This window comes from Acromyrmex echinatior, chromosome 2 (assembly GCF_024713525.1).
Source record: "Acromyrmex echinatior isolate Ae372 chromosome 2, ASM2471352v2, whole genome shotgun sequence".
Lineage (NCBI taxonomy): Eukaryota > Metazoa > Arthropoda > Insecta > Hymenoptera > Formicidae > Acromyrmex > Acromyrmex echinatior.
This window is the reverse complement of record NC_141853.1, coordinates 2,934,444-3,055,064: the sequence shown is the minus strand read 5'-3', so window position 1 is coordinate 3,055,064 and position 120,621 is coordinate 2,934,444. Positions and strand designations below refer to the sequence as shown.

Below are 120,621 nucleotides of genomic sequence, written 5' to 3'. Positions count from 1 at the left end.
ATTATGACTTTTTAGGAATCTCCTGTCTTTTTTTATTTTCATTTCGATTTTTTGATTTTCTATTCTTACTTTTTACTTTTTTTTCGACGCTTCGATATTGTTTTTTTGTAGCATTTGAAAATAATTTGACATAGATTTTTTGCTTCATAGATTTTTTAGAAGAGTAGTCATTTTCTTTATTAAAAAAAATTGGATCATCTTTTTTGATCTTCTCCTCCATTTGTCTATTATTCGATCTTTTTATACTTTTAAGAATCTTTTCCTCTTGTCTTGCAGTATATTCGCTGAGAACATTATAGTCGAAGTATCTTTTATCATTCCACAATTATCTAGGGTAACTGTCTCAATTACTGTGCCTGTTCCTATTAATGTGCTGTTGTATTTCGATAAGTCATAAAGAAAACTAACATAAATAAATAAGAAAAAATATTTCTTTGTTAAGTTAAATTATTAATGCATATGATACCGAAGATAATATTTTATTTTTTGAGTATTAAAGTATTAGGTGTTGGAATTAATTCGTAGTGTTTTACAAGTGATGGGAAGTACTTTCATTAATGTATTTTTTAATGCTCATGTGAAATAAATAACATTCTTTCATTAAAAAACGCTACGAATTAATTCCAACACCTAATATTTTAAATATTTTTCGAAAGATATGAGGAATTTATATGAATCCAGTAATACGTACCAAGATTTAAGCTTGTTCCTATTAATATGCCCTATTAATATGTATTGGAGCTAAGAACGTTGTGTTATGAGTGTACTTGAAATAAATATAATTGGAATAATGATTTATGTAATATTAATATAAATAATTAGCTTAAATTTACTTGTTTTAATAACTGTATGTTAAAATGAATCAAATAGGACAAATAAATGGATAGGCATACAAATTGGGGACACATTAATAGGGAGCCGTTTAGAGGACTCACTAATAGGGATAAAAACATGTTTCCTATTTTTGTCAAAAGTATTGTAAAGTATTAACATTTTTTAGATTAAAGAAATATTATAAGAAAAAGAAATAGTTGAAAAATCGATATTGCAAGCAGATAAAATTAAAGCTACAATATTAATTTAATGATTAATTCAATAATAAGCAAATTGGCTAAAAGATACATTAATAGGGACAGTTACTCTACAAGGATATTTTTTAATTCATCGCAATTTTCTGGAACGAAAATTGAAATATAAGAAATGTGTACGTGAATATATATATAAATAAAGAATTTTATATATTATTATATATATTATTTTATATATTATTTATGCTTTATATGATATATATGCATCAAGATTGAAAAACGATTGAAGTTAATTATTATATATTATTATATATTTTGCATTCGTTAAAAAAATCGATGATGATTTCAATGGTCCTGGGTTTCATTCTTTTTAAAATTTTTTTGAAGTTGACAGGGATTTTAATTCTTAACTTATTAAATTTTTCGACCAAACTTTTTCTTGCTGTGTTATACTTAACACACTTCCATAGAATATGATTTTCATTCTTGATAAGCTCACAAGAACACAAATCACAATCACATATCTTAAATCTATGAAGATTATACTTTAGCGAATTGCCCGCTGCGGAGGCGGTTAATTGTAACAATCGCTTTTCTATCTAAGTAGCTGTTGACGAATCAATGTTCAGACGACGAACGATAGTAGTCTTATTTCTTAAAGTAAACCGCACTTTTATTAATTGCTCTATGATTTAAAAATTTGTCGTTGTCTTTAAAACATTTATCTCTGAAAATACAGACTAAATCTGAGTGAGGGACCTCTACTTCAAGTAGCGGGCCCTCTACAGCGACTTTCTTAGCTAATTCATCCGCTTTGTCATTATCTTTGATATTATTATGAGCCGGAATCCAAACCAGCTTTACATTTTTTTTTCTTACATTCGAGAAGATTTGATTTATTTCTTGGATCAAGTATGATTGATGTTTCAATTCTTTCATATTTAGGAGAGCACTGAGAACACTTTTAGAATCTGAGAAAATTAAAAAATCATTTAGTTCAGAACTGTTAATACATTTAATAGCCGTAAGTAAGGATATAACTTCTGCTGAATATATTGATGTAACATCGAAGATGTTGAATTCAGCTGTAAAATTGTCATTACAACACCAATTTGTTATATTCACAAATCAGTTATCATCGTTCCCCGCTCTAGAGCCATCTGTATAGATTATTATATTCCTGATTATTTTATCTTGGAACAAGTGCAAGAATTTAATATTGGCATTCTCAGCCAGTCTTGATTGAAACACCACTCTTTAAATCAATATTAATAGTGTTTAATTGGTATTTAAAGTCAAGTAAATAGAATTTAGGAGAGTGTGATTTGTACAAGAAATTCGCATAATGAATTATTTCTTCATAAGAATTAATTAAGAGAGGCTTATTGAAATTATTTTCATAAATAAAATGACTGGACAAACTATTAATCTCTTCCGGGTTACTTACGAGAGATTTTCCCGAGCAAAGCTCCTGAGAAGAAATTTATAACTCAAAAAAGCGAATCTATAAAACAACGTTAATACTTTAGTTTCACTACAATAATATATGTTAGTAGGAGTGGATTTTATCCTAAAGCAACATCTTAATTGGATTTTTTCTAGTTTATAGAACGCTTAGGGTGAAATCACACGGTGCGAAAAATGATTGCAGAATAGAGAATGCGTCATAGAAGCAACCAATCAGTGTTCTTCTGCGTTATTCCGAACAGTGCTAATTAGTTTCAATTGATAAATTGAATTTGTCTCATTGATATTAGATTATATATAAAAACTAATAAGTTTTTAGGTAATTTTAAGTCTATAAGATCTTTAATCAGCCTTTCGAAATCTACGTTGTCAGGCACTCATTATATCTAAAAATATTGCAATTAAGTGATTCTTCTTGTAAAATTGTTTTTCGGTTTTCGATATTAACAAGGCAAGGCTATCAATGCTGGATTTATTTATTCTAAACCCAAATGAAGAGTTGTTAATTAAATTTGATTATGTTCAAGTCACCAGATTAGCCTTATCATTGATCATTCTCTTAAGGAGTTTAAGAAAGCAGGAAGACAAAATTGATGTAAATTGATCTGACTTTGTTGCTATTTGTTTTAGGAATAAAATAACAAAAATAATTACTTCATTCCTCAGGAAATTGCTTGTACACAGAACATCGTTATAAATATCTAAGAGGGTTCTTTTAACGAATTCTGGGAGTGTGTTTATAATTTTGTAGTTGATCTTATTAAAACCAGGAGCTGAATTTTTATTAATTTTGTCTAAGATAATAGAGAATTCTACGTAATCGAAAGGTAATACAAGGAAATGTTATTCTGAGACTGATAGTTGATACCTGGAAAATTACATTTTCCAAAAACCAGGAGAACAAATCTCAATGCAATTCCTCATAGAATCAATAACGACTTTATTATCTTCAAAAGCTAGTTTCCGTGGACTTGTTATTGAAACGTTTGATTTTATTAAAAATGTAACTACTTTTACTGTTTCGATTTAGTGATTCGCAAAATTTTACGAAAGATTTCTTTTTTTATTCTTTAAAATTATCTTGGTTTGAGCTTCTACTTTTTTATACTCTAAAAATTCAGCTCTACTTTTATATTAAAGAGAACCATTTAGAGCTTCTAATTCTTATTGCTCTTTCGCATTCATTCCATCATATTGCTGGAATTCTTTTTTAAACTTTATTATATTTATTCTGATCGATTCCTTTACTGATCTTTTTCTTAGGTAAGGAAGTCTCTATACTTTCTATATTAATTAAGCTGATTAGAAAAGAGTATCTATTGCAAACATGTGAATTAAGAAAGTCAATAAAATTAAAGGAGTTAATATTAGCATCCCAGAATTCGCAAATGGTAATCAGATCGATACAAAATCCAGCGTTGTTAGATCCTGAGTGACTATAATTATTCATAATAATGTAATCCTCATGATCAGTAAAATTATAAATAACATTACCATTCTAACAATTATGACTGCTATCCCATGAGCCATGATGTGCATTTCATTCTCAATAAGAAATTTGTCATCTAGTTTCTTTACTGAATCTAAAAAGGTTTGCCATTCATCAGGAGCAATGTTATTTCTCAAAGGAGATCAATAGCAGGATATTAAAGTAATACAGCCTTTTGATGTAGATATTGAGATAGCTCCTACTTCTAGAACCCTAGGATTTAATGTAATGGAATAAAAAACCAGATCTTTCTTAATCAAAAAAGCTATTCCGTCCCCTCTATTGATTAATCTATCAAAACGGATAGTTTCAAATCCTTGATATGGAAATCAATTTGATCCGGTTTTAAAAAAGTTTCTACTAGCATAATAATATCCCATTCAGTGGCAAATCTTTCTAGTTTGTAAGTTTTTTCTTTTAAATCTCTACAGTTCCACTATAAAATTTTTTAATTAATATTCATAATTAACACATTAGTTAAACTTATTCTTCGTAGAAAAATTTAGATTTTCTTTTACATTTGTCGATTTTTTATAAGTCTTCAAAGATTTCTTAAGAGTTAAAGATTCACTACCTTGGTGATAGTGAAAATAAATTGCTGAAATCGCTGAAATCTATGCCAATTGACCCATTTCAATATGAATTATACTAAAATAGGTCAATTGACATAGATTTCAGCGATTTTCAATGATTTCAGTGATTTATTTCTATCAGAGTACTATGAGATTTTCTTATCTCGTTGTTACTTGACTTGGATTCAGATATATTGAGACTTCTTTAGCCAACAGACAACTTTGGTTTTCGTCTTCTTCATTGGTGATACGGGCGATCTTCTGAAAATCTCTTACATCCTTTGATAAGGCCATTCCATTTAAAGATCCAATAAAAAGAAGTCAATAAGAAATCAATAAGAAGAAAGTCTCAATAAAATTTTCGCATTTAACACTTTGGAACTTGTAAAACTGATTGATCGGAGACTGATTATGAGATTGGTTAGGAATTCTTTGCCTAATAGAATGGCGCTGATTCTTCTGATCCCTAACGATTTCATTAGAGGGAGTAAATCATTTCTCTTTTAAGATAGGAAAATCTTCCTCGAGCTGAAGATCTTCTTGAAGCTATTATAAACCAGCTTCCTCCCTATAACCATGTTCTTGTAAGCCATTAATCTTTTGACCTCGTATTCCTTACGATATATTAGATGCGCAACTAAATTCTCGCTGTTATTTTCATAGCATTTGCATCAAAATAACAGCGAGAACTTAGTTGCGCAACAACCTAATACATACAATATACTCCTTATCAGTAGAGATGTGGTCACTCTTGCAATTAGCGCATTTAGGAAAGTATTGTGCGATTTTCATTATGCTTTAGTTTGCCGCATATACTGCATTCATTACCTTTAGTTTGTGCTCGAAAGATCAAATCTAAAGCAATTGTAGCAGATAGTCGGGAGGTTCCACCTCATATAAGGTTCTCTCAATCTTGATTTTGTACAAATATATTTCTTTTAGTAAATTTTAACCAGAAAAGGTGATCATAACCGACTAGGGATTCATTTGGGATCATTTTTCTTGCCTATTTGAATCTCTATTTCTTTTATAAACAATAAGATAGGAAACAAGACCGTTTATGTTAAAATAATATTACTTTAAATCCGAAGCGCCACTACGGTCTAAGTATTAAGATGTTGAACTAATATATATATTTTTTCAAACAAATGAATTAATTTCAGAAATGATAATTACGTGCCGATATGGTTGTCGGCATTAACGCAATTGATCTGAAATATTAATAATATTAATAGCGCTGTTTTGATATGTAGTGGCGCTTAATGTGTACTATTAAAAAACATAATTGACTTCACAAAATTGGAAACTTAACCTCAAAATTAAATGGTTTTAAAATGGCGAGCGACAAGCAATTTATTCGACACTGCATTCGATACGAATTTCATCAAGGAAAAAGCGCTGCTAAAGCATATGAATCAATTTGTTCTGTTCTTGGAGTCAATGTTATATCCAAAAGTACGTGTGAGTTTTGGTTTAGGCGATTTAAAGAGGATGATTTTCATGTTAGCGATAGAGAACGTAATGGTGCTCCTCAGAAGGTTACAAACAATGAATTGCAAGCATTACTCGATCAAAACTCATGTCAAACACAAAACGAACTTGCACAGCAACTTGGAGTAACTCAACAAGATATTTCAATTCGTTTACGGCAGATGGAAAAGATTCTTCTGAAGGAAGGAAAGTGGGTGCCGCATGCATTAAATGAAAAAAACAAAAATGGTCGTCTTGAGAAGTATTTGAATCTGTACAATAAACAGCATAGAAAATCTTTCTTATGGAAAATTGTGATTGGTGATGAAAAGTGGATTTTTTACAATAATCCTAAAAAGAGAAAACATTATGTGGATCCAGGACAACCCACTACATCAAACGCAACATCCACAGCAGCAAAGTTATGTTATGCATCTGGTGGGACATGAAGATGTGCTATATTATGAAACTGCTCCATTCGAATGAAACGGTTAACAGTGATCCTACAGTCAACAATTGATCCGTTTAAATCAAGAAATCGAACGAAATCGTCCATTTACTGGCAAAGGAAAACGTCCTGTGAAATTGCTTCATGACAACGCTAGGCCTCATGTTGATAAACCTGTAAAGGAAACGTTGCTAGCTCTTGGTTGGGAAGTTCTGCCGCACCCGGTGTATAGCCCAGACATAGCCCCTTCTGATTATCATTTATTCCGGTCAATGCAAAACGCTTTGTCCGGTGTACACTTTCGAGCATTTGAAGAAGTGCGAAAATGAGTGGATAATTTTATCGCATCGAAAGACGAAACCTTCTTCGCTTCTGGAATTCGCAAGCTGCCCGAAAGATGGCTAAAGGTGATCATAAATAATGATGGAGATTATTTTGATAATTAAGTGTGTTTTCGTTTCTAAATAAATAAATATTAAATTTCATTAAAAACGCTTTAAAACTTATTTGTACACCTAATATATATATTAGGTGTTGGAATTAATTCGTAGCGTTTTTTAATGAAAGAATGTTATTTATTTCACATGAGCATTAAAAAATATATTAATGAAAGTACTTCCCATCACTTGTAAAACGCTACGAATTAATTCCAACACCTAATATATATATATATATATATATATATATATATTATATATATATTTCATTTCTGCATAATTTCTTACAAAAAATTTCCTGTGCTTGATTATCCCTAAGGATGCTTATATTAGCATCCTTACCTCGAGGGTAATAAGAGCACTTATCATTTGCATTAAAATAATCAATTTCAATAATAAAATAAAACAAATATCAACAAATTTATCAAATAATATGCATAAGATTTTTTTATTCTTCAGTATGATAGATATATCAAAATGTTTCCTTAAGGTGCTCATCCTACCTTATAAATTTTTAATCAAAAATATTAAATATTTTGTAAATTAGGTGGAACTGATGGCAGAGATTGTTAAAAAAATACTCATTTAAATGCTTCAACAAGGACTTCACAATTTTATGTGATTGCTTTTATTATCGTATGAAACACTAACTAATCCAGCACTGACCAAGCATAACACGTGAAGCAAGATTTCGTAGCGAAGTTTAAGACTGATTTACGCAATGCTGTGCCTTAGCGAAGTTAAAATTAAAATTCTCCGCTGCGATGAATTATTTTTTTACGCTGTTGTTATTACACTTGGAATTCTTGAAAAACGCTGGTGCGGCACAATGCGCGTAACCGAGTAGTCGGATACATATTTGTCGCTGTCTTTCTAAAATTATATCTCGAAAACGGCTGGACCTCCCAGAATGCAGCTTCATACAATTAAAATCACTATATATAGTATTATATTTAAACCTATTTTAATCTATTAAGAACAAAATCATATAGGGAGCATGAAAAAAAAAAAAATTTTTTTTTATTTATTAAAGATGGAAAAATATACATTATTATAAATTTATGCATAATAAAATTTATAATTTTTAGCAATAGATAGGTACTAAAAAACTAAAATAAAGTTTAATAATATTTGAAATTTGAGAAAACAATTTTGATTGGCTAATAAGTGTATGACTGCATAAATCGTCTGCAACCGTCTGCTTACGCTGGAAGGCTAAAGCGAAATCTTAAAAATCTATTTATAAATTAAGAATATTAAAATAAAATGTCAAATCAATTGAATCCAGGATTCATTAAAGTCGATTCAACGAATTTATCACAAATAACTGTATTTATGGTTTGGGAGTATATTGTTATGTTAAAGAGAGCGATGAGTGATATAATGCTCCAGAAGTTCGAGGAATAAAACCAACTTTGTAAGTATATTTTTATTATTACAGTGGTAATTTTTTTCAATTTTGTTTTAAGTAACATGAATAAATATTATAATGAATATATCTATCATACATCATCAAGAGAAAAGTACGCTATAGTGGAGAATAACTTATAGGTTATGTTAATGGGAAAGTTCTATTTGTACAATAAAAAGAAAAATCTGAATATAGAGTTCGACCAAAAGATTATACTGTGATTTGTATTGTCAACGAAGAAAAAAAAATACATTTTTCTGCCTGTTTTTCGTTATGCTTTTGTTTTTGGCATAACCTCGTTTATAGTCATATTGTCCATTGCCAGAGTCACATTTCAACGCTTAGAATGCCTAAATGTGCAGAAGGTTAAAATATTTGAGAGCAATAATTTAAAAAACAATTAAATTTTTATTTCATAAAAGTAATAATTCAATAAACAATCTAAATATCCTTATAGAACAGTTATTTACGACTTTAAAAATACAAAGTAAAAATAAATCCAAGATAAAAGTTTATATATATATATATATATATATATATATATATATATATATATATATATTAGGTTAGTGCATATGAAATGTCGGATTTTCTTTACATATGAACATTTGTCTGCCTGTTTTTCGTTATGCTTTTGTTTTTGGCATAACCTCGTTTATAGTCATATTGTCCATTGCCAGAGTCACATTTCAACAAAGAAGATTTTCTCAAAAGTGTTCCATTTTATTATTTGTTTTGAATTTCGTAAGGATATGAATTCAATCGATATTCATGTAATTTTTTTATATGAGTATAAACTTGGTATTAATAATGCTGCAAAAGCTGCACGCAATATAAACCAGGCATTTAGGGAGGATACTGTTAACGATCGAAAAGTGCAGCGTTGGTTTGAAAAATTTCGGTCTGGTGATTTTTCCCTACAAAATGAACCGCGTGGAAGACCAAAAACGTCTGTGAAAAATGATGCTCTGAAAGTATTGGCAAACGAATCCAACTGTATCTATAAGGGAACTTGCTACCAGAATGAAAGTTGACCATACAACGATATTGCGACACCTTTCTGAAATTGGCAAGGTGAAAAAAATGGATAAATGGGTACCTCACGAACTAACCGAGCGAAATAAGCTGGATCGATTGAACGTATGCTCATCATTACTAACCCAATTTCATCGAGAGCCATTTTTCGGATTATTACTTGTGATGAAAAATGGATTCTTTACGACAATAGGAAAAGGTGTGCTCGGTGGCTTGATAGGAACGAGGCTTGTGTTCATACTCTAAGGCCATCACTTCATCCACGGAAAATTTTAATAACAGTTTGGTGGAATGTGACTGGAGTAATTCATTACTCATTCCTTCGAACTGGGGAGACAATTACAGCCAAAAAGTACTGCCAGTATATTGATGAAATGCATGAAAAATTGAAAATTATACGCCCATCACTTGTTAATCGGCATGGCCCAATATTTCTCCACGACAACGCTCGGCCGCGTACGTCGTACAAAACAATTGCGAAATTAAATGAATTAAAATATGAAATTTTGCAGCACCCAACTTATTCATCGGATCTTTCGCCAATCGACTTTCATTTTTTTAAACATTTAGAACAGTTTTTATGGGCTAAACAGTATGAAAATGAAGACAGAAAATGAAGACTGAAAAATTCCATATCAGAGTTTATTGATTCTAAAGATCAGAATTTTTTTAAGACAGGCATCTATGCATTAAAATCTCATTGGGAAAAGTTGTTATTGAAACAAATGGAGCATATTTTGATTAAATAAACAGCTTTTGAAAAAAGATATGCAGTTTTATATATTCACTTAAAAATCCGACATTTCATACGCACCAACCTAATATATAATAATACATATTTGTATTAGTAATACATATTTTATTTTAACAATATAAATATATAAGTTTCTATAAATAAATTGAATTTAATTGTAAGAGAATATAATCATAGTATAGCATTCTTATTGTGAATTAATATGAGTCTGTATCTTCAACTGAAGTTGAATATTATTGGAGAAAATCAGCTTTGTCTAATGTTGCAAAAAAATTTATTACAACTAATAAGATAACAATGAATTTTGAATCTACGATTGAAAATTTAGGTGACTTTAATTTTATAAAGTAATCAAACAAATCAAAGCAAAACAATTAGATAATTAGTTATCAAAACGTACATTAGATCTCATAAAAAGGAAACAATTTATATATTATCAATAGAACGTTTGCAAAAGAAAAAATGTTTGAAAATTAAAAAAGCAAGTTATACTAATAAATTCTATTAATTTAAGATTATAAACATTTAAAACATGGCATTTACACATTGAAAATATGTTTTTTTTTATTAATTATGAATTATAATTTTAAAATAATTTTAGATGTGTAGAATAATTTTACAAATTCCCAAAATACCTTTAGGGACTCCGCACAATGAAACGAACAAACTGTATATTCCACGATACATGATTTCTGATAGGTAGAAATTCTTGTTTTCTGTTCTCTGTTCCCTGTTCTTTTTATTATGCGGAGTTCCTTACATTTGATATTCAATGCTTTAGTTTACATTTTAGGTTGGATATTTTTATATGAATATGATTAATATTTTTATAAGTATTATAATTAAAGAGTATAAAAAACATATTTTATATAATACATACATCTTCACAACAAAAATAATTCCATTTTCCTGAATTCCATTCATCGACACGATGTGCACTTTTAAATCACTTTTTTCTCACATTTTCAGCTTGAAGCACATAAAAAACAATTTTTCCGATATTTTAATTTGTGCTTTTATACAAAGGTACAAAACACGTTTTGTATGGGTTTCCTTTGCTCATTTTTAAAATAAATTAATTTTTTACTAAATAATTGTGGCATCGTTGTTGCAGTGTGATGTCACAGCATTCGAGAGAGCTTGGTTGTATCCGGACTGTCTTCGACGTTTCAAATAATACAATTCTTTATTATTTATTTTCTTGCACAATTTGTATTAAAAAAGTATTAAAAAATTGCATTTACAGATATATATAGGATGCTTCAGGTATTTGAGGACATATTGACTTTAAAACTAAAATTTGTATATTTCTTAAAAAACTTATTATATTTTAATGAAATTTTTACAGCAAACTAAGTGACTCGTAGGCTATACAGTTATTCAATAAAATCCTCTTCAGCGCCAATAACAGCTTCAATTCTCTGCCGGAAACATTTGCATGCCCGAATCAAATGTCCATATGCATCATTACTCTGATAATAGCTACTCTTAGGGAATCAAGCGTGTTATGGGAATGTTTCAGAACAGAAACATCTATTAGACGTCCATTAAACATCCATTATGGAGATTCGAAACCTCCATTAGACGACCGCGAAACTTCCAGTGGACGTCCACTAGAAATCCAGAGTTCCGCATTTTATACGTCGATAAGATCTTCATTCAATGTATTACAAACCAGACGTCTAATAGACGTTGTATGATCAATTGTAAATGTTTCATAGACTCAGCAAACGAGAATGGATTAAAATGGATTAAAATTTTTTTAATGCATACTTTAAATCTATGAAAATGGATTGAGTGGATTGAAATGGATTGAAATGGATCTGAGCTGACACTAGTTTAATATTCGAAAAAAAAACATTCATATTTAAGGATTACAAATTTTATTCCTAAGACATTTATAATAAATTATACTTGAAATTAACTACTTTAAATTGATATTAAAAAACGCACCTTACTGGGATTCGAACCTGGCTTCTCTGAGTCTTCTATGTTATTCGCTACATCACTTCTTCAATTGGTAAATGTGTTATTCATTCTTTATTTCAATTACGACCGGCTAAACCAGTGCACAAAATTATATAGATATAATAAAAATATCATAATTTAACAAATATAATAAAATATAAATAATTTACATTATTATGAGACAACATTGGGTAATCTAATCTTGCTTGGCCGATGTCGCGCGCCGTGATTAATCTAATATTCGGACTTGGTTTGCGAGTGTTCACATCGATCATTCGTTTTACTTCTAATCAAAGAGAAACAAAAGAACATAACTCAATTATTTTTACGTTATAACTTTTTTGAATTTAATTGGATTAAAACGAAAAATCTCCTACTTATAATTTTGAATAATTTAAGTAGCATTTATATTATGGTCCATTTTTAAATAAAAAATTTTTTTTATTCAATTAGATTGAAAAACTGCATTTCACATTCAAAATATTGAATTGAGTAGTATTCACGATGCACAGAAAATGTTAATATTATTTTTAGATTGAAAGGCATAGAGATATGCTCTATGCAATTTCTATAAATGATGTATTCTGTGTGGGTTGGTCTCCCGTTCAACAACGTCCCATACGTAGTAATCCAAAGGATTAAGATTTGGGGAGCTAAGTGGTCACATGTTTGGGATTATGTGATTTTAACTTGTATAAAAGTCGTTGTGCTCGGATGAATCGCTGTTCTTGAGTTTGTGCCGACATAAACTGACCTTTGCGTAGGACTTGCACCGGATGTCTTCGTGGACAATACGATGGATTGTGCATTCAGAAACTTGAAGGTTTCTCGATATGGTCCTTATGGATTTCATCAATAATGCCCTGGATTTGCTGCACAAATTGTTCTAACTCTGTCTGAACGTGCCTCATGTTTTTTGCGCTTGGCAATACTTTTCACATTGCCATCAGATGCTTCTAACTTTCGACGAACTTTGTGAACAAACGATTGGGCGACTTTCAAAAATTGGGAGATTTCAAGATCGCTGTGATTTGCGTGTATAGCGACGATAACAGCGTGTCTTTTCATTTCCTGAGTTAATTTATTGTCTTCCATTTATAATTTGAAAAGAAAAAAAAATAAAAAAACTTGCTGCGAAAACTTGACAGGCACATATGTGAGTGTTCTCAAATACCTGACGCACCCTGTATACACACATACACACACACAATATATATATATATATATATATATGTGTATATATATATATATATCTTTAAATATTTTTCAAAAATTATGCAAACTCCCTATTGGCGCGATTTTAAAGATTTTAAACATTTGAACAGGAATGATAATAAAGAATTACTTCAAATAAAACATCACTACGTGAAAAAGCAGACTTTTTTTTGTAGAAAACGGCATTAATTTCATTTTATTAATTTCACTTTCCATCCGAAAAAAATCTAGAAAGATATATAAACATCGAAAAATCGTAAAATTTCTTCCTTTTGCAGCTACTAAATTAGCTGGACTAACTAAAAGTCTAAGACTTTACAACAGATTGCATTCTCAAATCCATTAACATCAGTAATTTTCGTTAAAATCCAGAACGTTTTTGAAAATTCACTTTCACATGTAATGCTCCATGTATATTCCGCAAAATTTTAATTTTTCCGGAAATTTTAGGTACGGTTGTCCCTGAATCAATTTTTAAACAAAATTTTGCTTTGAAAAACTTCACACTTTCATCTTGCACCCAATTTTGGAACTTTACAGGCATACAGGCGAAATGCTGCACTCGTTATATTCTCTCTTAGATAATTCTTGTTAACGAGTAAATGCTCTCCGCCGCGACTCTCTGTTGGCGGAGATGTGTGTACTATTCGCTCACTCGCAATTTTCGTGATATACAAGGAGTATTCATATAATATTCTAAACATTTCATCGATATTTATATATTGTATGACGATTCTTTCACTGTGCCGAAATATTCGGTACATTGGGAATACGAATCAAACTTTTTATAAATATTTAGCATTAGCTGGGTAATAAGCCCTCTTTTTTTTCGAAATTCTTCTTATTTTGGACTACTCTTTCGTTTTTGGAAGCTGTTCTTGTCCTCTTGAAAAATTCTGAGTGACGTACTATCACAGAGTGTTGCCACACCTGGCAAAAATAAAAAAAACCATGATCGGTATTGATTACATTAATGAACCTAAATTAACGATCATTAACTATATTTTGATTAAAACTAATTGATTCTTATTCAAGTAATGAAACTCATAACTCCAATTAAATGTTGTATATAAATAAATTTGAAATTATTAACTTAAATATTTATAGAGAACATTCATAAAAGTATATGTGTTTTGTTTTAAATTAATGGTTTATTAATATGTGCTCATATGTATATTTATTTCATTTTTTAAAATGACAATGAAAAATTTGCAGTGTTATTTATAATACTTTATTTAACTTTAAGTACACTTTTAACTCAGTCATAACTTAAGTCATAGACACAAAATATCATGTACTTTTGATTGTCTAAGATTCTCTGTTTACCATATTTTTAGAATCCAAGCAGTTTATCTGGTATGAACTGCTACATTAATTTCTAAGATATTTTTTTAACGTGTGGTCTTTAACGCCCGAACGTTCGTGCTTACTTCCGTGTCCTGCGCGGAGAATCGCACTGTAGGAGTTGTACGTTGACGATAAAGAATTCACATTGATCATTAACATTAATTATTAATTATTAATATTATTGTGTCTTAATTACTTAATGAGGTACAAAAATTAACTTAATATTAACTTATAGAAAAAACACGTACTTGAGAAAAAAATTTAAATATAATTCATGAAAATATTTTACATTATTTTCTTGAAAATGAATTTTCAGTGTAAAAATAAAAATAAGAGAAACAGTCTCCAATGATTTTGATCTTAACAAATGTTATCCAGGACATGATCCTGAACAACATTTAAGAGGTTTTAGTCGTCGCGTCGGTTAGACACATTGCGTAATATTAATGCCGACGGTACTGTAATTTTCATAACTCAAAAAATACTTGAAAAAATATTTTCTTTTCTTATAGCATTTTGGAAAACTCTCGGCACTATTAGATTCTGGAATCAAAAGTAAGATGTCCTTTAATTTAAAAAATCGATGTGACCTTGACCTGACATCGATCTGACCTTAGCGACGCCATCCGACAAGGTTAAATTGATGAGGACAGTAAATAGCTCTTTTTGAATCCTACAACTTTTATCTGAAACACTTTTTTATAAAATTTATATTTTTGTAGATATTCAGGTGTCCCGACCTTTTTGGACACCCTGTATAAGTACGTACTGGAAATAAGACTAAATGTTTTTAACTATGCATCCTGTTACTTACCTGTTTTTTTTTTGTTTATTCTACATCTCATATATTATAGTATAATCAATCATACGTGACGACAGCGCCGTGCGATCCAATTTCTATCTGCGCGCCCTGCTCTTAAAATGGCTCTATAGGTTTCAATTTTGCAAATTCCGGCTTAAAACTTTACGATTGTATTTTTAATACTTAAAAATTTCAGAAAATGTTTTATTAACAAAAAATAGATTTTTTTTTACCCAACAAGGTAGAAAACCCCCTTAAGTATCTCTAAGATGTTTTAAATAAATCTCTGAAGAATGAAATCTCACTTTTAAAGATAAAAAATTGAGCTATTCCTTTTTAAGACTGGCTCAATTTTTATGAGATTCAATTCCAAAGAATTTAAAGATTAGCATACAAAATACAAAATACAATATATAATGCGTATTCTAATGCGTGTTCAGTACATACACATAGGTATACTTTGATTTCTCAAATATTTGTCTTCAATATTTTACTTTTCAAAGAGTTGTAAAAATAGAATGTCAAACAAACTGCAAATTTTTTGAAAATAGATGAGACGCATAACATTATAGATAGCATTCTAATCTAAATTCTGATGAGAGTTGTCAACTGTCTAAAGCAAGCTTGATATATTTAAAGGAGGGAAATTCCAAAAAGAAAATATATCAGTTTCAAACAAACGAAATAATCAATACATGTAACGTATTTTACAACGCGTATAAGATAGTATTAAAAGACTGTCGGTCCTGAACAAATTTTCGTGGCTATCAATGGGGCCCAAGGGGCCCGAGGATAATTGAAGAATGATGACATTACCGACAATTAATAAAAATTTATGATTATTCACATAAATATTTCAATAATACATTACTATATTAAATTCGTGATTTTTTTATTATATAAATGCTGTATAAATAAGTATATTTTTAATGCTATAATATCTCATACCTCATGCCGAAAAATTACAATTTTTTTCTCTGTAGTTATCATCTCTATTGATAATGAAATGATTAAAATCACAATTTTAAATAAAAATTCAAGTATTATTAAGTTTTAAACATATGTACATGTCTACGAAACTAATAAATCATGAAATTAGTATCATACTACTAGTTTCTTATTCTTAATCACTTAAATTTTAACAAGCATGCGAATTTCATAAGCGCCGATAGTCTTTAATAGTATTTCGTCGGTGCAGCGTGCATCGTGATGATTTGAATCGCGCGCCAGAAAGTGCATATGCGCGCGTCGCGACGGCGAATCCTCGAAGCTCGAAGTCTGTCGAAGATAGGCCATCTGGCCATAAGCATAGGGAACAAGCCGGAGCAGCAGTGAGCAGACTGAGACACACGGAGTACACGAGAGTTCGGAACACTCTCGTGGCCTTGCGCTCGATCTCACTCGCACACAGTTAGTGTCAGTGTCCATTCATTCAGTGCGTTGAATTCGTCGTGAGTTCTTCACGGAGCATCCGGCTTAACCGTGTCGGCCACAATTGTCGCAGTGACTGTGAGTGAGTGAGTGAGTGAGTGAGTGAGAGAGAGAGAGGGGGGGGGAGGAGGGGAAGGGGAGAGAGAGAGAGAAATAAAATGCGGTATCGCGCGAGATTCCGGCGTTGCATCCCGTGTCCGTGGCTTTGCGAGAACGTTGTCGTGGCCGCGGCCGCGTTCCGCTGAGATATGCGCGGTGTGCCCGATCCGTCCGCGTCATTCCGCAGTGTGTTTGTGCGGGTTAATCTCAAGTATAGCGCGAGTGCTCGCTACCGCGCGGTAGCGTATACAGATAGAGTGTGGAGTGCAAATAAAGGAGGAAAGAGAAAACGAGTGTATGTTCGGTTAGAAGAGGCAGGAAGAGATACCCGTGTATTATAACGAGCACGCATTCCTGCACGTCAAGATGTCGTCGTCCGGACACAGCAGTCGCACTCGCGCCGTCCACATCGGTTCGATCTTCCAGAAGTTGCACGGTCGCTTCGCGGATGCGATAACGCCGCCTAAGCTCTCGACCGACAAGCGTACACTCGACAAGACCTGGAAGCTAATGGATAAGGTCGTGAAACTCTGCCAGCATCAGCGTATGAACCTCAAGAACTCGCCGCCGTTTATCCTCGACATCCTGCCCGACACGTATCAGCGGTTGCGGCTCATCTATAGCAAGTATGAGGACCGTATGCAGATGTTGCACAGCAATGAACACTTCTGCGTGTTCATCAACAATCTGATGCGTAAGTGCAAACAGGCAATCAAACTGTTCAAGGAGGGTAAGGAGAAGATGTTCGACGAGACGTCGCACTATCGCCGTAATCTTACCAAACTCAGCCTCGTCTTCAGCCACATGCTGTCCGAGCTGAAGGCCATATTTCCCAATGGAGTGTTCGCCGGCGATCAGTTTCGCATCACCAAGGCGGACGCGGCTGAATTCTGGAAGGAGCGCTTCGGGAACAGGTACGTGTCGCCACGCGTTCTTTCTTTTTTCTTTTAATCGCAACCCGGAGAAGTTAGCTTCGCCAAGATGCATTCACTGCCTTCGTTGCCTTCGTTTTTTGCGGCAAGTTCTTGAGCTTCTACTTTGATGATTCTCGAGAAATGACTTCCGGTCGTAAAATTACAGGTGGCAAAAATATAGATTTCAAAATGGCAAAAATGTTTTGGTTATATCAATAAATACAAACAAAATGCATTTTCATCATTCAGAATTCTGGTTATCGTAACTGAATTTCCATTTATCTCGACTAGGTGAATGTTTGATAGATTCGACCGTAAGAACATGATCTGATTTGTATCTTTGTGGTTGTTGAATCTACTGGATTTATACAATTAGATTTGTTTTTATGTGTGTTTTCTAAACTCACGAAATATCCGAGATTGCGCTGTACTTTTAGCCAAGATTCCAGAAAGTCATTCTTCATGATATACATATTTTAGAGATTTAAACTAGAAGAAATGAACAGAAAATCACTTTGGTTATTGCTTCCTGCAATGTTACTATAATAGAGAAAAACCTAAAAACAAAACACACGTCTTTTTGAGCCCGTATCAGACTAGAAAAAACTGACAATGAGATTCAAGTTGAATTTGACCAATCAAAGCAAAACTAAAGCCCAGTTCCATCAATGTAAGATTAATTTTATTAACTCCGGTTTAATTTACGGTTTAATTACTTGTTTATTTTTTTTTAATTAATTAAAAAAAGATGAACACTAATAAATTAAATCGAGACAGCTTTACTGAGTGCGTTCCAACATATTTGGCTCTCACAACGTTCGTGAGCATTAATTATCTTTGTTTAACATTTGGTTAAACAATAAGAGTCAAATGATCATTCCATGAGCGACATGTTAGTGTTAAGTGGAACATACCATCTTTTCCTAATTAATTAGAAAAAGATGAACAATAAGTTACAAATCTATAGTTTTATAGTAAAATTAATCTTACATTGTATGTGTGATAAAACCGAGTCTTCATAAACTAGACTTAATATATTTGTTTTTTTTTCTGATTAGTCTTTAATTTCAATTTGAATTTCTAGTCCGATAGGCTTTACGCCTTTTGATAGACAAATTTGCCACGGTTATATGGTAACCGAACAGCTCTTTTTAAATCATAAACGTCAAGGAAACTTGATACGGCATACTAAAGTAGAGATTCAGAATTTGATAATTGCTAAATGCGAAAAATGATACTTAATTCTTGCTTCGACAAACACTGCCAATTTTTTTTATATGTATAATAATCCGACCCCTGGGATCGAAAAATCTCAAGACCACTTTAAGTATTTTAAATCAAAGTTGGAGAAAAATTTAACCTCTGTGACAGATTTTGCAACACAGAGTTCGAGAATTTGTGTTAAACTTAAAGAACAATAAAAATTCTACCTTTTGCAGACATTATTTTTAACATAAATTGGCTAAAATCAAAGGAGACTCGAGATTATGATTTACATTTTTTAATCAGATTTTAAGGAAAATTCATTCTCTCTGCGAAAAGTTTTGGAGCACAAAATAAAATAAAAAATGGATGTGAAAATTTGCAAATTACTAAAATTGGAAAGTATAAATTATGTTAAACTTGATTTTATAAATGTTATTTCGTATATGTATGTATATATATATATATATATATATATATATATACATATCTCAAATTAAAATTTAAAGAAAATCGATTTCTCCAGAAATTTTGCAGTCTCCTATGATCTTAAAATCCAAAGATTATTTCGTTTGGGAAGATGATACTTTTATCTCAGTAAACGTTTTCTACTTTTGTGCAGCAAGTTTGATTGTGATGATGGATTCGAAGTTTTCACTATGTTTATTCTGTTCGTTGAGCTACAAGGATACTGTATCGATTTTCGTATGAATTCTCCGCTGAAAATTCCATTTTCGTTACTGGACTATAAAAGTTCTCTAGTATCCCAGAAGGGGAAGGGGGATAAAGGGAACTTCTGCTTCAATATTTTATAAGCACTGCCAATTCTTGTGCAGGACTATATGTAACTTTGCTCTTCGCAACTTGGCCTTTCACCACAGTTCAAAAAAAGGTTCATCGACTTCCCTAAGAGAGAGAGGGGGGAGGGAGGGAAGAGGAGGGGCGAGGGGAGGGAGAGAGAGAGAGAGAGAGAGAGAGAGAGAGATATTTAAAAAACTCGGAATTAATACGGCAATACTTTTGCCTCGAGGCCGATAAACTTTTCTAAGCTCAGAAAGATTTAAGGATACAGTTTAGTTGTGTTGTATTGTGCGAGTCTCCAGATCCTCTGATATACTTGTCGCGTACGTTTCATCGTAACAAATTTATCGACTTGAGGGAGATGACGAATCTTTCCCAGAGGAAGGAATTCCGATTGAAAGATCAATGTCTCGCCAAGTAAATAGATCCTCCGATCACATCTCCGCTCCGATGCAATATTATTACGTTCACTTAGCTCATGGTTTCTTCCTCTCCCTCCTTTTCTCTCGATTTTTCTCGACTTTCCCTCCCGTGGCTTCCATCCATTTCCAATCGTACACAATTTGTGAAATGACTAACACCTGCGTCCGTCCTGCACGTGTTCGCGAGATCTTCGGATGAAATTGTGCATAAAAAACAAATAATAAAGTCTATGCATATATAAGAATATAAGGCCGTAACACGTAAGCAGTAAGCGAATTGGTCAATCACAGTAGTGAATTCAATGTTACGATTTCCTTACTGATTACGTATTACGTTTTTCTATGTGTTCCCAGCTTAAAGGTGCGCGAGCGGAACGCGCACGTGCGCACAACCTAACCTAAAAATCATGCACGTCGCGAAGCGAGGACAGGGGAAGGAGCGTAAAGACTAGGTGGAGGATGGAAAAACAGAGAGTTCACGAATGGTGAATGAGCGAGACGATACCGCGCGGGCGGACATCTATCGTTGATATTGACATTATTATCGTACACCGAAAAGCGAGACATGTGTCGGCTCGTGTGCAACCGTGGGTTCTTTGTAGAGAATGCGTTTTATCGACCGGAAGTCGGGCGGAGCATAAGGTGGTGATGTCAAGAATTTTTGCGCGCATAGAAGAGAGAGAGAGAGAGAGAGAGAGAAAGAGAGAGAAAGAGAAAGAGAGAGAAAGAGAAAGAGAGAGAAAGAGATAAAAAGAAAGGCATATTTTAGTCCTGGGGCAGATCCTCTGAGAATATAATATGAATGATATTTTAGGTCTTTTCTTTGGTGCAGCTGAATACTCGTTTTACTTAAATAAAATACAAAATACAATTTTACTTAAAATAAGATTGTATTATTATTGGAACTATTAAAGTTTGTCGAGAAAGCTAAGGTCTATTTTTTTTAACACAGTATTTTTTTCTTTTTCTCTCCAACATGAAAAGAAAAAAAGGAAAGATGAACCGTCCAAGAAATTAAGATATAAAAAAGAACAAGTCTCTAGAAAGAAAGCTTTTAGTGTCGTGCTGTCCAGTGCAACGACAAAGAACAGGCCTATTATTATATGTTAACGCAGATTTAACATAACTGACAGAATTCCGGCTCTCTTTCAAGAGCTCCAGCAGAGTATCTAAAAACTAAGGCTCATATTTATTATAGAACGTGCTTTTATCTCTAAAATTCTACAGTATGTGTAACGCATAATAAAATTATAGCATGTAGCGTGCTAACATCGTAAGCGCGTTCTGAATAAGAATTTCCAAACGAATTCTGACGATTAAGTCAGATGCAAAATATCCATCGAAGGATCCATCTACGCGTTTTCGCTATATTGTCGCTATATTTGTTACAACTTTCATTATTTTAATCGTCTAAATCTGGAAGAAATAGAATAGAGATCAGTTTTATCTTCTTGTAATTTTATTATTTTCAATATAATCTACGTTATATTAAGGCTGCAGTCAGAATTAAAGAATCTAAGAAAGTATTATTAAAAGTTCAATAACGTTCGGCTAGTTCCATCGTGGCTCGAAAATTCTTCGTATCTCGATATTTTCATCCGGAAACGAGAAAAACCTATAACTGTATTATGTAAGATCTCCTTCTTCCTCCCTGTTTTTTTTTTCGAGATCATCTCACGAGCGTTGGTTACTTTCATAGTCAGTGGAGAAAGGACAGAACAGAACAGGAGTGAAATGGATTGGAGTGGAGTGGAGTGGAGTGGAGTGGAGTGGAGTGGAGTGGAGTGGAGTGGAGTGGAGTGGAGTGGAGTGGAGTGGAGTGGAGTGGAGTGGAGTGGAGTGGAGTGGAGTGGAGTGGAGTGGAGCGGAGCGGAGCGGAGTGGAGTGGAGTGGAGTGGAGTGGAGGGGGAGGGGGGAGATGGGGAGGGGAGGGAGGGGAGGGGAGGGAGTGGAATGGAGTGGGGAGGGGAGGGGAGAGCGGTGTGGAGCGGAGTGGAGTGTCGCTCACTCAGATGTCAATCGCATGTGTTTGATCTGCAACGTCGCGATTTAATGTATTCGGTGGTAATAAACGAAGAATGTTTTATCCGGTCGGACTCGCATTTAATCGTCAACGTTGTTGGTGACTGCAAACTATCATCGCACTGGCGCGCGCCCACACGCATGACACACACACGCATAGGCACACTGAGGACAAAGGCGATTGCCTCTCCTCCTCTTCCTATAACGCGTCGTGACACGTTAAAACGGTAAACGCACTCTCGACTGCGTGTATGCGGAGCGGCGTGCAAGCCGAGAAGTAGCAGATATCGCTGCATTAGCATAAAACAACTTCCGGTGTGATTCCGCCGTTGGTTCCTGGAGCGTTGCGGGGATATGCTCGAGCTACAAGCGACGTCCGGCCATGTTCGGGTTCCGTTACGAGTTACAATTATCGTCACTGATGTTTTGAAGCCGTTTATCATCGCATCGCATCGAGACGACCGTTTGTCAGCGGACATCTAGGAGATGAACGGAGGAATCCTTTATGTGTACTTCGTAACACTCGTTGTGAAGTTAGCACTTCAATATTAAAATTACATAAGTAGTTCTGATTGAAATACTTTGTGTGTTATTTTGAAAAAAAAACTAAATCCCGTGCAATTGAAAATTAAAATTTAGCCAATCAGAAACGAATTAAATTTAAAATTAAAGTTATCTTACCGGTCGAATTCTAATTTCTAATTTGCAATCTTCAGTTTTTAATGTATGCGAGTTTAAGGTTGTGTTCCAAAATTTACTGTCCATGTTGAAAATTTATGGTCCATGTAATTGTAAAGATTTTTAGCGCTCTCTCTCCCCCCCTTCCTCCTTCCTTCCCTCCTTCCCTTCTTCTCCCCCTCCCCCCACTCTCTGACAGTGAATTTTGGAACATAGCATTAGTTTCTTCAAAACGAAGCAGAAATTAGAACTGTGGAATTTTAATGTTTAAGTAAGCTAATTTTACACGCGTCTGATGTTTTATCACAGTTATTTTACGCACGCACGTTGTTATTTCTTTTATTCATAAAGAGTTGTTAGTAAGTAGAGTTGTTAGTAAGAGTAGTTGTCCTAAAGTATTATTTTTCGTTAATCAAATAATCGCATAATTTGTAAAGCAATATATCTTTTTTACTTTTTTATTCCTCTCAACAATTTCTATAAAGTACACATACAAAGTATAATTTATGAGTCCTCAGGAAAAAGAGAGAAAGAAATTATTTATAGCTTTAAATATGTATAAAGCACTAGTTCATTATTTCTAAATATTAATTAAACGCGATAATTGTATTTATCATTATAGTATACCATTGTAATTTACGGCTTCTTAGCAATATTAAAATGAGAACAAAGACTCATTGTTTATTATTCATAAGATATAAATAAATCTTGAATTTATAATGATATGTGGAAAAAATTATTTCACACCCGATTACATGAAAATCGACATAAATAATGACAATCTTTTTGCAGAATAAATTCTATTTATATACCTCGAAATGCGTAAAATATATGATTTAAATTAATCAGAACAAGGATCTTTGCAGTATACATTTTGAGAGAAGATATTTTCTTAATTCTTAACGCTTCAGTTTTCATTATTATCAAAATATCGCGCAAAAATCTTTGATTTTTAAAAAACGTACAAGAATTCAAATGTTATCAGCAAAATATAAAATACGAAATATAAAAAAAATATATGTTTTAACAACATGTATATGAATGAGTATTTTATTTATTAGTTTGTTTACCTTAGACTTACGAAGACTAAAATATTATAAACACGGTCGTTATTTCCATGATTTTTTTCTTTCTTCTTCTATAGAAATGTGTTGATCCAATTTAGCGTAATGTTTCTCTGATAGTGAACGGTTTGTCGTTTCACAACATATAGGATGCAGACGATTACAGGGCGACTAACATGTGGCGAGTCGCCTCGATTACGCCGATGCGCGAACCTTCAGTTTCCGGTCAAATGATCCGCGAACATCCGGTCCCCGGCATATGCGTACACAATGCCGGCTCTTTTAAACTGTGAGCAACACGCAGCTTATGACAGTATCGTAACTAACCGAACACGTCCCCCGAGATCGCGCTAAGTTTAATCTTCCGGTCCGACTAAATGGAGATCCTCAACAGAGAAGTGTCATTCGCAATTAAACGCGGTATGCGAGTCATCTTTCACAAAAGAATTTGACGGCTCAGTTTATTTACAATATGTGGTCTGTTTTTTGTTTCTGCACTAGACTATTCTAGAACTTTCTTTCTCGCTTTAAATAAATATCAAACGTATATTTATCTGACTTTAAGTTTCAAAAGTGTACACTAGTTCAGCAACAGAAAACAGAACTATGATAAGTATAAAAACTCAGCCTTTCAGAGCTGCGTTGGAAACATCACCTGGGTGTCTCCGTATAGCACCTTATCCTTGTTTAACATTGGGTAAACAAGGATAAAACGATACGCGAGGCACTTGAGTGATATTTCCGAATGCAGCCCAGTACTTTATTAAAATATTAATTTTTCGAAGAATAGATGTAATTTAACCTGTAATGGCTTGTGAGAACTACACTTGTGATAATGAAATAAATTATACATAAAAAAAAGGAAAATCTATACTTATTACACTGTCCTTCAAAAAAATTAAACGCATAATTCAAATAGGCGGAAAAAAGTGATATTACCTTAAAATTTGTCGATTTTTTCTAAATTGTATAATTCGTATAATATAAAACAAGAATCCATTTTTTTTCAATAACTGAAAAATTCTACTATTCTTGTTCATCAATGCAAAAATTTAATAAATTCAATTTTTCCTAAATTAAAATCATTTAAGAACGTGCCAATTTTGTCATTTTGACCCTATATGTGAAGCAGCAAAATCAAAAAACCGTAATCAAAATCCAGATATCTCAATAATTTACACTTTAGAGTTATGCTGACGTGGTTGCTAAGGGTGGTTTTCAAGGGCCGGGGGTGGCTCAACAAAATCGGATTCATCGCAAATCGCGAGCAACAAAATCAGAGACGAAATCAACCGAGGCATCTCAATAATTTACACTTTGAAAGTGTTGTGCTGACACGAGATTGTTGGGGCAACAAAATCAGGAATTGAGCAATAAAAAAGCACTAAATTTTTGTGTAGATTTTATTCGATTGTGCTGAAGTGACTGTGTCAACTTAATAGACGTCGCGTCTGTGAAGTTAGCACTTCACATTGAAATTCCATAGCTTCGTGAATATCTAGAGTACTTAATGCATAACAAAAATTTTTGAAAAATCAAAAAAGAATTAAAAATTTTTGAAAAATAAATTTTTAGATGCAATATATTGATTAGAGTTCCTGCTTTCTTTTAACAAGATGAAAATTTTTTTTGAAAAAGAGAGAGCCACCGCAAAAATCACTCGTTTTCTAGACTTCGATTTTTGATCCAAATTTTGTGCCAAATGATGAGACAATAATCACATAAAATTTTTAAGTTGAACATATGATTGATTTGTGAAATATAGGTGGGCAAAGTTGTGCCTATCCTTTGAGAATGTTTGACACTATTGTGTTTTCATTGCCCTAATATTCAGGTTAAAAAGTAGTTCCGACAATATTTTATTGTTTTTTGGGTCGCTAGTTACGAATCTGAAATCTAAATTCCAAAATTCAAAATGGTAGATCCAATATGGTTAACCGATATTGCGAAATTCAAAATAATCTAAATGAAAATTGCTTCTCGGGGATTTTTAGATCGCTGATTACGAATCTATAATCTGAATTAAGAAATTCAAAATAATTTGACTAAAGATTGCTTTTCAAAGACTTTTCAGATCGTTGATTGCGAATTTAGTCTGAATTTAAAAATTCAAAAAGGCGAAAGGCAATATGGTAGACCAATATTGAAAGATATAAAAAAAAGTCTTAATTATTATTGTTTTATGACAGTTTTTTTAGGTCGCTGATTACGAATATAAAATCTAAATTTCAAAATTCAAAATAGCGGATCTAGGATAGACACTAATATATTATAGTTAAACATATTTCATGAATAGTTCTCTTACGATAGAGGTCCTTTAAAACACTATTATAAATATAACTGAAAATAACTCTAAAACCCCCCCGTAAATCTGAAAATAATTTTAAAACCCCGTAAATCCCCCGTGGAAGATCTTCCGGTATTTTTTTACTCATCCATTCCTTAAAAACTCATCATGACTAATCATTTAGCATAATATTTGCTTCAAAATTAGAGGTTCAGAAAACGGACGAAAAAGCATCTAATTTTGCGGTGGCTCTTTTTTATCCAATAGTTCTTCCAATAGTCACGCGTCATTCTATCTATTTCGAAGAGTTCTCAACTATTAAAACTAATACAGACCCAAAAATAAAAGAGATATGTACTTAAAACGAAATTTGGAACATTGATTGCAAAAGCACGTATCTCCTTATGTAGCCATCCAATCACTTTGTCATCTAATACTTTTCGATAGAACTCGTCAAGAACTGCCCAGAACTCCAATCAGAACTCTTAATAAAATTTTCGACGTTGGACTTAGAAAGTTTTCAATGATAGAATTCAAGTGCAACGTCGATTAGAGTTCTGGGCATTTTTTCGACAAGTTCTATCGAAAAATATTAAGTCACAAAACGAGTGAATGACTACATAAAGAGATACGTGTTTTTGCAACTAATTTTTTAAATTTCGTTTTAAATACATATTTTATTTTTGGGTTTAATTGTTGAGAACTTTTCGAAATAGATAGAATGACAATTAACGTGTGACAGAACTACTGTATAAAAAAATTGATTAATTTTTTTTTTAAATAAATTTTATTATGTGTCAAAATTGTTTTTTATGTATCCCGAACTTTAGGTATTCACAAAATAAAGCTATTAAGTTGCTCAGAATTATTTGATTTCGATTTTCAATAAGAAGTTAGCACTGCATTTTATTTTAATTTCGGCGATACGTATAAACATATACATAATATGTGTATTTAAGTAATCATTTTGATGTATATTGATATACCAATATGATTGATATATCAATTCAGTATATCATTCTTAAAATACAACTAAAATTAAAATAATTTAATAGAAAGTTACTAGTTAGTACGCATATCAAGTGCACGATGTAAACTAGGCCAACAGCGTCGTGTGTGCAATATGCTGTGTGCAATATTGTCGTGTGTACAATACGCTGTGTACAGAAATTGTCGTATGTGCAATACGGTGTATGCAATATTGTTGTGTGCAATATTGCAAACGAAGCCCTCCCAAAATTAGACGTGTAAAAATCTTCTTTTTATGAGCCACGTATTTTCTCAAAACTCTATTTTTATGCGCATATGAGATACTGCATGCTTGATAGTTTTCAGATTTAACAATAATGAAAAAAATTAAATAAAATACAGAACTCGATATTTAACAAATTAAAAACAAAAATACATAGAGAAGTCAATGTGATACTTTGTGCGTTAGTGTAATAATAAAATGTTTAATAGTTCATATCTGATGACAAATATTTTAATATACATATATTTTTGTACGTGATAATTTAAAAATTTTTTTTTTTAATTTGCAATAATTATGTATATAATTATATAATTAATTAATATATTAATATAATTAATATATAGATAATTTCATCTCACTTTCTATTACTTTTTTATTTGTTGTACGAATATATCTTAATGTTCCTGAATTAATAGTCATGAAATCAAGGTGATCAATCATCATTTAACATTTGTCGTTTGTGCGCCAAAGAACTATACTCTCTATAATATGTTATAATCGTTTGTCTAAAACCTACATTCGTTTGTCTTTATATACGATAAAGAACTACAGTCGCTACAATATCGTTACATTTGCTGTCTCTTTTGATCGTTATTCCATGTACACTATGTACACCTATTTTGCTATTGACTTTGGAACATTGAAAATTTTAATTAATTGATTCCACCATTTCTCGCTGGTAACCGAAGAATTGGCTTCTAAAAAACTGGACTTATACTACCTTGACTTCATGACTATTAATTCAGTATTATGGTGTACAATAAATGGAAAAGTCGTAACAGAAAGTGAGATGAAGTTATTATAATTATTGCGAATTTTTAAAACATAGAAAGTAATTTGAATTTATACACGGCTGAGGAAGGTTAAGTAAAACTCAAAATGTTCTGTTAAAAATGTCATCGTAGAATAATAAAATATGTTATTGTTTATCATCTTAACATTGTTTAATTAATATAATAGACCTTATATTGTAATTTGTTATTAAAAAATTCCTTTTTTCTGGCACGTATAATTATCACCTGAGGTTAACATTTGCTTGATATAAAAGTTTTACAGCTTGTAGATTGAAAATAAGCGTGAGGCGGGATTCAGATTATTTGAACGAACAATATTGAGTTTGGAATTAAGATTCAAAGTGTAGAAAAAATATATAATATTTTTCCTAAAATGAAATGTAATACGTGCTTTGCAAGGACTTACTTTTTTCTTCTTTTACAGATTCAAAAATCTTTTTCCAAGATTAAAGTATACACGTTAATACATGTCTGTAATTTGTGGAATTTATTCCGAGAACGATAAAAAATTTCGAAATTGAAATCTTAAGAAAAATTTTTTCTGGCATTTGTTGTTCTTGGCATAAACTCCACCTCACATACACGTATTAATGCGCATACTTTAATCCTTGAAAAGAATTTTCGAATCCATAAAAGAGGACAAAAATCATTGTTATACAAAAAATTATGATTTATCCCTTTAAGGGGATCCCCTAAAGCCGTCTATTATCGGTTAAACGCAATAATTTTTGTATAACAATTACTTCTTTTTTCGTTTATAAATTTGCAAATCATTTTCCAGGATTAAATCACGCAAAAGCTGGCACTTGATGATCATTCCTGTTATCTACTTTATTATTGTACATTTATACTTTATTATACTTTAGCAATGATTTATACTATAACATAGGAGCATGGGTTAATTCATATTAGGAATACTCTGGATATCTCATATTACGATTTCCACGTCTTTATTATCCACGATTTTACGATCATTAAATTTTCTGTAATTAAACATTTCAACATATCCCGTATTTTTTTATTAGTACGACCTTATTCTATCACTATATGAAGAATTTATTGCCAAATATTTATTTATTAAATAATAAACAAGGTTTAAATGAAACTTGTCTTATGATGAAACTCATCTCAATGAAACTTGAAGACATTCAAATTGTAAAATCTTGTTTTACAATGACTACAGGCATGATCTAATAATGAATTTTCTATTAAATAGTTTTCAATTCAAGAGCAACAAATTCATGGTGGAACTAATAGACTAGCGTTTATTAGTTTAGCAGAAACGCCATTATCTCATAATTAGACGCCTATTTCATAATAGGGAGTTTTCCTCTATGTGTGGCATATGTGAGTGAGATTGATGTAGCGGTCAATGACACGTACATCATCTGTGTATAAGTGCTGTTTACAATATAACTAATTGTCTTTAAGATTTTTATTATTGTATTTACGCACAAAGTACCACGCTGTGAGACTCCTATTTCTTTATATATTTTTGTCTTTAATTTTTAAGATTTTTACTGTAGTTACAACAATGTATGATGTAGTTACAATAATATTATTCCAACTGAAATTCAAATGTACGAAATATAGAATTTTTGAACGAAAATGTGAATTTAGTTTGTCGCGTTACGAACGTACAGAGAATTGAGAAATCTACTGTATTTGCAAATTGATTCGGTCGCGGTCGCTCTATGCGTTATCGGAATGGGAGTTTACTCGATATCTGTCATCGATTCCTTCATCTTTCTGAAATTTTTATCTCGAAAAGACGCGCGGAGACTCGATCTCGTGCGCATGCGCAAAACAAATCGGCACGATCTATTCAAGTCTATTGGAATGCCTCCGTCACGCCGGTCGTATCTTACTACATGTATGTAGTTTCGATGTCGAAAGGCGGTCGGCCTGTGTAATGGTCGATTCTCTCCTCTCTCTTCTCTTGCCCTACCCTATACCCGTTCGGTGAGTTAAGCTCACATCCGCACGTGAGTTGAAGCGGAAGGAAGAGGACGTGACGTCGCGATTAAGGCGAATTAAAACAAGCGAGTCGTGCTCTGAATCGGCGCTCTCGGGGCGATGGAAGGGAGAGAAGAATCACTCGCCAGCCCACGTTTATCGACGAGAGGTTAGGTTAGACTTCGAGAGATTGAGCCGGTTGAACGTCATCGTGTGACGGAAATTGCGGCGACTTACACTTCTACCTCTTCTTTCTAATTTTTTTGTATTGAATTTTGATTTTTTTTTAGAAAAAGAAGAAAATATATCAAATATTATATTATGCGATAAAAGGAATGAGCCAAACTGAGTGGTTGTTAATGAGCTACAATTAATAACAACTTAAAATTAAATATACTAATTATTAAATAAAAAAAAGTTTGAGTTTTTAAAATTACAATTAATTCTCGCAACGCGAACGATTGTTTCGATCGTCAAGAGCTCATCTTCCGTGTGGTTGAATAAATATTATAATGTATAAATCTTAATAAATACAATTTCTGATTATTTGTTTAAAATTCGCCTCATTGTTTTGTGTGATGATTTTTGATGTTAAAATGAATGTCCAAACCTTTATTTAAATGCCAAAATTGAAAAGGCTATTGTATAATGTTTCATCAACCTTCTCTGTATATGATAGACCGAAATAGGATCGTATTAATCAATATTCGATAAAAAATAGGCCAATAGCAAATTGACACTATCATTTTACTTTTTTCAAAACAATTATTGCATATATTCATATCTGTTAATAGGTGGCATGTTATAGGAAGACATTACGATTCATGTACACTTCTATCTGCGTGTTTGTATACTTAATAATGCGAACTGTAAGTCGAGCATTATTGTAGATCGAAAGTAAGGGAGGAAGTAAACAAATGTTAAAAATTTATAGACAGACAGAGAGAAGGCAGTCAAAAATAGAAAGATATACTTTAGGAAGACACTCCGTATCACTTCGTAAATTAAGACTCATATAATTTTGATTTTTGTATGGACCTATCTCGGAATCTAATATTTTTCTAAGTTAAGGAGGATTCTTCGTTTAAAATTCTAAAGTTTTCCCAGTAAAATTCAGGTTAGTTGCCAGGTCGGTAGGTAAAAATGATTGCCTGCTTCAATAATAGGTAGAGCATGTAACGTCAATAGTCGACGCATGTGACATCATTAATTCTACCCAGGTCAATTAAAATCCACTACGATCGAAAATGGTATTATTTTATATACCACAACGACAAACATTTTAAATTATCTTTACCGGTTTTACGTAAGACGCATTCGACGTATTTGGAAGCATAAAAGTTATTTTTCGACGATCTGATTGTTTTACGATCAGATAAAATCTCCGAAATGTTGTTCGTAATGGAAATGAAAAGAAATTATGTTCGCAACAATCAATGTTTCTAAAGATTCGTTAATTTTTTTTTACTTTTCAACAATTTTAACTTAATTTTAACTTAATTTTTAACGGAATATCTTGTTAAGGATGTTTTAACTGTTCAATATTAGCTAACTGCTAAAGATATCAGTTAAAAAAATCATGTCAGCGAAAAAATTTTTTTCATAATTGCGTTCTGAAACAAATAAAAAGTGAAATAACTTCCAACTCTTTGTGATCATCTGAGATTCAGGGGTGTGAGACTTTATATTCTTAAGATCTTTTTTTTAAAATGGGACTTAAATTGCTATTTATCCAAAGTAAAATACCCTTTTGGAACTTCAATATATATCGCATATTATTCCTTGAACGTCAGCCTTTGCGATTTTTTTAAATTTGATAAAATTAAAAATTTTCTCTTTAAAAAGCCACTGCATTCTACAATTAAAAAAAATATGTTTAGTAACTTTTATGATTTTAAGGAACAAAAGATTGCTGTAAATACAGCAATCAATAAAAATATTCGGATCATTTTGCCTTCTGTGTGACTAATATAAAATTCTCAAGAGATGTGACTGAAGGGTGAAATAAGTAAATAAATGACCTTTTGCACAAATTTTTTATTAGTTTATTAGTGTGTACACACACACACACACACACACACACACACACACATATTGTATATATAAAATTAGATTCAACTTGTAATGTCATGATCTTATGAAATTTAACTAATAAAACAACGCAACAATCAAGATTGGCAAAAAATTGAATAACTTTTAACCAACAAGAGAATTGTGCTCAAATTTTATACATATACTTATATGCAATAATATAACAATTAGTGAACTTTATATATTTTTAGTAATGCTTTGAAATATGACATATATACGTATATATTCTTAAAAATCTTGCTGACTTGAAGTCCTTTCTGTAAATTCTTTTCCTTTTTCGCTATCATCACAAGTTCATAAATTGTCTCGAAACGTTTGTCGTGTATAAGGCGATAAACATCGTTAGAGCAATGACATTTATATATAATACAACGATTGGAAAAATGTCAGACCGGAAATATCTTGAGGAAAATGCGTTCAATCGAATATACCGATAACGCAGTTTCTAACAGGGGACATTATCGTCATTACCGTTGTTGAAAGAGACGAAGACCGAGGGAAGAGGTGCTGCTCTCGTATCAAGGGTTCATGCGAGCATGCAGAACCTTTTGAACGAACGCAGCATCCTTGAAACGTTTAATTCCAATCGTTCCACTGACATTTCCCGCGGATGTATTTTTACTGCGTATTGCGTAATTGCATCTGAATCTTATGCGGGAGAAGGTTGCCGCGCTGCGGAAAAAGAAGGAATGAGCGGAGGACTTATACACGCTGGCGTGGGTGGGAAAGGGTTAAAGTTGAAATTAGACGCCTTTGATGGCTGAACTTTGTTGATAACCGTTCGCGTCGATATCAACGATATAGGTGATACACGTTCATGGAATCTGGTGCCACCTCCGCGTGACGTTCCGTTGATGTTGACGACGTCAACGTTAGCCCTTAAAGGCCGGCGATAAATGACAATTCAGGAGCTCTTTTACGTCATCACTATCGATCAATCTCTTACGGCCTTCGTGCGACACGATTCAGTTGAAACATGTATTAAACAGAGAGATAGGATAGTACGAAATGGCCTAGCCCTTTGCTTTCTTCAGCAATTTTTCTTTGCTATTCTGCTTGCAGAATTAAGTCCTGCTTTTAGTAATTATGATACAATAATCTGAAAAATGATGTCAAATAAACCGACGTCATTTTCTCGACATCGTTTTTCATTTTATTCTATCATGATTATCAAAAATACTTCACTTCAAATAGAAATGGAAGCTTTCATTTCTTCACTTAGAACAATTGTGACAGTTGGAAATTAAGATAGATTCTCTGCACTATGAATATCTTCTTCTTTTGTTTTTTGTCTACATTTAATTATGTCATTATGTAGCAAAACAGCTGAGAATCGAGGGAAAATAATTTAGTGCCTCTTTGTTCATAATCAGAGAGGGAAGAGGGAGGGAAAAGAGGGGAGAGAGAGAGAGAGAGAGTTTGTCATTAATACTCCTAGGAAATGATGTAAGCTCTCCGTGGCGTCATTTATTTATATAAAACTAGCGCGGCCTCTAAATGTCTCTCTAAATGACACCTACCCTATAATTTTTAAACCATCCTTTTTTTTCTAAAATCGATACACACTTCGAGAGAGAAAGAGATTAATTCGTCTTAACGTCTGCGACATTTTATACGGATCTCGCCCCGCATATGTGGGTTCGGCCGCTCATATGTATAGTTTTATAACTATATTTCTCAACTTTCAAAAATCTTCTCATATGGCATATTGGATCTATCTGGATTCTCCAAAATGGTTGGAACCTTTTCGTATATTATTATATATTACCTCGTTTACGTAACCTCATAAAAACTCAGAAATCGCGAGAACAAGGAAAAAAGAGATTACATTCATGGATGCGGATTCGAAGATTTAAATTTAAATTATGGAAACATCCTCGAAATGCAATGGAATTATATCGATTAATTGTGTGAATAGAATTTTATAATTTAAGCTATTAAACGTATAATTTAGAATCCAATCATTTTCGGATAACAAAATAACATGTACGTATGACATACACTCGAGGAAAACAAATTTCGTCATGTTTTCATATTGTTTTATTATAATTCCAAATACCGGATAGAGTTCCGAAAGGGTGAATCCCTCGATTTTTTTGTCGCTTGACATACTACTATATTTTCGTATGCTGATTACGAATATAATAATGGACATTAGTGACAAAGTCATTTTCGAGGTCAAATAAAAACTTAAAAAACGATTTTTCGCGCGTTTCATGTGTGTACTTAAGCAGAGGAGGAAGTGGGGTGAAAATTGATTCGCGTGGAAGTCGTGCGCCCCTAAATAGGTAGGCAGATGGAGTGGGAGTCGCTTCGTGTGTAAGTGGTAACGCTTAACACTTGCACGGCAAATGATCACAATTTTCTACACAAAACGCGTGAAAAAATGTGAAAAGAATCGTTTTTTTAATATTTGACTCTATAAATGACCTTGTCGCCAATTTTCATTATCATATTTGTAATCAGCACACCAAAATACAGTAATATGTCAAGCGACACGAAAATCAGAGGGGTTCATCCTTTCAAAATTTCAAATATCTTTTCCTGGGTATATAAATTTAACCTAATTATTTCAACCATTATTGAGATCCAGAATCTCGATCCGGCACAACTCGCTAGCTCGCACGGTAGTGTCTCGCGCTATGTCTTAGTACCGAGACACTACTGTGTTTCCAGATAAAATTATGTAGTTAGAAATGGTCTAAATGATCTTGAGAAATCAATGAGAGATGACTTAGAAGTGAATTGATTACATTTCCAATGAGAGAATTGAAAACAATGAATTTTCTACTCTTTTTCTTTCTTTTTATTAGCTATAGGAGAAGCTATTTAAGCGTGGCTGACATTAAACTATCGAGATGTAGCGCGATTTTTTCCATACTCCCGGAGTCGCTCGGCACGAGGGCAGTATTTCGGCCCGCGGTAGAATGAGACGTCACGTTTGGAAGCGATGACGTTGAGAAAGCGGCGTCTTCTGAATGGAAGCGAAGCCTCGGGGATCAGTCAGCACGCAAGGACGAATAATTATAGCGTTAGTATCTCAACTTCATTTTGTACATTAACCATGTGCACCATTACGCATACGTGCGTACGTGCGTGTATACGCCACGTAGCGCCTATGGTATATGCGCCCGAGATTATGATCCGACATGATCTATTTTGATCGTCACCATCATCGTTGTCGTTGTCTTCGTCGTCAGGGAGATGCGAATTCAGAACGTCAAACATCCGTCACGCTTACTCTTGTCCTGCTCTTGACATACCTGTGTATGTGTGTGTACACGCGCACGCGTGTGTGGATCTCACAAAACATCCACTAACAAATTGCTGCGGAAGGAACACTTGCGCACGATACCTGAACTTTATACTTGACAGATAAATCAGACATGAGAACGATGTACGCGGGAATTCCTTCCTCTGCTGGAACGTTCGGTCTTAATTTTTAATTTTCGATATGTCGCTGATAAATATCTACCGACTGTGAAATTAATGATTTGAGGTTTCGAATTATCCTACGTGACGCAAAGATAGATTGGATTTGGCTATTTAATCGAGAATCCTCTTCTGAGGGAAAACCTTTTCAGTATAGGGACCATTATTGCTCTGACGTTTTCAACAGATAAGAGATAAGTCGAGTCTTAAATTGGTTCGAAAAATATCCCAGTAAAATTGTGATCCACGATACACAGTGAGTCGAATTATTTCTCGTGCTCGACAGAAGGGACCAATAAAACATTAGGTTAGTTGAAATTGGAACACCAAAATAAAAGAATTGAGAGAAACATTGCTTATATTTTGCAGAGTAATCTAAACGATAAATTGTCCCGCGCGTTCCGACACGACTGCTATGCGCAACACGCAGGATCGTTTGAAAAGGCATAATTAGGCTAAAAGTGTATAGTGTTGCCAGTAACATCGTAAACAAGCAAGGTTCTTGAACAAGCATAAACGCTGCGTAAAAGTAACCGCTGCACTGTAGCTAATTATCACGAAAGTAGAGTGGGCATTTATACGCGCAAGTGAAATTACATTTACGTCGGCAATGTTATTGTTGGCAGTTGGGACAAATGTATCGATCATGTGTACCATTCCACAAGTCGCGCCAGTTTCGAAGTTGCCGAATTAATTAACAGTAATTCCGTGTTCCTCAAATGTACGCCTCAGTTGAAGTCAGAATGAAATATTGATTTTGATTCTTTGACGTACAACACAATTTTCGCGCGGTTTATAGGGGTCAGTTGAATATAGAGGTAAGTAGAATAATCGAGGCTACATTAAAAACAAAACATGCAAGACATGCGTAAATGTGTCTGAGCACGCAGCAGCGACTGCCGCTAAAGTCTGCTGTAATATCTTGTTGCGAACACATGTGTGATAGAAATTTTGCTACAATTTTAAAAAATCGTACACCTAAGTAAATATTTTTATTCTTAAAGTTTTTGTTTTACAATTGTATATGATTGTCTGAGATATTTGATTTTTACTTAGATAGTAAGTGTAGTTTTTAATAAAGTCCAACAGATTTTTTTTGTTTAGATGTCTTTGTTATCGTTTATTGTTAATATTTTAAAAAATGAACGGATGGATATAGTAGACTAACTACAGCATGGAACTATATGACTCATTTATTGACGACTCTTATTGACGACTTACTCAAAATTTTATTCCTTTAAAGAGATTTTACTCAGTAGTAAATGTTATAAGTTTAGTTCTTTCATGTCCAATCTCGAAAATTATGCTTATTCGACGTGTTATTGTACGAAATGAACAAATTTTGCAAAAAAAGTATTGTTTTGCCCTGCGAAGCGAATGTTTGTGTTGAAAATATATTTTTATAAAAGTTTTATTAATATGTAGCCAAAGATGTAGCTTAAAATACATTAATCTTTATTTTAATAATCTTAGTCAAATTACCCCGGTCCCGGGATCAGATGGAATGCATTAAAAAAATGCATTTTTTTTCATATTGGTAGTCAGCTTCCCCTTATTATTAAAATATTATTGGGAGTACAAATTAGTTCGATTAATTTCCCAAAAGCTGGCTCTGGCTGTTGTGAATGGTTCATAGTGACAACTGATTTTGGCGTTTTCAGAGAGGTTAGACATCTGCTAATAATATTCAGTTTATATCGCTTTGAGTTTCATACAAAAACCTTGATTTTTACTGTGTTTGAAATGTCGAATTTTGTGTTAACTAAGCAGCATTTGCGGGAGGTTCTAATTTTTTGCTTTAATTGGAAGAAAAGTGTAGCTGAAGCCCATCGAATGCTTGTCGAAGTTTATGGTGACACTGCTCCAACTGATAAATCATGTAGGGAATGGTTTCGACGTTTCAAGGATGGAGATTTCAGCGTTGAAGACAAGCCTCGTTCTGGACAGCCAAAAAAATTCGAAGACAAAGAATTAGAGGTATTACTCGAAGAAGATCAGAATCAAACGCAAGAGGAGCTTGCAGAATCATTGGGAGTAACTCAACAAACCGTTTCTGCACGAGAGCCATGGGAATAATTCAAAAACAAAGAAATTGGGTGCCTTATGAATTGAAACCGAGAGACGTTGAAAGGCGATTTTTCACTTGCGAACAGCTGATTGAAAGATAACAAAGAAAAGGTTTTTTGCATCGGATTGTGACTGGAGATAAGAAGTGGATGTTCTACGACAACCCCAAGAAGAAAAAATACTACGCTAAGCCCAGTCAATCGTTGCCATCGACCTCAACATCAACACCAAAGCCGAACATTCATGATTCGAAGATCATGCTCTGTATCTGGTGGGACCAAAAGGGTGTTGTTTACTATGAGCTGCTGAAACCTGGCGATTCCATTACGGGCGATCGGTATCGGCTACAATTGATTCGTTTGAGCCGTGCATTGCGAAAAAAACGGCCAGAATACGAGCAAAGACATGATAAAGTTATTTTTTTTCATCAACACACACAACGCTCGGCCTCGTGTCGCTAAAGTCGTAAAAAAATATTTGGAAACGCTCAAATGGGATGTTTTACCGCACCCGCCGTATTCTCCGGACATTGCTCCTTCTGATTATTGATTGTTCCGAAGGATGCAGCACGATTTGGCAAGTCATCGGTTCACTTCTTTCGCAGAAATCGAAAATTGACTCCAAAATTGGATCGCCTCCAAAGACGAGTCATTTTTTCGAGATGGAATTCGAAAATTGCCTGAGAGATGGGGAAAAGTAGTAACCAGCGATGGACAATACTTTAATTAATCTGTTCATTCATTTTGTTTTGAAATAAATGCATTTTTGAACACAAAAAAATTAACCGAACTAATTTGTACTCCTAATAGTAGCAGGTAGTCAAATGTATGTAGTAACTGGTGTAGAATTCATTTTTCCCATAAGTCGTTGTTGTTATTAAGAAATCAATTAATTTACTGATATTCTTAAATTCAATTAATTTCTATATCGATTTTTTTATTTGACATTATTAAATTTCATTATTAGAACATATGGTGAATATTTATTACTCATTTTTATTCATTTATTGTGAATTAAAGTCTGGTTTTGTATATGTCGAAATATATTTCCTGTTTCTAAATCTGTCTGTTGAACTCTGTTTCTTATTATTGTTTATTATATTTCAACCTTTAGGGTGAAATACAAACTGCGATTAATCCAATTGAATTAATTAATAAAAAATATTTACATTTTGTAATTAACAAAATGCTAACCATTAATTAAGTTAAAAAAATTAAACTTTGGTAAAAGTCACTTTTATATTTTTTTGTCAATTAAAAATTAATTAGTCATACATATATATGTATATATATACATACAGAATGGCATGAATACACGGCCCTACTCGTCCCTAGCAGGTAGAGTGGACTAAACTGAGTAGAAAAGTCCTGTACCATTTCGCAATAATTAATGAGATATTAACGTTTAAAGATAGCCGAATACACGCGTCCGTCTGACTACTATTTCCGTCCGTTACTATTATGGAAGGTACGGCCTACTGAGCACACGGCGCGCAGGCCGCGAGGAGCGGGAATGGCCTAGCAAATGCGCCGCGCCATTTGAGCTTAGATACTCGCGACGGTAAGTCCCGCTCTTCGCGGCCCGTGCGCTCGGTGGGCCGTATTTTCGACAATAATAGGTCGAGAGGACGTGCGTGTTCGGTTATTTTTAAACGTTAATATCTCGTTAATTATTGCGAGCATTACAAAATGGTAGAGGACTTTTCTACTTAGTTTAGTCCACTCTATCTCGAGAGTGGGGCCGTATATTCATGCCACCCTATATATATATAAATTAATTATTTATTAATCATACATATGTATATAAAAGGAAATTGAAGGATTACTATATATATTTTTTATATTTTTTAAGATACATTATATTATAAAAAGATTTTTTTTGTGAAATTATATTTGAATAAATTTATTCTTTTATCCATCTCTAACAGTAATAAGGGATATAATTATGAGTATCGACGTGTGTGTACAGAATTCTAGAGTTCTTATAAATTATAGGAATTCTATGGAATTTTGCGATCGGTGGCCATCTATCGTGTGCCAACCTCGCGGAGATAAACGATCAGAATGCTCCTAGGGAAGAATCTACGCCTAACTTTACGCTTTATGTCTCGATGATATTTCTACGAGAATTTCCGACAATTCTCGAAACGCACTACATCGATCACTTCGCGTATCAGATTAAGACGGATCGGATTGTATCTCTTACCGCTGAAAAATGCAAAAACGAGCTTCAAATAAACGCCGAGGATGTCACACGAATCAATCACTAGAAATCCCTATTTTGTACTGATTATCATATCATGTCGGTGACGTGAGCAGTTTTTAATGCGTATGTGCGTCAGTGTGCAAGTACTTGGACATCAGTGGTGGATCAAGGCATTTCGAAACCCTGGAATTTGACCAAATTCTGATTAACCTATGCTCATTTCTAGCATTGTAGATTTAAATTTTTATTAACTTTAATCTTGATTCAACTTATTCTTCTAATGCTTGTTTCTATCAATGTAGATTGACTTTAATTTTAATTCAATTTAGTTTTTATCTATTTCTAATTCTTAGAATTAGCGAAAAAAAATTAGAATAGGATGAAGAGTTAGAACTGAAATTGAACTGAAATTTAAATTAAATTATTTTGGTAGAAACGTGCATATACTCATTTTTATAATCAATGTAGTTTAATTTTAATCTTGGTTCAACTAATTCTTCATTCTTTTTTTAGTTCTAAGAATTAGAAAAAATTTAAAAAAGAATAAGTTAAATCGAGATTAAAATTAATCTGTTAGATGTACAATTTAATTTTTGGCCTTTTTAACACAAATATGTTAATGTTTCTTTTTTTTTCTTCTTCTTACGTTAGGCCTGCGACCTATTATATTCTTATATGCTTGTGGTGCGTTGGTTATTCAATAATTGTTACAAGCATATGGGATCTACAATTTTTGTTGTTGTCCAGGGTATTCGTCATCTTAGAGACTGAAATTGCCATCTCGAAACTTTTGAAATCACTTTTTACACGTACCAGACAGAGCATTTTCATCTAAGGCAAATCATTTTCTTAGCCTCGCCGGCATTTTTCTTCAGTTGAAATGTGAAAAAGAGGTAGTGTTTCAAATGCTGCTTTTCGAATGACATTGCTTTCACTACTGTATTTTGATATTACGAGTATATTAGCAGCATCGTCAACTATTATACCTTGTTTTAAAGCTGAAAGATGGCGCTTTAATACTATTATATATGGTGGGAAAAAGATTTAAATATGGATAGATGTTGTAATCGATTAAATGTAGGGGTTGAGAATTAAGTTGTATACCTAATACTTTGATAGAAACTGGTAAAATTCTAAGGATTAGAAAGAAATGAAGAACAAGGAATCAAATATTATAGTCTTTGTAAAAACTGAAATTAAAAATTTATACAATAAAATGTATTGTATACACTATACAATGAAATGTATTGTATAAATTACACACGTTGCCTTTCAATGTGTATTCTTTATAAATGTTAGTTATTACAAAGAATGTTGTCAAGGCTTTGGTGATCGAACAGTTAGAGATATGGATTCAAATCTCGGTCGAGGTAATATTTTTCATAACAAGTTCTTTTTAAGATGCTAGTAGCATCAAATTAACGATTTGATTTTGAGGAATTATTAATGTTATTTCAAATTGATAGTGTTGAAAGTCCGAAAGTAATCGGCGCGCAATATTTTTGAGATAAAAATTTACTTAAAATACGTACCTATATGTGTAGGTAGGTACGATGTACCTATATGTATTAGTATATAACATCTAACTTTGACTGGGAATTAGCGCTTAAAATTTATATCTATTTTTTGTATAAAAATTAATATTACATTCACATTAAACAGTTCAATGAAAGAGAGAGGAGGGAAGGGGTGGATAGGGAGGGGGAGAGAGAGAGAGAAAGAGAGAGAGAGAGAGAGAGCTTGTCATTGACACTCCTAGGAAATGATGTAAGCTCTCCGTGGCGTTTATTTATTTATATAAAACTAGCGCGGCCTCTATAAATGTCTCTCGAAATGGCACCTACCCTATAACTTTTATTTAAACCATCCTTTTTTTTCTAAAATCGATATACACTTCGAGAGAAAAAGAGATTAATCTGCGACGTTTTATACGAACCTCACCCCACATATGTGGGTTTGGCCGCCCATATGTATAGTCTCAGCTATAGTTTCTCAACCTTCAAAAGTCTCCTCGGTGGCATATTGGATCTATCTGGATTCACCAAAATGATTGGAATCTTTCCGTATGTTATGTTACCTCGTTTACGTAACTTCAGAAATCACGAGGACAAAGAAAGAAGAGATTACATTCACGGATGCGGATTCGAAGATTTAAACTTAACTTATGGAAAACATCCTCGAAATGTAATGGAACTATATCGATTAGTTGTGTAAATAGAATTTTATATTTTAAGTTATCAAACGAATAACTTAGAATCCAATCATTTTTGGACAACAAAAATACATGTACGTATGACATGTATTTTTACTGGAGGAAAACAAATCATTTTTTCATATTGTTTTATTATAATTACAAATATCGGATAGAGTTCCGAAATGGTGAACCCCTCGATTTTATTGTCGCTTGATTACTGTATTTTGGTGTGCTGATTACGAATATGATAATGGAAATTGGTGACAGAGTCATTTTCAAGGTCAAATAAAAACTTAAAAAACGATCTTTCACATTTGTCATGCATTTCATGTGTATCCTTAAGCAGAGGGGGAAGTGGGGTGAAAATCGCTTCGCATGGAAGTGTGCGCCCTTAAAGAAGAGGAGGGAGATGGGGTGTAAGTGGTAACGCTTAACACGATTGCACGGCAAATTATCACAATTTTCCACGCGAAACGTGCGGAAAAATGTGAAAAAAATCGATTTTTTAATTTTTGACCCTGAAAATGACCTAGTTGCCAATTTTCATTATCATATTTGTAATCAGCACATCAAAATACAGTAATATGTCAAGCGACAAGAAAATCAGGGAGGTTCATCCTTTCAAAACTCCACCCCAAATACCTTTTCCTGGATATAAAAATTTTATCTGGTTTTATCTTAAAATTTTATATTTTTTCCTAGTTATTTCAACCATTATTGAGATCCAGAATCTCGATCCGGCACAACTCGCTAGCTCGCACGGTGTCTCGCGCTATGTTTTAGTATCGAGAGACACTACTGTGTTTCCAGATAGAATTATGTAATTAGAAATGGACTAAATGATATCGACTAATGATCCCGAGAAATCAATGAGAGATGACCTAGGAGTAAATTGATTTCATTTCCAATGAGAGAATTGAAAACGATGAATTTTCTGCTCTTTTTCTTTCTCTTTATTCGCTAGCTACAGGAGGAGCTATTTAAGCGTGGCTGACGTTAAACTATCGAGATGTAGCGCGATTTTTTCCATACCCCCGGAGTCGTTCGGCACGAGGGCAGTATTTCGGCCCGCGGTAGAATGAGACGTCACGTTTGGAAGCGATGACGTTGAGAAAGCGGTGTCTTCTGAATGGAAGCGAAACCTCGGGGATCAGTCAGCAGGCAAGGACGAGTAATTATAACGTTAGTATCTCAACTTCATTTTGTACATTAACCATGTGCATCATTACGTACACGTGCGTATATACGTGCGTGTATACGCCGCGTAGCGCTTATGATGTATACGCGCTCGAGATTATAATCCGACATGATCTATTTTGATCGTCATCATCATCATTGTCGTTGTCTTCGCCGTCAGGGGGATGCGAATTCAGAACGGCGAACGTGCGTCACGCTTACTCTTGTTCTTCTGTTGACACACTTCTGTTCTGTGTATGTGTGAGTGCGCGCGCGCACGCGTGTGTGGATCTCACAAAAAAATTCATTAACAAATTGCGGAAGGAACACTTGCGCACGATACCTGAACTTTTATACTTGACAGATAAATCAGACATGTCAACGATGTACGCGCGAGTTCCTTCCTCTGCTGGAACGTTCAGTCTTAATTTTCGATATGCCGCTGATAAATATCTCTGCCGATTGTGAAATTAATGATTTGAGATTTCGAATTATCCTACGTGATTGCAAAGGTAGATTGGATTTGGCTATTTAATCGAGAATCCTCTTCTGAGGGAAAACCTTTTCAGTATAGGGACCATTATTGCTCTGACATTTTCAACATATAAGAGATAAGTCGAATCACAAATTGGTTCGAAAAATATCCCTATAAAATCATGATCCACGATACACATTGAGTCGAATTATTTTTCGTGCTCGACAGAAGGAACCAATAAAACGTTAGGTTAATCGAAATTGGAACACAAAAATAAAAGAATTGAGAGAAACATTGCTTATATTTTACAGAGTAATCTAATTGATAAATTATCTCTCGCGTTCCGACACGACTGCTGTGCGCATCACGCAGAATCGTTTGAAAAGGCGCAATTAGGCTAAAAGTGTATAGTATTGCCAGTGATACCGCAAGGTTATTACAAGCGTAAACGCTGCGTAAAAGTAACTGCTGCACTGTAGCTAAATAATTATCACGAAAGTAGAATGGGCGTTTATACGTGCAAGTGAAATTACATTTATGTCGGCAATGTTATTGTTGACAGTTGGGACAAATGTATCGATCATGTGTACCATTCGAGTCGCGTCAATTTCGAAGTTGCCGAATTAATTAACAGTAATTCCGTGTTCCTCAAATGTACGCCTCAGTTGAAGTCAGAATGAAATATCGATTTTGACTCTTTGACGTACAACATTTTCGCGCGGTTTATAGGGGTCAGTTGAATATAGGGATAAGTAGAATAATCGAGGCTACATTAAAAACAAAACATGCAAGACATGCGTAAACGTGTTTGAGCACGCAGCAGGGACTGCCGCTAAAGTCTGCTGTAATATCTTGTTGCGAACACATGTGTGATAGAAATTTTGCTACAATTTTAAAAAATCGTACACCTAAGTAAATATTTTTATTCTTAAAGTTTTTGTTTTATAATCGTACATGATTGTCTGAGATATTTGATTTCTACTTTGATAGTAAGTATAGTTCTTAATAAAGTCCAACAGATTTTTTTTTTGGTTAGTCTTTGTTATCGTTTATTGTTAATATTTAAAAAAAACGAACAGATGGGAATAGTAGACTAACCACAGCATGGAATTATATGACTCATTCAGTGACGACTCTTATTGTACTTACTCAAAATTTTATTCCTTTAAAGAGATTTTTCTTAGTAGTAAATGTTATAAGTTTAGTTCTCTCATGTTCAATCTCGAAAACTAAGCTTATTCGACGTGTTTTTGTACGAAATGAACAAATTTTGCAAAAAAAAGTATTATTTTGCCCTGCGAATGTTTGCGTTGAAAATATATTTTTATAAAAGTTTTATTAATATGCAGCCAAAGATGTAGCTTAAAATATATTAGTCTTTATTTTCATAATCTTAGTCAAATTATCCCGGTTCCGGGGTTAGATGGAATGCATTAGAAAAATGCATTTTTTTTTTCATATTAATTGTCAGCTTCCCCTTATTATTAAAATATTAGGTAGTATTAGTAAAATATTAGTCAAATGTATATAGTAACTTGTGTAGAATTCATTTTTCCCTTAAGTCTCTTAATTTGTCCGTAAAAATTCGAAACTAAAAAATGAGTCTGTTAGCCCCGGTCTCCCCTACAAGAGTGCAAAGCCGAAAGTAATGCGAATGTGAGCCAGCGATTGTTTGTCAATAAAAATACAATTTGTATCGAAGCTTCGCTTTCCTTCGTATATTATAATAATAACGTAATAATTAACATTTCTACAGTTATATTTCTTCAAATGTCGTTTGTCATTCGCAAAAGATCGCGCTTGGGATTTTGAATAAGCATGTGATCATTACACATAAATTTATTTATTTCTTATACCATATAGCAAAGTGTCTGTACATATTACAAGATATTTTTGGTTTAAGCGAAATTGTATATCTTTTTGTTAGTGCCATTACACATACATAAATGTCAAACAAGACATATACATGTCAAAATGATGAATTTTGCGGGTACAAATTAGATAATTATTTATTATGTATTAATACTAATTATTATGTAATTAGAATGTAAAACAGAAACAAAATTTATTGTGTTAATAATTTAAGTAATATGTACAGAAGCAAAGTTAATATCTTTAAGAATTTATTTTGGTAATTATGCACTTTAAGGGATACTGCATCGATGACCTTAACATGTTGTTAAGATCATGATTCTGAATAACTTTGCCTTAACAACTAGGTGGCAATCTCTTATAGTTTCTGAGCTATTTAGAGTTAAAGGTCTAATTTGTGTAATAAATTTTTCGGTAATTATTAATATTAAGGGACACTGCGCCGATGATTTTGACATATGTGGACAAGATCATAATCTTGAGTGACCTCCAGCAGGTTTTAGGTGGCCGTCGCTGTTCGTTAAAAGGTTATTAACAAAAAAGTTTGAAAAATGAATTTTTTTTTGTTAATATATACAACACTTTTTAACGAATAACGAACGATGGCTAAAATCTATTGGAAGTCATTCAGAATCATAATCTTGACAACATATGTCAAGAACAAGATCATTGGCGCTCCCGTCTTCGACATATTTACCGAGTAGTTTTTAATACTATATGTAGCAGAAATAAACTGTCATTTCTAAAATTTTTTTTGTTAATAACTTGATTAAATATAACAGGGCAATAAGAGTCAAGCACGGGTAATTCTTATGCAATACGGTTAACAAAACAACTTTATTAATAATTAATCCGCTTACATGTTTCAGCTCACTTTTGAGCCATCCTCAGAAACAATACGATTTTATATTATAGTTTCCGTTAATAGGTGGAGTTGATTCACTCTGAAATGAATTAATTTCTAAAAAATTTTTTGTAATTACAACATCGTATTGTCTCTGAGGATGATCCAAAAGTGAGCCGAAACATGTAAGCGGATTAATTATTAATAAAGTGGTTTTGTTAACTGTATTGATTTGCACAAGAATTACCATGCTTGACTCCTAACGTTCTGTTATATACAATCATTTTGTATCATTAAGGAAGTCTTTAGGAATTAATTTATATTTGTCAATAACTTCTTAACGAAGGACGACCATTATCTAAAACCTTTTGGAGGTTACTTAGGGTCATGATCTTGACGACATATGTCAAAGTCATCAACGCGGTTAAAGTACATAATTACCTTTATTTTAAATGAAACTTGTGGATATACATATATAAAGATGAGGAATGTGCAAACACGTAATATTGATTTCCAGTTACTTAAACAATTCACAATTACACATTACGAAATATAAAATATGTGCATATTTATATATATATATATATATATATATATATATATATGTCGAAAAAGAATTTAAAAATAGGTTATTGTGCCTAATATTGTACGTAATATGCAAGAAGGAAAGAATAAGTTTTTATATGTGCGAAGTTTTTCATATTGCAAAAAATCTACAAAATTCGTTCAAACATAATATATAAATTTAAAAATCTCCTATTTAATTTGTTTATACTATAAGAAATATCCACCTTCGAAAATTATATAGGAAGATACAATTTAAAAATATTTTTCAAGAGAATCTTTCAACTTGTGGGGATCTACATTAGGACCATGTCGCTCGACGACCTTGCCCTCTTTATTCACGATGAACTTGGTGAAGTTCCATTTTATGAAGTTACCCAGCAGGCCACCTTGCTCTTTCTTCAAATATGCCCAAAGAGGATGCGTGCTATTTCCGTTCACATCAATTTTCTCAAATAAATCGAATTTTACCTGCAGAAAATACATATATGAATATGGATTTATTCATTGAGGAAAGTAGGCGATTGTTTATAATACATTCAGGGAAAAAAACATTTTTTATAATGAGAACTGTATAGGTGATAACTATATAAGTTTTATATGTAGAATTTATGTACATTGAAGTTTTCATAATTATTCAGCTTTAGTTACATACTAATAAAATAGTTGATTCACAAATACTCACACACACATACACACACACACACACACACACACACACACACACACACACACACAATTCTGTACATTAATTTTATTAAAACTTGCACTTTTGTTACCTTTTATATTGCATATATGTTGTTATAATATTATAATATTATGTCTATGTTATTATAATATAATATTATGTCTTTTTCTCCAATGCTGAGTTGTTTCATCTTTTGATAAATCTCAGTTTGCTCTCTCTCTCTCTCTCCCCCCTCTCCCCCCTCCCTACCTCCCTCCCCCTCCCTCCCTCCCTCCTCTCTCTCTCGTTCTCTTTCTCTCTCTTCTCTCTTTTGTTTATCCATTACATAATTTATCTAAAGGTGAAACAACCAGCATTGAATATATGAACTTTATCGGCATTGCTTCTTACATAAGGTAATATACAGGATGCCCACAATTTTTGGCAAAGCGCTTTTGTATAGATAGAACCAACTAAACTGAATCAAAAAGCTCTACTATTTTGCAATTTTTGAAATGATTAATGAGATATTAATTTATGAAAATGCGGGACATCCTGTGCGCGCGCGCGCGCGCGCGTGTGTGTGTATGTACACATAATATTGCAATATAACAAATTTTATAGTTAGTCAAATTTTTTAGTCAAACGCTATTTTTTCACTCAAATATTTATGTTTGTAAAAGATTATAAATAAAGGGTAAAATTACTTTCTGGCGATCGGCAAAACTGCAAATCTCCTCGTTGTTCCCTGGCTCTTGACCATTGAATTGGTTACAAGGAAATGCTAGAATTCGTAATCCTGCAAAATAATGAAAAAAATCTACCTTATTACTATTTCTTCGTAATATAGCTTTCAATTTCCCTATAATGTGAGAATTTACCTTTAGATTCAGCATACTCGTCGTATAGTTCATTCAGTTCTTTGTAATTCGTTGCTGTGAGGCCGCATTTCGAAGCGACGTTTACGATCAAGCACACGTGATCTTTATATCTAAACCAATAAGAGATGATATTACATCTTTTCCATAATGTGACTTTACGCGACGCGGTCGGGTTTATGCTTACTTGGACAAAGGAACTTCCTCTCCCCTGATGGAGTTCACCGTGAAGTCGTAAATCGACGTAGCCGATTTGTAATCCTTGTTTCCGCTCATTGCTGCTACAACTACAATCGGCGGGAGCATTGAAAATTTTTAATGTAATAGACATCGCCTTACGAATGACAAATACTATTATTGTATTTTTTTTATTTTCACAATCTGTCAAATTATTTTCTACATATTAATTTATTTTCTACATCTACATTAGTCGTAAGTTGCGTTCATTGAAACAAGGATGTACAAAATAGTGTAGCGAAAACATTTCATGTTTAATTTTTCTTTGTGTAAACTAGTAAATAATTACATTGAAACAACTTTTACAGAAGGAAACGCTCGTTATTTTAAGAGAATTGAAATGTGATTTGTATTTATGTAAATAGATTAAAAAATGTGTCGATAAAATAATAATAATCATGCTTTTAAAATATTTTAGATGTTTAATTAATTTTGCTATATTTAAAACTCGCTTTCGCGCGCGCGATGCTAAGTTTTTTTTTCACGCTAAAGCATCACGAACATACAAATCGGCACAATGAAACGATATCCGATGAAATAAAATAGAATTTTATAATATTCTTAATTGCAGTATTAATCGAGATGTACTATATGAAATTAAGATGAAATATCGAGAGCAGCACACTTCAAGCTATTGCGAATTAAAGGTTACTGAAGCGACTGAATTGAATGAAATATTATAGAAAATCTTTCACAAATTCATCTCTCTCAAGTTCAAGTCTAGTAAGTTTTCCGAAAAAGATAGTTTTAATTAAATGTCTATTGTTAGCTGTAGGGGAAATGATGAGAGGAAGTGGGAAGAGCAATTATCAAAATACGTGCCTGCGAAATTTCGGGTTAAGTTCATGAATCCGACGGGTACGATGAATTTTATAATGTGCATTTCCGATGTGTCAGGGTTTCCCGCTCCTAAAACTGCCGATGCAGGAAAGGTGGAGGGAAAGGAATAGTATTACGAATTCAATCCCCCTTTAACAAAAAGAATTTGGGAACTTTATATCTCGCAATTTACAGTTTTCTCATAATTATTCAGTTCCTTCCTAAGGAACGGAACATACACCTACGAAAAAATTATAATTGAGAGAAATAGCACTTACGTGAATTTAATTATTAAATTATACATTATAAGAATATGAAGGTAGCGAAATTCACAAAAATTATCATTGATAGAAATGTTCCTTATTAAATTATATTATACGTTAAAAAATATTGTATAAAAATGGCAAAATTTACAAATAAAAATTCTAGCTTTAATGTTTCATATTTGAAATAGAGAACGGTTGATTGTTATTCTAAATACGTAAACATATACAAGAATGTTTACAAACTATGAGATTTTTTAATTATTTGTAAACATGTAATTGTAAAGATAAGAACAAAATGAAGAATTCGTATCTAGGATGTCCCGAAATTTGAAGACAATATTATTACAGCGTAAAACTTCGTGAAAAATTAAATAATGAAAGTGCATTTTATTCTGCAAAGTATTATAGTTTTTTAAGTATAAATGTTTAAAGTTTGATCAATCCTACAGTACATAGTGGCAATGTTTTGTTTTACGTCTTAAGTTAACGGAACAAAGTGAGCAGATCAATCCAAACTAATATTTTTATTTGTTGCTCATTTGTTGCTAAAAAGTTGTAACAAAGAAATAAATTTGCTCTGCAGATTCTTTCAAAAATGATGTTCCGTTAAAAGAAGATAAAATTAGCGGAACAATATACATATAACAAAGTCGATCTATGTAAAAATAACATAGAAATTTGTTGCTATTTTGTTGCTATCGAAATATCCTACTTTTGATTTCATTACCTATGAAATAAGTACAAATAACAACGAAAAACCTCAGCGTGCTAGCGAAACAAGAATAACATACCAAGAATAACGTAAAAAATGAGTTGCCCGCTTAAAATTGGAATTGAGATATCGTCTGAATTTGTTGCATGCTGAAGTATATCGTTGGTATTTATACTTATTTTGCAAGCACAAATTCATAACATTGCATATTTCGAGAGCAACAAATTCAGACGACATCTCAGTACCAATTTTAAGCGAGCAACATATGTTTTACCGATACTTTACTTTTGTTCCGCTAGCACGCTGAGATTTTTTTCGTAAATAAATTCCTACGTTATTTTTACATAAATCGACTTTGTTATATATGTATATTGTTCCACTAACTTAATCTTCCTATAGCAAAACATCATTTTTTAAGAAAACTTGCGGAGTAACAAATTTTTATTTCTTTGACAATTTTTTAACAATAAATGAGTAACAAATAAAAATATTAGTTTGGATTGATTCTGCTCATTTTGTTCCGCTAACTTATAAGACATGTTATTTTCTTCTTATAAAGTTCTAAGAATTTTTTCAGAATTCTTTCAGAATTTTTTAATACCGTATTTTCTCATGTTGGTAAAAAAAAAAGAAAACGCAGTAAAAGATTTGATAAAAAATTCTGAAAAAATTCTTGAACTTTATGAGAAGAAAATAAATGATTTTTGTCTCTTGCAGCTTTTCTATAAACTTGATAGTATTTGAGTAAAAAATTATTCAACACCAATATTTAGCAATTTTTAGTAATTAATATCTTGTTAACTATTGCGAAAATTGCAAAATGGTAGAGGATTTTTCGATTCAGTTTAGTCCTCTCTACCTGCCCATGAAATATTTGGCGATTATTTCCAGGTACCCTGTATATAAATTAATGAATTATACAAGGAAATTGATGGATTATTATTTATATTTTTGAGATATATTGGGTCATCTAAAAAGTATCCGCGATTTTTTGTCACTAGATGGTGCTGATGGTCAACACCATGTAGTGACAAAAAACTGCGGATACTTTTTAGATGACCCAATATTATAAAAAGATTTTCTTTTTGTGAAATTATATTTATTTATTAAGAATAAATTTCTTATTAAGAATAAATTTATTCTTTCATCCATCCCTAACAGTAATTTGGATATAATTATGAGTATCGACGTGCGTGTGCAGAATTCTTGAGTTCTTATAAGTATAGGAACTCTACGGAATTTTGCGATCGGTGCCATCTATCGTGTGCCAGGTCAACCTCGCGGAGATAATCGATCAGCGAATGCTCCTAGCGAAGAATCTACGCCTAACTTTACGCTTTATGTCTCGACGATATTTCTACGAGATTTTCCGACAATTCTCGAAATGCACTACAACGATCACTTCGCGTACCATTAAGACGGATCGGGTTATATCTCTTACCGCTGAAAAATGCAAAAACGAGCTTCAAATAAACGCCGAGGATGTCACACGAACCAATCACTAGGAATCGCTATTTTGTACTGGTCATCATGTCATGTCGGAGACGCGAACGGTTTTTAACGCGCATGTGCGTCAATGCGCAAGTACCTGGACATCAGTGATGGATCAAGGCATTTCGAAACCCTGGAATTTGACCAAATTCTGATTAACCTATGCTCATTTCTAGCATTGTAGATTTAAATTTTTATTAACTTTAATCTTGATTCAACTTATTCTTCTAATGCTTGTTTCTATCAATGTAGATTGACTTTAATTTTAATTCAATTTAGTTTTTATCTATTTCTAATTCTTAGAATTAGCGAAAAAAAATTAGAATAGGATGAAGAGTTAGAACTGAAATTGAACTGAAATTTAAATTAAATTATTTTGGTAGAAACGTGCATATACTCATTTTTATAACCAATGTAGTTTAATTTTAATCTTGGTTCAACTAATTCTTCATTCTTTTTCTAGTTCTAAGAATTAGAAAAAATTTAAAAAAGAATAAGTTAAATCGAGATTAAAATTAATCTGTTAGATGTACAATTTAATTTTCGGCCTTTTTAACACAAATGTTAATGTTTCTTTTTTTTTCTTCTTCTTACATTAGACCTGCGACCTATTATATTCTTATATGCTTGTGGTGCGTTGGTTATTCAATAATTGTTACAAGCATATGGGATCTACAATTTTTGTTGTTGTCCAGGGTATTCATCATCTTAGAGACTGAAATTGCCATCTCGAAACTTTTGAAATCACTTTTTACACGTACCATAAGACAGAGCATTTTCATCTAAGGCAAATCATTTTCTTAGCCTCGCCGGCATTTTTCTTCAGTTGAAATGTGAAAAAGAGGTAGTGTTTCAAATGCTGCTTTTCGAATGACATTGCTTTCACTACTGTATTTTGATATTACGAGTATATTAGCAGCATCGTCAACTATTATACCTTGTTTTAAAGCTGAAAGATGGCGCTTTAATACTATTATATATGGTGGGAAAAAGATTTAAATATGGATAGATGTTGTAATCGATTAAATGTAGGAGTTGAGAATTAAGTTGTATACCTAATACTTTGATAGAAACTGGTAAAATTCTAAGGATTAGGAAGAAATGAAGAATAAGACGAAAGGAATCAAATATTATAGTCTTTGTAAAAACTGAAATTAAAAATTTATACAATAAAATGTATTGTATAAATTACACGTTGCCTTTTAATGCGTATTCTTTATAAATGTTAGTTATTACAAAGAATGTTGTCAAGGCTTGGTGATCGAACAGTTACAGATACGGATTCAAATCTCAGTCGAGGTAATATTTTTCATAACAAGTTCTTTTTAAGATGCTAGTAGCATCTTAAAAATTAACGATCTGATTTTGAGAAATTATTAATGTTATTTCAAATTGAAAGACCGAAAGTAATCGGCGCGCAATCATATTTTTGAGGTAAAAATTTACTTAAAATACGTACCTATGTGTATAGATAGATACGACGTACCTATTCGTATTAGTATCTAACGCTAATTCCCCGTCAAAGTTAGATGTTAGATACTAACATCTAACTTTGACGGAGAATTAGCGCTTCTCGTATTGTGGTGATGAAAATTTATATCTATTTTCTGTATAAAAATTAATATTACATTCACATTAAACAGTTCAATGAAAGAGAGAGGTGGGAAGGGGTGGGTAGGGAGGGAGGGAGGCAGGGAGAGAGAGAGAGAGTCAGAGAGAGAGAGTGAGTGAGAGAGTATGAGAGAGAGAAAAGAGATCAATATTTATATTTAATAATAGAATTTTATAGTTTAAATTAAAATTTTAGCTCTATAAAGCTAGCAGGATCAAATCAACAGAATCAAATTGGACCTATCGGAATTTTTAATATAGAGCCGAAATACTTTTCCGACCAGTCACGATTGCGATTTCTATGTTTTCCTCTGCTTATCTCACGTCTATGTTATGTTTCTTTACATCTCGTTCTCTGCCATAGCCCTTAATTTAAGCTGGCAAGTTCATAAAAAAAAAAACAACACAGGGGCAAAATTAACACAACTGAATTTGTATTAATCTGTATCATTGAAAATAAGTTAATATTTTACATGTTTTCTCCTTAAAATGACTTTATTAGTATATACTTACAATCTATGAGGCATTCATCGTCAAACCGAGCACTTTTGAAACATTGTCATTTCATTTTTTTTTTACTTTACTAACATATTCTACAGATAAAAATATAAGACACGTGTTTCGCGCGAAAAAAATTTGAGATTTTTTTATGAAGTTATTCACACTTGTAGAAATGTATAAGAAAAACATCGCTCATGCAAACATTCAAATTATTATATCGTCGAAAATTATTAATCGTACAAAAAAATGCAAGAGATTGATTTTAAAGATCTTAAATTGTTATATGGATGAGTTATTTTTAATTTATTATTTTCATAAAAATGAATCATTTTCCATTTGTTTACAATTTTTATCAACATTTTTCATCGTCAACTCAATTTAAAAATTTTGTAAAAATATCATCATATTCCAATTTCAATTATGAAGTAATCCTGAAAATTGCAAAATGAAACTCGAATTTTTTAACTATACTACAGAGAGAGTTGATAATTTTTTAATTATTCTACAGTTAACTATACACAGTTCATTCGAGTTCCATTTTGAAATGTTCAGGGTTATTTTATGATCGAAATGGGAATATGATGATATTTTTTAAATTGGTGAGTTGATAATGAAAAATGTTGATAACATTTGTAAACAAAATTGGAAAATGATTTATTTATATAAAAATGATAAATTAAAAATAATTCATCCATAGAACAATTTAAGGTTTTTTTAAATTGATCTGTTGCATTTTTTTTGCATGACTAATAGTTTCGATAATATAATAATTTGAATTTTTGCATGAGTGACGTTTCTTGTGAATTTACACAAACGTGAACAATTGCACAAAAATCTCAAATTTTTTCCACGAAACATGTGTCTCATATTTTTATCTGTAGAATATGTTAGCAAATTAAAAAAAAATAAAATGATGATGTTTCAAAAGTGTCCGATTTGACGTGAAATGCCTCATAGATTGTAAGTATAATAAAGTCATTTTAAGGAGAAAACGTATAAAATTAACTTTCAATGGTACAAATTCAGTTATATTAATTTTTGCTCTTGTTTTTTTTTGCTCTTGTATGATCCTGTCAGTTTAAATATTAAATTAGCAGCGCCACTGATTTCTTGGAAATGACATAATATAGAATTGTTTTTGGTAGTACACAAAATGGTACAAATTCAATCCTATTGATTTTAGAAATTATTATTTTTTTTTTTTTTTATTTTGAATTGGTCCTATCAGCTTAATATTAAGCTAGCACCGCCACAATTTTTTTCGAAATGGCGCACAGTACAAAATTATCATTAATGGTACAATTTAGTATCAAATGAGTACTAAAAATTCTGATAAGTCCAATTTGATTCTGATTTAGTCTTGCTAGCTTTATTCAGTTGAAAGTTTTTCATTTTATTTTAATTATTTTTTTAAAAACATGTCTGCTTCTTATTAAAATAATGTTTAATTTAAATTTTAAATCTTCGTCAAACTTTTTATATTAGGGTAAGTGGGGGGAATACTTAAGCGAAATTATATTTTTGAACAATTATTTGTCCAATTTAAAGTAATTTTTATACACTGATCTTCTTCCATCCTTTATCTATTATTTGTGTATGATTGCAATCAAATATTTTTATTTTTTGTTATTAAAAATAAAGAAATATGAAAAGTGTTAAAACATAGGTAATATGCCAACATGGATATACGCCACATACAAAAAAAATGTTATAACATTATATTGATTTATTTATCGCAAAAAAACATTATGAATGATTTTTAAGACAAAAATAAACATTTGTAAGATAAGAAATAGAAACCGAGTTAATGTAATAACATAATATAGTAGAGAGTACCTTAGCATCGATCAAAGTTATATATTTCAAATAATATAATATTCTTGATTCGTAAATTTAATTAATCTCAAATGTAACTGTGCGCCGAAGCGTTCGGACATTAAAATACAATCAATCTGAGATGCTAATAATCGTGAGCCAAAACGGACAATCGCGAATATATATAATTCCTCCTCCCCCCTTAATTCAAATAAAAAACTTTTATTGCGAAAAGTATTATCTCAGCCAGGATTCGAATCTGAGACCTCTCGACTTTTCGGGGCGAGTGTCTTAGTCATTTGTAAAATAATAACTTCGATTATGTAACATAAACCTTGTAACGTAGCAACGTTTCTTAACTTGAATAAATTAAATTACTTAATATTTAGAAGCATTCCAGATATTCATTTTATTTTCAGAAATCTGATTAAGCTTCTGTTAATGAAACTCTAACTGACTCTAAGAAGCTCGATCAGTCTTTCTTATTTTCCATTCGAAGCATTCTTATCTGAACGTGTAAAAGTATGTAATGTATAAGTATGAAATATATGAATATATATTTGTATTACTCTTTGTTTATGTTTACATATTGTTACAAGTAATTTAAATTCCCAGTAATCGAAAATGGATTAAAATGGATTAAAGAATTACATTTCTTATTCAGAATTTTGAATTGAGCAGTAAATTAATATATAATAATAAGCAAATAGATAAATGTTTAGGTTTTTTTTTATTAATTATTCGTCAACGGATATCTTATCACAATGGGATTATGCGGGGGGCGTAACGTTTGTTTATAGCGCCTTAATCTATATTGGAGAAAATGACAATACTGGCATTTTACTCTAACAAAAGTAGTGGCATATTGCTCCATTTTATTTTATGATGGGCCTGTTAAGAAAATGAATCAACGACGTACTGAATATTTTCATTTCAACCTATATTAATAAGTTAACAAGCTAATCAAACTAAATATTGTGTAACGCTTAAATAATAAACTTACATAATGAACATAAAGCACTATGAAAGTTATAAGGAGCACGTACTTGTTCATGTACTACACTGTCATATTTACCTTAAAAACAATATTATTATCAGGAAATTGTTAATGTTTATGCAATACGTTAAGCATACAATTGTAAACAACTTTAGCTGCGTTCGGCAATGCAAATCTAAGGCGTCGGAGTGCTTTTTTTCTACAGTACACGTGATATGTGCTATAACTCCGACACTTCAGAGTTGCATTATCGAACGCAGCTTTTATGGCACTGATGCAAGCGCTAATCAACTATCATATCTGTTAAACACAACGAGTGATATATTCTCCCAACTGACGTATTACTCGCAGTTATCTTACGTTTACAAATACAATATAGAAAAATCAAGTTTTTTTATAATTTTTCATAATTCTTTTTATTTTGTTTAAAAAAAAATATATCTATTCTCGATGTCAGTGTTTTCGTTTGATGAAAATCTGTGTTTTCCGAGCTTAACTTTGAGCCTAGGAAACAGGAAAAAGTCGTTAGGGATCAGATCTGATGAATACAGTGAGTAGTTAATTACCGCAATTCATAAATTTTTGTTATGATGATCGTCAATATTCGATTTTTTCCATTTTTATAAAAAATACTGACATCGATTGACACAAATAACTCTCAAACAATAACTGAGTATCTAAAATGGCTACAATTTTCATAGATATTATGGGATGCATTCCGAGGCATGAACCGCATGATGCATCATTTATCCTCGTTCACCAAATAATAAAAAAGGATAAAATGATACATCATGCGCTTCATGCATAACTCGGAACGCACCCTTGCAAAATATGTACGATTGTAGGTACCAGTATATACAATATATACAGTAGTAACTCTCTGTCGGCACTTTTGATGTTAGTGTTGGCCAAAATGGAGTGTGCATGCGTGAAATAAGTAAGTTAGTTACCTAGCGTTGCCACGATTACCATCTAAATTTCTTTCTCTTTTCATCCTTTTTTCATTTTGTCAAAATTCCTTGCAAAACTCAGATACTAGATTTATTCGCATCGCAATCCAACGAATTCGTTGAAGTAAGTGATATTGTAGGAACATATTGGAGCATATTAGAGCATGCAGCACGAATAAATCTAATATTGTAATGAAATAATTTAAACTTTATGAAAATTAATAAAAATAAATTATAAATATATTGAAAAATAAAGAAAAAATATAAAAAAATTAGAAAAAATATTAAATTAATTTAAAAATGTATATTTGTATAAAGAAATATTATGTAATTATATATCTATAAAAATATTATGAGAAAGCTGATATAAAAGAAATTTATATACATATATGTCCAAAAAATAAGTTTAAAATACAATAAATAAAAAGAATCTTTCTTGCTCGGTTTTTTATGTAACTTTTGTTCACTTTTTCACTTTATCACTTTTTCACAAAAATTAGATCAATCTCTCAAGATTTCTCACACAACATTTCACCAAATGGACAATACACGTAATACTTCCCTCTAAATTTCTATTCTGAATGTATGCTTGAAAGACAAATGTTTAAGTGGAACATTGAAACGCTTATTTAAATAGAGAGAGAGAGAGAGAGAGAGAGAGAGAGAGAGAGAGAGAGAGAGAGAGAGAGAGAGAGAGAGAGAGAGAGAGAGAGAGAGAGAGAGCAATAAAAAAAGGAGGAAAAGAGGCAACTTACTTATTTTATGCATGCGCACTCCATTTTGGTCAACATAAAATCAGGAGAGTTGCGCTATTGTATATACTGTGGTACCAGATAGATAGATAATTTGGTTTATTGGCTTGATACATGAGATAAATACAGGCATTTTACAGTAGTTATATATAAGATAATACATGAAGATTGCGCTAAGAAAACTTCCTCTAATTACAAAAAAAGAAAAATAAAAAGGTCTTTATGAGTCGAATTGATACTCAGAGATATCTAAATGCTTAATCTGTTCTAAACCTGGACAGAGTATTAAGAAGAGAATTTTACAGACAAAAGACGCTTAACTGTAATCACTGTAGTACCAAAATGGTTTTGACGAATAATGCCACCTTCATGTTGAAGCTCAAAACTTTTCAAACTATCCTCGTAGTTATTCATACTGTTAAAACATGTAAAAAATTCATCTTTTTTTCCGTTTTCCACATTAAAACTAAAAAAAAAAAATCCAATTTCTCTGAAAAGAGTCTTATAAAATGAATACAAGAGTATACTTTACGTATAGTATAGTTTTACTTCAATTTTGTTGAAATTTTGTTTCTGATTCTGTTTTTAACAAATATGACAAACTTTTAGCAGCAATCTAGTATATACGTAAAAATCAATTTAAAATAAAAAATAGTACACATTACTTTAAGATTTTTAACATTTAAAAATTATTTATGTAGATGATTCAACACTATTTATAAAAAGAGAAAAAGAATAATTTTTTATCTTTCATTAATTTCTTTTCAGTACATTAGTACCGTGGAAGGTGTTCAGACACGAATTGAATCAGGTTCATCCGATCAGCACGGGATTGCAAGCAATGGCCCTGAAATCCACGATAGATTTGACGTGTAATGATTATATCTCCAACTTTGAATTCGACGTATTCACGAGGTAAATATTAGAGAAATTATAGACAACTAATTATCTTTACCAAGCTTCCGTCACGATGATTCCGAGTCATTCTTGTATATCTTAGATATATTGTACATGTTATACGATTTTCAAGGCTGTTTCAACCGTGGTCAACTCTTCTACGCAACTGGAAAATTCTGGCTGTAACGCATCCTGGCTACGTGGCTTTCCTTACGTATGACGAGGTGAAAGCTCGTTTGCAAAAATATTGCATTACCAAGCCTGGGAGCTATGTATTTCGGTTAAGTTGTACGAGGCTGGGACAATGGGCAATTGGTTACGTCACGTCTGATGGTGATATTTTACAAACTATACCACACAACAAGAGTCTATGTCAAGCGTTATTGGACGGTTACCGGGAAGGCTTGTGAGTATACCGTTGAGTACCGGCTTAGTTTATATGTTACTTCCATAAAGATTTCACGAATACATATTCGAAGATCGATTTCTAGCTACTTATATCCGGACGGTCGAAATATAAATCCAGACTTGACATGGGCGGTGCAACCAACGCCAGAAGAGCATATTAAAGTGACGGCGGAACAATACGAATTATACTGCGAAATGGGTAGCACATTTCAATTGTGTAAGATCTGCGCCGAGCATGACAAGGATGTAAGGATAGAACCTTGTGGTCATCTTCTCTGTACTCCATGCCTTACAGCTTGGCAGGTAGCAGTATATAATCCTCTTATGTTTTATTGCAATCAATCAATGTTTCTGTATTATTGCGATCAATTCTTCTCAGCGATCAATAAATGTTTCTGTATAATTTAGATTTCGATTCAATTTTAAATCTAGATGTATAACATATTGCGATAAAAATATTTTACGTTATTTCCTTACGATAGTAGAGAAATAAATAAATATATGTGTGTGCGTGCGTGTGTGTGTGTGTGTATCGTTAACGTCTAATCGGTTGCTTACAGGATTCGGAGGGACAAGGTTGTCCGTTTTGTCGAGCTGAAATTAAAGGCACTGAGCAGATCGTCGTAGATCCGTTCGACCCGCGAAGAACTCACAGATCCGGGGCGCATTCGGCATCTGCTAGTAACGCATCGACTCCCACGCGGGATCTCGACCCCGACACCGAGGTATCCGACTAGGAATAGCATCCATCTTCATTATTAAATGTGTTCTATGTATAATAACATTCCTCCCTCATCGCAGAGAATATGCCTCATTCTCGAGAATGCCTCATACATTTCGCACGAGACTTCGCGGTTTATCTCTACGGTCGTGTATGTCGCGCGTCATGTTATTTCGTACGTTTGTCATCACGATTGTATGCCGTACCTCATAGCGGGTACGCGGTAGTAATTTTAGGCATGTAATACGTCAGTGAAGCTACTTGTTCTTCTTTCGGGACCAAGAGGATGTCAAATTACAAGGATATGGCTATATGATTCTATAGAGTTCATTGTTTTCTGAGTTCTTTCTTTTTTTTTTATATGTTTGCAAAATTACGGACGAGCCGATGGAATGATTGCTCGATCATTAGCCGAACGGTTAGTCTTATCTATCGCGCAACTAACAAATTTTGCGAGATCGTCTATATCGCATAATTGTAAATTTCATCAATTAGGCGGGGGTTCTCAGGTAAGGCTCGCTTTTCTTGCATCTCATTGAAAACTATAAGCCGGTCCCTTATTCTATGGCTCATTTTCACTGTTATTTATGATTATGCATACGCAATCTTAGCTTCGGAACGATTCTATTTAATATACACTACCAATGAGTCAAGAGATTTGATAAGGAATTCTCCGGATTTAGATATACGCCCGTTTATTATAATGCGTTAATCTATCAGCGGAGAGAAATGTATTAGGCAGTATAGTTTCGCATCCAATTACAAAATGGATTACATTTACTTATTTCGCAAAAGTTTTTCAATTCACATAATTCATAATGCATGTGCATATGCGTATTTTAAAAGCGCTCTTTTTTTTTTAAATATATGCATACAGACGATTTTGATGCCTGTGATAAATCTTTGTGTATATTATTTATGCATAATATTATATAGTTTATAAATAATTACATGTGGCTTATACATAAATCCACATATACGAAGCACAAAAAAGTTCTACAAAATGGATTCCACGAGCAAAACTTTGAATGTAATCACACTACTGAAGTTGCATTTGTAATTTTCACCTGCTGGATAGATTGCAAAACGGAAGCACGATATTTAGAAGCATTTTTCTTTCGAAAATTTAAACAACGAAATTGATATTACTTGCATAGTATTAAACAATTTTAATTATGTACAATTATGTAAAAATTTTTATTAAGTAAATTTAATTTTTATTATTTGAAGTATACTGTTAATTAATAGTACTGTCGTTAACGATCGACAAACTACAATTTATTTTGAATTGCATATTAAATCATTTATTTCATTTCATTATTATTCAACAGTCACAAGATCTATTTAAATGTTTATTATCGCATCTTCAAGTGTTGTGACAAACGAATGATTATTTTATAAAGAACGAAACAGCTCTATGACTCATATTTGAAAGAAAAGATATGTACTATTAAGTTTTTAAATGTAGCTTTAAGCGTTCACAATAAAGGACATGAGAAAAAATAATATGCGATGATCAAACAAAGTAGCATACACTGAACAGCCGACTCGAAAAACCAATCACTATCGTTATATATCTTGTTAAGATGTATTGTGTACCTGCTGGCGGTAGAACTCGAATGTAATATCATTATGGAAACGATGATTCGTTTCTAGCGTTATTCTATATTATTTCCTTACGTTAAAATATTAATTTATTATTTATATGTGTACTGTATCAAAAGAAAAAAATAGACAAGAAAGATGATTTCGATATACCAATCGTCGCGCGCTAAATCAAATGCTGTGGTATTACGTACGTTTTTAATGCAAGACATCTGTAAAGTTTTGTAACGCATAATGCATGCAACTGAGGCCATTGCGGTGTAAGCAAAGAATCGATTTGATTCTCTGGCACAATTATTGGCGGATTATCAATTTAGACCTCGTTAAGCTTTATCCGGCTATTTTAGATTGTATTACGATCACGTAGAACTCATTCGTGCTTTAGTTATTAGCGATTCGGTGAGAAGTGTTCGCTGTAATTGCGGAACCTTCTTGTATGTGTACCGCGTAAGATTGGATCAATTCTCATAAACATAACTTTAGTATATGATCACCGAGTAGCGTATTATTCATTGTAAAATATTAGGGACTTCAGAATAATTTTTTTTATAATAAAATTGTATTGCTATTTATTTCGAGTTACTTCTGCACTTCGTGTATGCGCCCTTCGTGATGCAATATCCCTTATGCTAGATTCTCTAGTTTCGTTATTAACTTAAAGTTTCATTATTGGCGATCCCAAGTTGCCTCTCCAGCAATAGGGAGAATCTTCCGGACGAGAATACATAATTTTATTATATCGTTCGCATGATCGTTTACTTTTATTTCATAATGTTATCCACCCACTGGGGTCACATTGCTCTACTACCCGCTGCATGATCCAAACTAATCGGTAATGTACATGTCTGGGAGGAAGTCGTACAACAGTCGTGCGCAATCACAGGTAAGTGACAATATGCATTATGGCCGTTTGCTTCTACGCTTTGTAATTATGCTCATATTTTTTTACTCATGACGTTACTCGCACTTTATTCATGGTTGCATCAAGTAAAAGAGAAGATTGACGGCGTTCGACGACATTTCCACATCGTTCATTCGTGATGAAAAAAACTTTTCCTCTCGCGTGATGATGAGTAACGTCACAGAGGAAGTACTTGTCGTTGAAGTAATGAAATGATTCTTTTTGCGATTTAAATTGTTTCTTGAATGATTACGCGTAAAAGATCTTTTGTTTTGTATCTTCAGACACACATAGCCAGTACTTATACAACTTCTCTTTTTTGCAAGCGGATTATTTTCTTTGTAAAAAGAATTAACGATTCAAATGTTAACATTTTGCAAAAGATAAAAGTATAAATAATTGACCGACCGCTACAGCTTCAAGGCAGCAGATGATTCAACGCTTTATTTGCTTCGACAAGCTCTTCAGAAAGATTTAACTAGAGGAGGTCACCTTGCGGAGAATAATACATTCTTGCATACATTCTTTCTGTTGGAAGTAAAATAGGTGGTATAATTGTCATTTCTCGCTGAATCTCCATAATCATCATGCTTGTTCTTTCACAATTTTTCATATAATGTCTTCTAATTGTAAAAATTGAAATTCCATCTAACGTTGCTGAAAAAAATAAAGCGTTATATGCAGGATGATTTAAAATTGATAATAGAGATAATACAATACTATTACTACAAGAGATTTTGTATATGAAAGTAATTTATAAACATTAAGCAACCTCACCTAAATTGCGTGTTATGTAGATCTGAGACCTTACATTTGTAAAATCCTTCCGATTTTATTCTTCATACGAAAGTCAGTTTTATCTTATCGGCAATTTTCTTTTGTGATATGTAAGATAAAGCATGTACTTTTTGATTGATATTTTCGTACTGATAGTGGTATGATCTAAATTCTGTTGTCTTAGATAATTTGATTCAAAGATATCTGTAAAATATAATTGTAGCGTACTATTAAAATTTTTATATAACAACTTTAAATCGTTGCGTTTATAGTAGAGGTAATTAGGATTGTCAAATTATTTAATTCAGTAACTTATATATATATATATATATATATATAAAACGTATTTTATATATATAAACGTAAGTACTGTCTAAGTCATATAACAAAATTTAGCATTTAACCATTTTTTTTATTGCTAATGTTTTAGGATATAATGGAACTATGCAATGGCAATTGCGGTCTCATATGCGACGACTCGGACGAGGAAGACGATTCTAGTCCCACAAATTCGCCGGTGCCGCCGCGGAGAATTGTTCCAAGTCCGCCTTTACCGCCCAGGAGACCATCGCCGTCGCCCACACCGAACAATCATCTCAGAAACGGACGTCATCTGACAGTACCGAAGGAAAATGCTCCGCCACCACCGTCAGCGGTCACAGTAATATTAAATTATACCGACAACACTCAGCAAAATAATAAAGGTACACAAGATAATTTTTAATGTTTAATCTGTATCGCCTAAAAGTAACGGATCGTAAAAAAAATATTACACCTATAATGAACGATACATTTATCTGAAGTAATTGTGGCGTAATAATTACATATTTTGCTAAACTAAAATACTTTTATAAATACAAGCTTTGTTAAATAATCGCTTCAATATTATTTATAATAACTCAAGATTAATATTACACCCAGATTTTTTAAAAAGTAATAATATAAGTTTAATGGGATAATATGTGGGATAATATGAGTTTTAGCCCGAAAATAATCATCTGGGGTATCTTTATACTTTAATGTCAAAAAATGCGAATTGTTATAAAATATTATTTTGCATGGTTATAATTGTTTAACGTATTTTTTCTTTTTTAATAATTATTTTTTACGAACCTATAAATATATACAACTGCATTGAAAACCCGTAATAAAAAGGCGTTATACTAATAAAAACTTTTATTTTTTAGAAATACTGTCATAATATTTAACTGCTAAAAGTAAAGATTTTCATTAATGTAATGCTATTTTATTTTCGATGAAGATATTTAAAGCTTTTTGTAAAGAATAGTTATTTAAAAAATATATTTCGTTTATCAAAATACTTATTAAAATTATAATATAATAGTTATTGTATTTAAAAAAAAAAATATATATATATATATATACTCAATATTCTGCTTAATATGTTTGGTTCCTACTTTACACATCTTATATATCAGAAAATTTTGATTAAATTCACATAATGTTGCATAATGTTCTCAATACTAATAAATAGGAAAACGATAATAGTATAAATAATAAGAATTTTACTGGACTGTGTCCAGTAAATTCATTTGAAATTCAATAATAAGAAATAGAAGTAATGACCGTAAAGATCAAAATTAAATCTTTAATACTTAAATAATTCAATCTGAATTATTATATATACTCTCTCTCTCTCTCTCTCTCTCTCTCTCTCTCTATATATATATATATATATATAGCGCGCGCGCGCACGCACCCACACACACCCACACCCACCCACACACACACACACACACACACACACACACACACACACACACACATACTTGCATATACATATCATATTTATAATGCTTCGAACTGCGCGTCGAATTGGTTTTCTAGACTTATAAACACAATTAAACTATTGTAAAGATTTTTAATATTGTTTACTGTAGTAATCGCGAATTAAATTGACAAGCAATCTTTAATGCTTAAATAATTCAATCAAAAAATTATAAATAAATATAAATAATGTTTTTCACAATAAATTTATTTATAGTTTTGCAGCATATTAACATCTTTTTAATATGATATCTGATTGAGTATCAAATTAATAAAAATTGCTTGTCAATTTAATTCACGATATTATAGTAGTTCAATTGCGTTTATAAATCCGAAAAACCAATTCGCAATTCGAATGACCACAAATATGATGTAATTGTAGTAATTCAGATTGAATTATTTAAGCATTAAAGATCTAATTTTGTCCGTTACGGCCATTACTTCTATTTCTTATTATTAAATTATATATATGTTGTTAATAACAGTAATTTTAATTGGGGTAGAAAATATTCTAGATGGTCATTTATATTAAAAAAATCAGGTAACTACTTTCGGGTTAAGAATTGTAGAAAAAGTATCAGTTTGTTGCAATATAGGCACAAATCGCGTCAAGTTGTGATCTTCGGAAAGCAAAATAAAAATGTCGAGTGTTTTCAGTTAACACAGAGGCGAGATACGACATGCTGCACCGCGCATCTTCGCCGTCATCAGTGCCGCCGGTACCACCTGTGCCATCAACAACGATGGTGAAGGTTCATCCACGACGTTCCTACGGGAATCACGCAGGCACCCCGCAACGACAATCGCAGCCACCGCCGACATTGCCAGAAAAAGCGTGTCGCGTCACTGCAACCAACTCGACGAGTCAAACTGGAGGTCCAAGTAACAACGTGCCTCCTGTACCGCCGCCCTTGTCGGCACCACGGCCACCGAAGTCTAGCAAGGAGGGTGGCATTCGTCAAGATCATCATTATGAGAACACGATTGTGATCTGCGGCACGAGTCAACATGTTGTAAAGAACATTAACCTGGAAGCGAACAGGACACGTCTCACAGCACTGATGAGAGCGAGGGATGATCCGGGTGGCGGTGGCGGTAGTGGACCGGTAACCAAGCCGGAGTCAGCGGCGTACGAGAATGTCAATGTCGAGCATATCACAAGGCTGACGGCGCTCGGTTTCACGCAGGACGCCGTGATCAGGGCACTCGGAATTACCAGGAACGATCTCGAGATGGCATGTGACATATTGCATGAATTTGCTACGAAATCCTCCTGACCAGGTACAGTTAAACGACATCGCAACAAATGTGCATGTGGCGAATATGAAGTGCTCTGAACGACATACATTCAAGCTGTGAAGAATGAATCTCAAAGAGATTCCTCTTTCTTCTCGGTTTCTCCAGAGTAACCTTAATCGGCTTATTGCTGAATAGCAATCACTTCACTTAGATAATGTAGTTCGAATAAATTAATTTATATCGATGTCGTTCCTCGCGCTTCGTGTGAGATCCTCACGCATTCCTCTAAAATATCAGATTATTACATAATCGAAAATGATTACAATTTGAGAAAATATATATGATTGAATATATTGATCGCAGGGCCGAACACTGAAGTCTCATGACCGACCTTACCTGCTAGACGGTACTTTTGACAGGGAACGCGCGCGAACTTTTGTAAGTCCCACCTCTGATGCGTTCACAGATACATCGCGCGTTCTCACTGAGCGTTTCTTCACGGTTAGTACGTTATCGGCGGTGTTACATTTTACGTTTCAAACTGTGAGTGGAAGAGACACGCTTGCAAGCAAACAGTGAGTGTCGAGTCATCGATGGAGAACCGATGGAGAAACTAGGGATAGGAGAGCTTTTGAAGCATCTTTGAAAACACTGGAACACGTTTCACGGATTTTTCCTCGTTACGTACTGACTTTCGGTCTTCAACCATAAGTTTCAAACGTTTTCGTTTCCTGACGCATAGGAGACTGTTTGTATCGCGTGATTTTGTCATTTGCGTGGCACACGAACGGCAAGATGTAAATAAAGGCGACGATCGACCAAAGACAACTTACGTCTGCCGAAGTATTTCTTTATGAACCACATAGCACGAGCAGAATAACGCGTGTCCCATACTCTCCTTATAGTAATCTCTCTCCTGGGCGTAATTACTACTTCGTTCCTTGATATACTTAAGATAAAGATTAATTATTGCGCACCATGAGATTTTGCTTACACGTACGTATGTACGTACGTCCGAAAGTGCTCCTCGAAAGTCTTCGATCGCTCGTTTTTCACATTTTGTATTATACAGAATATTTCATGCACAACGAACACGCGATTCGAGATGTCGCGTTGTTCCGGAATCGAAAACGTGTTTAGAAATTGCGAAATTATTCAATCGAAGGCAATACAATGTTCTACCGTTTAACCGACGTAACGAGCACGTGTGTGTGTGTGCGCGTGCGCATACACACACACACACACACATTTAAGATATAATTATATATAGAACATCGGTTCGCTAGATTATTTCATTGTATAAATGTATAATGATAGTACTGATCGAAAGTATGTTAGACGAAAAATTCCTGGCATCTAATTTTGTAATCCCTAATCTACCATTCTCTCATTAAATTAAAGTAGTACATACACATACACACACACACACACACACACACACACACACACACACACACACACATCGCTATTTGATGTATATTATGTATAATGTCCTCCACACATGTTAGAGCTGTGTGATTTATACGCACGCAAGATACCTCGGAGAGGATAAAAGCAACAAAATAACGATTCAGATGTATAAAATTGTTAATTCATATTTGTGATTTGTTATTCTAGTTGAAAGAACTACGCCAAGACACGCGTTAGCCTTAGAGAGTAATGCGCACAAGATTTGGCATCTCCTAAATCCGAATCTACGCAGAACTTTTCGTTTTTCGACTCGCAACATACTTACATAACGTATCTATACCGTGTGTGATACTTCTTGCCGGCTTCTCACTGCGTTGAGTATCGGTGCAGAAGGGAGGAAGAAATAAAAAAATCCGTATCGAATTCGAAACCGAACGTAGAAAAGCGACGTACCGATTATCAAAAATTCATAGCTCTCTCGACAACTTCAAGATGAAACGCGTTCCCGCGCGACTCAATCGGAGAGTTACGGATATATTTATTGTAAGAGCGTATATTATGGATTATAATGGAAAATACTCTATAATGGAAAAATAGACTATAATGGAAAATGAGAATAATTACAATAGTATTCAGACGATGATAACGAGGCGTATTTGACGATGACGAGTTGAAATTGTACGGTCGCGTTGAATCGAAAATAGCGCCGTAACACCAAGCGTATTGCTTTATATTCATTTACGTCTTGTGGTAGATTCTCAAGCATAATGCATAATCGTTTTGTTCTGCGATGGGGCAAATCACATGAAGGGCGAGATAGAAGCGATAAGGGACTCCGCACAATAAAAGGACACAGAGAACAGAGAGATAATAAGAATTTCAACCTATCAGAAACCGTATATTCCACAATACACGATTTCTGATAGGTTGAAATTCTTATTCTCTGTTCTCTGTTCCTTGTTTCTGTTATTGTGCGGAGCCCCTAATGCTACTGCGTGGCTCTGCCAAAGCGTTCAGCTTGCAAAAGAGATTTATTGTGATAACAAGATTTGCGTATCAATTTTGAAACGACAATGCAACCGTTCTGCGTCTGTTCCGTGAGACAGTTGCACGACGAAAAGTTATAATTACTACCTCGCGATACCAAAAGTATATGATATAATCGTCTGAAATAATCGTTATAGATGTGTGATCGTTTGTTAAACGCGTTTTACGATCTTTTTGACGCGCGCGCGCACGCATACGCAAAGAGAGGGAGAGAGAGAGAGAGAGAGAGAGAGAGAGAGAGAGGGGAGGGGGAGGGAAGAGTCACAAATCATGTACACATAAACAAGAGACCATACACGTAAAAAATACATATACACATAAACAAGACGAACCATCGTGTAGTATAATTATATATTTATATAATTATTATATATTTAGATATGATATTCGTGCTCTCGTTGAATTTCTTCCTTATTACGGAGATTTCTTTGCGTCGCGCTGTCACAAAAAAGCGGGCACAATTCATTTTGCAAATTCGAGTAACGACCATTGTCGAGAGAATCATTAGCATCATCATGCGATCCTGTGCGACATGAGAACCGATGCACCTGATACTTTTAATCGCTTTCTATTGTGCACTTAATTGCATTAGTTTCAATATCGTTCCACCTCTGAGGAATTTTAGCCTTCATACTTCGCATTCGATGTCCACGCGAATGTATCTAGTAAAATTAGATGTCCTATTTTTCTACATTGCATATTCTGGTCTTCGTGTACTGCATAATATATTGAACGCGCGCGTGAAAAGCGCTCGAGGTATATTTCATAGCGGTGCCTCGAAAAAACGAGACGAGAATTCCGATACTTTTGCGTTTCTTATTGTGCGCTAACATTTGAGGATTTGACATAAATACGCAGAAAAATATTCATTGATACGAAACGAAGATAATACATAACGAGTGTAGATTGACTCCTTCTTCATTTTAATTATTCGCTGTAAAAATTGTTTTACATATTACTCGAAATAAAATAATATGTCGTTTATAACACATGAGTTGTTTTATTCGCGAAATTGTATCTTTTTGCAGGTAAACAATATACACATAAACATTAGATACATCATATTCAGTATACAATGCGAATTATAAGTACATATAACAAATCAAACTAACCAAGACTCCTTATTATCAAAGAACTGGAAAGGATACGGGCAGTAGGAGTCAAGCGCAGAAGACGTCACGCAAATAATATACCTACGAAGTGTGAAACTTCTTTATTCACTAAAACGCGTTTACATGTTTTGGCTCACTTTTGAGCCTTCCTCAGAGACAACATAAATTAACATATATAAAAACTGCGAATAAAAGTTATCCTGTCATGGTGATGTCTCTACATCGCGAATTTAAATGTCGGAATTAAAACCAAAAAGAGTAAAAGAAAAAGGAAAAGAAAAGAAATCAGGAAATATCGTAAAATAGAATATGAAGAGAGAGAGAGCTAATTTATCAAACTTTAATTTAATAACTTTAAGATTATAATTAATTATCCAGTAAATATAAGGATGCTCAACGTGTTCACAGAGCACCATATCACAAATATTATTATAAAAATAATTCAAGAACCAGTTCCTGATAATGTTGGCCAGTCAGTATCAAACACAGTGAGTCACTTTTAGTGATGGAAAATACATAAGCAGAATTTCTCCTTTCGTATAATAGTTTTCTTCGATAAATAGCCCTTTATATTCGTTAGCAATGTTTCTTCATAATATTATCTTCATAAAAACAATTCTTAAGGCAGATACTTATATCGAAAATAGTTTTAAACTTGTTAAGGAACTTGATGGTAGAGAGAGACGTTTGAGTGATGAATTTCAGTTAATGTCACTGGATGTTGTGAGCTTCTTCACTAACGTCTCCACTATGCGATGGACTGTATTAAAGACCATTGGCGATTTAATTCTAAAGATTGTTGTTTACCGGAGAGGAATTCATCAAAGCGGTTCAGTTTGTTTTAGATTCTACTTTTTTTTGTTTTTGATAGGCAGAATTACAGGATATACTCCTATGGGCTCTCCGTTGTCTCCCGTCATCGCGAATCTAGCTATGCGAAAACTGGAACTTTGCCTTTGATTCGGTTTCCGTTGCCTTTTTACTATAGGTTTGTTGACATATTATTGGCAGCACCTGCGTCTTCGGTTAGTTCCATTCTTGATATTTTTAATTCTCAGCATCCTAGGCTACAGTTCATTATAGTAGGGGGTGACAGATTAATTTTTTTGGATATTACAGTGATTAGGGATAATGAGTTAATAGAGTTCAATTGATATCACAAGCCGACTTTTTCGGGTAGATATTTGAATTTTTGGTCACAGTATCCGGTTTCTCAAAAAATAGATACAATCGCGGGATTGGTTGACAGGATAGTTTTGCTTTCGAATCCTAAATTTCACCTTGATAATTTGTGTTTCATTATTAAAGTATTATTAAAGAACGATTACCCATTGAACTTTATATTTGAGAATTAACAATTTGAAGAAAATTATTAATAGCTAGTAATAGGAAGTGTTGTTAATGATAATAGGGTTGAAGTAGTGCAGCCTTCGTGGTTTACTGTTCCTTTCGTTCGTGATATTACTGAGAATTAGATTGAATAACGAGCGTATGAGAATATCGTTTTATAATACTAATAAATAGCGAAAATTCATTAGGATGCATAAAGACCCTTTATGTGCGTGACAAGAAGTCGAATGTTGTTTATAAGATCTCGTGTAAGAGTTGCGATGCAAGTTATGTGGGACAGCTGAGATCAAGAATCACGGAGCATGAGAACTACATCCGATGGAATACATTTACTCGTAATATCATAAAGGAGCATTGGTTACAAGAAGGCTATGATTTCGATTGGGACAACGTTACAATACTGGACGAGGAGACCCTCTACAAGAAGAGATGGATTTCGGAGATGATATTCATCAGAAAACAGATGCACAGGACTCAACTTGCAGACGGATATGGAGGGGTTTCCCTACCTCCTGATCATAGACAAACTATAAAGGCTTGAGTTGTTGTCACATTTAGTCAGTCAGTGTCGTTCGTACGCAGTAATGAGTCTTCTGTTTATCGAGTACTTTCCAATTTTCTTGTTCTTGGAAATGATTAACGCTTTAATGTTACATTTTTCAATAATGTTACATTTTTGTTATCTCGGAAAATTACTAGCTAAACAAAAAGTGACTCATTGTGTCTGATACTGGCCAACATTATCAAGAGTCAGTTCTTGAATTATTTTTATATTTGCGATATAGTGCTCTGTGATCATGGTGAACGTCTTTATATTTGCTGGACAATTAATTATAATCTTAAAGTTGTTTGATAAATTAGTTCTCCATATTCTATTTTGTGATATTTCCTAATTTCTTAATTTTTTTTCTTTTCCTTTTTCTTTCACTCTTTTTGATTTTAATTCCGACTTTTTGGTTTAAATTCTCGATGTAGGGGAGTTCACCATGACAGGATAACTTTTATTCACAGTTTTTATATATAATATGTTAATTTATGTTGTCTCTGAGGAAGGCTCAAAAGTGAACCGAAACTTGTAAGCGCGTTGTAGTGAGTAAAGAAGTTTCATACTTCATAGGTACATTATTTGCGCGACGTCTTCTGCGACTCCTACTGCCCGTAACCTTTCCAGTTCTATGATCTATAAAAATTAAAAACTTTGGCACAAGATAAAATCCATTATAAACGTATTCAAGTATCACCGTAGATAATAATCAATTTGACTGGTTACTCTCTTGAAGAACATTTTTCTCAGAATCTTTCATATCATTTCTTAGAATTTTTATATAAATTTTCTAATTTTTTCTAATTTTTTTTTAAAATAATTTTATTAATAATTCTTTAGAAAATTTCAGATTTTTTAATACAAATTATAACACTTTTCAGAAAATGCCGAGAAAATGCCTATATACTAGCTATTAATATTTTTTAAATTCTTCATACATGAATTCTAAGATTCTAAAAGAGATTTCTAAAATTTCTCATTCTATAATGTCTGATAAAATCTTATAGAATTTGAAAAAGTTCAAGATTTCTTTTTAATTATAGGCTGTGAGAAATTTTAGAATGTTTTCAGAATTTACATATATGAAAAATTTTAAGAAAAGATGTAATCTTTTTCAGTATTTCTAAAAAGTGTTTCACAATTGATAAAATTCTAAAAAAAATTTTCATCAGAGTCATTTAAAATGATGACTCTCGAAAACCGTAAGATAATAATACATTTTATATTATATCTTGAGAAACGAATCCGGAATTACAACGATGATAACTCTACTCGCATTTTATTATATCTTTTGATTTCTTCATCAGTGACTGAAGGCACCAAGTTACAAATAGCGTCCGAAAAATGACGCAATTCCACGATAACATTATCCTTAATTATACCTTCCTCTTCGACGGAATAATTCTTATTGATTCTCTCAGTTTCCTGATGCTTTGCAAGTACCTCGCGTACGGCATTGAGCCACGCGTTAGAAGAGACAGAGTACAAATCTGCACCAGTGACATTATCGGGCAATTGGTCCGCGATTCGTTCCAACTCATATCCGTTTTCTTGGAACATGAATTTACGTGTCTGCGCCTTCAACACGCTGAACTTGGATTCGGGGTCAGAATGGATACCAACGTAGAGCATTTTGTCGAATCTTCCCGGTCGGAGTAGCGCGGGATCTATGAGATCGGGCCTGTTCGTTGCTCCTATGATAAATATACTGCCGGACTCCTCGAGGCCATCCATCTCAGCCAGTAACTGGGAAACCACGCGATCCATTACGCCGCCGCTGTCCCCGCTTCTACCTCGGTTGGGCGCTAACGAATCCAGCTCATCAAAAAAGACGATGCAAGGGGCCGCGGATCGCGCGCGCTTGAAAACTATAGAACAACGAAAATAATGTATTAATTTGAAACTTGATTGGAGCAAATAATTAATTCTTTGTTACATATTTTTATCACAGTGTTTCTATCTTGTGTTTCTTCTAAGCAATACATACTTTGCCTTACGTTCTTCTCGCTCTGACCGACATACATATTTAGCACTTCCGAGCCTTTAATTGACAGAAAGTGCATCTGATACTCCGTCGCCACCGCTTTAGCAAGAAGAGTCTTTCCAGTGCCGGGCGGGCCATATAATAGTAATCCAGATTGTCCGAATCCGAAAGCATTCAACAGAGGCAACTGAATTCTGCGAATAATCTCGTGTTTCAAATCCACCAAACCGCCTATGTCTTCCCAGTGGACTTCTGGTACGTGTGGAGCGCCTTTACTATCGGAGTACATAGACTGCATATATTCTGAAAATATTTTTCTGTTATACTTATTATATTCGCACAAGAAGCAAAATGTTACTTCCAACTTCAGCAAGACCAAATCTTGATCTGTTACATGAAGAAAAAATATAAGGTGTCTATAAAATCTGTTATCTCTATATTTTAGAAACGATTCAAAATTATAAAAAACTGCGAAATACGTGTTCGATCATTTTGAGAGGATACTCTTTTAAAGATCGGGAAGGTTGCCCCTCTTCCCCAGAGGGACCTCAACTTAGGAAGGAAACTCCATTTAAAATTTTTAAATTGGGGCCCCCCGTCTGGGGCATCTCTTTGGGAGAAGGGAGAGATAACTTCCCCGATTCCCTACATATACGTTGCAGAATTCGGTTTCATAATTTCATTTTTTAACTGTATGATCAAATTATCGAATTGTGTTCAATAATTGTTTTGCATTATTGAAAAGAATCCGCATTAGGACCGAAATGTCTATTGATATTAATGTATTAATTAAATAAATTCATTACGCGTAACGTCCTGTGTTCGGCTCTCATAGGCATTATCATTCTTTGATTTATTCTTTGGAATTCTTTTTTAAAATATAAAAGTGGTGACAGACTTTATAAACCCTGTATATTAAAAATATCTAATATAAGAAAAGAACTTAAAATTTAGGAGTAACCGTTTTTTAACCGTTTTTTATATTGTTCAAGAACAGTGAAGATCTTTAAATAAAATATAATAATTGTTCAATAAATATCTCTTTTGATCTTGTTAGAATCGATTGTAAGATAATTGTACCATAAGCTCGATCGAAATCTTCTTGTTTCAGAGTAAGCGTGCATTTCCGATTTGTGTGAGACATTGATTTGCATCGAAATTTGGTTGCATGTAATGACAACGCTAATAGATCCGCGACTTTAAAATCTGAGCAAAGACCAGCCACTTTTGATAGGTCCGCAATAGTTTTTAGATTTCTGTTGAACAGCAGCCAAGATATCAGTTCCGCTCGTTTGTTCTGATTTAAAGATTTCACATGAATCGTTTCGATAAAGAACCGTTGCAATTCTGAAGGTACATCAGTCTCATCCGACGCAGCTACGATAATTAGAGGAAATTTTCGGCGTCTGTTGTATAACGTGGTGATCTCTGTCGAGAAGAAGGATATGATCCTTTCATCTTTTTGGCCCTCGATAGTCTTACCGAATATCTGCGAAAACGTCGCTCATAAGATCGAAAGGAAAAATATAAGATACAATTTAATACAATGTTACTTTTTTACATACTTGAATATTATTTAAATATAGTATACATGGCACGCATTTTTGTGCATTTTGTAATATTATACGAAGCTTAGTTTCGGTCTGCGCCGATGTCAAAGTCTGCACTTCTACAAAGTCAACACCGAGGAAGTTCAATCCCATTCTCTTGGATGTTGCTCGAACTAAATTGTGTTTACCGCAACCCCGTGGTCCCTTCACGAGAAATACCGGTCTTACGTTCAATTGGACATTTGCAAGATCTATACAAAAAAAAAGAAGTAAATATATTGATAGTATTCATCATTATAGTGAACATTATTACTCTTCGTAAATAAAGAAAAAATTAGTTTAAGTAAACGCAAAAATCATTTACCTTTTTTTAAAAATAATGTAATGCAAGATTCTAAATGTTCCAAGGGTTCCATTAGAGCTGACGGATATTTGTGATTTGATGCTGCTCTGTTTTGCTGTAAAAATGCATTGGAAAGTGAACAAACACGTTCCTGAGGGATATAATCGTGGACTTGTGCTTCCTGAATGAGTGTTGATTCTCCACGTACAACGTAACAACTGTTAAGGCTATTGCTGCACCCGTTACGATTTACTTTCAAAGCTTGAACTGTAAAATACATCACTGAGATTCCAGCAAAACCGGACGAATAAAATTGATCTTGGGCATGTTCCTTCGCGTCGATCTTAAATATGTCATTCACGTGTAAAAATCGGGGATGTAAGAAGTAATTTTGTAGCATGACGTCCAGTATTTCGGTCGCGCAATCGCACGGATTGGCGATTAAGGATATTCTCGCCTCAGATGCAAACTCGATCACATCGTCTTCTAATGGTACTGAAAACAAATTGTAGTTTAAAATAGTTATATCATTAACTTACGGGCATCTGACGATTCACGTCGTTCATCTATGTGAGTTTGAGAATCGCGAGGAAAAATATATTTCAATTAGAACGTGAAGAAAATTTAACTCTCAGTACCCACATCTCAAAAAAAGTCCTTATCTATCCACATCCAGTTATTTGTAACTCAGTATTTTCTTTTGCTTGTATATCAGATTGTAGTGCACCGATTTTAACTTTAATTTTTTTTAATCTATTGTTTGAAGACTGAAAAAAAAAATTTTTGAGTTAGAAAGTCTAAAATGTAGCACAGAAGATATTTTGTAATAAGTGAAAAAGGATCGGAAAAAATATCTGAATTATGAAAATCGGGAGGGGAGGGGGGGGAGGTTACGTTAACTGTTTGTGAGTACTGAGGGTTAATAATTGCAAAATAAATATTCTGCTGAATATGGCCATTAAACATTAATTACTAGATCTAATTTGTTCTCTATGTTTACGCTGGAGAAAATTTTCGCTGTTAAATTTACATTTCAGAAAAATATTAATTAATATTAGTTAAAACATTAAATAATACAGGATATTTGGAAATAATCACGAAATATTTCATGGGCGGGTAAAGCGGACTAAACTGAGTCGAAAAGTCCTCTACCATTTTGTAAGTTTCCCCAATAGTTAACGAGATATTTTTCGAGATATCCTTAAAAATAGCCGAATACGCGCGCCCGCCCGGCCTATTACTGTGAAGTGTATACGAGCCTTGCACGACGCACATCCCCGCAAACTATCCCCGCTCCCCACTCCGCGCACCAGCGATCGGTATATATACTTCGCAGTAGTAGGCCGGGCGGGCGCGCGTATTCGGCTATTTTTAAGGATTAATATCTCATTAACTATTGAGAAAATGGTAGAGGACTTTTCGACTCAGATTAGTTTGCTCTGCCATGAAATATTTGACGATTATTTCCAGACACCTTGTATATGGCAGAATTATTTCGAATATTATTTCATATAAAATATATCTTTTTATTACTTCAATATGTTATTTTAATTGCATTTGTGCAAAAGTACAAATGTTAATTTATACGTTACAATGTTATTTTCATTGAATTTGGTAACACCAAAGATGTTTTAAAAGATGTGAACAGTTTAAAACTCAAATAATTTGGTAAGTTGTAAATACTTACATATAAAACACGAGTTGTCCAATTGTTTGCAGCGAAGAGCATTTTGGAGATTGCGTTCCATTGTTTCAGAGATTAGGATAGTATTCTTGCTAATACCTGGCACGGATATAATCATTAATCTGTATTTCGTCATTGACATCATTGAGCAAACATTGAACCAGGGACTTGATAATTTTTTCTGTACATTTGCTATTGCACAAGAATGATAATCAACATATTTGTTCCATGTTATTTCCAAATCGTCCAGCATAAATTTTAAAACTGCATCTGGCAATGTGATCCATTCGAGAGCTTGTCCTAACAATTTTTGGAATCTGCGATGCAGATATTCAAGGAAAATGTAGCTCAGTACATAATGGAAATTTTTTCGCATCGAGGTGTTTGTAATCCCCCTTATGATTCCTTTATAATACAGTAATGCAAACAGCATCCTCTGACGTGTTTTATACATGATTTATACACAGAAATTTTTTTCTCTAAAACTATCTCTAAACTTATAATATCGCTTCATAAATCCTTCGACCAATGGATCGGACCTGAGATTAAGAAATAGGATAATTATTTACAGTAGGGGGTAATTATTTAGAATAGCTACCTTACCTTTGATTTTAATAAAATTAGATTCATTCGACACGTTTTCACTCAAAACGAAAGGATTTGACAGAAAAACGCGGCAGTCATTTTCGTGAATCGAGTTATTAAGTGATAATGTTGGAAATTGTTGAGGTTAAGATATCTGTCATCCCAACTCAATATAGCGCTATGTATACGTTCTGCTTTAAAAATATAGGTAATTATGAAGGAGACAGCCGACCTCACCGATTTAATAATGAAATTAGGCTCCTTCGACGCGTTTTTGTACAAAATGAACAAATGTGGCAGAAAAAAGTGTCGCTCTGTTCCGTGAACGGATATTAAGCGTAAAAATTAACGAATATGGAGGAAATCTGTCGTACCGACACTACCGACTACATGTAGCGCTATTCTTCTCCTTCTTAGTAGTTCCTGTCTTCCCTGTCTATATATTAAACGGAGGCAATATGACCAGATCATGAAGTTGAATTTTACGTCACATTGACAGATTGTTATTGACGTTGTCTTGCAGGTTTCAGCGAAATCAGAAAAAGAAACCTGAGAGGCGCCATGGCGGTCTTTTTCGTGTGACAGGCAAAAGTCATCGTACGCTAGTGACACCAACATCAATTTTATAAATTAATGTGAACTACGTATCACATTTTCGCCACTGTCGATAAAATCGTCTGTGTCGATAAATGGATTTGGTGATCATTCACAAACTGAATAAAGATAATATTAATTTACAAAAAAATATTTCTTTAATCAGATAAGATGTTTTTTTTATAGATTTTTGAATGTTGAAAACGATGCCGCAAGTTAAATTTCACTAGCACGTCAGATTTTCGAAGAAAAGCCATTTTTTATCAAACAATATTATTGTTTATTTATCTCTTTATTCTGTGCATAAAAATATTAATTACATACAATTATCAAATAGTGAATAGTTTACGATATTATAGACATGCAAATCTCTGAACGTCTCAGAATCAGTCTTGCCAAGAAATGAAGAAGAATTTAGTTTATAATATGACAACACGTTTCGAAATGTCAACGTTCTTTTTTTTTTAGAAAAATTACGCTCTACAAATATTCACGAACGATATACATAACTACTCGCTTTCCGTTTATTTAAATTTAGTATCGATAATCTAATACGCTTTAAACATAATATTTTCATAGACATTTAAATTATACTCTACAATATTTTTTATTTTACGTCAAAATGTGCTACAGTGAAAGTATATAATATGTCATTAAATGTTGATTTTTTTATCATTTGATACTACATATAATACGTTTATACATGGGCGGCGACTAGTATGATTAGTATGGTTAGTATGGAGTACACTGAATGATTCAATGTATGGAATTCCATATACTGAATTTCATATCTGTATAACATTTGGTCGGGAAAATTTAGAAATTAGAAATTATAATATAGAAATTACAAACATACGAAAAATGCCACTGCATTGCTTGAAGGATGTAATGTAATTTTTACGTGACAATCCCGAGATCAGAGATCTTATACCAAAATACATAAAATTTATTCGCGTTCTTTTAACGATTCCTACATCAACTTGTTCGAATGAAAAATCATTTTCTTATTTAAGACATTTAAAAAGTTATCTTCGATCGATAATGAAATAAAAACGTAAATCATATTGCGATACAATTATCGAGAATTGGTCGATAAGTTAAATGTGGAAGAGGATTATTAGTAATTTTATTAAAAAAAAATAAAATTAGAGCGTCTACTTTTGCCATGTAGAAAAGATATGTATGAGGAAATATATTTATCCCCTCATCCTTCTCTTCTCTCCCTCAATCATCCTCGGAAACTCCATACACTGAAAAATTTTACTTCGCCGAACCTGCGTTCATATATAGAATAACTTGATTGTATTATGTAAAAAATTATACAATTTTCTTTTAAAAAGTTGACTTTGAAATCTTCAAAAAAAATCTTCATTTCAAAATATACACTATATTAAATTTCCTCCGACGTCATACATCTTTTGTATATAAGAATTTTTTATATTACGTATAACATTACTTCTTCGAAATGCAAACATTTTTAAAATCCTTGATCTTTATATAATAATGAAAAAAAATTAATTCTACTAATAATATTATTTGTGGCTCGTCAAGCTGTACAACTTTTGTCTAGGGCATTATTTTTTACAATCCAAAATAAAAGAGTTTTAGGAGGTAAATTAAAATAGGACACATTACATCTTATATAATATATATTTTATATTCATATAAATATAAAGATATAAATATAGTACGTAATACATAAAAAAAGTATACATATATGTAATATATGTATATACAATTCACTTATACGCACATGTGTACACGCACAATTGATCAAGCTTATGAAACGTTAAGAAATGTCAGATTAGAACGCGGTTCGCCGAGAATCGGGTGGAAGATATTAGGTATATAAAAAGTATCCGCGGTTTTTTGTTCAATTTTTGAATGAAAAAACCGCGAATACTTTTTAAATGACCCAATATTTAGATTTTAATAAAAAAACAAGGATAAATAGCGCTCACTTAATGTGCGTTAAATAAAACGCACCTATAGATATATTTTGATTTTCATTTGTTTTTAGAGTAGCTGAAGTTCACAGTCAACGTTCAGTTGCGATCGCGCACAAAAGAATCGAATTATAATTATTAGAATGTAACGAACAATTACGGATCTCGCAAATTTATTCTTCATACAGAAATGCATGCATGCGCGATCGCAACTGAACGTTGACTGTGAACTTCAGCTACTCTAAAAACAAATGAAAATCAAAATATATCTATAGGTGCGTTTTATTTAACGCACATTAAGTGAGCGCTATTTATCCTTGTTTTTTTATTAAAATCTAAATATTGGGTCATTTAAAAAGTATTCGCGGTTTTTTCATTCAAAAATTGAACAAAAAACCGCGGATACTTTTTATATACCTAATATCTTCCACCCGATTCTCGGCGAACCGCGTTCTAATCTGACATTTCTTAACGTTTCATAAGCTTGATCAATTGTGCGTGTACACATGTGCGTATAAGTGAATTGTATATACATATATTACATATATGTATACTTTTTTTATGTATTACGTACTATATTTATATCTTTATATTTATATGAATATAAAATATATATTATATAAGATGTAATGTGTCCTATTTTAATTTACCTCCTAAAACTCTTTTATTTTGGATTGTAAAAAATAATGCCCTAGACAAAAGTTGTACAGCTTGACGAGCCACAAATAATATTATTAGTAGAATTAATTTTTTTTCATTATTATATAAAGATCAAGGATTTTAAAAAATGTTTGCATTTCGAAGAAGTAATGTTATACGTAATATAAAAAATTCTTATATACAAAAGATGTATGACGTCGGAGGAAATTTAATATAGTGTATATTTTGAAATGAAGATTTTTTTTGAAGATTTCAAAGTCAACTTTTTAAAAGAAAATTGTATAATTTTTTACATAATACAATCAAGTTATTCTATATATGAACGCAGGTTCGGCGAAGTAAAATTTTTCAGTGTATGGAGTTTCCGAGGATGATTGAGGGAGAGAAGAGAAGGATGAGGGGATAAATATATTTCCTCATACATATCTTTTCTACATGGCAAAAGTAGACGCTCTAATTTTATTTTTTTTTAATAAAATTACTAATAATCCTCTTCCACATTTAACTTATCGACCAATTCTCGATAATTGTATCGCAATATGATTTACGTTTTTATTTCATTATCGATCGAAGATAACTTTTTAAATGTCTTAAATAAGAAAATGATTTTTCATTCGAACAAGTTGATGTAGGAATCGTTAAAAGAACGCGAATAAATTTTATGTATTTTGGTATAAGATCTCTGATCTCGGGATTGTCACGTAAAAATTACATTACATCCTTCAAGCAATGCAGTGGCATTTTTCGTATGTTTGTAATTTCTATATTATAATTTCTAATTTCTAAATTTTCCCGACCAAATGTTATACAGATATGAAATTCAGTATATGGAATTCCATACATTGAATCATTCAGTGTACTCCATACTAACCATACTAATCATACTAGTCGCCGCCCATGTATAAACGTATTATATGTAGTATCAAATGATAAAAAAATCAACATTTAATGACATATTATATACTTTCACTGTAGCACATTTTGACGTAAAATAAAAAATATTGTAGAGTATAATTTAAATGTCTATGAAAATATTATGTTTAAAGCGTATTAGATTATCGATACTAAATTTAAATAAACGGAAAGCGAGTAGTTATGTATATCGTTCGTGAATATTTGTAGAGCGTAATTTTTCTAAAAAAAAAAGAACGTTGACATTTCGAAACGTGTTGTCATATTATAAACTAAATTCTTCTTCATTTCTTGGCAAGACTGATTCTGAGACGTTCAGAGATTTGCATGTCTATAATATCGTAAACTATTCACTATTTGATAATTGTATGTAATTAATATTTTTATGCACAGAATAAAGAGATAAATAAACAATAATATTGTTTGATAAAAAATGGCTTTTCTTCGAAAATCTGACGTGCTAGTGAAATTTAACTTGCGGCATCGTTTTCAACATTCAAAAATCTATAAAAAAAACATCTTATCTGATTAAAGAAATATTTTTTTGTAAATTAATATTATCTTTATTCAGTTTGTGAATGATCACCAAATCCATTTATCGACACAGACGATTTTATCGACAGTGGCGAAAATGTGATACGTAGTTCACATTAATTTATAAAATTGATGTTGGTGTCACTAGCGTACGGTGATTTTCACCTGTTACACGAAAAAGGCCGCCATGGCCCCTCAGGTTTCTTTTTAGCGAAATAATTCGCCGTTGAAAACGGAGCTTAAAGAGACTCCGTCTCTCACGGCAAGAGGCAAGCGACACTGAGTGCCGCTGGGACGAGATAGAGGGTCCGGACTCGACGCAAGCGCAAGCGCGCTTGCGGAGTGCTGCTGCCAGTGCCGCGAGTTGATGCCGCGAATGTTTGAATTATAATAGGCGGTTATATACTAAAGTTTGCAAAGAGGTGACAAATTTTTGCCGAAGACTTGCGTAAGGCAGTTTATAATTTCGAGAGGATCGAATGGATTTTTCGATGTTAAGCTTCGAAGTGCTGTATGAAGTGGGAGGGCATAAGGTTCTGTGATAGAGAAATTATATGAGTTAGATCTTGAGAGGAGGAGCCGCAGGGGCAAAAAGGATCTCGTCTATCAAATTTTTCCGGAAAAGACTTGCATTGGAGTTATAATGATTGCTTCTTAAACTAATGATTGTGATGATATACATGCGCGAAAGATGAGAGTCATAAAATCATGGTTTAACATTTTCAGAATAGAAGTTACCAAAGTAGTAAACACAAGATGTCCTTCTGATGAAACCCTCAACAACCGCTTTCAGACGTTTTTTAGGAATATGAAATAAATCGGAGTATGGAACTTTAAACTTGGAATCCGAACCCTCACGTATTGCCCTCTTGGCTAATTGATATACGATCTCGTTACCTTATATGCCACTGTGAGACAGGATTCAAATGAACGTCACGAATATATTTCTAAATTTGGTCTCTTCAATTAATGCACGTGAATGATAGTTTTGTAATTGTACCCTCGCATAGCGTCGAGACGCTTTGAATCTGAGAAAATTACAATGCGATTCAGATTTCTGTGGATAGCTATGGACAAGACATTATAGATGTCTGAGCTTCAGCAGAGAACACCGAAGTGGAGGAGGAGAGCTTGAACATCTGTCGCAAATCAAGTTGGGAGAAAATAAATAGCAGAACCGACGATTGTCCCCCTCTTCAGATTTACATCCATCTGTATAAAATACGATGGCTTGAGAGATTAGATCTTTAAAGATGATGTAAAAGCGAGCTGGGCTAATTGGGGAGGTCCAGAGCGGATAAGTTTAAGAGCTTTAAGCAGAAGTTTCATATAATTGATGTAATAGTAGAATGAAAGGATTTATGAAAAATAGGAAGAGCGGGGATAATATACATATCATTTTTATACTGCCATATACGAAAAAATATGCTGACGGGAAATTTTTTAGTAAGTATGCATATTGTGAAAGAGTTGTGGCACAGTCGCAAAGTTCCAAGAGCTTTGTTACGACAGAGTGATCCCGTATAGAAATAACTTTGAGGAAGTATGGGGAGGCCAGGAATTTGAATCTGTGGAAAAGTGGAAGTTTGGATTCAGCATGTATTACATTGATTGGGATGGATATACGATAACCACAAGCCAAATTCACCTGGTTTTGTATCTTTTGTAATTTTCCAAGATCTTGGTTATCGTTCAACGCAAGGATAAGAAAAGCATATTCGAAAGAAAATCGAATCATAGTTGTATAGAGGGTGTCTCTTAAGATGGATCGAGACTACATTGGGGGTGGAAAATGAATCAAAGAGAACAAAAAATTTTTATATCATTTTGAGATACTTGCTGTAGTTTTTAAATTAGAAAAGGAAATGTCTAAGCCAATATGCGGTTAAGCCGCGCCGCGCGAATTCGTAGGACGGCAATTCCTATATTCGAGCGGCGGCGACGCGCAGGAAGGGGGGAAGGAGCGCTTCATCGTCGCTCGAGTATAGGTTTGTCTTACAAATTCGCGCGGCGCGGCTTAACCACATATTGGCTTAGACATTTTCTTTTCTAATTCGAAAACTACAGCGAGTATCTCAAAATGATATAAGAATTTTTTGTTCCCTTTGATCCATTCTCCGCCCCCAATATGGCCCCGACTCATCTTAAGAGACATCCTGTATATAGAGAAGTAAAGAAGGACTAGCGCTCCACCAAGTAGTTCTAAGGGCGGAAATAAAGTTTAACTTTTTCTCCTTTTGTTAATTACGTATGCCATATGTTGCCTGAAAGTTTGAGGTCCATTATTATATCTAGAAATCTAACTGTAGAAGAAGGGAGAGTATCAGTTTCCCCCAGTTTAACCGAACAGTTAATGTGGGAATTCTTATATTTTTTAGAGAAAATTATCAATTGTATTTTGGAGGAGGAGATCTCAAGATCTCCGTTATTCAGGAAGGATCGAATGTTATTTAAAGAATATTCTATTGATTGTTGGGCGACTCTGGTGTTAGTGGGAAGAAAATATGACGATGTCATCCGCAAATTGAAGCAAGTGTACGTCAGGTAATAAGAAATCGTTGATATCTCTAAGATAAATATTGAAGAGCATGGGGCTAAGTACTCCCTTGGGGAGTGTCTTTACGCGAATGGTAGATGGGAGAAAGAAATCCCTGTGTCACGAATTAGATCTTGCGAGAGGCAATCAGATTATTGACGAATTTAATAAAAAGAAGGGGAAAACCCAAATTGATGAGATCTTGGATTAATATGTGAGGATATTGTCAAAAGCGGATTTAATATCTATGAATACAGTCACAGTGTCCTGATGGAAGAGGTAAGCCTTGTGAATGTGAGCGGACAAGATAAGGTTGCTTGGGAGGACTTAAATTTCCTGAATTTGAATTGATTGATTGGGAATAGAAAAGTAAGAGGAGAGAAGGGTGACTCAGAGAGCCAATAAAGTCTATTCAGAATCATTCTAAGAGCTTTAGGATACAGGATGTGAATGATATAGGTCAATAGTCCGCACCATGGGGCTTCGGAATTAAGTGATATTTTAGATAGAATATTGTTTTTATCCCATCCCAAATTTCAAGAAAAAAATATTTCAGACTTAGTTCACACTCTATTAATGAATGGTTATCCTCTTGAATTCATTTTTTCAACAATAAAAAATAGAATTAAAACTTTAGAAAATAGAACTAATTTAGATAAAAATAGTGAATGTAATAATAATGAAAACGATTCTAATTCCAATTTAAGGAAAAAGTTTTTTGTAATACCATATTTAAGTAAAGTATTGGAAAAATTTATCACATAGTCAGTCTTTAATATTGCTTACAAACCTAAAATCCTTAATAGATTTATAATATTAAAACTGGAAAAAATCGTGTTTGTAAAAGGACCATTATGGAGTGGTTTAAAATAAATTGTCTGGATTGTAAATCTTCTTATGTTGCCTAAATAAAAAGGAAATTAAAAACTCGAATCAAAGAACATAAGGTTGATATAAGAAGATCCACCTTTAAGATGTCAATGGTTTCACGATTCAAGTGAATGAAATACACGAATTGGATTGAGATAATATTAGAATTTTAGATACAGAACAATTGTTTAAAAGAAGAATATTATTTAAAAGAAGAATTTCTGAAATGATATACATAAAAAGCCAAATAAGTAGTATTAATAAGCAAAGTGACACTGAAGGTTTGCCTGATGTTTATCTACTTTTTCTAAAGAAAGATCTCTCTCACACTTAAAAATAATTCTAGAACAATCTAAACTTTTGACATACATATAAATAGCGGTAACATATGACGATATGACAAATAATAATACACAATGTCATGACGAATTTCCATCTGCGTGAGGAAAATGCTTAAGATTCATTTTGTTTATAAAATAGGTAACGATTTAATCCTCATAAAATTGATTAGAAGATTAACGATAGTTTAATTTTTAAATTAGAATTTAAATCTAGAAATTCTTGTTCTACATAACTTGCAATATAATAATTGGCGCTGCAACTATGTTGTATGATGCACCTTTATAAGAATGATGAAAGAACATATTTATATTATACGACGGCTGAATTTAATGTCAAATATATGTAAATTCTGCGTTTTACTAATATTTGTGATTTTACTGAAGATGGCTAGATTGTGGCCGAAACGTCTAAAGATTTTTTATTAATGTAATGAATTATTAAATTTCACAATATCCAGTGCTGTGGTTTTATGCTCTTCTTTTCATAAGTTTTGATTTATAAACCTCGTTTGTTTTAATTATATATTGTAAGTCTTCAATTTTCTTTCGTTTTTCGTATTCAAATGTAGCTAGCGAATTACATTGTTGTCGACTTTAATTGTGGAGAAGGATTTTTCAATTCATAAACACAATTAAGAGAAAAGTTTTTAATAATTAATGATAAAACAGGACACTCCAGCATCCCTTTAACATCAAAGAAATTGGAAGTAGAAGAAGAAGAAGAAGAGAAACGGGGGGGGGGGGAGAAAGACAAAGAAAGAAGGTTTTGGAGAGAGATGTGATGTCTGGGGGAGGGAGGAGAGAAGTGTAAAGGAAGAAAAGGGAAAGAATCGGGGGAAGAAGGGAGAAAGGGTGAAGAGTAATTTGCGGTGGAAATGCCAAGTCTGTTGCAAGCATAAGAGACATTTTCCAGAGCTGCATATTGATATACTTGCTGATATACTCTGTTTGAGGAACATGGGACATTTATTAGAAGAAGGAAAGTGATCTTGACCACAATTACAACATTTGAGAGGAAGACAAGGACAATCCTTCAACTTCACATGCTTACTTTATTTCGCACAGCGAGCTGCGCTTTTGCATTCTGAACCGACATGGCCGAACCTCAAACAAGCAAAGCATACTAGCTTGATCAAAAAGTTTCCGGAATTCATTCAGAAAATTCAAAATACAAGTTTATTCATCAAAAGTGATATTGTCCCCTTCAAAGTACTCTCCAGCGACTGCAACGCATTTATGCCGCTTGATCCAGCTCTCGAAACATTTCTGGAACTCTATTATTGATATAGCCATTAGAGCCATCTTCGATTTTTCCATTACCTCCTTTCGGCTGTTAAAACGCGTTCCCCGCAGTGGTTTTTTGACTCGATCGAACAGAAAAAAATCGCAGGGAGCCATATCGGGTGAATTCGATGGCTGTTGGATGGTATTCGTTTTGTTCTTGACCAAAAATTCACGGATAATGATGGCATTGTGCGATGGTGCGTTATCATGGTGCAAAATCCACTAGTTGTTTATCCACAAATCCTTTCTTTTTTGGCTGACTTTCTGACAAAAATTCGTGATGTACAATACCGTTGTAATCCATGAAAACTGTGAGCATCGCTTTCTTTTTCGACTGAAAACGACGTGGTTTTTTTTATCTTGGCTCATTTGGAGCTCTCCATTCACTCGCCTGATGTCTGGATTGCGTGTCGTACTCATAAACCCACGTCTCGTCTCCAGTAATGATGCGTTTGATGAATGTTGGGTCGGATTCAGTCTTGGAAATCATGTCTTTGGCGATGTCAACGCGATCCCTTTTTTGCATGAAATTCAGTTCCTTCGGGATCAACTTTGCAGCAACACGGCGCAAACCCAAATCATTAACTACAATGTCCTGAACGGATCCATAAGCAATGTTTAAGTCCTCTGCCAGCTCTCTGATAGTTAATTTGCAGTTATTGGCCAACATTTCTCTCACTTTATTGATGTTTTCGTCGGTTTTCGATGTCGACGGCCTGCCACTGTGTTCATTATCCTCGACGGATTCACGACCACTTCTGAAGCGTTCATGCCACTCGTAAACGGTTGTTTTCTTTAGAACATCACTGCCGAAACAGTTTCCCAACATTTCCAAAGTTTTCGCACCATTGAATCCATTTTTAACGCAAAATTTAATACAAACTCGTTGTTGCAAATTCAACTCCATTTTTAAAACTGTAAAAAATCGAAAACACGCGCAGAGGTAGATGTACTCAAGACGGCGTAATTTTTACAAATGTCAAGCTATGGCGATAAAATTTGATGGAAATGTCAATGATAGATGTGGCAACCTAGCCAAAAAAAGAACTCAAATCAACTGACTCAGAGCATCACCTGGTGGTCTCTTCCGGAAACTTTTTGATCAAGCTGGTATAAGGACTCGAGGGGTATATGGAATCACCGGGAAAGAAACATGCATGAACGTGAGTGCATGAGGAAAATTCTGGCCTTGGAATTTGGCCAAGATGGATTGCGAGACAAGCTTATCTTTTCCATCTTTCCGTTCTTTGTGAAAGAGTCTGCGGACCAAAACAATCTTAACCGGAGAGGAGAACTCATTGAGTATTGTTCCTTCAGAGACATCATATGACACATTTTTTATAACGCCAGATCGCATGACTTTAAAAGAGGGAATGGCTGCTTTGAGTTTATGTGCCTCAAGAGCATTCGTATGGATAGTATAAAGACTATTGGCCTTCTCAAAATTATTGAGAGAGATCGAGACCTTATTGCCCGCTGATTTAACTTCAACTTAAGGAATTGTTACCGACCAACTTTAATACAGTATAGCTAACCATAATAGGATTTAAACGAGCAGAATCATTACTTGAGATTTTTTGTAGAAAGACCACATAAGATGATATATCTTTAGAGGAAAATTGTATCCAAAGGATTCGATCTGCCCTTGGTAGCACCTTCCGATGATGGGGGCAATTTATGGGGGGGGGGGTTCCTCTAATACACTCTCCTCCTCCCAGGTGGGCGTTTCTGGCTGACGCGACATGAGACCGCCGTCGTTACAACGTTCTCCTCGCCATGAATGGCCGAGGAAGTAGCTTCAGCGGTTAGAAATGGCCGTTTTATTATTAAGATCCAGATCTCCCGTGGATTTCATAGACTCGTCTTGAATGTCGAATGCAAAGAGCTCTCCATCTCCTTCTAAGAGAAGGGGGAAACGAGACCTTTCCAAGTTTTTATGAATAACATCTTGCGGCGAAAGTAAAGTTTTACTCGCCTGCAGCTTCATCTGCAACGTTGATTATTTACTTGATTATTTACTTGTTTTTTATTGAGTTTATTATCTTTCTTTCCCCGTGACATGTCGAACAAGGGCGTTAACGTTAATTCCCCAGCAAGTTGTGTAATCTAATTGGCGATGAAGCTCTGGACGTCTTATTAATGTTATTAATAAAAGTGTCCAAATTCCTCCAATGAGATTGATGAGAATGTATGATTCGAAGACGCGATTATCAATCTGCTTATCACCCGGATTCGGTTCAGAAGAGCCCGCGGGAGAGTCCTCCCGCATGCCACCACTACTCAAAAGTACGAATCGAAGAATGAAATTAGAGAAGAAACGGTAAAAAAAAGCCCGGAAACAGGAAAGAGGCCAAGAGAGCCTCAGAAGGAACACAAGCAACACTTAGAGGACGCGCAGCGTAAGACTTGAGAGAGCGCATGTGATCACGTTCGCATAGCCTGACCATTCGAACCGAGATTTTGCAAGTCACATTTACGTCACATGCGCTATGAGTATGCTTTCATCGTGCTTTGTGACCTCTTGCCCAAGCATTTAGTCATTATTCCGTACAATAGAGTGCACAAAATTTAAAATTAAATTAAAAAATTAATGTTATTCGTGCAATGTTTATTATACATAATTTTATTCCAAACAAATCGTAACCCATGTGAATAGTGGAATGTGTAGACAGTAACGCTTGGATTCGGGACGGTTACGCCGTAAAAAGTAACATATCCGCTTGGGGCCTAACCGCTTAGAAGTTACAGCCTAGACAGTGTTCGCTTGGAATATTCCTAACCCAGTTAAGACAGTAGGGTATGACAACAGTCTTTTTAGAAGCAGTAAAAATTCATTTGAGTAAAGATCTAATGGAGGGTGAGGATCACCTAAAAAATCGATGAAATTATACTTATTTGACGCGTTTTTGCATAAAACAAAAGAATTTGGCAGATATAAACATTGCTCTGCCCCACGAACCGAGATATTAAGCGTTAAAGTTGATGACTATTGAGGTTAGAAAATCTGTTACAGCCTTATAATAATCATTTTTTATATGCATTTCGATCTCATGTGCATGCGTTTCGTTATTTTTCGGTCCAACAGAGGCATGAAATTTAAAATGTATGAAATTTAAAATGGGTTAGAAATATTTCAAGCAGACATTGTCTAGGCTGCAACTTCTAGACGGTTATATTCCAAGCGGGTAGGATATGCTATTTTTTTTGTTTGGGGCGACGTAGCCATCTACTGTCCATACACTTTACTGTCCACACACCCTACTCTGTCCACACATTTTATTGTCCACATGGGTTATAATTTATTTGGAATAGAAAAATTGTTAAATACTTACGTATACTTTTTTTGTTAACTTTTTTTGCTTCTTAGCAACCCATGTGGACAGTGGAGTATATGGACAGTAATGCTTGGGTTCGGAGCTACGTCGCCCCGAACAAAAAAAAAACATATCCTACGTGTTTGGAACCTAACCGCTTAGAAGTTGCAATGTCCACCTAAACAATGTCCACTTAAAATATTTCTAACCCATTTTAAATTTTGTGTCTGTTGGACCGAAAAGTAACAAAATGCATGCGAAGCTCGCCCGTATATCGGCCGCTTGCATCTACGGCGTCGTCACGCCTCGTGTACGCGCGTCAGGACGAACGAGTTGTCCAAAATCACGGGACGGCTATGTGTGTTTCAATGCTCAGTCAAAATTGACAACACTTTCAAAAATATATAAGTTGTAGCACCGCGTCCGAGTGATTCTTCAGGACTCTAGAAACATTGCATGAGTATCATTTATTTTTTTAATTTAATTTAAAATTTTGTGCACTTTATTGTACGGAATAATGATTGAACGCATGCACAAAAGTTCACAGAGCATGAAGAAAACATATTGTAGTTGGTTGGTTCTTACATTCTGATCCGGATTAAACCCTCGGTGGAAACTAGGTCATTCTTCGAATGTCAACAAAAATAGAACACCTGTATCGACTTGTGTTTCAATTATAACATTTTGTTCATTAGGAAGTTGACTGACAAACGTACTATAGTATGACTTTTATTTTGTAACTTTTTTTCAAGAATTCGTCAACTGGCTTCTATAGGTCCAACATAACGAATTTCTATATATTTATGTATCTCATCATGATCAATAATTATATTTTCTATAATTAGTTTAATTCTTATAGCAGCAACATCCTGACCTTTATAAATATATTATATTTATACAGATATTTAATCGATTTGATACTTGAAATTATCTCAACATTTATGTGACAATTAAAATTTATAAAATACGACAATATGGTACTACATAACGATTATCAATTATATATCCACAGGACGTTCAAAACTTCTATCATTATCTCTTCGACGATAATAAGGATAATCTTCATTCATTCTAGTTCCTTCAAGGTTTTGAATAATGTTTTCCATTTACTAAACACCAATCATCACAAGGTCCATGAGAGAGAGAGAGAGAATCATATGTTTCATAATTATTGTATGTTATGTAAAGTATGATTTTCATATGGATCAGGAATTTCAGCAAAGATGTATTTGTCAACTATTTGTGGAGTTGTTATTTTAAAATTGTATTTAAAGTAATTAACATGTGAACATGTGGCAAATTTTTGAAATTCAATAACATATACAAAGGCTTACTTTTCCAAAAAATTTTTGCTTTATAATCAAATCAATTAAATAGTCTTTTTTAATATTAAAAACACGTGCACAAACGTCGGGTCTATCAGAAGCTTGTTAACCATCTAAAAGATTTTCTTCGATTTCACGCCATTTAGGATTACAAGTCATTGTAATAAAAAGATCTGGTTTACCAAATTTAACAACAATTGCTATCGCATCTTGATAATTTTGTAACATATTACAAGATCCAATAAATGTGGATGGAAGTATAACCATCTTTCCAATACATCCATTTAAATTATTCGCCATAGTTTATATATAATCTCTTAAACCTTGATGTGTTTCAGTTCGTAATTCTTTTTGATGATCTTTGCAATAATTTATCTATTCTATCCTTTTCAATTTTTACATAACTATGTATGTATGTCTACAAGCCATTGTTGAAATAGGCGACGACCTAATATAAAAACGTTAAATTCATCACGAATAGCCATGCGGTATTTAATATATTGACTTCTAGTTATTCGTATTACTATTTAATTTCGTTAAATTGCAATGCTATCCTTGAGTACCATGTGAGTAAAATAATGGATATATCTATGGTTCAATATTTAGATCCATAGTACTAGCCTTTTGTAAAGTTTTGGTATTTCTATTGTTACATAACATATTGTTACATAAGATTCTGGAATTTCTCCATCAGCAATAGTCGAAAAATAGTTGCAACTTCATTAGTCCTTTGAACATTATATCGTCTTCGATTCATACCGTATTTTAATGTAAATAATAATTGTAATTTTGGTAACAATTCTCCAGATTCTCTTCCTAATCGTCGTTGATTTTCTAATTCTTTACCTATTATTTGATAAGATCAAATGCATTAGATTCTCGCATTATACCTTCAAGATTTTGTATAATTTCAAAATCTAAATCTCTGAATTTTCTGTAAAACAATAATTTGTTTCATTAGAATCTATAATAAAAAGCTGGTCGTAAGTTGGATTTTCATTCTGAATAGCATATAATGCTGTATTTATTTGATGATAAATTTGTCTTTGTATTTTAAAACAATATGGATCTGGTCGTCTACTTTGAAAATTAATCAAATTAGCATTAAATGATGCAAACAAAAATGAACTACGAATATACCGGAAAAAATTACTGGATTTTGCATGATTATTTTTACAGGGTCCATTATGAAAGTAATGCGCATAATTTTATTGTGACGTGAATATTCATCGCAGCGGGGTAAAATGGGTCGGGAAATGTGATGGGGGGGTCTGCCCTTCCAAGGCAGCCGGTCGCCAGTTTGCTCCGAGCAGTCTGAGTGGAAAGACGTGCCTCCGCGTGAAGTGTGTTTTTCGACTTTGTAACACGGCGCGATGGAGCGTTCGCTTGAACAGCGATACGCCATCAAGTTTTGCGTGCGACTTGGAAAGAATGCAACCGAAACATTCCAGATGCTTCAAGAGGCCTTCAAGGACGACTGCATTTCAAGGTCACAGTCCGGGAGGTGGCACAAGGCGTTCAAGGAGGGCCGGGGAAGAGGTCGCCGACGAATCCCATTCTGGACGCCCAACAACGGCCAGAACCGACGAAAACGTGAATCGTGTGTGCGAAGTTTTGCGTTCCGACCGTCGATCGAGCATCCAGTACATCGCTGACACCCTAAACATGTCCATTTGCGGTACATGGGATAGTGACGGAGAATCTGCAAATGCGCAAGGTCTGCGCGAAGTTTGTGCCGAAAGTGTTGACGGAAGACCAGAAAGAACTTCGAGTTTCGCGCTGTCAAGAATTGTTGGATTTGATTCAAAATGAGCCGGACTTTCTTAACTCTGTCGTAACCGGAGACGAATCTTGGATGTTCGAGTACGACCCAGAATCGAAAAGGCAGAGCAGCGAGTGGAGACTCAAAATCATCCCCCCGCCCCAAGAAAGCGCGAATGAGCAAGTCTCGCATCAAAACGATGCTCATTGTCTTTTTTGACGTCCGAGGAATCGTCCATTTTGAGTTTGTACCGCAGGGAGAAACTGTCAACTCAGCCTTCTACCTGAAGGTGCTCAAGAGATTGAAACATCGGGTCGCGCGCGTGAGGGGTGACATCAAAGACGCGATCAAGCTCCACCATGACAATGCCCCCAGCCACACGGCCTTCATCGTTGCCAATTACCTGGCCCGGAGCAACACCCCGGTGGTCCCCCAGCCGCCTTACAGTCCCGACTTGGCTTCGTGCGACTTTTTTTCTCCGTCTGAAGAGAGAGCTGAAAGGAAAGCATTGGGAGTCCGTGGAAAACATCCAAAAGCATGTTACTAAGAGACATTCCCGTCGAGGAGTTTCAGCGTGTCTTCCAGGCGTGGCAGACACGTCTCCGCAAGTGTATTGATTCAGGGAGAGAGTATTTTGAAGAATTTTGAGTATTTGTACCGCTATGATCAATAAATCTATTTTTCCCAGAAAATGCGCATTATTTTTATAATGGACCCTGTAAATAAATTACGAAGAATTGTGAAGGTAGAGGTAATGGTTCCAAATAAATTGCACCATGATTGCAAAAATCATGAAATGAATTTTCCTTATTGGATATTTTTTTAGCTACAAAATGTTTTGCATTACAATGAATACAAAGTACATTCATAGATCCAATATAATGTTCACTTATGTCATTTATAGATATTATATTATTAATATTTAAATAGATACCCTTTTTTACGTGATCGATAATAAGTCTGATATATTGATTGGAGACTTGTTGTAATATTTATAGAATCTTCTTGAATTGTTTCATCGTTTAGGGTTACTGTACGATTATCATATATTTCACCATTAATACAAGAGATAATATAAGGTCTGGAATTAGGATTTATTTGAACATTATCCCTATTCAAAGTTTTCATACTTTTTATAGTTTCATTACGTTGACGTTGATTGTTCACTTTTTTTTTACGGCGTTGTTTTTCAAATTCTTTTTTTTCTTCAGAAGAACGTTCTACTTTACGTCGGCATTATTAAAATACAAATATATTATATATTATATATATAAGTATATTTTGTATGTTATGTATATAAATATAATATTTCTATTTAATAAAGATTTTTTAATAATTGCTTTGATAATTGCTTAAGTAAAATATTAGTAATATTAAAATATTATTAGTAATATTATGTTATAATAATAAAATTATATTTATATTAATTTATTAATTAATAATCATTAATTAATAATTAATAAAGATATCTTCTTTATTATAATTAGTATAAATTATTAGCATTTTCTTTCACACCCAAACACAAAAGAAAAATACAGTCCACTCACTTAAAGAGAAAATGAAACAAAAATATTTTATATATAATTATACTGTGATGTTAATATATATATATATATATATATATATATATATATATATATAATTATATATAAAAAATTTGTTTCTGGATAATGAACAAATTAATATATAAATATAAATAAATAAATAAGTACAATACATAAATATAAATAAATAAGTACAATTTGTACCAACAATATTTATATACGTACTAACATAGAGCTCAGCGGAATCCGCAGAGCAATGAAATTATTTCGTTTTTTCTAGAAAACGCAATAAAAATCTAAGAAATAATTGAATAAGTCCAATTAGAATCCATTTCGAATAATGTCGTAATACGTACTTTAATAAACTCTTAAAATCACGTTTAACACTTGCTTGACAGTGATGTTGCTTCCATCTTCGGAATCTTGGTCTTTGCTGGGGAGGATGGTCTTCCATATCTTACTTATGTTATAGCCATTATCCCTGTTTAGATTGTTAGGGTGTTTTTGTATTTCTATGGCTTCTCTGTATTTTCTTGGGAAGTATGATGTGGTGTTGGTTATCGTGGTTGCTTGGTCAAACAGTATTTGATGTCCTGTTTCGACGTTATGTTCTGATAGTGCCGACTGTGTGACGTGTTTCAGTCTAACGTCTCGTTGGTGTTCTTTTATCCGTAGGTTTACCATTCTCCCGGTTTCCCCGATGTATACTTGTCCGCAGGAACACGGTATTCTGTATACTCCTGCGGAACTGAGTGGCGGTCTTGGATCTTTGGGGTTTTTTTAAGATTTGTCCTATCTTCTTGGGTGGTTTGTAGATAGTTCGGATATTGTGTTTGTTCAATATCCTGCCGATCCGGTCTGTAGTTCCTTTGACGTAAAAAACGTTGGCACATCAAGAATGGACCAAGACATGGAGAAAACCCGCGAAGCACAGATTAGTTATATATTTTTTATTTCTTGGATCGAATATTTCGATGCGTTGTGCTTCTTTAAGCGACGCCATGTTGCACTATAATTGCCTCATCACGAAAATCGCAATAGTCACAGTAGCAATATAGTAGCTATCATTTATGACATCATTGAGGGAACTAGACGCTGTCGCAGCGCGATACGTAGTAATAGGAACAATTTTTCAGTACTGCCAGTACTGGCAGTGTATATCGGAACACATCCATTAGATGCGTTCGGAGAGACGCTATTTGCGCTATTTAGTGCTACAAACTGTTCGCGAAGCTGCAGATAGCGCTAACAAATACGATCATGACATCACTAATAGCAACGTGTTACGTCACAGTATAATATTATATATACAGTATGGACACTGAGCATCGGGGCACCTTTGATGTAGTAGGTCCCAGGTCACATGATTCGCCGCCATATTATGAGTTGGAAAGGCATTTATAAATTTGAGTTTTTATAAAGCTACAGAATGATTTTTCTAAAAAAAAGATATAATTCGGTCATAAAAATTATTTATAGTGAATATATTTTTAAATCAGAATTATATTGTATAATAATATAATATTAACGAATTCATTATATAAAAATAATATTCACATTAATAATAATAATAATAATATTAAACAGTAATAAGTAAATTAAAAATAATAATCGATTAAATACTATATAAAAATTGTAATTGAATAATTATGTATGAAAAAATAATATAGGATAAGGTCGTCTATTATAGAATAAGTTCCCAATATGAGCGGGATTTCTATTAAACTAGTAAGCGTGTGTGTTGATTTTATTATGAACTTTTTACTCATAGAGTGAAATATATTTAGTAGAAAATTCATTAGATCATGCGTGTAGTAGTTGTGAAAAAAGATTTTTGAAATTGCATGTTGTTGAATTTTATTGAGGTTAGATTCTTCAAATCTTGTTTTATTATATAATAAATAAATATTTAGTAATAAAGTATACAGTGATAGAGTAAGGTCGTATTAATAGGAGTAGATATACTAGGCGGGTTCTAAGCCACGGGGCTAGAGGGGAATGCGGGGTGCGGGGAAGTACTTTTGGCGCGGGGAATACCTAACGCGGGGGAAAGAGGGGGAAAGGTTTAATCTCCTACACAATAGGGCTCCTACACAATAGGGTTCCTTTTTTTGTTATCAAAATTAGACCATATTTTTCTTTAAAAATGCATTGATAATAAAGGTTTGAATTTGACCATGACATATTTTTCTTTTCTTTAAAAATGTATCGATAATAAAGGCTTGCATGTTAGAGAAAGATAGAGCGCGCGTGCTACGAGTGAAGAAAGGATGGAAGAATTAATAGAGTATGAGTTTCTTTTGTATGATACAGTTTTTTCAATTTTTATGGTTTTTCCTGGCGCGTCGAGGCAAAGGATGGGAAGTAAAAGACAATACACATGAAATAAGGCGAACAAAAATGTTTTATTTACATCTTATTACATCGGTTTTCGTACTTATTAAAAACTAAAGCTAATAGTTCGCAATCGATGAGCTGATGTCCATTGAAGATGTCGCTATCACATATAATGTTCTCAGATGCGATGTTGGAGAATCGCTTATAATAAAGGCCTGCATGTTAGAGAAAGATAGAGCGCGCGTGCTACGAGTGAAGAAAGGATGGAAGAATTAATAGAATACGAATTTCTTTTGTATGATACAGTTTTTTCAATTTTTATGGTTTTACCTGGCGCGTCGAGGCAAAGGATGGGAAGTAAAAGACAATACACATGAAATAAGGCGAACAAAAAAATGTTTTATTTACATCTTATTACATCGGTTTTCGTACTTATTAAAAATTAAAGCTAATAGTTCGCAATCGATGAGCTGATGTCCATTGAAGATGTCGCTATCACATATAATGTTCTCAGATGCGATGTTGGAAAATCGCGTATACTTGGTATCTACCGTATCGACGAGTCGAGCTAATCGTTCGAACGTTACATCGATACACCCGTTAAAGTCAAACATACGGCGTAGCGTCGTTTCGGTCATCATAATGCGTATGGATGAAGAATCGAGACGTACGACCGTAGTATAGTTCAGCATGAAAACACTGACGGTTAGCGGTCCAACGCTTATAAAATTATTCTCGTATTCGTTTCGAAACAGCTTGTAAATATTTCCTCACTGCTCGTAGAGGCTCTTCCACGTTTCGAGAGACAGCGATAGTTCGTGTCCGCGATGATCTCCAAGGGCGATCTCCACGTAACTCGGTGGGCCAACGTTGATTCCAATTTCCAAAAATTTGTAGCCCGTATTCGTCTGATCGTAACGTCTGCTCAGTAAACGCACCGCACGATGTTCCGTACTGTGTACATACATAATGTTAAAAAACGTTTCTTTTATGCATAGAATGTTGAAACTTACATGTTATATTCCTTCTTCACATCGTACGATGCACTGCTCTCTTTAGCATACATTTTTTCAGCCGTTCGTACAAGCGGGTATCGTAAACTGATTGCATCCGTGTAAATAGTAATACTTCTGGAATCGATAAGAGAAGACAGGTCCTCCCCCCTCTATCCAAGAATTTCGAATATGTTGCGACACGTTTTATCAAGTCTTTCTACGTATTTTCTTTGTCACGAATTTATACATACGTTTATACATACATTTATACACACGTACATACGTACATACGTTTATACATACGTTTATACACACATACGTACGTTTATACATACGTTTATACACACGTACATACGTACATACGTACGTACATTTGTACATACGTTTATATAATATATACGTTTATACATACGTTTATACATACGTTTATACATACGTTTATACATACGTACATATGTTTATACATACGTTTATACATACGTTTATACATACGTTTATACATACGTTTATACACACGTTTATACATACGTACATACGTTTATACATACGTTTATACACACATACATACGTTTATACATACGTTTATACACGTACATACGTACATACATACGTTTATACACGTACATACGTACATACATACGTACATACATACGTACATACGTACATACGTTTATACATACGTACATACGTTTATACATACGTACATACGTACATATGTTTATACATACATACGTTTATACATACGTACATACGTTTATACATACGTTTATACATACATACATACGTTTATACATACGTTTATACATTACAAAGGAAGAGAAAAGAAATACATAATAAATACGTTAACGTATTTTTATTTAAAAAATTCTTTTGCAACCACCAGTTATATATTTTCAATACATTTTGTAACGCGCAATTCTTAACATGTTGTCCACATCGTATAATATTAGTAACATCTAGATTAAATAAAGATTCCATGTGTTCTGTCGTAAACTGCATCCAGGGTCTCAATGTACATGCGTTCTCGCTCATCATCCAGAAGCAAGTTCCGCAGCCACGTTCGTTTCTCGCGTCCCTTGACATACACGACAGCATCAATAAATTTTTATTTCATTAATTAAGTAAAAAAATCCTATATTCGATCAAAGCTGATCTTATTTCCTAAATATTTCGGTTTGAATTTATATACATACGTACATAGACAATTCTATAAGCCACGCAATAAAGTCCTTTTCAATCTTGAAACGCAATCATGGATGGAACTACAGTGGTATTATAAAATTATGTATTACAATTTTGTGTTCATACATGTTCCCTTAAAAACGATATTCATTAGTTGTTGATCACGATTCATTAGTTGTTGATCAAACGGATGTTCACTTATTTATAATCATTGGCGACAAGTATTGCTGAAGTCGGCACGCTTGATTTATGCGAAACTGCAAAATTGTGTTTCTACGTATCCAACAGAGTAATCTTACCGCAAAACATGTTGAGATTCATCGATTTTTCGTAGAAAAAAATTTTTATATTACACTTATGCAAAATCGTATCTAACGTGGTCACAACTGCCGTACATCGACGTTTCACCGAGAAGAATTTATGCACTTTCATCTGTTAAACTTAAATTATCAACCGAAAAATGCTTTACTATTGTATCGTGTACCCACTAACACATGTTGATAGTATTAGTGAACTACAATCAAAACATTTATGACAATTATCAAACAGATATTAAACCATCGTCGAATGTCTATCGAATCACTGTCAAAAACATCTTTCAAATTAATGTCAAACATCTATCGAACCGTTATTGAATGTCTATCGCACCACTTTTAATCCTAACTATACACACTGAGTTCCCAGAAACCTCAACTTCAATTTCTAAATCGAGACCTTTTCGTATTTCTTTTCTTTTTCTTTGAACCAACAGTCGTCGAACGGTACCGCCATGTATCGTGTTCAACGAATAGAACCATATCAACGTCGACAAGATGTCCGAAATTGACTCGAGTATGATTAAACATCGCGTCACTCGTATGTAAAACGTACGTACGTACATACTACACATAGCGTACATTCTTCATTTTAAGGACTTACAAAATTAGCAGAAATATGACAGTGGTCTGTCAGACTGACGTAATCTTTGGTATATTTTTTAACATTACAGTTCAAAGTTAAATAACTGACACACTAATATCAATGGAGTAATATATTACAAACGTCTGGATTTTAATCGAGTCACTTTCAATGCAAATTTCCTTTCACAAAGATTTGTGAATTAATTTTCACGCTGCGGGCCTTGTACAGATTTTCTTTATTATTAGGTATTTATATTTTCTCAGCTATATATTTTAGTATTTTTATTATTATTATTAAATCCTCACTTCTAACAAGCTATGCTTTAATAACGTTTATTATTTCCAAATCTGTGCAGTTCTGAATATTTTTGTTAAATCATACAGTGTCATCTTAAAATATATTAGATATCATATTAGATTTATTATTGTACATAAATGCTGCTTTATTATGTATATTTTATATTATTAATATTTTAACTGTTTTATACGATTTTAGACATTTTGCTCATTGAGTAACTAAAAAAGATATTGAAAAAATTGCAAAATGGTAGAGGACTCAGTTTTTTATAGAAATAACACTATATGATTAATAGGGTGTTATTTCAGTTTTATAACCTGTATATGTACATATATTATACATACATATACACATATATAGGGTGTTCTGAAATTCGAATCAAAGTATTATATAGCAAGAAAGATCTCGAAAAATTAAGTTAAAAAGTTATTTGTAAATTTTTATTTTAAGCAGAAATTTTTGAAATATCAGGATTCAAATATAACGAGTTACAGCTTATATTTAGATGATCACTTGAATTAGTGAGTGCGCTGAAATATACGTTTACTTACTCTATAATACATATTACCGCATTTGCAACTCATCGGTAGGTAGCTCTCTAAGCATAGTCTGTAATTAACCATATTTAAACCTTTATTATTACAAAAATTACTTGAAAAATAAATAATTACAAGTAACTTTTTCACTTAATCTTTCGAGAACTTTCTTGCTGTAGTACGTAGGCTGCTGGCAAAGTTTCTGCAAACAATATGAAAAAAAAACATGTAAAATTCGGTAAATGGCTTTATTGTTTTTAGTAGTATTGTTTTTAGAAGTATTCGCCTTTAAGATCGACATTTTTGCATACGCTCGAACCAATTTTCAAAGCATTTTTTTTCACTCTGAGACTGTAACCTCAGAAATCAGTGTACAAAATGTTTCAACAGCTGCTTCAGGCACTGGCGACTCAAATCGCTCACCACGCATCTTCTTTTTAATGTTTGGGAACAAAAAGAAATCATAAGTGATAAATAAGGTGAATACGAACAATAAGTCATCAATGCGACATTTTTACTGGATAAAAAATCAACAGTTTGACGTGCTGTGTGACAGCTGGCATTGTCATGATGAAGGATGATGTGATGATTTCGGTTTGTTCTACGCAATTCATTTATGATTTCTGACAAACAAATTGTTGTATACTAATCTGTATTTACAGTCCTTCGATCCTCTAAAGTCACGATTGCCACATGCCGGTATAACTGAAGAAACAAGCAACCATTTGCTTGACAGCACTGCGTGAACAAACAACTTTGGTTGGTTTCGATTCATTTTGAAATACCCCCAACAGTGGATTGTTGTTTACTTTCGGGCTCATACGAATCCATAGATCCATGTTTCGTTCCCAGTAACGATATTGTAGACCAAATTTGATCGACCTCGGTTGAATTTCTTGAGCATTTCTTTGCTCCATTTAACACGAGCCTGTTTTTGAGCTTCGGTCAAATTGTGTGGGATCCAACGATTGCAAAGTTTCCGTACGCTCATGCAAGTGATCATGCAAAATCGTATGTATTGCTCATGTCAATGCCTAAGGATGCCTGAATCTCGCAGTATGTTATATGCCGGTCTCGCTCAATCATTTCACGCACAGCATCAACATTAATGGCAACAACAGACGTGGATAGACGACCTTCACGGAATTCGTTACAAAGAAAGGTTCACGCTGGAATTCGGCAAACCATATTTAAACCTTTATTATTACAAAAATTACTTGAAAAATAAATAATTACAAGTAACTTTTTCACTTAATCTTTCGAGAACTTTCTTGCTGTAGTACGTAGGCTGCTGGCAAAGTTTCTGCAAACAATATGAAAAAAAAACATGTAAAATTCGGTAAATGGCTTTATTGTTTTTAGTAGTATTGTTTTTAGAAGTATTCGCCTTTAAGATCGACATTTTTGCATACGCTCGAACCAATTTTCAAAGCATTTTTTTCACTCTGAGACTGTAACCTCAGAAATCAGTGTACAAAATGTTTCAACAGCTGCTTCAGGCACTGGCGACTCAAATCGCTCACCACGCATCTTCTTTTTAATGTTTGGGAACAAAAAGAAATCATAAGTGATAAATAAGGTGAATACGAACAATAAGTCATCAATGCGACATTTTTACTGGATAAAAAATCAACAGTTTGACGTGCTGTGTGACAGCTGGCATTGTCATGATGAAGGATGATGTGATGATTTCGGTTTGTTCTACGCAATTCATTTATGATTTCTGTATCACCGCGTGATACAGATTACTAAAGCCATCTATTGGGAAAATAATGGATTTTTTTTTACTACACCTAATATTATGATATTATTTATTTATTATTTTAATATAATAGATAAATAATATTGTATGTGCATGTAATCGTATAAAAATTAATTTAATGTACATACAGTTATACAGGGTGTCGCGAATCAGAATATGTAGACTGCTGGAAAAGTTTCTGCAATCTAATACAGTGGCGCCAATGTTCTGCTACTATCACATCCGTAAAATTAGACATTTTTAACTTATAATTCAGTTGACAGTTTGTACCCAAGCCAACTAGTTTTGTTTGCATAGTATTTTAAAAGAAGTTACTTTTGTGAGAAAATGGAAATTTCGCGTAAAAATTTTCGGGCAATGATTTTTTACAAATATAATCTAACTCCGAAACAATGCATTGATCGACTTCATTTGGCTTTTGGGGATGAAACACCATCCAAGGACTGTTTAAAATTGGTTTGCCGAATTCCAGCGTGAACCTTTCTTTGTAACGAATTCCGTGAAGGTCGTCTATCCACGTCTGTTGTTGCCATTAATGTTGATGCTGTGCGTGAAATGATTGAGCGAGACCGGCATATAACATACTGCGAGATTCAGGCATCCTTAGGCATTGACATGAGCAATACATACGATTTTGCATGATCACTTGCATGAGCGTACGGAAACTTTGCAATCGTTGGATCCCACACAATTTGACCGAAGCTCAAAAACAGGCTCGTGTTAAATGGAGCAAAGAAATGCTCAAGAAATTCAACCGAGGTCGATCAAATTTGGTCTACAATATCGTTACTGGGAACGAAACATGGATCTATGGATTCGTATGAGCCCGAAAGTAAACAACAATCCACTGTTGGGGGTATTTCAAAATGAATCGAAACCAACCAAAGTTGTTTGTTCACGCAGTGCTGTCAAGCAAATGGTTGCTTGTTTCTTCAGTTATACCGGCATGTGGCAATCGTGACTTTAGAGGATCGAAGGACTGTAAATACAGATTAGTATACAACAATTTGTTTGTCAGAAATCATAAATGAATTGCGTAGAACAAACCGAAATCATCACATCATCCTTCATCATGACAATGCCAGCTGTCACACAGCACGTCAAACTGTTGATTTTTTATCCAGTAAAAATGTCGCATTGATGACTTATTGTTCGTATTCACCTTATTTATCACTTATGATTTCTTTTTGTTCCCAAACATTAAAAAGAAGATGCGTGGTGAGCGATTTGAGTCGCCAGTGCCTGAAGCAGCTGTTGAAACATTTTGTACACTGATTTCTGAGGTTACAGTCTCAGAGTGAAAAAAAATGCTTTGAAAATTGGTTCGAGCGTATGCAAAAATGTCGATCTTAAAGGCGAATACTTCTAAAAACAATACTACTAAAAACAATAAAGCCATTTACCGAATTTTACATGTTTTTTTTCATATTGTTTGCAGAAACTTTGCCAGCAGCCTACGTACTACAGCAAGAAAGTTCTCGAAAGATTAAGTGAAAAAGTTACTTGTAATTATTTATTTTTCAAGTAATTTTTGTAATAATAAAGGTTTAAATATGGTTAATTACAGACTATGCTTAGAGAGCTACCTACCGATGAGTTGCAAATGCGGTAATATGTATTATAGAGTAAGTAAACGTATATTTCAGCGCACTCACTAATTCAAGTGATCATCTAAATATAAGCTGTAACTCGTTATATTTGAATCCTGATATTTCAAAAATTTCTGCTTAAAATAAAAATTTACAAATAACTTTTTAACTTAATTTTTCGAGATCTTTCTTGCTATATAATACTTTGATTCGAATTTCAGAACACCCTATATATGTGTATATGTATGTATAATATATGTACATATACAGGTTATAAAACTGAAATAACACCCTATTAATCATATAGTGTTATTTCTATAAAAAACTGAGTCCTCTACCATTTTGCAATTTTTTCAATATCTTTTTTAGTTACTCAATGAGCAAAATGTCTAAAATCGTATAAAACAGTTAAAATATTAATAATATAAAATATACATAATAAAGCAGCATTTATGTACAATAATAAATCTAATATGATATCTAATATATTTTAAGATGACACTGTATGATTTAACAAAAATATTCAGAACTGCACAGATTTGGAAATAATAAACGTTATTAAAGCATAGCTTGTTAGAAGTGAGGATTTAATAATAATAATAAAAATACTAAAATATATAGCTGAGAAAATATAAATACCTAATAATAAAGAAAATCTGTACAAGGCCCGCAGCGTGAAAATTAATTCACAAATCTTTGTGAAAGGAAATTTGCATTGAAAGTGACTCGATTAAAATCCAGACGTTTGTAATATATTACTCCATTGATATTAGTGTGTCAGTTATTTAACTTTGAACTGTAATGTTAAAAAATATACCAAAGATTACGTCAGTCTGACAGACCACTGTCATATTTCTGCTAATTTTGTAAGTCCTTAAAATGAAGAATGTACGCTATGTGTAGTATGTACGTACGTACGTTTTACATACGAGTGACGCGATGTTTAATCATACTCGAGTCAATTTCGGACATCTTGTCGACGTTGATATGGTTCTATTCGTTGAACACGATACATGGCGGTACCGTTCGACGACTGTTGGTTCAAAGAAAAAGAAAAGAAATACGAAAAGGTCTCGATTTAGAAATTGAAGTTGAGGTTTCTGGGAACTCAGTGTGTATAGTTAGGATTAAAAGTGGTGCGATAGACATTCAATAACGGTTCGATAGATGTTTGACATTAATTTGAAAGATGTTTTTGACAGTGATTCGATAGACATTCGACGATGGTTTAATATCTGTTTGATAATTGTCATAAATGTTTTGATTGTAGTTCACTAATACTATCAACATGTGTTAGTGGGTACACGATACAATAGTAAAGCATTTTTCGGTTGATAATTTAAGTTTAACAGATGAAAGTGCATAAATTCTTCTCGGTGAAACGTCGATGTACGGCAGTTGTGACCACGTTAGATACGATTTTGCATAAGTGTAATATAAAAATTTTTTTCTACGAAAAATCGATGAATCTCAACATGTTTTGCGGTAAGATTACTCTGTTGGATACGTAGAAACACAATTTTGCAGTTTCGCATAAATCAAGCGTGCCGACTTCAGCAATACTTGTCGCCAATGATTATAAATAAGTGAACATCCGTTTGATCAACAACTAATGAATCGTGATCAACAACTAATGAATATCGTTTTTAAGGGAACATGTATGAACACAAAATTGTAATACATAATTTTATAATACCACTGTAGTTCCATCCATGATTGCGTTTCAAGATTGAAAAGGACTTTATTGCGTGGCTTATAGAATTGTCTATGTACGTATGTATATAAATTCAAACCGAAATATTTAGGAAATAAGATCAGCTTTGATCGAATATAGGATTTTTTTACTTAATTAATGAAATAAAAATTTATTGATGCTGTCGTGTATGTCAAGGGACGCGAGAAACGAACGTGGCTGCGGAACTTGCTTCTGGATGATGAGCGAGAACGCATGTACATTGAGACCCTGGATGCAGTTTACGACAGAACACATGGAATCTTTATTTAATCTAGATGTTACTAATATTATACGATGTGGACAACATGTTAAGAATTGCGCGTTACAAAATGTATTGAAAATATATAACTGGTGGTTGCAAAAGAATTTTTTAAATAAAAATACGTTAACGTATTTATTATGTATTTCTTTTCTCTTCCTTTGTAATGTATAAACGTATGTATAAACGTATGTATGTATGTATAAACGTATGTATAAACGTATGTACGTATGTATAAACGTATGTATGTATAAACATATGTACGTATGTACGTATGTATAAACGTATGTACGTATGTATAAACGTATGTACGTATGTACGTATGTATGTACGTATGTATGTACGTATGTACGTGTATAAACGTATGTATGTACGTATGTACGTGTATAAACGTATGTATAAACGTATGTATGTGTGTATAAACGTATGTATAAACGTATGTACGTATGTATAAACGTGTGTATAAACGTATGTATAAACGTATGTATAAACGTATGTATAAACGTATGTATAAACATATGTACGTATGTATAAACGTATGTATAAACGTATGTATAAACGTATGTATAAACGTATATATTATATAAACGTATGTACAAATGTACGTACGTATGTACGTATGTACGTGTGTATAAACGTATGTATAAACGTACGTATGTGTGTATAAACGTATGTATAAACGTATGTACGTATGTACGTGTGTATAAATGTATGTATAAACGTATGTATAAATTCGTGACAAAGAAAATACGTAGAAAGACTTGATAAAACGTGTCGCAACATATTCGAAATTCTTGGATAGAGGGGGGAGGACCTGTCTTCTCTTATCGATTCCAGAAGTATTACTATTTACACGGATGCAATCAGTTTACGATACCCGCTTGTACGAACGGCTGAAAAAATGTATGCTAAAGAGAGCAGTGCATCGTACGATGTGAAGAAGGAATATAACATGTAAGTTTCAACATTCTATGCATAAAAGAAACGTTTTTTAACATTATGTATGTACACAGTACGGAACATCGTGCGGTGCGTTTACTGAGCAGACGTTACGATCAGACGAATACGGGCTACAAATTTGTTGAAATTGGAATCAACGTTGGCCCACCGAGTTACGTGGAGATCGCCCTTGGAGATCATCGCGGACACGAACTATCGCTGTCTCTCGAAACGTGGAAGAGCCTCTACGAGCAGTGAGGAAATATTTACAAGCTGTTTCGAAACGAATACGAGAATAATTTTATAAGCGTTGGACCGCTAACCGTCAGTGTTTTCATGCTGAACTATACTACGGTCGTACGTCTCGATTCTTCATCCATACGCATTATGATGACCGAAACGACGCTACGCCGTATGTTTGACTTTAACGGGTGTATCGATGTAACGTTCGAACGATTAGCTCGACTCGTCGATACGGTAGATACCAAGTATACGCGATTTTCCAACATCGCATCTGAGAACATTATATGTGATAGCGACATCTTCAATGGACATCAGCTCATCGATTGCGAACTATTAGCTTTAATTTTTAATAAGTACGAAAACCGATGTAATAAGATGTAAATAAAACATTTTTTTGTTCGCCTTATTTCATGTGTATTGTCTTTTATTTCCCATCCTTTGCCTCGACGCGCCAGGTAAAACCATAAAAATTGAAAAAACTGTATCATACAAAAGAAACTCGTATTCTATTAATTCTTCCATCCTTTCTTCACTCGTAGCACGCGCGCTCTATCTTTCTCTAACATGCAGGCCTTTATTATAAGCGATTCTCCAACATCGCATCTGAGAACATTATATGTGATAGCGACATCTTCAATGGACATCAGCTCATCGATTGCGAACTATTAGCTTTAGTTTTTAATAAGTACGAAAACCGATGTAATAAGATGTAAATAAAACATTTTTGTTCGCCTTATTTCATGTGTATTGTCTTTTACTTCCCATCCTTTGCCTCGACGCGCCAGGAAAAACCATAAAAATTGAAAAAACTGTATCATACAAAAGAAACTCATACTCTATTAATTCTTCCATCCTTTCTTCACTCGTAGCACGCGCGCTCTATCTTTCTCTAACATGCAAGCCTTTATTATCGATACATTTTTAAAGAAAAGAAAAATATGTCATGGTCAAATTCAAACCTTTATTATCAATGCATTTTTAAAGAAAAATATGGTCTAATTTTGATAACAAAAAAAGGAACCCTATTGTGTAGGAGCCCTATTGTGTAGGAGATTAAACCTTTCCCCCTCTTTCCCCCGCGTTAGGTATTCCCCGCGCCAAAAGTACTTCCCCGCACCCCGCATTCCCCTCTAGCCCCGTGGCTTAGAACCCGCCTAGTATATCTGCTAATAGGAAAACACGTGATATAATGATTTGTTTAACTGTAAAAATTAGATTTGGTGAGCATGAAACCGCAAGCCATGGAAGTGATAATATGAGATACTCAAGATATTCCTAGCTATATGAGAGCATCTAAACGATTCAATATTTCAAAGCATATTATTGAACGAAATGTTAAAAATGACGATTCTATTATTAAGATTACTCACACACACATACACATATATTCACACACACACATAAAAAAATTATATAATTATTACGTATAACATTCAAATTCTTTGTTCCTACTTGTATGTATAATAATATAATAAAAGCATGTATAAAAAGCTTATCTTTATTTTTTCCTTAGTTTTCTGTTATGAGATACTATACCTCATACAAGAAAACCCTTGTATTTCATATTATAAACCTATTTTTTGAATGAGCAATCAGCACTTTCGATAAAAAATTTCACATACAACAAAGTATAACTACTATCGATCGCTAACTTTAGATGGTAAATCTTGAATATATTTCTCATAAAACTGATACGAAAATGGGAGTTAAATAATTGCAAATTAAATAAATTACAAGTCTTTAAAAAAAGGTATCTCATATTACGACTTTACCCTATGAAAATTGTAATTAAATGTGAAGTTGTAATTTAATAATGCACGCACGCACGCACGCACGCATACTTTATTACGAGAATACTTCATCGTATACAAATACAACAGTTTATACAATATTGCGTCTCCGAAAAAATTTGATTAAATTCTTTAGTAAAACTTAATTTTATTAACCCTTTGCTCTACTTTTCTCTTACAAATTAAAAAAAAAATTAAATTTTGTACCACGATTGCCAATGAACGATGTACCACGGTTCTCACCTGTTATTGTTAGAGTCAAATCATATAGTGCTGCGGATAGGATTGTGGAATAGAGAATGCGTCATTGAAACAACCACTCAGCACTATTCCGCATTTGATGTTACGGAATGCATCATTGTTCTTGTAATAAACCATCGTATTTTGAGAGGTTAACATAATTTGATGCTGATATGATAGAATTGCGTAATGTCAAGATGAATGAAGCAAAATAACAAAATCTGAGTGTATAAATATAGATATTTAAATTAAAAAAACAATGATGCATTACGTGCGATTTCAGTGTGCCCTTTTCCGCACTTTTCTATCACGCCAGTTTTATGCTATGTTCACACGATGCGGAAAAATGATAGTAAATGCGTTAAAGCAGTTCAAAAATTATTATAAGATTGTAAATGTTAATTGTACATAACATTAAATACTACAACAGTGGTAATTGTTTTTACAATTTGAAAAATTATATTTCATTTTAATAAGCAAATTATTAACATGAAATTAGTTCTAAATTATATTCATGCTGGATACATCTTTGATGCATCATAATGTGAACATAGCACATAAACTTGTGTGTTGGAAAAGTATAGAATAGCGCTGATTGATTGCTTCAATGATGCATTCTGTATTCCGCAGTTCTATTCCGGACCGTGTGATTTCATCCTTATGTCTCAGGGAGGCTCGGCCGGTTCCCCGGTTTTGAATTTTCAGGAGGGGTTTGGTAACTTGCCTCTCCAAAGGTTTCAAAATTATTTAAATTTTCAGGAGAGGTTTGGTAAGTTTCCTCTCCAAGGATTTTAGAATTATTCAAATTTTTAAGAGAGGTTTGATAACTTTCTTCTCCAAGGATTTTAGAATTATTTAAATTTTCAGGAGGGGTTTGGTAACTTCCCCCTCCAAGAATTTTAGATTCTAAGATTTCCGAGGGGATGTGGAAATCCTCTTCTCGATAAATATTTAGAGTAGAATTTTTTTTTTTTACTTGATTCTTTAGTTTCTCTCATTAATTTATTCTTTTCTTTAAATACTTCATATTTTCTTTTTATTTTTCTGTCATTCTTTTCTTCTGTCTTACTGATCTCGTCTTCGTCCATAATTTCGTCGTTGTTATCATTTGAACTAACGTCGTTACTAATGTCTTCGAGATTTTGGACATCTTTCGGATAAAACAAATTGGTGTATTTGCAATTTCTCTTTGATCATCTTGCTTTTCAATGCTTGAACTATTGTTGTTGAATAATTCATTTAGAGATTTAAGGCGTAAGGTTGGTACTTACACTTCAACTTCTTCATCTAATGTGCTTATGATGTTCAAATATGCCTTTCTAGAGACGTTCTCTACTATAATATCTCTTAGGTAAATTTCGTGTACTATTTTTAATTTTAGTATATATCCTATTTTTATCTCTGGATTTTCTATTCTCACATAAAATAAAAATTCTGATCGTGGTAGTGTGATGATGGTTTCTGGAGAAAAGGAAAATATATTAATTCCTGATATATCTAAATATCTTTTCGCGTAATTAATTTTTGAAGAAGTTTGTTTGAAAAAATCATTACCTAATATTCCGGATTACGAAATAGAGAAATCGCTTGCTACAATGTGGAAGGCTACTTTATTTCCCAAAAAGGGTAAGGAGATTTCTTCAAGAGTATAGACGGGTAAGGAGATTTCTTCAAGAGTATAGACGATTCGTTTAATTTCAATACGTTATTATAATTAATAATACTGTCTTTGGGAACAAAATTTTCCTTAATTATATTTGGCCCGGAACTAGTATCTAGCATAAAAGTAATGTGAGGTTCTGATTTACAAAGATTTACTTGATCAGTAGGTACGTGGCTGTTTGTCAAGAGTTATGGTTACAGATCGTATTTCTAATGCGTTTTTGCCTACTGGGCCTTCTTTGATGTCGATGGATGTGAGATTCGCTCGATCCCCTGTGGCACTCGGCTTCGAGAGGCCATTGGAATTTCCCTGTTCGTTCATTTTCCTTCGGTTATTTCTTGCGATTCTCAGCTCACAACTTTCGAGGAGATGCCCTTGCAGTATCGGCAAAATAATGAGTCTGAGGATGCCGCGTTTTGCCCTATCTTAGATCGGCAGTCTTTAGCAATATGCCCGAAATTATTACAAATTTGGCAAACGATTTTTGTTTTAGTTTCTAAATTACGTTGTTTATTTTGTTTCTTCCAACAGTTGTCGGCTGAATGACCGGGTTTATCACATCACTGACAAATTAAAGGGGACTTACTCTGATTACTGTTATTATTTGTTCGACAACTTTTAGCATTATGACCTGATTTAGAAAATAATTGACAGATAATATTATTCCCTTGCAGAATGTTAACAGATTGTCGTGCTTGAGGGTCGCGAAATCGACATTTACCAGCGCCGTCGCATTTTTTTACAGATTAGACATACTAATACTCTCTGTTCCAAAATTAATCAATTTTTTACAATTTAAAGCTGAATATTCTTCTTTATAAGAAATCTGACAGATTTCTTGTGATTTATTAGTATTTAGTGCTTTACTCGATGTACTTTCTTGATTTCGTCGTAAGTCTGTCATCAAATGAATTCCCTTTTTCCGCATCGGCAATGTTTCTTGAACACCTAAATTTCTTGCTATTCTTTGCTCAATTTCTGTTTTTAATCCCCTAATAAAACACTTACACATGTCCTTTTCTAAAGATACTTTAATACGAGGGCAAATCAATAAGTACCCGTGTTTCAAGACAGACGTTGCTGATGCAAGTTGGCATTACCATCATGTACTACCATCTTTCATCAAACGACGCCATACAAAATTTCAGAGTGATTTATGCAATAATCTTGATTTGACAACAATTCGTAGTGAGCGTGTTTGATATTTTCCGATACAATGGAAAAATAGCAATATCGATCCGTGATTCGTTTCTTATTTTTGGATGGAAAAACGTGCGAAGAAATAAAAACGAAGTTGAATGCCGTCTACATGTATGGGAACTCTTCACCATCTATGACAACCGTCAGATATTGATTCAACGAATTCAAACATAGTCGTTCGTTTGTTTTTGATGAGGAGCGTCCAAGCCGCTTGGCAGACGTGGTTACTGAGGAAATCGTTGAAAACTCTTCACTGATCGCCGAACGAAAGTGCATGAAATAGCAGAGGCCGTAGACGTATCGTACGGAACGGCATTCAATATTTTGCATGATAACTTGGGAATAAAAAAGCTGTCGGCCCGATGGGTGCCGTGATTGCTCACAATGCACCAGCTCACTCCTCCGCAGTCGTCACAACCAAATTGGTCGAATTGTGCTACGAATTGCTGCCGCATCCACTGTACTCTCCGGATTTAGCCCTCTGTGACTTCTTCTTGTTTCCAAACTTGAAAAAATGATTAGATGGAAAGAAATTCATGTCGAATGATGAGTCATTGCCGAAAAGAGCTTATTTTGTAGAGTTCGACAAATCGTATTTTTCTGAGGGGTTAAAAAAATGGCAGAAGCGTTGGGAAAAGTGTATCCTCCTAAAAGGGGATTATGTTGAAAAATAAAAAAAATTTTTGTGAAAAGCTTGCGTTTTGATTACTAACACGAGTACTTATTGATTTGCCCTCGTATTTTGATCGCAAAGGGCATTTCCCAAAATTTTATGGGCCTCCATTATTTGTTTTTCCAAAATCTTCATCCGATTCGCGTATGTGATTATGTCTTCCTCATTCTTTTTATAAATGTGGCCTAACTCCCCTTGCAATTGATATATTTTTTGAAGTGCCATAGACCTGTTTTAGATATTTGGTTAATTGTGCCATGCTGTTAAAGTTTTGGTCTTGTATAATGCGGCGCGCTTCATCCACAATTCTTATGACTTTGATGAATTGCGGTTCAGCTTCATCTGGTTCAAATGGATTTTGCTTCCTCGCATTCCTCGATAAAGTAACTTAAAGGGATATTTTTGCCATCGAAAAAAGGTACGGCTTCGACAGCGTATTTTAGTATAGCGAATAAGTTATGATGCGTCATTGTTCCGTTAGATCCTTCTGTTTTAGAAGTGATCATAACACTAAACCTTGGTTGAATTGGTTTGTTTGCGAGGTCGCAAGAAGAGGAGAAATCGAGCACAAGAGCGATCGAGCATAAGAACATAATAGTGCCATTAATGTAAAAAATTTGGAACGGGAATAAGTAAAAAGATTTACCGCGTACGATAACACTAAATGACAACAAGATTGACTATATCCATTGGAACAATCCGAACGAAATTATGGATCGTCTGCGATTACTCGAGGCCTCGCGCCAGTCGGGTCACAATGGTCATGATGATGAGATTCTGTCCATTATCGAGGAGCTTCGTGAAGCCGGTCTGATTATAAATTAACCTCATTTGTTCAGTCGAAATCGATCAATATGTTTGAATTATTGCTTGAAGAAGAAAGCTAATCGCATTGTCAGTAGCGCGGACTGCTCAGAAATTACGTGCGTGATAATGCTCTTTACGTAGCCGCAGCTGACTTTAACACAAAGTTGCGCAAAATTTAACGATTAGTGTTATCGATGGATGATGCTGACGCAAACAAACGATGCGTGCAACGGAGTGTTCAAGATTTGAAAGATCATCTGAAATCAAGAGAAAGATTGCAGCTTTACAAAATAATGTGCAGATTATGCTAAACGAACTTGAAAACATGATTCAAGAAGTGCATCATGCCGAATAATTATTCGCAATGTCTGAGAAACGGCTTCTGATTGATGAATGGCACGTTCCGGCGAGAAAAAATTTTTTACGAAGACATGTCATAGTACACGGATACCATGACTTATGGCAGGTGGATGTGATCAAGATGCGTCCTTATACGCGATTCAATAGAGATTACCACTACATTCTCACTGTCATCGACATGCTGAGTAAGCATGCATGGTCGCTCAAAGCCAAGAGCGAGAACGCAGTGACGAAGGTGATCGCAAAGATAATTCAAAATGAAAGATGTTCGAAAAAATTTGCATACTGACTGAGAGGAAAGAAATTTTACAATTCGGATGTGCAAAAACTCTTGAAGTAGCACATCAATCATTATTCCGTAATGAAGGCTTCGGTCGTCGAACGATTCAACTGTACGTTGGAGAATAACGTGTGTGGAAACACAACTTACGTACAATGGAAATTACAAATGGATCAACATATTGTTGCGTCTCGTATCAAATTACAACGCGCGCAAGCATCGAACTATCGTATGCGTCCCGTCGACGTTACCTCGCAATTGTCAACAGGCTCTTTACAATCGTATAAAGATTGTCGTACTCGCGCAATAAAAAGTGGGTGATTCGATGCGCAAATCGATAAGCAAATTGAAGACAGTCTTTGATAAAGGTTACACGCCGAATTGGATCACGGAGGTATTTAAAATTATCAAAGTGCAGCAAATTAATCCAGTGATGTATCTATTGGAAGATTCTCGCAGGGAGTCTATCGCAGGAGGATTCTACGAATTGCATGTCACCCCTCCTTCTTCCGACATGCATCTCGTTGAAAAGATGTTGCGTAAGAGAGGGAACAATGTTTACGTGAAATGGTTGGGATTTGACAAGATTTCGTACAATTCGTGGATACATAAAGACAATGTATTGTAAAAATTATATTTATTATAAAAATATAAATACATTTTAAACGTATAATATGTATTATACATATTATAAACATCATTTACATATATCTAATTATTATATCTACATATTATATCTACATATTATATCTACATAGTATATCTACATATTATACATATTATATATATGTATATTATACATAGTATACATATTATACTTGTTATACTAGGTGGGGTGAAAAGTAACCTCCTTGGGAATGAAAAAAATTTTTTTCTTATGCAGAATCTCGCCCAAAATATGGCGTGTTCGCTCAGTACTAATCTTTGTAGCATCTGTTAGCTCGCGCACCTTCACTTTCCGGTCAGCCAACACCATTTCATGTATTTTTTTGACATTTTCCTCGGTAACCGCATCGGAGGGCCTGCCGCTGCGGACTTCATCGGTAGTGGAGTTGCGGCCACCACGAAACTCTCGAAACCAATATTTGACGGTGTAATCTGACGGAGTATTAGCCACATAATATTTATCCAACTTTTCTTTTGTTTCCTTCGCCGTTTTGCCTCTCAAAAAATAATGTTTTATGAGAGAACGAAAATCGTTTTCGCAAACACGTCAACAACAATCAGCTCTCAAAACAAAACTAAGGGCAGTATCGCACTGCCACTTGGCATGTCTGCCTAAATATGAACGGACTACAAGGCACCATAAACTTTTTTGCAGTAGTGGCGCATTCTGGCGGTCAAGGAGGTTACTTTTCACCCCATCTAGTACATAGTATACGCCTTATTTACATATTATATTGTACATATTATACATGTTATATACATATTAAACATATTATACAATACAAATGTATTATATTTACATCGGTAATCGGTCCCCATCATAATCGCTCGTGTCAAATCTACTTATATCACATTTCATGATATTGTAAACATCGTCATATTCTATGTGATATATGAAGTTATCGGTGTACATAATTTTGTAACGCTGCTTATCGCATGTTGCAAAGAGCTTGTCATCGCGCTTACCGATTTCTCGCGCATCGGACAGAACGGTAAGACAATGTGCGCGTTATAAAAATATTACAGGTATTCTACGTCAATCTCGAGAATATAGCCTGTCGATGAATCTAACGCGATGATCGTAAAATCAAAATTTTGCACGTCATCGACCCATCGAAAATCGGCATAAGGTAATGACACATTGCCCAGCCGTACAGATTGTTGACGTCATAGTACATCAAGTACGATGATGGTTTCGATGGATCGTATGATGGCATGTATTTGTTATTGACTCGCGCGTACCTATTTGAACACTGGCTCAGATCACCGCGTATACCGCGCTCGATAAATATTACCATGTCGATATCTGTGAGTAGTTCAAATTTTACACCAGTATGTTTTAACATGGCGTCCAATGTGAAGTCCAGTAAGGTGTAATAGTACACAAGGTCTAACCCGTAACTCGCGACGCAACTGTCGCGGAAATTTTCAAAGACGTCGGCCAACAACAAAACATGTTTTCAGATACAGGTCACTATATTCATCGAGTGTCCGGATGGAGAATCATTGCCACACGTTGATGGCGTGCGCGTAAGCGTTCTCAGATACAGTGTCATCTATCAATAAACTATAAAATTATATAGACTCGCGAGGCGGTAAATAAGCTTCTCCAACTTTTCGATGCAGTCAATGTACTCATATGGCAAGACGCCTTTTTGTGTCAAAAAAAATTTTCTTCTGACAAATTGGAAAATTCGCGTTGTAATATCCGAAGTTTATCTTTACTGAGAAAAGATGCCAATTTATTCAAACTTGAGGCTAGAAATCTATATGAATCTATAAATCATAATTTTAAGCAATTTTTTTTGATCGTTTTTAGTACTATCAACGTGTTTGGTGAATGATATGTATTTTTCTTTCATTACTGGTAATAATAATACGTCCTTCATACGTGTAATTTCTTTGATGATGAAATGAGCGTCGTAGACGATAAATTGTGAAACACTACGGGTATGCAATGCGAATTATTATAATTTAGATTACAGTATGAGTGCGTGAGATCTCTATATCGTCCGATTAAATGACAATTATCGCGTACCTGCGTATCGTCAGGCGCGAATGGTTCTCGCACACGTGGCAGTACGTAACGTTATTGAATTTTTCCCAGTCATCTCGCATGAAATCCGCATGGGTACGTTAGCCGAAATTATGGACTGTACACTATGCGCTAGATTTTTCAATTTTTCTGCGAATCACGCGATGTAGTCTTTATCGTGGTGAAAACGATAATGGATAATGTATCATCGTAGGAACAATGCACGTAATATCCGATACTAAACATGTTATGATGATGATACATGTACGTAGCCGATTCAGGATTCCATCTTTTCCAAAGCATACTCTAAGTCGGCATAGACAACGAATGGGATGCGCTCCTTTCTTCTGTGGGTGTCGAAACTCAACCATTTGTCCTCGCTCGTCAATCTCATCACACAATCGTTTAATTTTCCATAGTCTTCGCTGTGAATCTCCAATTTTGCGCTCGAGCTGTAATGCAGGCATTTGAAAAAAACCACACATTTATTGTCATTATTATTATTATTATTATTATTATTTCATAAAAGAATTTTCATGTTTTTTTTTACTAAGTTGTGAGCTGACTAGTCGGGATAGATTCTTGATGAATGTAAAGTGCCCTGCGTTGTCGTCCTCCACGTTTACATGTTTGCTTTTCTTTCGGTCGATGAGTCGTATCGGCACAATCCCCTACATAGAGCTTTCGCCATCTCTGACAAAGAACATCTACAGACAGAACTCAACTACCTAAAAGTAGCCTTATAGAAAAACGGACACGACAAAAAAGACATAATCAAAACAATCAATAGTCTCTGATACAACCAGATGAAAAGATCCTATCCCATATGTCAAAGGAACAACAGATTGGATAACAGGCAGGATATTAAACAAACATAGTTTGAATTATCTTCAAACCACTCAAAAAGATAAGACAAATCTTAAGAAATCCTAAAGATCAAAGACCTCACTCAGCTTCGCAGGAGTATACAAAACATCTTGTTTCTGCAGGCAAGTATACATTGGAGAAACCGGGAGAATGGTCAACCTATTGATAAAAGAACACTAATGTCAGACTAAAACACGTCACGCAGTCAGCATTATCAGAACACAACATCGAAACAGGACATCAAATACTGTTTGATAAAAAACGACTACAATAGCCAACATTACATCATACTTTCCAAGAAAGTATAGAGAAGTCATAGAGATATAAAAACACTCTAACAATCTAAATAGAGATAATGGAAATAATATAACATAAATAAAATATGGAAAACTATTTTCCCGGTTATTGAAGACCGACCAATTTCCCCCACCTCTCTTCCCTTCACACCCATAATTCTCTTCTTTCCCCTCACCACTCCAACAAGCAGCGTAATATAAAAGAAATGACTCTGAGAAACACCTCAGTATCAGGCTGCTCCTCGCTCTGATGAAATGAACTGCAAAGTTCACAAAACGTTGGCATTTCAAGAATGAATCTGGAGAAGGAAATCCGCAAAACGCATAATCTTTATATAAAAATCGTGGAAGCTTCAAGAATATCGCATTATCTGTATTATTTGACAACGTCGCATTTGTATCAAATTATATTAATGATCAT

At 33.6% G+C, this 120,621-nt stretch overlaps 4 protein-coding genes and 2 long non-coding RNA genes across 12 annotated transcripts; 2 read left to right on the top strand and 4 right to left on the bottom strand.

The window, feature by feature from the left end:
* Positions 1–16,699: 16,699 nt before the first annotated feature.
* Positions 16,700–70,764, top strand: Cbl (E3 ubiquitin-protein ligase CBL). 3 transcript variants are annotated; one of them, XR_015544288.1, is made up of 9 exons: positions 16,700–17,887; positions 59,751–59,897; positions 60,013–60,285; positions 60,371–60,593; positions 60,848–61,012; positions 64,722–64,995; positions 66,737–67,360; positions 67,682–68,934; positions 69,655–70,764. XR_015544288.1 is itself a non-coding variant. In XM_087403598.1 (9 exons), the coding sequence occupies exons 2-8, from the start codon at positions 17,340–17,342 to the stop codon at positions 67,354–67,356; spliced, it is 2,250 nt and encodes a 749-aa protein (XP_087259724.1). In that variant the 5' UTR covers positions 16,700–16,976; positions 17,011–17,339; the 3' UTR covers positions 67,357–67,360; positions 67,682–70,764. The 3 variants fall into 3 exon arrangements, 2 of the variants coding, with proteins under 2 accessions (XP_087259724.1, XP_011057300.1); XM_087403598.1 differs by having other exon boundaries at positions 16,700–16,976; positions 17,011–17,887; positions 67,682–70,764; XM_011058998.2 differs by having other exon boundaries at positions 60,371–60,590; positions 67,682–70,764.
* LOC147910404 (uncharacterized) lies at positions 27,856–44,288 on the top strand. The gene is made up of 2 exons (XR_015544290.1): positions 27,856–30,535; positions 30,657–44,288. It is a non-coding gene; the product is annotated as an uncharacterized LOC147910404 (long non-coding RNA).
* Positions 47,399–52,438, bottom strand: Gtpx1 (glutathione peroxidase-like 1). Of its 2 annotated transcripts, XM_011058992.2 has the most exons (6): positions 52,307–52,432; positions 49,891–50,037; positions 49,019–49,118; positions 48,835–48,944; positions 48,661–48,752; positions 47,399–47,757 (listed from the first exon to the last, which is right to left on the bottom strand). In XM_011058992.2, the coding sequence occupies exons 2-6, from the start codon at positions 49,949–49,951 to the stop codon at positions 47,542–47,544; spliced, it is 579 nt and encodes a 192-aa protein (XP_011057294.1). In that variant the 5' UTR covers positions 49,952–50,037; positions 52,307–52,432; the 3' UTR covers positions 47,399–47,541. The 2 variants fall into 2 exon arrangements, with proteins under 2 accessions (XP_011057294.1, XP_011057295.1); XM_011058993.2 differs by lacking the exon at positions 49,891–50,037 and having other exon boundaries at positions 52,307–52,438.
* On the bottom strand, positions 63,078–67,805 carry LOC147910403 (uncharacterized). The gene is made up of 4 exons (XR_015544289.1): positions 67,715–67,805; positions 67,426–67,603; positions 64,292–64,495; positions 63,078–64,171 (listed from the first exon to the last, which is right to left on the bottom strand). It is a non-coding gene; the product is annotated as an uncharacterized LOC147910403 (long non-coding RNA).
* On the bottom strand, positions 70,110–79,457 carry Pex6 (peroxisomal biogenesis factor 6). 4 transcript variants are annotated; one of them, XM_011058989.2, is made up of 7 exons: positions 78,946–79,457; positions 78,346–78,881; positions 76,680–77,153; positions 76,331–76,566; positions 75,846–76,254; positions 74,769–75,068; positions 70,110–74,649 (listed from the first exon to the last, which is right to left on the bottom strand). In XM_011058989.2, the coding sequence occupies exons 2-7, from the start codon at positions 78,794–78,796 to the stop codon at positions 74,033–74,035; spliced, it is 2,487 nt and encodes an 828-aa protein (XP_011057291.1). In that variant the 5' UTR covers positions 78,797–78,881; positions 78,946–79,457; the 3' UTR covers positions 70,110–74,032. The 4 variants fall into 4 exon arrangements, with proteins under 4 accessions (XP_011057291.1, XP_011057292.1, XP_011057293.1 ...); XM_011058990.2 differs by having other exon boundaries at positions 79,302–79,457; XM_011058991.2 differs by lacking the exon at positions 78,946–79,457 and adding an exon at positions 77,301–77,425 and having other exon boundaries at positions 78,346–78,486.
* Positions 79,458–88,959: 9,502 nt separating this feature from the next.
* On the bottom strand, positions 88,960–89,433 carry LOC147910402 (protein GVQW3-like). Its single transcript, XM_087403587.1, has one exon. The coding sequence runs from the start codon at positions 89,431–89,433 to the stop codon at positions 88,960–88,962; it is 474 nt and encodes a 157-aa protein (XP_087259713.1).
* Positions 89,434–120,621: the final 31,188 nt, after the last annotated feature.

Excerpts from the sequence above, each read along its gene's own strand:
- Cbl (XM_087403598.1), top strand. The coding sequence starts at position 17,340 with ATGTCGTCGTCCGGACACAGCAGTCGCACTCGCGCCGTCCACATCGGT. Across the intron at positions 60,594-60,847 it reads GCCTTACAGCTTGGCAGGTA|GATTCGGAGGGACAAGGTTG; the intron begins GCAGTATATAAT and ends GGTTGCTTACAG. Across the intron at positions 64,996-66,736 it reads CACTCAGCAAAATAATAAAG|TTAACACAGAGGCGAGATAC; the intron begins GTACACAAGATA and ends GAGTGTTTTCAG.
- Gtpx1 (XM_011058992.2), bottom strand. The coding sequence starts at position 49,951 with ATGCACATTATAAAATTCATCGTACCCGTCGGATTCATGAACTTAACC. Across the intron at positions 48,753-48,834 it reads CGAGTATGCTGAATCTAAAG|GATTACGAATTCTAGCATTT; the intron begins GTAAATTCTCAC and ends ATTATTTTGCAG. Across the intron at positions 47,758-48,660 it reads GTTTTGCCGATCGCCAGAAA|GTAAAATTCGATTTATTTGA; the intron begins GTAATTTTACCC and ends TATTTTCTGCAG.
- Pex6 (XM_011058989.2), bottom strand. The coding sequence starts at position 78,796 with ATGTATAAAACACGTCAGAGGATGCTGTTTGCATTACTGTATTATAAA. Across the intron at positions 75,069-75,845 it reads AGATTTCGATCGAGCTTATG|AATATATGCAGTCTATGTAC; the intron begins GTACAATTATCT and ends AAATATTTTCAG. Across the intron at positions 74,650-74,768 it reads CGAGAAGAACGTAAGGCAAA|TTTTCAAGCGCGCGCGATCC; the intron begins GTATGTATTGCT and ends GTTGTTCTATAG.
- LOC147910402 (XM_087403587.1), bottom strand. The coding sequence starts at position 89,433 with ATGTTGGGAAACTGTTTCGGCAGTGATGTTCTAAAGAAAACAACCGTT.